Here is a 144,179-nt window from a genome sequence, read left to right as displayed (position 1 = left end):
TGCATTCGTCCACCTTGAATATTATTCATGTTCTGGTTAAAAAAGGCCCTAATGATTTATGCTATACAACGTTTGACATGTTTGAACGAACGTAAATATATTTTTTCCCCTCGTTCATGACGAGAAGTCCGGCTGGCTTAGATCATGTGCTAACAAGACGGAGATTTTTGGACATAAATGATGAGCTTTTTTGAACAAAACTACATTCGTTATGGACCTGTGATACCTGGAAGTGACATCTGATGAAGAGAATCAAAGGTAATGGATTATTTACATAGTATTTTCGATTTTAGATCTCCCCAACATGACGTCTAGTCTGTATCGCAACGCCGTATTTTTCTGGGCGCAGTGCTCAGATTATTGCAAAGTGTGATTTCCCAGTAAGGTTATTTTTAAATCTGGCAAGTTGATTGCGTTCAAGAGATGTAAATCTATAATTCTTTAAATGACAATATAATATTTTACCAATGTTTTCTCATTTTAATTATTTAATTTGTGGTGTTGAATTGACTGCCGGTTATTGGAGGGAAACGATTTCCTCAACATCAATGCCATAGTAAAACGCTGTTTTTGGATATAAATATGAACTTGATAGAACTAAAAATGCATGCATTGTCTAACATAATGTCCTAGGAGTGTCATCTGATGGAGATTGTAAAAGGTTAGTGCATCATTTTAGCTGGTTTTATGGTTTTGGTGACCCTGTCTTTGAATTGACAAAACATTACACACAACTCTTGTAAATGTACTGTCCTAACATACTCTAAATTTATGCTTTCGCCGTAAAACCTTTTTGAAATCGTAAAACGTGGTTAGATTAAGGAGATGTTTATCTTTCAAAGGGTGTAAAATAGTTGTATGTTTGAAAAATTTGAATTTTGACATTTATTTGGATTCAAATTTGCCGCTCTTGAAATGCACCTGCTGTTGATGGAGTGCACCACGGGTGGGACGCTAGCGTCCCACCTAGCCCATAGAGGTACACCACTAAAGTTTAAATGTTCTCACATTATGAAGAGGTACATTTACTTTAGAAGGATATGTTTTTGATTCAATGAATAGATTGGCATGTGTAGAGGGATAGTAGTCTAATAGAGGGATAGTAGTCTAATATGGAAAATAGATCATTTCATTGGAAGGATGGATGAAGGGATTGAGACTGACAGGACAGAGAGTAAAGGCCTATTTACAGTTGAAGTCAGAAGTTTACATACACTTAGGTTGGAGTCATTAACACTCGTTTTTCAACCACTCTACAAATTTCTTGTTAACAAACTATAGTTTTGGCAAGTCGGTTAGGACATCTACTTTGTGCATGACACAAGTCATTTTCCCAACAATTATTTACAGACAGATTATTTCACTTATAATTCACTGTATCACAATTCCAGTGGGTCAGAAGTTTACATACACTAAGTTGACTGTGCCTATAAACAGCTTGGGAAATTCCAGAAAATGATGTCATGGCTTTAGAAGCTTCTGATAGGCTAATTGACAACATTTCAGTCAATTGGAGGTGTACCTGTGGATGTATTTCAAGGCCTACCTTCAAACTCAGTGCCTCTTTGCTTGACATCATGAGAAAATCAAAAGAAATCAGCCAAGACCTCAGAAAAAAAATGTAGACCTTAACATGTCTAGTTCATCCTTGGGAGCAATTTCCAAATGCCTGAAGGTACCACGTTCATCTGTACAAACAAAAGTATGCAAGTATAAACACCATGGGACCACGCAGCCATCATACCGCTCAGGAAGGAGACGCGTTCTGTCTCCTAGAGATGAACGTATTTTGGTGCGAAAAGTGCAAATCAATCCCAGAACAACAGCAAAGGACATTGTAAAGATGCTGGAGAAAACAGGTACAACATTATCGATATCCACAGTAAAACGAGTCCTATATCGACAGAACCTGAAAGGTCGCTCAGTAAGGAAGAAGCCACTGCTCCAAAACCACCATAAAAAAGCCAGACTACGTTTTGCAACTGCACATGTAGACCAAGATCGTACTTTTTGGAGAAATGTCCTCTGGTCTGATCAAACAAAAATAGAACTGTTTGGCCATAATGACCATCGTTATGCTTGGAGGAAAAAGGGGGAGGCTTGCAAGCCGAAGAACACCATCCCGACTGTGCAGCACGGGGGTGGCAGCATCGTGTTGTGGGGGTGCTTTGCTGCAGGAGGGACTGGTGCACTTCACAAAATAGATGGCATCATGAGGAGGAAAAGTATGTGGATATATTGAAGCAACATCTCAAGACATCAGTCAGGAAGTTAAAGCTTTGTCGCAAATGGGTCTTCCAAATGGACAATGACCATGACCAATGGCAAAATGGTTTAAGGACAACAAAGTCAAGGTATTGGAGTGGCCATCACAAAACCCTGACCTCAATCCTATAGAAAATTTGTGGGAAGAACTGAAAAAGCGTGTGCGAGCAAGGAGGCCTACAAACCTGACTCGGTTACACCAGCTCTGTCAGGAGGAATGGGCCAACATTCACCCAACTTGGGAATCTTGTGGAAGGCTACGCGAAACGTTTGACCCAAGTTAAACTATTTAAAGGCAATGCTACCAAATACTAATTGAGTGTATGTAAAGTTCTGACCCACTGGGAATGTGATGAAAGAAATAATAGCTGAAATAAATCATTCTCTCTACTATTATTCTGACATTTCACAATCTTAAAAGTGGTGATCCTAACTGACCTAAGACAGGGAATTTTTACTAGATTTAAATGTCAGGAATTGTGAAACTGAGTTTAAATGTAGTTGACTAAGGTGTATGTAAACTTCTGACTTCAACTGTATTTCTTCCAATTTGGCCAATATTAAAGGCTTATTCAAAAATAAGATAAATGTTGCTGATGTGGCAGTGTGTGTCCCTCTATATGCATTTCAAATCTGATGTTGCAAGTGTGAATTGCCATACATATATATATATATATATATATATGCCTCTAGATCGGGAATAAGTAACCTAAAAAAGCGGATGTAGACGGGCACACTGGCCCAACAGGAATGATTGTATTCCTCATAATTAGCAGCCAAAACGAGCGCCGCTTAGGGCGTCTGGAAATGGGAACTATTGTGGCATTGTCATTCTCACGCTAATTCTGATCACGGGGACTCGTGACCAAATGGTAATAGAGAGAGAGAACAGCAGGAAAGGGCGAGAGCACCTCTTTACAAGTTGTCCTTTTAATTCGGGCTCTCTGATATTCTCTCCACTGTTGCCTCAACGATTTTGACGGATTAGTTGATTTTTGGCCCTTCTGTGCCACCAAACCATAACAAGATGGAACTTTCTATAAGTCCCCATTATAGTGCCTGCACAAAAATGTCACAAATTGGCACTCCAACATTGAATAGACTAATATAGGCTATGTGACAATTGGATCAATTAGGTAGGCCTATATAAAAATGTGTTTGCCTTGTGACACTATATAGATATAGTCCTGTGAACGAAACAAGTTTTTCTGTCGGTGGTCGCTGCTCTCTGGAAAAGGACGCATGCGTCGCGACCTTGGGTATTTATGTGTGACCTTCTGAAGGACGTTTCCTAGTGACGAGAGACAGGCGGCTGACTGCACGTGGGTCGCGTGACCAGATGTCCCATTGCGCTTTGTATGGTCAAAGGCCTCCCCAAAAGTCACCCAAGTTTTCTGGAGTTTCACAAGAGACCTCACCACTCAGTGTATTCATCAGCCACAGCCTCTTCAGAAAGCCACCCATTGTGACTGTATAGGCCTACCGTCTGGATTTATAAGTGGTTTAGAAAGTGAACTCATTCATGTCCACTAATTCAAAGCCTTGTACACTTGCCTGTCGTCTGTCAGTGCCAACTACCTACTGAAGGTTCGTTAATTATTAAGGCTCTGAGGACCACATTCCTTTTAGCCTAAATTAATCTATCCAATAAAAAACAACAATATCATCCATAGCCCATGCAAAAATGAGCTAAGCTGTTTTGACATGTCATCTATTGTTAATAGGCTACCATTCAGGGTTGGGTCACTTCTAATTGATGGCACCCAATTCAGGCATCAGGAAGTAAACTGAAATTCCAATTAAATTATTATTTTATTTTTCAATGACTTCTAATAAACTGAAAAGTAGAAGCTATTTATTTTCAAAAGCTGTTTAATTTTTGTATTAGTCAATTCAGGAAGTAATTTGAATTTATGTCTTCAATTCGAATTGACCACTTAATGCTACAATGTTTCATGTTTGCAAATTCAACAAGTGTTATGCCCACTAATTTCACAACTAGGCCCTTATGCTATTCTCATGCATCACAATGTGATATAAAAATATAGCTCATGAATAATCAATAAAGTGATCAACGACCACACATAAGCTATTGCTCATACTGACGCTTTATTGTGATGGTCACACACCTGACAGAAAAACAGCGGTCAGGGCGCACCTGCCCTAACTTCCCATGAATCACTTCCTACTCCGGCGCTCACTGAGAGAGAGAGCCTTCCCCCAGTCTGGACCATCCACTTGTCCTTCCACAGGGTTAGTACTCTCTTCATGGTGATTAGGTTCGGCTGAATACCGACAATTGTTCGGTGGGGTTTCCCACGTTCTAGCGTTCGCCCGGCAGTCGCGTCAAGTCAAACACAGAGCCGTCGCCATGAATCCCTTAGCCAAAGGCCAGCTCGCAGGAGGGACATCTGTCCGTGTGGTCACTCTGACATCTGCTCTCCCTAACTCAAGAGTTAGAAAAAATTTACAACATATGTTTAGCTTACCGTTTTCAAACCCTTCCTCTATCTGGCTCTGGCTAATCAAAGTTGTAAGTCAAAATATATATATATTCATTAATAATAAACCATGATCAATATCCGACAGGATGTTCAAGTCATTTATCCTTGTTGATATTAGACAACCCAAAGAGCATCGGAATTCATGTGGAATTAGGCCTAACTACCACATCCATATCCCGCACCTGCAGAACCACTAGGGGCTGGGATTTCATTTTATTTCAAACAAATTCAGAACATGAAACAAGCACTTACAATCGATGTATTGAATTTTAATCAATTAATTAGATTGAAATCTGACCAACTTTTGAAAATCCGTTGAGGAGCCTAGACCTACTGAATTGCTGAACGAGGGCAGAGTTGAAAATAGTTTGAAATAAGCTTCATTAACTTTGAGTGTAATTTCCATAGGCTTTTCAGTCATGAACATATACAATATCCCTTGCCATTGCGCGAACATCATTTAGGGTACATCTCAGGAAAAGCATATAGGCTACATTGAATAAAAAAATATGACACTTTTCGTTATAGGCTTTCGGCTTAATTTTTCAGAATAATTAGTTTAGGCTTACTCTTCACTCAGGATTTAGTCACTAAAGTTTCTCATCATCAACACTTCCCTGACCACTTGCCAGTATCGACAACGATACAAACTGATAACAAGGGCGTTGTGGGTATTTTTTCTATGTGAGACTTCAGCGGATAGGTTTCGCCTTTTCTCGGGTAAGCCTAATGCTGTCCCATTTCATTGGCATGAATAGTCAAGGGGTCCCTGGTGTAACCACGGAAATTACTCACTCTTGTTCGGCCCTGCAAATGAAAATCCTGAGGGGACCCGCGCGCTTTGCGTCACGAGAAAGAGAGAGCGAGAGAGATAGGGGGGTTCAGGGTGGACATCTGTCTCTTGTGTTTTTCTCCAGGGTGGGTAACTCAGCTATTGAAAAGAGTCAGTGACCTGTCATCCCTGACTGATGGGATCGGGCGCTGGGAGCGACCCAGTGTGTGGGAAAATACCTCAGCCAAAGAGCTCGAGCATTCAAATGCTAATTCTGCCCTATAAATAAGAGCAGTGCGTGGTGCGGAGGGCCTTACAGACCCTAGACTCAGCCGGGAGAGGAGAGCTATACTCCAACTACACAACTATACCGAGCGTAAAGGAGAGATGACAGCCAGCACCATGGCTCACAACGTGAGGAAACACTTGAGTGCCAAGGAGGAGAGAAAGGTATTGCCTTTGTTCCCGTGGTTATATATATAAACCTAATCAACAGGTGTCTTTTATCGGATATGCTCACACTTAGTGATTGTCTGGTCCAGTTTGTGACTGTCTGGTCGCCATTAACCCATCGCTTTACATCTCTAGTTGCGCAAGCCGCTAATTGAGAGGAAAAGACGGGAGAGGATTAATAACTGCTTGGATCAACTGAAAGAAACCGTGGTCGGGGCGTTCCGTCTTGATGTGGGTAGGCCTATATACACACTGTATTTGAATTGTTATAAAACGCTCAATTATATGGAGTGTGAATTTGTTGACCCTAACTTTCAATTTCCCCCAACAGCAATCGAAACTTGAAAAGGCGGACATTCTAGAGATGACAGTGAAACACCTGCAGAATGTTCAGACTCATAGATTCAGTGGTAAGTGTCCGATCAAGTGGCTTGACTGAAGAAGAATGCAAGTGCCAGGAGAGTTTTCAAAGTTGTGCCTGCATGTAACACTCTATGTAAGCAGCTGGGGCCGTGTCAGCACGTTGGAATGTTAGACAAATTTAATGGAGACTGGTGGGAATATTTTCATCAGTCATTGAATAACAGTCAATAAGAACAATAAGAATAATCATGTGAGTATTAGTACTCATATAGCTTTATTATTTAATTTCGTTTTGATCCATATTCTTTCTTGGTTTCAACTTAAAACAATTGATTAGTCAAGTGTTTCTTAAGCCTGTTCCTGGGCACTCAAAGGTGTGCACATTTTTGTGTTTGTCTTAGCACTACACACCTGATTCCACTAATCAGCTCATCATCAACCCTTTGATTAGTGGAAACATGTGTGTAGGGCTGGGGCAAAAACAAAAATGTGCACCCCTTTGAGTGCCCAGGAACAGGATTAACAAACACTGCAATTCATTATGCGAGTGGCGCAGCAGTCTAAGGCACTGCATCTCAGTGCAAGAGGCGTCACTACAGTCCCTGGTTCAAATCCAGGCTGTATCACATCCGCAATGATTGGGAGTCCCATAAGGCGGCGCACAATTGGCCCAGCGTTGTCCGGGTTTGGCCAGGGTAGGCCGTCATTGTAAATAAGTGTTTGTTCCTAACTGACTTAACAAGTTAAATAAATGTAAAAAATATATAATTACTCATTTATTTTGGGCAATAGGCCAGTCTGGGTGCAATACATCCTGCCACCAACAGATGACGCTATGACCCATGTTTGACCCAGTGTCTCCTCCCATCCACAGCAGACCCCACCTTAGGCCTAGATGCACAGCAGAAGTACAGCACAGGCTACATCCAGTGCATGCACGAGGTCCACAACATGCTGCTCAGCTGCGAGTGGATGGACAAAACTCTTGGCTCCCGCCTGCTCAAACACCTGCTCAAATCCCTGCCCCGCTCCAGTGAAGACCGCCCTTCTCAGGCCAACCCCAACCTCAGGCCTGACGCCCACCCACCCAGACAGGGGCCTGGAGCCCCCACTACACCCCTCAGAGGGGACCCCAGGTCTGGGAGGCAGGGCCAGAGGGAGGGGCCCCTGTGCCACATGGTGGGGCCCCAGGACAGCCTCCTGCTCGGGAGCCCCCAGCTCCTCAGCCCCCACCTGGGCATGCTGGAGATGTGGAGGCCCTGGTAAACTATACCGGCGTGCTGGATCTTTACGTTAGAATCTCCTCTGTTATGTATCTTATAGATATGCTACTCAGAAGACATTGTGTTGGATTGTGGGGTGGTTGTGTTCCTGATATAGGTGTGCTATATATACAGACCTTTCAGTACTTCCTCTCCGAAGTCTACTTTCCGTAGCCTGCATTGTAGAAGGCGCTTATTAATATCTTTCTTATATTTATTGTATTAACTTCTTTATTTATTAAATAATAAGAAAAACATTTAGATTCTTAGCTCTAGTCCATCACAAATAGCTTTTGTTCTGCTCCCTTCTTTGTTGTATATTATTAACCAATATTAATAGAAATGTGTATGCAATTTCTGCAGTTATCTATTTTCTTTATGTGAACACACACACACACTCACTTTCTCTCTCTTATATATAGAGGGCCGTTTTGATCCTATCAACATCATGAGATTAATCCATGTTAAAAAATATATGAATGATGCTGAGGCCTACAGCTACTACAATATTATAGTACATTTATAAATGGTTAAAAACGGTTAGGCTTATAACATTCATTGTATTTCATTTATTAGACTCTTGCTTGCAGTGTGAATGAATATAAGCAAATGGATTTAGTAATATTAAATGAATTACCTGGTCCAGTTGGACAGGTCATAAAGATACAGGTAACTGCCAAAATAATGGAAACCCTTGAGTAAACGAGGGATTCAAAGTATATTCCACACAAAAGTGTGGTTCCTAAGTTAATTAAGCAATTAACATCCTATCATGCTTAGGGTCATGTATTAAAAATGTCCAGTTGCCTATTATTTTGGCTTCCATGGCTAAAAGACATCTCAGTGACTTTGAAAGAGGGGTCTCAAGGGAGCATAGCAGGTTTAAAGTGTGTGTGTCACCAGATCTCAACCCAATTGAAGATTTATGGGAGATTCTGGAACAGCACCTGAGACGTGTTTTCCACCACCATTAACAAAACACACAATTATGGAATTTCTCAATGAAGAATGGTGTCACATCTCTCAAACATTGTCCCAGACACTTGTAGAATCTATGAAAAGGCGCATTAAAGTTTTTCTGGCAGCTCATGGTGGCCCAATGCGGTAAAACACTTTATGTTGGTGTTTCCTTTATTTTGGCAGCTACCTGTATATGATGAGGAAATTAGGTTGTAGTTTTGAGACTGTGTTTACACTAGCAGCCCAATTCCGATATTTTTTCCACTAATTGGTCTTTTGAACAATCACATCTTTTCTCATCAGATCTTTTTCAGAGCCGATCTGATTGGCCAAAAGACCAATTAGTGAACAAGATCAGAATTGGTCTGCCTGTCTAAACGCAGCCATAGAGACATCAACAAGTGTTTGGTTAATCACTGGTAATATTTGTGTCGGGCCTACTGGTAGTAGTAGAAGGAAACACGTTCATAATTATTTTCAACTACAGTATAGGCAAATCATTATTTGTTTACAATAGTGAATCATTTTTTCCCGACAAATGAACGTTATGCACAGGCCTACTGGGTGCATTTTAAAGAAATTATTGAATTCGAACATTTAAAACGTTGCTGTAGTACATGGTCCCTCTCCTCCTGACTATAAATCTATAATAATTGGCCACAGAGCTAATGAAGCCACCGTGTGGTGGCAGAGAGGGGAGAAAAGAGAAGAGATGGAGAAGGGCGCCCGATCCCTCTGCGGTTTCTCGAACAAAAGCGGTCCGAGACAGCTGCTCTCTCCCCAGTCCAGACCATTAAGAGATCTGGAGCGGAGCGTGGGGGTGGCGAGGTGCCAAACCCCTCCACTTCAAAGCCTCTGGACACGGCCTTCATTTAGGTTGTATATTTGTTATTGGTGCCTAATTGCTGTAGCAAAAACCTTGTGTGTAAAACTCACTCGTAATGGTATCATGTTGTTTATCTGGTGACAGGACACATTTTCGTGTTTGTTTAGATAGACACAAATGCGCTATTGCGTATTTGCGCATGTCAATGCGCTGTACATATGTACACATGCAACGAGGCCAAATGGTTAAACACTTTTATCAGACAAACAAATAGACAATTGTGCGTAAAAGAAAACTAGTGCACACATAGACAGTGAAATTGGGATAATGGATAAGAGTCCATTTCTAGACATGACATAGGCTGCGTTTACACAGGCAGCCCCATTCTGATATTTTTACACTAATTGGTCTTTTGACCAACCAGATCAGCTCTTTTGTCAATAATTGTGCAAAAGATCAGAATTGGGCTGCCTGTGTAAACGCAACCATAATAACCAATTGTTATTGAACATAAGCCTGAAGCTATTTTGGAGGTATAACTGTAAGGGATGAGCAAATACAAACATGCATGACTTTTAAAGATTAACATTTAAAACTAAGTCGGGTCTATTTAGCAGGTTTTGGGAACCTATTTGTTCTGTGCGTTTTAATGGGAATGTGGCATCTGAGAGTGCAATTGCATCCAAATCAGAAATCACCAAAGGGAGAGAACAAATGAGGCGCAGGCTAACACCTGTCGCTTTCTTTGGGGAAGGGCCCTTAATTCCCCGGCTGATTCACTTTAGGCCAAGGGGCCTCTGCCAGCAGCTGCCAACTGAGGCATCGCGTTACATCCGAGAGCCCGCGCTGGGGAAATCTTCAGAGCCCTGAACAGGGACATACAAAAAAATGGGACTGGGTAGGGCAAGAAAACATTAGAAGAGAAAAAATGACTCAGTCTTGAGATAATCAGCAGTCCGGATTTGAAATAAATAAATATATTGCAAATACTCCACGTCCAAAGAAATGTCTTTCTAAAATGTTTTTTTTCTACCTATGGTATCTGCATAATATCTCTCCGTGTTCTGCCATAAATAGTTATATTGGCCTTCCTGGTGAAATACATTGGAGACATTGGCGCTTTGATAACCGAATGAATAATGAATGGATATATCATTTGTGATAGCAGCCTCTGTCCCATCCTATTCCCTTTCACAGAATATAGCCTATACCGTACAGTTATCTAGGACACAAACAGATGGTACAAAAGACGTGTTAATACCATGCAATGTTATCTACTTTTTTATTTTTTTCCCCAAAATTGTCATTATTTCTTAAACTTTAGCCTAAATGAATAGCCTTCGGTTGAACAACAAAAACCACTGACGCCAGATACGCAACCCAAAATATGAATTATTGTGACCACTACTGATCCTCACCGCGCAGCAAGGGCTGGCCGAAGACAAAGGAAAGGGCTCTGATTGGCTCTCACGGTGTGTGCACTGTTGTCCGCTGGCTAGTGCAGACAAACCACACATTCATATGCAAATTAGTCCTTATAAATACCCAGAACAGCTCTTTAGCGCCAGCAGTACGTTTATCGAAGATTGTACAATAATCAAAGGGTGTCTCGCCTGTCGTGTTTAGATTTTCTCTGACCGGATCCGTTTGCCAGCTGCTCTCTTTCACGGATCGGGAAAATAGCAGTTGAATACAAAACTGGGATCTCAGACTGACTGCACCGCTCGGGCTCAAAACCAACATGGCCCCCTCGGCTCTGCATATCAAGAACGGACTTGGCATGGATGAGGATGACTACTACGGGATTAATAAAGGGGATAGAAAGGTAAGGGGCATCTGTGGTTGTTGTGTCGCTGATCCCATTCTATAGAGTAGCCTACCCTAGTAATGCAGTTATTACATTGTTACAACGCACTAACAGGCCCATGTGTCATTGTTACAGGCGAGAAAACCTTTGGTGGAGAAGAAGAGGCGTGCTCGTATCAATGAGAGTTTGCAGGAGCTCCGGACCTTGCTCGCTGACACCGACGTGAGTTTGGCGCACCTCCCCTGCTGTAGACGCACCTGGCGCACCTGTCATACAATAGAAGCGAATGAAATCTAATATTTTTCACTTTGTCTCCCCTCGGTTTCAGTCAAAGGTGGAGAACGCAGAGGTTCTGGAGATGACGGTGAAAAAAGTGGAGCATATTCTCAAGGATCGTCCCCAAGGTAAACTGAGCAATGGCATACACTATTGACCCTTTCATCCACTCATTAGAGTGCATTTAGGCATAGATCAGGTGCTGCTTATCATAACGCCCACCGTGGGAGTGCAACTGAATCTAAGTAGGCCTAATTTCCTTTCTTCCTCAGAGACTGACATCATGAACCGGGAGGCCAGCGAGAGGTTTGCAGCAGGCTACATCCAGTGCATGCATGAGGTCCATATGTTTGTGTCCAACTGTCCCGGGATAGACGCGACGGTGGCGGCCGAGCTACTGAACCACCTGCTGGAGTGTATGCCCTTGAACGAGGATCACTTCCAGGACATGGTTATGGATATAATACCGGACACTTCCAGCAACAACGGCAGCACTTGGCCAGCCGGCGAGGCAGTGTGCGCGGCACTAGCCTCACCCGGATGCAGGAGTATATCCAGCGGCTCTTCCTCGGCCCTCTCCCCCGTCGCCTCCACCACCTCCAGTGAGGACCTGTGCTCTGACCTGTACGAGACAGACAGCGAGCACAACCAGCGCGCTACTGACGCACTGGAGAACCAAGAGGCCCAGAACATGCCCACTATCAGCTACTACAAATCCATGTGGAGGCCCTGGTAGTGGCCCGTACTGGTCAACTGTCTGCCTTTGGGATTTAATAGAATAGTTTGGAGTCTACCTGGCCACAGGTTGTGACATCATCTGTTACATACCTGGAAAGCGCATGCCGCCGGAAATTCACTTCCTGCTATTGCGCAATTGGGAACTGCTCATGTTTGTTTTTGTAAATATCTTAATATGTATAGAAGATTTGCATAAGAAAAAGTTATTGTGATGCCTTGAATAGGTTATAAAAAAATGTTTCCAGTGAAGATTCATACAGAAAAAAGGCCCTTGTTTATTCGCCCTGTAACCTTTAAAAGAAACACGTATATTTCCCCAACCACTTGACGCTGTAACAATGTGTAGAATGTTTTGTCCTTAAAATGTCAATGTGATTAATAAAATAATTTAATGAAAATGACAGTCTTCATGTGTAAAATTTGATTGTTTACACCATTTTACAGAATGACTCAAAAGTAATCAAATTAAAAGGCATTTCAAGCTGAATGACTTGACGTCTGTTTGCATAACATTATAAACGATTGGCAGAGTACCTTAGACTAGGCTATCATGTCATACTCATGGTGGAGTATGAGCACGTTCAACCTCCTTTGCTCATCGATTTGCTTAGACAGACATGTTTCAATCACAATTACAGTAGACCGACTGTGCCCTAATGAGTGCCAATGATAAAGATTAAAGTCCACTGGGGGAAAAAACACTGAACTAGCTGGGTGATTTTGCAACTACAGGCACTTTTGGCATTTCTTATTAAAAAAACAAAGAACGTTTCCTGAAAAATACTTTCATCACGGATGTTAATTTCTTGTCAAATACACATGAATAGATTCACAGACTGTTGTCATCTTTTGATGAAGGAATGAATGGCTAACGAGTCGGATTAGCGTTGAGCAGCCACAGGGGTTTGTAGCTGGTCAAACCTGGGCCACACATTTGGCGAGGTGGAACAACGGTCATGGAAGCAGAGGACGCAATGATCAAAGCTTTGGATCGGCAGGCTACCATTTGACAGAATGGCGACAAAGCCAGCGAGTTGAGAGATAGTGACACAGACACAGCTGTAGCCTATAGCTTTGATTCGTCTTTGCACCTGTCAAAGGACATTTCGGAGTGAGAGAAATGTAGACCTAAAGATTCAAGAGTAGGAAAACACATATTTATCACTTAGGCTAATACAAAACGACTTATATCGTTTTTTAAAAGACCAATTCATAGATTTTTGTCATGATGACGTCTGTATCATGAGCCAATTTCCCTATTAGTTTTTCAAAGCCTGTTGCTGCTTGGTAAACCCATAGTTCAAAATGTGCATAAAGCAGTCTGTTGCACCATTACAGGGAGCCCGGGTCTGTTTCCCATCTTTATCATAATGGCGCATAATCACCATTAATCTAAGGTGACATATGACATGTTGGTGATATTACCAAATTAGTTTTCGAGTCCCGTGAATGATAAAGGCAAATTAACAATTGCACAGCATCCTAACGCATCAGCTGCGGATTCGTGATGGTGAATTTCAATTCCGGGGTTAAAGGTTAGTGACCGGTGCCAGTTGGCATGAGGCATTCAAACGTGGATGGGAGCATATGGTTCTGAAACGGATCCCCTGGGACTCCCATTCCATCCTTGGATGAGTCTCTCCTCTCAACTGTCTTTGACTCTAAAGAATAATCACTGATCTAACAACAGAAGCTTCGGCCTAGCCCTTCACCGCTCTGACAGTTTCTTGAGCTTTCCCCGCTGTGTTTGATGCTTTCACGCACGACACTCATACAAAGATAACCCTCCCAGAGAAGACACTGAGTCAGGGAAGTCAATATCCCAATAGGCCTATATTACCTGCTGCTTTTGAACAATAGTCAAAATCTTCCATCTGGGTTTTTACCTTCTTCATCAGGTTCCAGCCTTAGAATGCAGGGTGAAAACCCCATGGACCACCATCCCGACAAAACAAACCCTTACCTGTCCAGATCAACATGGGGGAGGAAACATTAACATTTTAATGCACCTAAAAAACGCAATGAACTGTGCTAAAATATCAGGTTCTCAAAATGGCAATGAGACAAATATACACTGACATATACCATGAGACAAATATACACTGACATATACCATGAGACAAATATACACTGACATATACCATGAGACACATATACACTGACATATACCATGAGACAAATATACACTGACATATACCATGAGACAAATATACACTGACATATACCATGAGACAAATATACACTAACATATACCATGAGACAAATATACACTGACATATACCATGAGACAAATATACACTGACATATACCATGAGACAAATATACACTGACATATACCATGAGACAAATATGCACTGACATATACCATGAGACAAATATACACTGACATATGCCATGAGACACATATACACTGACATATACCATGAGACACATATACACTGACATATGCCATGAGACACATATACACTGACAACTCAACAGCCTTTGATTCTCAAATGACTGCCTCACCTGGTTCACTAACTACTTATCAGATAGAGTTCAGTGTGTCAAATCGGAGTACCTGTTGTCCGGACCTCTGGCGGTCTCTATGGGGGTGCCACAGGGTTCAATTCTCGGGCCGGCTCTTTTCTCTGTATATATCAATGATGTCGCTCTTGCTGCGGGTGATTCTTTGATCCACCTCCACGCAGACGACACCATTCTGTATACTTCTGGCCCTTCTTTGGACACTGTGTTAACAAACCTCCAGACAAGCTTCAACGCCATACAACTCTCCTTCCGTGGCCTCCAACTGCTCTTAAATGCTAGTAAAACAAAATGCATGCTCTTCAACCGATCACTGCCCGCCCGCCCGACTAGCATCACTACTCTGGACTGTTCTGACTTAGAATATGTGGACAACTATAAATACCTAGTTGTCTGGCTAGACTGTAAACTCTCCTTCCAGACTCGCATTAAGCATCTCCAATCCAAAGTTAAATCTAGAATCGGCTTCCTATTTCGCAACAAAGCATCCGTCACTCATGATGCCAAACATACCCTCTTAAAACTGACTATCCTACCGATCCTTGAATTCGGCGATGTAATTTACAAAATAGCCTCCAACACTCTAATAGCCTCCAACCTCCAACTACTGCATATTGGATGCAGTCTATCACAGTGCCATCTGTTTTGTCACCAAAGCCCCATATACTGCCCAGCACTGCGACCGGCTGGGCCTCGCTACATATTCGTCGCCAAACCCACTGGCTCCAGGCCATCTACAAGTCTTTGCTAGGTAAAGCTCCGCCTTATCTTAGCTTACTGGTCACCATAGCAACACCCACCTGTAGCACGCGCTCCAGCAGGTATATTTAACCGGTCATCCCCAAAGCTAACACCTTTAGTCGCCTTTCCTTCCAGTTCTATGCTCCCAATGACTGGAACGAATTGCAAAAATCACTGAAGTTGGAGACTTATATCTCCCTCACTAACTTCAAGCGTTGCTTACCGATTGCTGCAGCTGTACACAGCCCATCTGTAATTAGCACATCCAACCAGCTACTTACCTCATCCTTGCTGTCTCCAGTCCACCTGGCCGTGCTGCTGATCCAGTTTCAACTGTTCTGCCTGCGGCTATGGAACCCTGACCTGCTCACAGGACGTGCTACCTGTCCCAGACCTGCTGTTTTAAGCTCTCTAGAGACAGCAAGAGTGGTAGAGATACTCTGATTGATCGGCTATGAAAAGCCAACTGACATTTTCTCCTGAGGTGCTAACCTGTTGCACCCTCGACAACCACTGAGATTATTATTATTTGACCCTGCTGGTCATCTATGAACATTTGAACATCTTGGCCATGTTCTGTTATAATCTCCACCCAGCACAGCCAGAAGAGGACTGGCCTCGCCTCAAAGCCTGGTTCCTCTCTAGGTTTCTTCCTAGGTTCTGGCCTTTCTAGGGAGTTTTTCCTAGCCACCGTGCTTCTACATCTGCATTGCTTGCTGTTTGGGGTTTTAGGCTGTGTTTCTGTACAGCACTTTGTGACATCAGCTGATGTAAGTAGGGCTTTATAACTACATTTGATTGATTGATTGATCCTCATATTTGTTTTCTGCTCTTTTGCACACCAGTATTTTTACTTGCACATCGTCATCTCCACATATCATTCCAGTGTAAATTGCTAAATTGTAATTATTTCGCCATTATTGGCATATTTATTGCCTTACCTTCTTACTTAATTTGCTCACACTGTATACATATTTTTCTATTGTGTTATTGACTTAAAAAAATGTTTTTAAACGGTTACGACGGTTATTACATTTTTCTGTCGGTCTTCATCCATAATGGTTGGTTACATGGTAATTGTCCCAGCCCTAGGCACACGACTGGTTTGAGTCAGCCCCAGCGTGAGTGAGTGTACTGTATGTCTCCACACTTTGTGAAGGTCCACTGTCAGTGGCTAAATATCGCCCTCTGCTGCTCAGAGTGTGTCATCTGTTACAAGTCAAAGTCTGGGTCGGGGTGGGGGGGTGGAGGACTCCTCTGTCTGGGTGGTGGGGGGCTGTCCCCCTTCTCTTCCTCCATGTTAGAAAGGTCCTCCTCGATAGGGGCTGAGGCCGAGTCCTCACAGTGCAAACACTCCTGATGAAATACAAGGATACGTGTAGGTACCCACATGAAGACATAGACTCATCTCTCTGTGTGTGTGTGTGTGTATACATGTGCATGTGTGTTTGAGTGTGAGAGGTGTGTGTGTGTGAAGCCTGACGTTTGATGTACCTTGACGGTGATGGCCTTGGGCAGACCCCCCCCCCCCCCTCACCCAGGGCTGTTCCTTCACTAGCTCCCTCTGCTGGAAGGAGGAGAAATGCGGCTGATTCTTCTGCATCAGTGTCAGCCTCTGCTGGTCCTCCCTCAACACCTTCTGGATGTCCCTGTACACACCAGGACACAGAGAGAGATAGCTCTATTATAAATGATTAACAACAGTGCTTCTCATCTACTCTTCATAGTGTTACCATCATGGCTTTCTTAATTAGCTAATAGCCAATTACTAAGTATGATCATAATTCCTATTTCATTACTTGTTATTATTATCAGCAAACTCTAAAGATAGTGTAGGTCAGTAGAAATCAATGTCTCTATAGTTTGGGTCAACATTCTGTTAGTATGGCTTGAATAGAACCATAATGGTGAAATATTGTTGTCACAGGCTACTAACAAAAACGGAGGTAATTATAAGCAAAGAGCAAGTAAACATCCACTTCCTTTCAGCCTTTGATAATGTTTTCAAGCAAGATTCAATAGGAACAGTAATAAAATACCAATAATAAACCAGGTCATAAGAAAAATATCCCCACAATGACCCCCTTCTGCTATTGGTCGGTGGTCCTGTCAATCACTCACTGTTAGGGCATCTGATAGGTCATCATGATGTTCTCGTCGGCGTTGGCCATGAGCAGCCAGAGGGGTTCCTGGTGGACATACTCGATTAAGTGTTCTCCATCCCCCTCCCCTGGCCTTGACTATGGACTTGGCTCTGTCCAGCCTTAGATTCAGCCTCCACCCTCTCTCTGGCCTTAGCCTTGACCTTGGCCTTCGGGTCATTCTCCAGGGAGTCCACACTGCCAAAGTACTTGCAGGTGTCATTGCCTCCTAAAGACAAGAGGAATATTTAAAGGCATGAGCCTTGAGACAGAGGGATAATGTGAGGTAATGTGAGGTTGAGAGTTTGAGAGAGACACAGTGTTGCAGTTTGGTTGGGCAAGGTGAAGTACAGATGACTGCTGTGTTTGTGCTGACCTTTCCTCCTACCAGAGGCACTGCTGGATGTTCCCCTGTCATTGGACCCGGAACCAGAGCAGGACCAAGATCTACACCCAGATCCAGAACCGGAGCCAGACACAGAGGATGAGTTGGTCTCATTATGCAGCAGGATGTCCAGCAGGTCACAGGAAGAGTCCTCACAGTGCAAACACTACAGTACAGTGCTGCTGTACAATGCTACTGTACTGCTCCCTGGAGCTCCACTAGGGGGTGCCATGTTGTCCTCTAGCTGCAGCAGGTTGAGCTGCAGGGGCGAGCTGCAGCGAGACAAACAGTGGGGGGAACACAGCCAGCACCTGTCCAGTGGAGGAAGGGGTGGAGGAGAGGGACACTGCCCCCTCTCCGGTCTCAATAGCCAGGGCTTTGGGGGCCTCGGAAGGCAGGCCGAAGGGGAAGGCTTGGGTGGGGTAGGAAGCATGGGGGACAAACTGAGCCTGCACTGGGAAGGAGGGCTGGGATGGGAAGGCCTGCTGGGTAGTGTAGATCGTCTGTGCTGGGAAAGGCAGCTGGATAGAGTAGGCGGTTTGGAAGGGCTGCTGGGTAGTGTAAGCCATCTGAGGGGCTTGGAAGACCTGCTGGAGGTTAAAGGTATTCTGAGTGGGAATTCTGGGGGATGGATGCTGGTAGGTGTAGGCTAGTTGGGGCTGGTATGGGGGCTGCTCAGGAACGAAGGAAAGTGTAGGTGCTGCAGCCATTTCACCAATCTGTCCCAGCTGTCCTATTTCACCCATCTTTGGTCGCCTTTACTTCCAGTTCTCTGCTGCCAATGACTGGAATGAATTGCAAAAATCACAGAAGCTGGAGTCTTATATCTACCTCACTAACTTTAAACATCAGCTGTCAGAGCAGCTTACCGATCACTGTACCTGTACATAGCCAATCTGTAAATAGCACACCCAACTACCTCATCCCCATATTGTTACTTATCCTCTTGCTCTTTTGCACCCCAGTATCTCAACTTGCACATCATCATCTACACATCTATCACTCCAGTGTTAATGCTAAATTGTAATTATTTCGCCTCCATGGCCTATTTATTGCCTTACCTCCCTACTCTTCTACGTTTGCACAAACTGTACATATATTTTTCTATTGTGTTATTGACTGTACGTTTGTTTACTCCATGTGTAACTCTATGTTGTTGTTTGTGTCGCACTGCTTTGCTTTATCTTGGCCAGCTCACAGTTGTAAATGAGAACTTGTTCTCAACTGGCCTACCTGGTTAAATAAAGGTGAAAAAAAAATCCCTGGGGCTAAGCTTCTTGCCATCCAGGACCTCTATACCAGGCGGTGTCAGAGGAAGGCCCTAAAAATTGCTAGAACAGCCACCCTAGTCATAGACTGTTCTTTCTGCTACCGCATGGCAAATGGTACCAGAGCGCCAAGTCTATGTCCAAGAGGCTCCTCAACAGCTTCTACACCCAAGTCATAAGACTCCTGAACATCTAACCAAATGGCTACCTAGACTATTTGAATTGCCTGCCCCCCCCCCCCCATTTTTACACTGCTGCTAGTCTCTGTTATTATCTATAGTCACTTCTGATGAGTCCAAATTTGAGACCGCCGTGTCTTTGTGAGATGCAGAGTAGGTGAATGGATGATCTCTGCATGTGTAGTTCCCACCGTGAAGCATGCATGGAGAATGCAGTGTAGGAGGAGAACTGGTACTTCCTCTCCACCGTGACGGGGGTGATACAGCTCTCCAGATACCTGATGAAACTGTCCAGACAGCTGATCTGCTGGTAGGAGTAGACAGTCTGGTCGTTACAGGTGAGCTCCTCCACACTGGCAGCAGCAGTAGCAGTACTGTCCTTGACAAGCAGAGGGGGCACCACTGAGTCCTTCAGAAACGCCACAGGACTCTTATGCTGCTGTGTTCCTGCTGGAGACACATCTGTTAGCAAACACACACTCTCACAGACATGTGCATACACACACACACATTTAAAAACAAAAAAATGTCAATATTTCCCAACACACACACACACACACACACACACACACACACACACACACACACACACACACACACACACACACACACACACACACACACACACACACACACACACACACACACACACACACACACGCACCACTTACTGTCTGTGGTTTTCCTGGATTCAGGTTTGGAGGAAGAGGGAGAGGGAGAGAGAGAGGGAGAGAGAAAGTAGACCTGCTGGTCCTGACTCTTCAACATGTGGTCCCTTTTACAGATCTCCTGGAATGTCCTCTGTAAGACACAGAGCGAGAGAGTGAGAGAGAGAGAGAGAGAGATGGTGTGAGTGGGGAAGAGAGACAGAGCAAGTGATCTAGCCGAGAAAATAAAAAGACAATGATTTAGAATACTGAAGACAACCAGAAGAAATGTCGAGAGTGGTACCAACTCACCGGCTTGGATTTGCCTGGTTCATTAACCACATTCCTGTTCTCAATGGTTTTCCCATTCCCGTGGGAACCGTTGCTGCCATGGCTACCGTAACCACTGGAGCCCATGTTGTGGACCGGCTGTAGGAGGACAAGAGAGTGTTGTTATAGAAACACACAGATGTGATTTTATTACGATCTCTTTTAGTCCTAATTTGGACTAATCTTCCAAGAGTCCTTAAACATTAAAGTACCGTTTATAATACGATCACATTTTAACATATAACACACTGTTACTAACAGACATAATACAATGACATATTGACCAGATAAATACTCTAACAGTCTGAAAAGACAGATTGATTCCTTCATCTACCATAGTCTCGCACAACCTTCCAATTTATTATATTTAAATGGTTCTAAATTATTGCTTGAATTTACACTACCTTTCAAAAGTTTGGGGTCACTTAGAAATATCCTTGTTTTTGAAAGAAAAGCACATTTTCTGTCCACTAAAATAATATCAAATTGATCAAAAATATAGTGTCGACATTGTTAATGTTGTAAATGACTATTGTAGCTGGAAACGGCAGATATTTTATGGAATTTCTACATAGGCGTACAGAGGCCTATTATCAGCAACCATCACTTCCGTGTTCCAATGGAACGTTGTGTTAGCTAATCCAAGTTTATCATTTTAAAAAGGCTAATTGATCATTAGAAAACCCTTTTGCAATTATGCTAGCACTGCTGAAAACAGTTGTTCTGATTAAAGAAGCAATAAAACTGGCCTTCTTTAGACTAGTTGAGCATCTGGAGCATCAGCATTTGTGGGTTCGATTACGGGCTCGAAATGGCCAGAAACAAAGAACTTCCTTCTGAAACTTGTCAGTCTATACTTGTTCTGAGAATGAAGGCTAGTCCATGCGAGAAATTGCCAAGAAACTAAAGATCTGGTACAACGCTGTGTACTACTCCCTTTACAGAACAGCGCAAACTGGCTCTAACCAGAACAGAAAGAGGAGTGGGAGGCCCCGGTGCACAACTGAGCAAGAGGACGAGTACATTAGAGTGCCTAGTTGACGTTGAGACCGGTGTCTTGTTGATTGATGGTGTTCAAAAGAAGTTTGTTCCAGCAAACCCACTCCCTGATATTTCCCAGATCTACTTCTAGAGCTTGCTGTACCTGTTGAACCGATTGTCTTGCTGTATAAATTGTAGTATCATCTGCAAATATAGTAGCTTGAGTTAAGGCATAAGGAAGGTCATTGGTATATATTAAGTAAAGAAGTGGCTGCCATGAAGTATTCTACAGTTTAAAGCATGACTGTTTCTTGTCAGTTAAATATGATAACCCAATTCAATGTTGCCTCCTTAAACCCATAATGCAATCATTTTGTCAAAATTATTTCATGATCCACTTATCAAATGCTGCACTAAAATAAAAAAAATAGTACATCCACAAACCTGTCTTTATCCATAGCATTGAGCCTCTGGTCAGTCATGTCAACCAATGCAGTGGTAGTGGAATGCTTTTTGCGATAAGCATGCTGATTGGCTGTAATCAGGTCATTCTTTTCCATGTACTCCCATATTTGTCTATTTACAATAATGAATAGAGCGCCGCCGCTGGGTGAGCATTTTCTTGTTTGCTTATGGTGGAATACAGCTCATTCAATGCTGTCTTAGTGCTAGCCTCAGTCTGTGGTGGTATGTAAACAGCTATGGAAAATACAGATGAAAACTCTCTAGGTAGATAGTGTGGTCTACAGCTTATCATGAGATACTCTACCTCAGGTGAGCAATAGCTAGAGACTTCCTTAGATATCGTGCACAAACTGTTATTTACAAAAATACATAGTCCACCACCCCTTGTCTTACCAGACGCCACTGTTCTACCCTGTTGGTACAGCGTATAACCAGCCAGATGTATGTTGATAGTGTCATCGTTTAGCCACAACTCCGTGAAGCATAAGATATTACAGTTTTGAATGACCCGTTGGTAGTTTAATCTACCGTGTAGGTCATCGATTTATTCTCCAAAGATTGCACGTTTGCTAGCAGAATGGAAGGAAGTGGAGGTTTATTCAATCGCCTACAAATTCTCAGAAGGCAGCCCGCCCTCTGGCCCCTTTTTCTCTGCCTCCTCTTCACGCAAATCACAGGAATCTGTGCCTGTTCCCGAGAAAGCAGTATATCATTTGCGTCGGGTTCTTCAGACTCTTTAAGGGAAAAAAAGGATTCTGCTTGTCCGTGGTGGGTAATCGCAGTCCTGATGTCCAGAAGTTATTTTCAGTCATAAGAGACGGTAGTGGCAACATTATGTACAAAATAAGTTACAAACAAACAAACAAACACAATCGGTTGGGGACACGTAAACATCAGCCTTCTTCTCTGGCACCATTTTTTCTTGAGCCTTGCACATAAACAGATGAGGTGTTGTGTATAAATGTTAATGACCTCACCTCTCATCTATGTCCTGGAACACACAGCTGGGTGTGTGTGTCGTGGTGAAGATGCACTTGTCAGAAGGGATCCTGGGGGCTGGGAAGGAAAACAGAAACAGTTAGAAATTATGTGAAAAAGACAGATTGTGTTGAGTGTGTGTGTGTTAGGCTGTGAATGGGCATTAGGCTTGAATGTATGTGTGCATTCTAGTGTGTGTATGAGACTCACTGTTCGATAGTGCTGAGAGAGACATTGAGATCACAGAGAGACTGATGTCTGTGTGTGTCTTACCATCGTAGCCCGACTGTACCCTCTCAGCCAGTAGCAGCCAGCAGGACTGTTCCTCAGCCAACTCAGCAACCTGGACCTTCGTCAGGTAGGTGGTCATACGGAACAGGAAGTACTGCAGGCTCCCTCCTCTCCCACATCCACCACTATGCACCACACACACAGAGCATGGAGTCACAACATACATACATACCAACGCTACCTCCCCCTGTTCAACACTAAATTGCTTCTTTACATCATACAGAGCTCCTTAGTAGAGTCACTAACCACTAGGTGGTGATAAAAGACCAAAGCTGACTCCCTCATCCCATCCCTCCTCTCTCCCTACCACTCTAATCCTCCCCCTTGTGATCGATGGTTTCCTGCTCAACTGATGCGGCAGAAGGAGGATTTCTACAGCCTGCACTCCGTGGGAGAGGATTCTGAGAGAGAGAGAGCGAGAGAGAGTTATATATACAGTGCCTTGCGAAAGTATTCGGCCCCCTTGAACTTTTCGACCTTTTGCCACATTTCAGGCTTCAAACATAAAGATATAAAACTGTAATTTTTTGTGAAGAATCAACAACAAGTGGGACACAATTATGAAGTGGAACGAAATTTATTGGATATTTCAAAGTTTTTTAACAAATAAAAAACTGAAAAATTGGCCGTACAAAATTATTCAGCCCCTTTACTGTCAGTGCAGCAAACTCTCTCCAGAAGTTCAGTGAGGATCTCTGAATGATCCAATGTTGACCTAAATGACTAATGATGATAAATAGAATCCACCTGTGTGTAAAGTCTCCGTATAAATGCACCTGCTCTGTGATAGTCTCAGAGGTCCGTTTAAAGCGCAGAGAGCATCATGAAGAACAAGGAACACACCAGGCAGGTCCGAGATACTGTTGTGGAGAAGTTTAAAGCCGGATTTGGATACAAAAAGATTTCCCAAGCTTTAAACATCCCAAGGAGCACTGTGCAAGCGATAATATTGAAATGGAAGGAGTATCAAACCACTGCAAATCTAAAAAGACACGGCCGTCCCTCTAAACTTTCAGCTCATACAAGGAGAAGACTGATCAGAGATGCAGCCAAGACGCCCATGATCACTCTGGATGAACTGCAGAGATCTACAGCTGAGGTGGGAGACTCTGTCCATAGGACAACAATCAGTCGTATACTGCACAAATCTGGCCTTTATGGAAGAGTGGCAAGAAGAAAGCCATTTCTTAAAGATATCCATAAAAAGTGTCGTTTAAAGTTTGCCACTAACCACCTGGGAGACACACCAAACATGTGGAAGAAGGTGCTCTGGTCAGATGAAACCAAAATCGAACTTTTTGGCAACAATGCAAAACGTTATGTTTGGCGTAAAAGCAACACAGCTCATCACCCTGAACACACCATCCCCACTGTCAAACATGGTGGTGGCAGCATCATGGTTTGGGCCTGCTTTTCTTCAGCAGGGGCAGGGAAGATAGTTAAAATTGATGGGAAGATGGATGGAGCCAAATACAGGACCATTCTGGAAGAAAACCTGATGGAGTCTGCAAAAGACCTGAGACTGGGACGGAGATTTGTCTTCCAACAAGACAATGATCCAAAACATAAAGCAAAATCTACAATGGAATGGTTCACAAATAAACATATCCAGGTGTTAGAATGGCCAAGTCAAAGTCCAGACCTGAATCCAATCGAGAATCTGTGGAAAGAACTGAAAACTGCTGTTCACAAACGCTCTCCATCCAACCTCACTGAGCTCGAGCTGTTTTGCAAGGAGGAATGGGCAAAAATGTCAGTGTCTCGATGTGCAAAACTGATAGAGACATATCCCAAGCGACATACAGCTGTAATCGCAGCAAAAGGTGGCGCTACAAAGTATTAACTTAAGGGGGCTGAATAATTTTGCACGCCCAATTTTTCAGTTTTTTATTTGTTAAAAAAGTTTGAAATATCCAATAAATTTCGTTCCACTTCATGATTGTGTCCCACTTGTTGTTGATTCTTCACAAAAAATTACAGTTTTATATCTTTATGTTTGAAGCCTGAAATGTGGCAAAAGGTCGAAAAGTTCAAGGGGGCCGAATACTTTCGCAAGGCACTGTATATATCCAAGCAGACAGATTAATCCAGTTGAGTCTACTTCCAACAGCCTACCTGCTGCTCATCAATATCCACTGGATATGCCTGCAGACGTGCTTCATCATGCGTATACATGGGTACTGTAGTAACAGCTTGTATCGTTGAGTGCATAGAAGGGAAGAGATACGTCTGTGTGTGTAGAAGGGTCATATGTAGCTGTTCCAGTGCACATGCTCCAGGAGGGCAGATGGTAGGGTGTGGTGAAGCTGTAGAACACATTGACATCCTGAGGGGTCAGGAACTCTACAAACTTAGCGTTGGTGAACTGCTCCCGATTGCAGTGCAAGATGGTCGCCGCCTGGTCCGAGATGTACACTATCTTCTCTGTGATGAGAGAGACAGCCACAGCAAAAACATAATAAATATAAATAAATACAAATATCCTGAACCTGGTTATAACATTGCATTAATTGTACTGTAATTGTAGAAATGTGCTATTTGCAAAAAAACATACAAACAAATAAACCCCCCAAAAAGATAAATCGGTCTGTTTCAGAATGATCTGAACCTTTGCTGATTTGGTGGTCATTATCAGAAAGGTCAAGGGTACTCCTCTGTCTGTATCTGAAATAGACGCACTGTCTGTCTGTCTGTCTGTCTGTCTGTCTGTCTGTCTGTCTGTCTGTCTGTCTGTCTGTCTGTCTGTCTGTCTGTCTAAGAACACATTATGTTCCCTCACTAAAGTGCTCTTCAACCTGTACAGACTACAGGAGATGGATTATTTTGTGGAGTTTCAAGTGTTCTATGGAACCAGTAAGGGAAAGTAAAGACATTTTGGCTGGCAACAACACACTTTTCCCTGAGAGAAGAGACTTCACTGGGACTAATGTGCCATAGTCATTGATTAAAAAAAACAGTACAATTTGTTCTTTGTTGAAATGTGTTGCAGGCAGCATATCCCACATGGGTTGGCAAAGGAACGTAATACACTTTTTCATTTGGTTGTGTGCAGTGGTGTAAAGTACTTTAAAGTAGTAAAAATACAAACACTGGGCCAGTAAGCAGTAACTGAAATGTCGCTGGTTCGAATCCCTGAGCCAACTAGGTGACAACTCTGTCGATGTGCCCTGGAGCAATGCACTTAACCCTACTTGCTCTGGATAAGAGCTTCTGCTAAATTACATAAATGTAAAATGTTAACCTCAGACCTTATTTTCTACGTTTATCCTAAAACCTATTCCTTCCATATCCATTTTCTCCCATATGAATGGCCGAACCAACCAGATGTAACTAATTTCTGCTTCCTGTTCACCCAGAGAGGGGCGTCAACCTCCCGTACTATGTGGTCACTTCCTGAACCCTTTCTGTTCTATCAGACCATCTCCACAGACCATCTTTGCATTTGATGAATCAATGACCCAACCAGCTCAGTGAGAGGTACCTGGTAAACCACCTCTGTTTGCTCCACTGCCAGATGTTCTGTGATAAAGTTACAGCATCATCATCATCATCGTCGCCATGGATACAGGCGCCAGAGAGAGGTGTTTACACAGCAGACGACATTCCATCTTTTCAGTTCAATAAGCCAAGGATGGAGAAACCACAGTTCCATCTGTTAATCTAGTTGTATCTGCAAAATTGGCTGTTGTATAACAAATTGTAGCATGAACCAATCACATTAGAGCCCTGTGAGATGTGCCTATAATAAGATGTACCTCCATGACCAGCCAGGGGACACAGCTACCTGTACAATTGTCTGTTGCATAAGACCAATCACATAAGACCTCTGTGAAATCACAGGTACCACCATGAACAGCCATGGGACACAGCTAAAGCCTGGGTGTGATGGACATGTCATCTATGTACTTAAAAAGCGAATGGAGGACGCTTTTCCCCGTGGTTTATTTTCAAGCCAGCCAGGTAAGTTATACTCCTGTTGTAAAGATAAGCAATGTGCTTAATATTAGAAAAATGTAGAAATAAATATAGTCGGCCTAGCCTATAGAAAGCTGATGAGATCCTCCTTTTTTAATAGAGGCCATCACTCTGTTTTCTCATGAAATTGCATAGCCTATAGAAATGTTAAGCAACATGAGCTCATGGGCTCTCATGAAGTGTTTGATTCGATTTTTGATTACATTTGCATTGATGTCAGAGAGATTAGAAGGCCAATAGAGTGCTGAGTACCAGGAAGTTAACAAGTTTGGTAGGTTACTAATGACCATCAGCAGCATCAGAGCTTGGAGAATCCTACTGTAATTACCTTGACTAAACTTTGACTGCCTTCATAACTTGTTACCGCCGGTGTGGCGGTAATACAGTCACTGCAAAAGCCCTGCCCCTGGGTCAGCAGGTTCAGGAACATGATCCTCTCCTGAGATACTATCAAATCAAAGTTTATTGGTTGCACACAAAGTTTTGCAATTGTTATCGCAGGTGCAGTGAAATGGTTACACAAGATATTCTCTATGGAGCCAAACAGAGACACTCTCTTAGGCGTGATTCATCCATAAACTAACAGCTACTGTAGCAACAGCTTTAGCCGCAAACCAGAGCTGTGATCAGGAGAATCAGTCAGAAAGGTATTAAAATTGCCCTGATCAGGAAAACTCAATACACACACAAAGACTTCTTCAGTCGAAGCCTCAGTCTACCCTTGAAGGCCAGGCCATTGACTAGTCTAAGATGACATACTGTATGATTATTCAATGTTGTTTGTTTTGTTACCATTTCCTGCCCTTTCCAACCGGACTAAGTCTGAGACTGGTTCGATCTAGCTCAACCATTTCTAAAGAGAGGTCCTAAAAGGTGAGACAGCTATCCTGTTACATACACACTAACACATACACACACACACACACACACACACACACACACACACACACACACACACACACACACACACACACACACACACACACACACACACACACACACACACACACACACACACCCATTTCCAAGATTTTATTTGAATGTGAAATATGACAGAGTTGCATGAAGAGAATTCTGGTCTGACATTCAGTTAAATTATCCCAACCTTACATTACATACATTAACCAGCTAAACAGAGCCTTCATTGATGCCGGTATAACAATAAACCCTAGAAACATTACAAAACAGAGAAACATAAAACACTTGTCATGACGTTGCCCTCTTTGGGTACAGCGCGCACAGTTGACCCCCTCCCCCTGCACTTCTTCACCATCTCCCTCTGTCTCCTACACCCAGGCTGCTGTGATCAGAAGGGGTCGTAAATTCCTAAGAAAATGTCCCACGTCATGGCCACAGTATATAGAGACAGAGTGTTTTCATGGAGAGACAAAGGAATTCTTCCACCTCACAGGACGAGAGAATCGAACAACATTTATGTTCTGGAGAAGGTATAAAAGATCGGTGAAGAATCCAGCTACGAACTGGTCCGTTTGGTACAATTTTGTGAAACTCGTGAGAGACAATACGGCCATATTACCATAATAATGTTTATATACTAGCCTCAGCTATGAGACTTACATCTAAATGGTTGTATAAAATTAATGAATAAGGATTAAGCTATTTGGAATATGTTGGGATGCTTGTAAGATGTAAATGTGAGAGAATTGTATTTTCTGTTTAAAGTTTTACCAGGTCATCGGCACGCCCCCATGAACAGACGAGACCTGGCGTCATGAGACAGCCTTTTTCTGTCATTCCGAATAAAACCCCCACCCAGGGTTTCTTTCCCCAGACCAGGCCTCCACTCCATTACGAGTTGGCTAATAGGTTTGACCATGCATCCCTCTACTGAACTTTAACCATACCACGTGGTTAAACCATTAGACTATCGATACAGAATAAGAACAAGTCTTTGATATTAATTACTAGTCTGCAGCTAGGAATTCGGTATCATTGAACGCGAAGACCGCTGCAACATCTGTCCTATAACGACATGAACGAATGTCACTTTGAAAGATCCATTCTAACCAAGAGAGAGAGAGAGAGAGAGAGAGAGAGAACTCTCCAACAGAACGACCTTTCCAACAAAGATCCCGACGACACACTGAGCGTAAATATATATATTGATGGCAATTGTTCCCGAATGAGTGAGCGTTCATGTGCAAAGGATTAGCATTTCAATTGTTAATATTTATCACCTCTGTAGTGTCTTCTCAGCTGACCCCCACCCCCCTTTTGTTTAACAAGCCGCCATGCCGGTTTAGCCCACTAGGGCATATTCTCCTATCATTTCCTTGTAACCATATCTGTTTGATTATGCATTTCTGTAAATTATTTAGTTTAGTAAATAAATGATTTTAAGACAATTGATGTATGGATGACTCATAGTGAAGACTGGGTTCGTGCAGATAACCAACAATTTACGACATTTGGAATGAGACTGACCAAGGTAAAGAATACGTCATTAAATCAGAAGACTCAGAGATCAGATATTATGATATCTGAAAGTTATATTAGGAAAATTATAACTTTGTAATCTGAATATTTTCCTTGGTGCCCCGACCTCCTAGTTAATTACAGTTGCACGATTAATCAGTTTAATCGCGTAATAATAATAATTTGATAAAATTAAAATTAAGTTGATCAAATAATTTGATATTTGATAAACATGTCTTCCGTTTTAATGATGCCAAAGACATGACACACTTTACAAAACACAATACATAAGCCTATCAGATTATATGAGCTTCCCATTGGACCAGCAGCGCTTCATGGAGAGCAGAGCTAAGTCCCTCAGCACCCTAGCACAGAGCTGAGTCCCTCAGCACCCTAGCACAGCGCTGAGTCCATCAGCACCCTAGCACAGAGCTGAGTCCCTCAGCACCCTAGCAGAGAGCTGAGTCCCTCAGAACCCATCCAGCCAACTTGACACAATTGTGGGAAGCATTGGATTCAACATGGGCCAGCATCCCTTGTGGAACACTTTCAACACCTTGTAGAGTCCATGCCCGATGAATTGAGGCTGTTCTGAGGGCACAAGTGGGTGCAACTCAATATTAGGAAGGTGTTCCTAATGTTTTGTACACTCAGTGTATATGTAATAGCAAGTAACACTTAAGAGTGACAGACAGTCAGTGACAACAGAGGAGCACAAGGAGACGCAAAGACAGATAGTGACTACAGAGGACAACAAGGAGAATCACAGCAAACAGATGGACAGCTAGAGACAGTTGAGAAGATGCTCAGACAGATTACAAACAGGGAGGCAACAGAGGCACGCGCCAGCGGGCCAGACAACTTCTGGTGAAATTGGAGGGCACCAATTCAAATAAATAATCATAAAAATTATGGCTATCAAACATCTAGGTACATACAAGTGTCTTATATCAGTTAAAAGCTTAAATTATTGTTAATATAATGGCATTGTCCGATTTACAATAGGCTTTACAGCAAAAGCATGCCATGCGATTGTTTGAGGATGGCGCCCCACATCAAAATATTTTTCAACCAGCACAGGCTTCATAAAATCACAAATAGCGATTAAATATTCACTTACTTTTTGAAAATATTCCTCTGATTTGCAATCCAAAGGGTCCCAGCTACAACATGCATGGTCATTTTGTTAGATAAAATCCTTCTTAATATGCCAAAAAGTCTGTTTAGTTGGCGCCATCGATTTGAGTAATCCACTCGTTCAACATGCAGAGAAAGAAATCCAAAAAGCTACCACTAAACTTTGTTAAATCAAATCAAAATACGGTTCTATTTAATCCTCAGGTACCCTAAAATGTAATTAAACTATAATATTTCATACGGAAAGAAGTATGTTCAATAGGAAAGTAAAATTATCAGGTGCGTGTCCTCTTCGTTGCACGCGCACAGACTGATTTCCAACTCTGACTGCCAGTACCAAAACTCACAATTCTTCCTCGTTTGGGAAGAAACAAGCCTGAAACTATGAACAAAGACTGTTGACATCTAGTGGAAGCCATAGGAATTGCAATCTGGGAGCTGGAATTGCATATACCCCATAGCCTTCCATTGTAAGACCATGGGCTCTCAAAAAAATATCTTTTTCAGGTTGGATTTTCTCCTACCATATCAAATGTGTTATAGTCTCATACATTATTTTAACATTTCTACAAACTTCAAAGTGTTTTCTAACCAATGGTACCGATTATATGCATATCCTGGCTTCTGGGCCTGAGTAACTGGCAGTTTACTTTGGGCATGTCAGTCAGACAAGAAGTGGAGAAAAATAGACCCTAGCCAATTAAAATATTGACCGTATTTTACTGTAGGCCTATGTAGAACATGTAAAGATCAGTATTGTTGGTTATGCAACTCATTTTTGCGTTAAACATTTATTTACACACATACATATACATATATATATATATATATATATATATATATACTGCTCAAAATAATAAAGGGAACACTTAAACAATACAATGTAACTCCAAGTCAATCACACTTCTGTGAAATCAAACTGTCCACTTAGGAAGCAACACTGATTGACAATACATTTCACATGCTGTTGTGCAAATGGAATAGACAACAGGTGGAAATTATAGGCAATTAGCCAGACACCCCCAATAAAGGAGTGGTTCTGCAGGTGGTAACCACAGACCACTTCTCAGTTCCTATGATCCTGGCTGATGTTTTGGTCACTTTTGAATGCTGGCGGTGCTTTCACTCTAGTGGTAGCATGAGACGGAGTCTACAACCCACACAAGTGGCTCAGGTAGTGCAGCTCATCCAGGATGGCACATCAATGCGAGCTGTGGCAAGAAGGTTTGCTGTGTGTGTCAGCATAGTGTCCAGAGCATGGAGGCGCTACCAGGAGACAGGGCAGTACATCAGGAGATGTGGAGGAGGCCGTAGGAGGGCAACAACCCAGCAGCAGGACCGCTACCTCCACCTTTGTGCAAGGAGGAGCAGGAGGAGCACTACCAGAGCCCTGCAAAATGACCTCCAGCAGGCCACAAATGTGCATGTGTCTGCTCAAACGGTCAGAAACAGACTCCATGAGGGTGGTATGAGGGCCCGACGTCCACAGGTGGGGGTTGTGCTTACAGCCCAACACCATGCAGGACGTTTGGCATTTGCCAGAGAACACCAAGATTGGCAAATTCGCCACTGGCGCCCTGTGCTCTTCACAGATGAAAGCAGGTTCACACTGAGCACATGTGACAGACGTGACAGTCTGGAGACGCCGTGGAGAACGTTGTGCTGCCTGCAACATCCTCCAGCATGACCGGTTTGGAGGTGGGTCAGTCATGGTGTGGGGTGGCATTTCTTTGGGGGGCCGCACAGCCCTCCATGTGCTCACCAGAGGTAGCCTGACTGCCATTAGGTACCGAGATGAGATCCTCAGACCCCTTGTGAGACCATATGCTGGTGCGGTTGGCCCTGGGTTCCTCCTAATGCAAGACAATGCTAGACCTTATGTGGCTGGAGTGTGTCAGCAGTTCCTGCAAGAGGAAGGCATTGATGCTATGGACTGGCCCGCCCGTTCCCCAGACCTGAATCCAATTGAGCACATCTGGGACATCATGTCTCGCTCCATCCACCAACGCCACGTTGCACCACAGACTGTCCAGGAGTTGGCGGATGCTTTAGTCCAGGTCTGGGAGGAGATCCCTCAGGAGACCATCTGTCACCTCATCAGGAGCATGCCCAGGTGTTGTAGGGAGGTCATACAGGCACGTAGAGGCCACACACACTACTGAGCCTCATTTTGACTTGTTTTAAGGACATTACATCAAAGTTGGATCAGCCTGTAGTGTGGTTTTCCACTTTAATTTTGAGTGTGACTCCAAATCCAGACCTCCATGGGTTGATAAATTGGATTTCCATTCATTATTTTTGTGTGATTTTGTTGTCAGCACATTCAACTATATAAAGAAAAAAGTAGTTAATAAGATTATTTCATTCATTCAGATCTAGGATGTGTTATTTTAGTGTTCCCTTTATTTTTTTGAGCAGTATATATATATATATATATATATAAATGAATACAAAACCAACTTGTGCCCTCTGGAAGAATGCGATATCCTTTTCTGAATATATATAAATGTGGACAGGTCCAACCTGTCCAGGGTCATTCCATACTTTGAATCAGATAGCATTTGTGTTAAAAAAAAGGTGACCCATTTTTCCCGTGTCCAAGGGCATTGAAATATTTGATATTGATTTATACACTTTGTTCTGTTGGAATTTAGAATTCCCCAATCAAAGCTTTTGAGACAGGTCCAACGTATTTAATTATTTCTGCATCTAGTATTGCAAATATTTCTCAGTGAATGCCAGGCAGACAATGTGACACACTGCACTACGATTATTCTTCTGCTTACTTCATGTTGGCCTAGTACTGGTGTCGAATCCTCAAGCTCAAAGCGTGACCTAAATTCAGACTCCTCCCTTGCTTCTCCCATGCCTCTCCATCATTGGCTGCAAGCTCGGGGTTTCCATGGAAAACACGTTACGGTAAGACATCCATTTCATCTCATTGGTCCAAACATCAAGACTGATATAAAATAGTTAGCCTTTGCACAATGCCTAATATTAAGGAAGTCCCGAGGTATTGCTCGCATGAGGTAGAGTTAAACTGTAGACCACACTATCTACTAAAATAGTTTCCAACTATATTTTTCATAGCCATCTATTTACCACCACAAACCGATGCTGGCACTAAGATGACACTCAACGAGCTGTATAAGGTCATAAGCAAACACAAAATGCTTTATCCAGAAGCGACACTCCTATTGGCCTGGGACTTTAATGCAGGCAAACTTAAATCCGTTTTACCTCATTTCTACCAGCATGTCACATGTGCAACCGGAGGAAAAAAACTCTAGACCACCTTTACTCCACACACAGACACGCATACAAAGCTCTCCCTCGCCCTCCATTTGGCAAATCTGACCATAATTCTATCCTCCTGATTCCTGCTTACAAACAAAAACTAAAGTAGGAAGTATCAGTTATTCGCTCAATATGGAAGTGGTCAGATGACACGAATGCTATGCTACATGACTGTTTTGCTAGCACAGACTGGAATATGTTCCGGGATTCATCCAATGGCATTGAGGAGTATACCACCTCAGTCACCGGCTACATCAATAAGTGCATCGACAACGTCATCTCCACAGTAACCGTACATTCATATCCCAACCAGAAGCCATGGATTACAGGCAACATCCATACCGAGCTAAAGGCTAGAGCTGCCGCTTTCAAGGAGCGGGACTCTAATACGGACGCTTATAAGAAATCCCACTATGCTCTCATACGAACCATCAAACAGGCAAAACGCCAATACAGAACTAAGATTGAATCCTACAGCATCGGCTCTGACGCTGGTCGGATGTGGAAGGGCTTGAAAACTATTATGGACTATGAAGGGAATCCTAGCCTTGAGCTGCCCAGTGAAGCAAGCCTACTAGATGAGCTAAATGCCTTTAATGCTCGCTTTGAGGCCAGCAACACTGAAGCATGCATGAGCGCACCAGCTGTTCCGGATGACTGCGTGATCACGCTCTCTGTAGCCGATGTGAGCAAGACCTTTGAAAATGTCAACATTCACAAAGCCACGGGGCCAGACGGATTAGCAGGACATGTACTCAAAGCATGCGCGGACCAGCTGTCAATTGTCTTCACTGACATTTTCAAACAGACCACCATAGTCCCTTTGCCCAAGATAGCAAAGGTAACCTGCCTAAATGATTACCGCACAGTAAAACTCACGTTGGTAGCCATGAAGTGCTTTGAAAGGCTGGTCATGGCTCACATCAACATCATGATGCCGGAAACCCTATACCTACTCCAATTCGCATACCGCCCCAACAGATCCACAGATGACGCAATGTCAATCGCACTCCACACTGTCCTTTTACACCTGGACAAAAGGAACACCTATGTGAGAATGCTGTTCATTGACTACAGCTCAGCATTCAACACCATAGTACCCACAAAGTTCATCACTAAGCTAAGGACCCTCGGACTAAACACCTCCCTCTACAACTGGATCCTTGACTTCTTGACGGGCCGCCTCCAGGTGGTAAGGGTAGACAACAACACATCTGCCACGCTGATCCTCAACAATGGGGCCCCTCAGGGGTGTATGCATAGTCCCCTCCTGTACACACTGTTAACCCACGACTGCGTGGCCAAGCATGACTCCAACACCATCATTAAGTTTGCTGACAACACAACAGTGGTAGACCTGATTACTGACAAGGATGAGACAGCCTATTGGGAGGAGGTCTGAGACCTGGCAGTGTGGTGCCAGGACAACAACCTCTCCCTCAATGTGAGCAAGACAAATTAGCTGATCATTGACTATAAGAAAAGGAGCGCTGAACAGCCCCCCATTAAGATAGTGAAGTGGAGTGGTTTCGAGAGTTTCAAGTTCCTTGGTGTCCACAACACCAACCAACTATCATGGTCCAAACACACCAAGACAGTTGTGAAGAGGACACGATAAAACCTTTTTTGGCATGGGTTCCCAGATCCTCAAAAAGTTCTACAGCTGCACCAGAGAGAGCATCCTGACTGATTCTATCAACAACTGGGAATGGCAGCTACACAGCATCTGACCGTAAGGCGTTTCAGAGGGTAGTGCGTACGGCCCAGTACATCACTGGGGCCAAGCCTCCTGAAATCCAGGACCTACAGTACCAGTCAAAAGTTTGGACTCACCTACTCATTCAAGGGTTTTTCTTTATTTTGACTATTTTCTACATTGTAGAATAATAGTGAAGACATCAAAGCCATGAAATAACACATATGGAATCATGTAGTAACCAAAAAAAGTGTTAAACAAATCAACATATATTTTATATTTAGATGCTTCAAAGTAGCCACCCTTTGCCTTGATGACAGCTTTGCACACTTTTGGCATTCTCTCACCCAGCTTCACCTGGAATGCTTTTCCAACTGTCTTGAAAGACTTCCCACATGTGCTGGCTACTTTTCCTTCACTATGCGGTCCAACTCATCCCAAACCATCTAAATTGGGTTGACTTTGGGTGATTGTGGAGGCCAGGTCATCTGATGCAGCACTCCATCGATCTCCTTAATGGTCAAATAGCCCTTACACAGCCTGGAGTTGTGTTGAGTCATTGTCCTGTTGAAAAACAAATTATAGTCCCACTAAGCTCAAACCAGATGGGATGGCGTATCACTGCAGAATGCTGTGGTAGCTATGCTGGTTAAGTGTGCCTTGAATTCAAAATAAATCCCTGACAGTGTCACCAGCAAAGCACCCCACACCACCTCCTCCATGCTTTACGGTGGGAACCACACATGCAGAGACCATCCATCCACCGACTCTGCGTCTCAGACACAGCGGTTGGAAACCAAAAAAATCTAATTTGGACTCATCACACCAAAGGACAGATTTCCACTGGTCTAATGTCCATTGCTCATGTTTTTTTGCCCAAGCTTGTCTCTTCTACTTATTGGTGTCCTTTAGTAGTGGGTTCTTTGCAGCAATTCGACCATGAAGGCCTGATTCACGCAGTCTCCTCTGATTAGTTGATGTTGAGATGTGTCTGCTACTTGAACTCTGTGAAGCATTTATTTGGGCTGCAATTTCTGAGGCTGGTAACTCTAATGTACTTATCCTCTGCAGCAGAGATAATTCTGGGTCTTCCTTTCCTGTGGCGGTCGACTTCATGAGAGCCAGTTTCATCATAGCGCTTGATGGTTTTTGCGACTACACTTGAAGAACTTTCAAAGTTCTTGAAATGTTCTGCATTGACTCACCTTCATGTCTTAAAGTAATGATGGACTGTCGTTTCTCTTTGCTTATTTGAGCTGTTCTTGCCATAACATGGACTCGGTCTTTTACCAAATAGGCTATCATCTGTATACCACCCCTAACTTGTCACAACACAACTGATTGGCTCAAACGCATTAAGAAGGAAAGAAATTACACAAATTAACTTTTAAGAAGGCACACCTGTTATTGAAATATATTCCAGGTGACTACCTCATGAAGCTGGTTGAGAGAATGCCAAGAGTGTGCAAAGCTATCATCAAGGGTGGCTACTTCGAAGAATCTCAAATATATGAGTTTAACCTTTAACTTATTAAGATTTGTTTAACACTTTTTTGGTTACTACGTGATCCCAGGCTGTATCACATCCGGCCATGATTGGGAGTCCCATAGGGCGGCGAACAATTGGCCCAGGATTGTCTGGGTTTGGCCGGAGTAGGACTTCATTGTAAATAAGAATTTGTTCTTAACTAATGTGCCTAGTTAAATAACTGTTAAATAAAAAAATATATAATAACGTGTTATTTCATAGTTTTGATGTCGTCACTATTATTCTACAATGTAGAAAATAGTAAAAATAAAGAAAAACCCTGGAATGAGTTGGTGTGTCCAAACTTTTGACTGGTCCTGTAAATACTAGGCGGTTTCAGAGGAAGGCCCAAAAAACTGTCAAAGACTCCAGTCACCTGTCATAGACTGTTATCTCTGCTAGCGCACGACAAGCAGTACTGGAGCACCAAGTCTAGGACCAAAAGGCTATTTAACAGCTTCTACCCCCAAGCCATAAGACTGCTGAACAATTAATTAAATGGCCACCTGGACTATTTACATTGACCCTCCCCCTTTGTTTTTACACTGCTGCTACTCGCTGTTTATTATCTATGCATAGTCACTTTCCAAGTGACCTTGACCGACCTTTCCCCCCGCACATTGACTCGATACCGGTACCCCCTGTATATAGCCTCATTACTGGTATGTCATTTTCTTGGTCTACACCTGTTGTATTCGGCACGTGACAAATACACATTTATTTGATGAGATGCCCACAGTAGCCTACAATGAGAACACTATAAAAATGACTTACTTTGAGGTTTCTAAATGAACCTGAAATTGTGAGTGTATTAGGTCTACATGCAAGGCCGGCGTGAGCTTTTTGGAGGCTGAAGCCAGATGTTGTTTTGGGGCCTAACCTTGAGGGTAAAATATTTTAGTGATCCCCCTCTGTTGCAGTTTTAAAGCAAGTTTTATTCAATTCCACACTTTTTGCCACCCGGCAGAAAGAAACATTTGCAGTTTTACAGCCAATATCGTGCAATTCTACATTTCTTGCCATAGTGGAGATCATTTTTTGCAGTTTTAAGTTAATTTCCTGCAATTCTACACATTTTACCATGACTTATGCCATGTTAGTATGACATCTGGGTTAGAGGGACTACCACAGTCAATAAGGGCACTCTAGAGGTCAGGGCCTCTAGGCACTTGCCCTTCATGGTCAGATGATTAGATACATTTAGATAGCTGACTAGACTAATTTACCAATCTACATATTTTTAGCTGACATGGCTAATTGAGTGACTGTCAGTGACTGGACATAAGAGAAAAACTGCTGATGCACAAATCTCGAAATGTCACCTTGTGTATTCTATTATTCTAACTGTCAACAGTAAGTTGAGACCCAGACTGAGTTCTTAAAAAATATAAATGAATTGTGACCACTTATTGTATGTCATTTCTTCCCTGCCTGTATCATCACAGCCTGCAGTTCAACAGAAGAACTCTGTCCATCACAAATACAATACACACCCACAATATGAAACTTATCCTTATCAAATCAAAATCAAATCAAATGTATTGGTCACATACACATGGTTAGCTGATGTTATTGCGAATGTAGTGAAATGCTTGTGCTTCTCGTTCCAACAGTGCAGCAATATCTAACAACATCTAACATCTAACAATTCCACAACAACTACCTAATACACACACATCTAAGTAAAGGAATGGAAAAAGTATATATCATTATATGGGATGAGCAATGTCAGAGGGCATAGGCTAAGATGCAATAGATAGTATAGAATACAGTATATACATATGAGATGAGTAATGCAAGACATGTAAACATTATTAAAGTGGCATTATTAAAGTGACTAGTGTTCCATTTAAGGTGGCCAATGATTTCAAGTCTGTATGTAGGCAGCAGCCTCTCTGTGCTAGTGATGGCTGTTTAACAGTCTGATGGCCTTGAGAAGCTGTTTTTCAGTGTCTTACCAGCGGAAGTACTTACTGACAGAACAGATTTATTTATCCAGAAATCCTCTCCATTTAAAACACACCCCAATATTACTGTACTAAGTATTGATCTCAGATCTGTATGCATCTAACCATTGGAACATTTATGGAAATATATGATTAAGCAATGCATATCCATGCAATGTCCATATGTTACAAATAATAATTGCTAAAATTATATATACACTGAACAAAAATATAAACGCAACATTACAGTTTAGAGTTACAGTTCATAAGGAAATCAGTCAATTTAAATAAATACACAAATACACAAAATTTCACATGCCTGGGAATACAGATACAGTGCATTTGGAAAGTATTCAGACCACTTGACCTTTTCAACATTTTGTTATGTTACAGCCTTATTCTAAAATTGATTAAAACATATATTTTTTTTTATCTACACACAATACCCCATAACGACAAAGCAAAATCTGTGTCATTTTTTGCAAATGTATGAAGAAGAAAAACGATATCACATTTGCATAAGTATTCAGACCCTTTACTCAGTACTTTGTTGAAGCACCTTAAACAGTGATTACAGTCTCAAGTCTTCTTGGGTATGACGCTACAAGCTTTGCACACCTGTATGTAGGGAGTTTCTCCCATTCTTCTCTGCAGATCCTCTCAAGCTCTATCAGGTTGGATGGGGAGCGTAGCTCCACAGCTATTTTCAGGTCTCTCCAGAGATATTTGATCGGGATCAAATCCGGGCTCTGTATGGGCCACTCAAGGACATTCAAAGACTTGTCCCGAAGCCACTCCTGCATCATCTTGACTGTTTGCTTAGGGTCGTTGTCCTGTTGGAAGGTGAACCTTCGCTACAGTCTGAGGTCCTGAGCACTCTGGAGCAGAGTGCGCAAGGCCCTTCTCCCCTGATTGCTCAATTTCACCAGGCGGCCAGCTCTAGGAGAGTCTTGGTGATTCCAAACTTCTTCCATTTAAGAATGATGGAGGCCACTGTGTTCTTGGGGACTTTTAATGCTCCAGAAATTTTTTGGTACCCTTCCCCAGATCTCGGAGCTCTACGGACAATTCCTTCGACCTCATGGCTTGGTTTTTGCCCTGACATGCACTGTCAACTGTGGGACCTTATATAGACAGATGTGTGCCTTTCCAAATAATGTCCAATCAATTGAATTTACAGGTGGACTCCAATGAAGTTGTAGAAACATCTCAAGGATGATCAATGGAAACAGGATGCACCTGAGCTCAATTTTGAGTCTCATAGCGAAGGGTCTGAATACTTAAGTAAATAAGGTATGTTCTTTATTCGTAATACATTTGCAAAAATTTCTAATAACCTGTTTTCGCTTTGTCATTGTGAGGTATTATGTGTAGATTAATGAGGATTGTTTTTATTTAATCCATTTGATAATAAGGCTGTAACGTTAAAAAATGTGGAAAAAGTCAAGGGGTCTGAATACACTGTTGGTCACAGACACCTAAAAAAATTAAAATAGCGTTGTGGATCAGAAAGTCAGTATCTGGTGTGACCACATTTTCCTCATGCAGCTCGACATCTCCTTCACATAGAGTTGATCAGGCTGTTAATTGTGGCCTGTGGAATGTCGTCCCACTCCTCTTCAATGGCTGTGTGAAGTTACTGGATATTGACAGGAACTGGAACATGCCGTCCATCCAGAGCATTCCAAGCATGCTCCATGGGTGACATGTCTGCAGGCCATGGAGAACTGACATTTTCAGCTTTCAGGAATTGTGTACAGATCCTTGCGACATGGGGCAGTGCATGATCATGATGAATGGCACGACAATGGGACTCAGCATCTCGTCATGCTGTCTGAGCATTTAAATTGCAATCGATAAAGTGCAATTGTGTTCGTGGTCCGTAGCTTCTTGAAAGTCCATAACCCCATAACCCCACTGCCACCATGGGGCACTCTGTTCAAAACTTTGACATCAGCAAACCGCTTGCCTACATGTGACCTACTTGTTGTGTGTATGTACTGACATGTATGTGTAATGGATAGATACACTCCGTGTTAAATGTTTTTAAAAGTATGTAAATTGTAAAAGTATTTTGTCTGTAATGTCTTGGACCCCAATAAGACTAGTGGTTGCCACTGGCGTCGGCTAATGGGGATCCTAATCAATCAAATCAAATGACGCCATACACGTGGTCTGTGGTTGTGAGGCCGGTTGGACGTCCTGACAAATTCTCTAAAACAATGTTGGAGGCGGCTTATGGTGGATAAATTAACATTCAATTCTCTGGCAACCGCTGTGTTGTGTGACAAAACAACACATTTTAGTGTGGCCTTTTATTGTCCCCAGCACAAGGTACACCACAAGGTACACAAGGTACACCTGTGTAATGATCATGCTGTTTAATCAGCTTCTTGATATGCCACAACTGTCAGCTGGATGGATTAACTTGACAAAAGGAGAAATGCTCACAAACCCAGATGTAAACAAATGTGTATGGAACATTTCTGGGATATTTTATTTCAGCTCATGAAACCAACATTGTGGTCGCACAATCTCTGCTATTCTGCAGGCTTCAGAGGTTTCATTGATTTAATGGACTTTGATTGATTACTCCATTTCTGGAGCTGCAGGTGACAACCATTACCCACATATAAAGGTCACAGTGAAGAGAGCGTTAAATCAGCTGAACATGTAGAACATGCTCTGTCATGTTTACACATAGATGTGTAATGTATGATTATTGACATGCATATAAGATTTGCCATAATGTGAACTGCTGTCTTAGTGATGAGCAGGCCTAGTCTATCCTGTTACTGGAAGCAGCTTCCATGGCTCCCTCTGCTGGTCATTCCTGGAAGTCATAACACAGCAATGGGAAAAGGGGATACCGAGTCCGTTGCACAACTGACTGCTTTCAACCAAAATGCGTCTTCCGTATTTAACCCAACTCCTGTGAGTCAGGGAGGTGCTGGGGGCTGCCTTAATAGACATCCCCAGGAGTTTAACTGCCTTGGTCAAGGGCAGAACAACAGATTTTTACCTTGGCTGCTCCGGGATTCGATCCAGCAACCTTCCGCTAACTGGCCCAACGCTCCTACAGGCCAGGCTACCTGCTGCCTAATAGATATTGTTCTATTCCAGTACCCTTCATTTTCTAATACCGCAACTTGTGGACCATACCCTTGCACATGTATCAACAAGGGTATTAGTTGATAGCCAAATTTAATTTAGGGCTCTTTTTGAAGCTCTCAACCCGCTCCACTACAGCCCCACTTGGATGGGAGCGCGCTCGACCATCCGTTTCCTGTAGTCCACGATCAGCTCCTTCGTCTCGATGACAATGAGGGAGAGGTTGTTGTTCTGGCACCACACTGCCAGGTCTCTGACCTCCTCCCTATAGGCTATCAGACCATAACAGACACGTTGCACACAGATCTACAGAAGGCAGGAAACCCCTCAATATCACACAGGCCTCCTACGTACCCAGGAGACCAAGATCGAGGGCTCTAACCCCATTACCATTCAACGGTGGTGGACATTGAAAAGGAAATTGGTGTCAAGCATGAGTCACTGGCCAATCGCCACAAACACACATCTCATGGCTTGTGCTTATTAGAGACCCAGTATCTGCTTCTCTGGCTTGGTACATTCACTAATGTCCGGGTTTAAGGCCGTCAATGACCTGTTTGGTATTCACGGAGGTCAACACGGTCTGCTCGGACTACAGTCATTCACCTGATTGTCAACTTTGAACAAGGTTTGGATACATAGGAGAAAGATAGACAGGCCCTCTGACAACAACCTGTTTGGCCTTCACTGACATCAAGAGTGACTTACAGCTGTGTTATGATGTGAAGACCGTACCGGAGGAAGATTCAAACAGAGTGAGTGGGCCTCCATCAGTGCCACTGGAAACAGTGCAATATAAAAGACGAGTTATTTCAACTGCAGACAAAGAATAGGGGATAAACACACAATAATTGTGTAGGGGAGGGAGGGGCTATCCACCCACCCATTCCCCTTTTTAATTCAGAGTTCTTGAAGTAAACAACTATTACCCAAGCTAGAGTGCTGGGGAAATGATACAATGGTAATTATTCCATAAATGCTCCATAATTAGCCATTGCAATCAAAGATGACAGCACATGTAGTAGTTGAGTCAATGAGTGTTGCTGACTTGGAACAAGCTGTATGTAATTATATCACTTCATTTTCACACTTGCACATGCATTTTTTCCCCTTCAGTTATCACTTTTGACCCGATAAAACAAGCTTGTGTTCAACTTGACAGCTCATAGGAGGTTGCCAAGATATCCACTGACACCTTTCGCAGAGAAACAACCTATCAATCATAGAATTTGTAGGTATTAACAGCTACAGAGCACTGTGACCTGCCATCTCCAGATGGAATCCAGGTAGCTGTTGACCCACAACCAAGTTCTATTCAGGATCCATAACCTGGCAATAAGGGTTATTGGCTACTCCACCATGTATGGCATCACCACCACCACCACATGACATCAGTAGAGAGGCATGTTGGTCCCCTCCAGCAGAGAAGAGCTGGGCCCCACTGTGCTCTCCCTCCTTCACTCACACAACCACAGTGGAAAGAATGCAGGATCTCTGGGCCTGGAATCAATCTGTATTCATCACAGTGCCATAGCCACAGGGATCAAATCTGTGCTCGTCCTTGTGCACTGTCAAGTCGTTATGCAAATATACCACATCTTATATACAGACTTGCTGGCACTGCCGTGATTGAAGGGGCACATACGCACGTTCGCACCCGCTCAAACACACAAAAACCTATTACAAAAGAAAAATGCAGTTAGATGGAAAATAACTTTAATAAAACTCATATGAAAACAAAAAACTGCAAAACCATAAAAGCCTGTACATTTGACAATATTCAGTGTCTGAGAGACTTAAGAAGGCTAGCGGTGAGAAATACAGCAGCAATACATATTAACCCAGTGACAACCATTATAGCCTCAGGCATTAGGGCCCAAGGGTTCATTTACATAATATACATGTAGACTCCTATACGGATATTGCACAAAATCAAAACACATACTGGAAGAGCCCCTCATGACAAACCCAGGAAGTAGCTTTGAATCGCAGTGTTATGCCTTCTGCTGGCAAACCCCTCCCACAGGTCCTAAACTCCACCCATTTCAGCTGATCTAAAAAAAACAAATACTCGTAAAAACAAAAAAAGTGACATTTTTCACAAACATTCGATTTTTGAACAGATTATTAAAAACACAGTAAAAACAAACCTAAAACGACTGTTTTGGTCCTAAAAGGCATTTTAGTTACATGCTTCGGTTATTTCTTAGTGAGTTCTTTCATTGTGGTTATGTGAGCAGTTTTGTGCTTTGAAAGACTAGTTCTGGCATCCTTAGGCAAGTCTGTCTAAGACAGAATCTCTATGGGGTAGTGATAATACCTATATGGGGTAGTGTGGTGATGACTCACCCTTTGTGCCTGTTCTGTTTGTCCAACAACAACCATGATTTGATAAAATGGAACACAGGAATGTTACATCCACATTCCAAAGCAGGAACACAAAATAAAGTTTTAGAAACATTTTAAGCTCCCTCCCTCCCTCCTTTCTTTAAAATGGTGCCAGTGTTTGATGGTCCAATTCACCCATTTTCTCAAAGGCAGAAGCTGCGTGACCAAATTGAACCGCCCCACCCTCATGGATGCCTCTTCCCTAGAGCAAAACCACCAAATCAATCGGTGAATGTTAACTCGGCCAAATCTTTCCCTACAGTTTGTTTTACTCCAAGTAGGATAGCAGGCTTCATGAGAAATATTATAATATTGGTAACCATCCGGATGTCACCGGGATGGTGTATTCAGTGTGGAGCGTACAGCATGCAGGCCAAATCTGTGTTACACAGTGTTCTTTGCCCCAGCTTACTGAGCACTGCTTTCCCGCAGTTCTGTTAAGGTTACAGCGAGGGAACTAGCTCGCTAGCTACTAGGAGGGGACAGCGGAGTGCGTAAAGTTGAAAAACCTGCACAAACTTTTGTTTAGCTGTTGGGAGGAGGCGTCCAGAGAATTTGGTCATGAGTGACTGTTTCTCAAGACCACAGGATCAGAGGGTCTCTCTCCCTCTCTCTCTCTCTAGTAGTCTGGCACATATACAACTTAAACATCTTAGATAGAATTAAATCTTAAATGGCAATAAAATAAAAACATTAAAAATAAACTAAAAGATACAATCTGTTCCAGTTTTTAGGCACACTTTCAAGATGAACTGGAGGCCTCGTGAGGATAAGTCCAATAAGACCCACTTCCTCTGGCCATGTGCACGTTTTGGTGTCATTTAAAGACACGCGGGTGAGCCGCTTTGGTCCTCAGTCTTTACACACCCACTCTATACACACCCAGTCTTTACGTGTGCTGTCAATCAACTGTCTGGTGCAAGGCCTGGAGTGGGTGTGGTCAACCCTGACCTCTCCCTTTAAGTCCAACACAAGGCAGCTCAGAAGTCCTGCTGATAGGTGGGTGAAACCACCCCTGTCCCCTTCATTAGTTCAGTCTAGTCCAGGCTCCAAGGGATCGGTCCATTTACAACAAGGGGTGGGGGGGTGGGGGGTGGGGGGGTCGGAGAGGCCACACTATTCCTCAGGTGTTGGGCTCTGACTCTCACTGAGCGAGTGCAAAACACGCAACAACGTTACCCACAAATATGTCACAAGATCAGGGAGAGACAATGGGACTGCTGGACTGGCTGGAGGCACACAGCAGCTTCAAAAGCCAGAGGAAAGGCAAAGGGAGGGGAATTTTAAGCCTGTAAGAGCATGTGTGTTTAAGATGGTCTTCTAGGTTCCCTTCTTTAAGGCCCCAAGTCTAGTCCTGTCTGGTCTTCACCCCTTAGCCCCCTCAATCACGGTTGTTCCAGCCCTGGATAGACCTCAGACCCTCCTAACCCCTGACCTTTAACCCTCCAGCTTCAGGATGTCTGTGTGTTCTAGGAGCGGTTGTCTTTGACCACGTTGTGGGCCATCCAGTTGACTTTGGTGGTCCAGCTCTCTCTCAGCGCCTCGTCAAACTTCTGGCGGAACTGTTTCAGCGCCTCGTCGTCGGTCTTCCCCAGGGCCAGAGAGTCCTACAGGGGAGAGGAGACTTAACTACTCTTATCATAACAGATTACTTCTGTAGCACATGTAAACTGTAGCCCATGTGACGTGGCCAACTATATACTGCGCGCGTGTGGGTGCATGTGAATTACCTTTAGGTACTGTATATCCTTGACGGAGGTGAGCTCTGGCAGTCCAGCAGTCAGCATGAGGGCAAACAGGGTGATGAAGAGGTTCCCATTCCGCCTCAGAATCAGGTAGGCCTGTTCACAGTAATTACGGAAACTAGGCACAACACACACATTCAGTTCACTATACATTTACTCAAGTAGATAAATGATAAAAGCTAGGCAACAGATAGTGTTCCCGGCCTGGATCGCCTGAGTAGTGAAAGGAGACAGACGCTCACCTGCCAAACTTCTCAGTGTTGCCCGTCTTTCCCTGTTGGATGACGTGGATGAAGTCATGGGTCAGGATGAAGGGGACACGTTCCCTCTTGATGCCAAACTTGGACTTGAAGTTCCCCAGGATATGCCCAAAGTCTATGTGGAAGAGCTGAGACACACAGGATGTAAGAACTTGATTCCATTAAGACTCCATAAATGAACCTGGGTGATTTAGCCTGTCGTACTGGGGAGCACCTCTACCCACCTGTCCAGTGCTGCGGACCATGATGTTGTCACTGTGGCGGTCACCTATCCCCAGGACGTAGGTGGCCACGCAGTAGCCTGCACATGACAGGGTGAACTCCTCGATCGCCTTCTCCAGAGCATCTCTGCATAGTACACCAACACAAAATAAAGTGTTGGCCAAGTGGGAGCTTTCACTGGGTTTGCACTGCCAAAGCATAGCAGCTCACTAACACGTCGCCTGTTATATACATAGTTAAATATCTATGAAATAGGTCAGTAATACACAGAACTTTTGGTAAGTCACATTGAGAAAGAGCCCTGGTGTAAGAAACAAACAAACCCGTTGGCAAAGTGCGGTCTTACCCAGAGTTTTTCTCTTTGAGCCAGTTGAGCAGTGCATCCTTGTTGAAGGCTGCGGCGGCCGCCACGTTGCTACTGGTCAGCTGGATGTTGGCGATGGTATCCGCCGACGACACCACCTCGATCAGCCCTGACCGGTCACCAGTCGCTAGGCAACCGTAAGGCACGATTCTGCACAGACACATTTTGTTCCAATGATTCATAATCAACACCATTGAGATGCACCCTATAATTATCTCCATGTGTTTCCTTTCCCCGGCTCGGTCTCAGCACGTGACCAGAATGTACGCATGATCACACTCCAAACAACACATCATAGTGGCTTTATGATCCTCTCTGCAGAGCTCCTTCTGCTCTCTGAACCCTTGTCCCTGTAACCTAACAGCCCCCCAGCTCAACTGTCAAAACAATCCCACACACTGCTCAGCTCCAGATGTGTTAGACTCTGTGTGTGTGGATTTGATTAGGATGAGAAGCGGCTAGTGGGTGTGGATTTGACTAGGATGAGAAGCGGGTAGTGGGTGTGGATTTGACTAGGATGAGAAGCGGGTAGTGGGTGTGGATTTGATTAGGATGAGAAGCGGGTAGTGGGTGTGGATTTGACTAGGATGAGAAGCGGGTAGTGGGTGTGGATTTGACTAGGATGAGAAGCGGGTAGTGGGTGTGGATTTGACTAGGATGAGAAGCGGGTAGTGGGTGTGGATTTGACTAGGATGAGAAGCGGGTAGTGGGTGTGGATTTGACTAGGATGAGAAGCGGGTAGTGGGTGTGGATTTGATTAGGATGACAAGCGGGTAGTGGGTGTGTGATGCTGGGGGTATGGATGTGGGGGGGGTTAGAGGTCAGGCTAGCAGGGGGTGATTAAGGGTCCCCCCCCCCCCAACACAGCTTCCCTACAGAAAACAGGAACAAACAAGCCTTACTGACAGTCTGACTGAGGACACACACCTTTCATATTAATATACACACCTCAGGTCCAGATTGGCCTCCTTCCATAGCAGGTCCATCAACCTCAAGATCTGCAGTGTCAACATGTCTTGTCTCAGGTCTGGAAAGAGAGATGAGTCTTTCATTCATCCTTCCAGCTTCAAAATCACCTTCCATAATACACATCCCTCCATCTTGACCTCACTACTCTTCCCTCGCTCTCTCCCCCTGAACTTCAGTGATCTTACATTTCATCTCTTAGAGGATGGTAGCCTAGCGGTTAAGGGCATTGAGCCAGATAACTGAAAGTTCGCTCGTTCGAATCCCCCAGCTGACTAGGTGAAAAATCGGTTGATGTGTCCTTGAGCAAAGCACTTAATCTTAATTGCTCATGTAAGTCTCTGGATAAGAGCGTCTGCTAAATGACTAACATGTCAATGTTAGATCCAACCCCCTCGTACCGTCTCCATTCTTGAAGATGATTCCCAGGGTGTCTCCCCCCAGCAGCTTGTTGTTGTAGACGATCCACAGAGGCTTCATCTTAGAGTCCATGTACCGACATTTCTCCACACTGGCAGGGTTGGAGGAGAGGGGAGAAATGCGGGAGAAAAAGCAAAAAATAGAGCAAGAGAGAGTCAAATCATAGTCATCCACAAGGCCCTCTCCACTCCCATCTAACCCCTTGAACCTAACCCTGGCCCTTACTTAATTCCAGAGAGCAGGACACTGGGGTTGAGAGGGGAGTGCAGGTCAGAGAGCGTCTCTGTGTAGCCACTCTGTCTCAGACAAGTCATCATGGCCTCTTTGGTGAGCATGGCCTCCTTGGTCTTACTGCGGGCGTTCTTGATGGTGCCCAGCTTGATCAGCTCGTTTACAGACTTCAGCTTGCTCAGAGCCTCCACCTAGATGGAGAGAGTGTGTAATGTTGTTACAACATAGAAGCAACGCGATGTAATAATGATGAAGTTACACCACTGCTGTATTGCCTTTCAAATCTGACACAGATGCTACGCATGACTGCATGGGCTTCCTGAAACATCCCACAGCATGGTAGCTAATTCAAAACAGGAAGGAGAGAAGGGATGGACAGCAGTGAACAGGAAGAAGCTGCCAGCAGTGCGGATGTCAGGGCTAATACAGTAGAGGTCAGAGGTTAGAAGTCAGGCTGCTGTCATCTGACGTCTTTATAAATAACCCCATTCTGAACTGAAAGGAAACTATAGAATTAGATGTACTGTAGTGATTCATTCACAGGTTAAGGTTGGAGTCAGGGCGTGAGCACGCCCGTGTTGGGGTCCTTACCTGTTTCTTCAGGACCTCAATGTGAGGGATGCTGCCGCGACAGTAAGCCTCCAGAATGAGAGAGAACTGGACAGCGACGGCTGGCATGTGCATCTCTGACCTATAGGGGGCAGCACAGTCACCCTACAGTTACAGTCATACCTGGGGTGGGTTAATGCACATGACCTCACGGAACATACACCACCAAAAAAATACAGCCTGTGTAGAGGGAAAATGTATTTTGAATCTTTACACACACACACACACACACACACACACACACACACACACACACACACACACACACACACACACACACACACACACACACACACACACACACACACACACACACACATTCTTTCATGTACACACACTCTCTCTCTCACTCTCTCTCTCACCTGAGATGCCAGAAGAGGAAGTGTCCTATGTTGCGATTGCACTGGGCTCTGTTCAGTAGGAAGCGGGTGAGTGCACAGTCATAGTAGGGTTCATAACGTAACACCTGTACCAGCTGGAGCAGATACTGAGACAACTCCTCATCACTGGGAGGGGGAGAGCAGGGGGCGGAAGAGGGGGCGGAAGAGGGGGAGAGGAAAAGAGAGAGGGGGCAGAAGAGGGGGGAGAGCAGGGGGCGGAAGAGGGGGAAAGGAAAAGAGAGAGGGGGAGAGCAGGGGGCGGAAGAGGGGGGAAAGGAAAAGAGAGAGGGGGAGAGCAGGGGGGCAGAAGAGGGGGGAAAGGAAAAGAGAGAGGGGGGAGAGCAGGGGGCAGAAGAGGGGGAGAGGAAAAGAGAGAGGGGGGAGAGCAGGGGGCAGAAGAGGGGGAGAGGAAAAGAGAGAGGGGGGAGAGCAGGGGGCGGAAGAGGGGGGAAAGGAAAAGAGAGAGGGGGGAGAGCAGGGGGCAGAAGAGGGGGGAGAGCAGGGGGCAGAGGAAAAGAGAGAGGAAAAGAGAGAGGAAAAGAGAGAGGAAAAGAGAGAGAGGGAGAGTGGGGAGAGGAAGAGATAGTGAGTAAGACATTACAACAGTAAGTGAACTAGGAATAGGTATGTGTGCATTTGTATGTGTGAGCGTGTCGGTGAGCGTGTGGACTACCTCATATCCCTCAGGCAGCCCACAGCGTACTCTCTGACGTACTGGTCTGGGTAGTTAAAGTCAAGCAGCTCCAGAGCATCCCTGGGACTCAGCTTGGGCCAGATCTGCAGCAAGGCCTGGAGCTGAGAGACAGATCATTCACTATGATTAATAACTGATACAGGAGCACAGCAGAAGGTGACTGATGAGGGGCATAGTGGTATGGGCTAGGGGTTCATTTAGGATCTGACCATTGAGGCACACTAGTTTATTGCCCTTGAGAAGAAATTGAGTGTGTTAAAAAACACTATCAATACACAAGACAGGATCATGTGGCACAGTATGTACCTGGGCCATGTCCTCATGTTTGCTCCACTTGACGGAGAGCAGCAGTTTGGGCAGTGACTGGGGGAAGTTCTCCATGCAGTCGTAGCGTAGTGTCCAGATGAGGTCCTTCTCGTTCTCACACAGCTGGGACAGAGGGTCCCTCTCCATGATCTCCTTCAGCTCAATGTGGAACTTCTTACCGCCTCGGCCCTGTGGGGAAACAGCAGAGGTGGTCAGTCACCACTAGGTGGCAGCACAGGGGAAGAAATCACATTACGTACAGAGGAGTAGCAAGGGGTGCTAAAGGTAGAAGTCACCATTAAGCACAGATCTGGAATCAGAGTGCACTGCATGTAATCCTATCCACCACCAGAGAGATACAAATAGATCTGGACGTGCATGCATGTTTGATTGCTTTATGGATCAACAATGAAACATTGTTAGTCGACACAGAATAAGAGCTTGAAGCTTGAGACCGTAAGAAAACCTCCAACACACACACACACACACACCTCCCTGCAAAGGGCATGTTTTGGCAAGCCCTCTGCTTCACACGGTGTTACATAACCATGTCCCCTGTTCCACAGGGGCTTTAGGATGGGTGATTTTGTTGGTCCCCACAAGGCCAAATGCTATTTCTAGGGAGTTTAGGGTTAAGGTTAGAATTTGTGTTAGGGTTAGAATTACGTTAAAGGTTAAGAGCTAGGGTTAAGGTTCGATTTTTAGGTTAGGGTAAGAGTACAGGTAAGGAAAAATTGGATTTTGAATGGGACTGAATTGTGTCCCCCCACAAGGTTAGCTGTACAAGACTGTGTGTGTGTGTGTGTGTGTCTGTGGAACAGGAGGGCTGATCTTAGCCTCAGATTCCTCCGAGAGACACTATTGTGACAGTGCACCAGCCTGCCAACACCACCCTGGATCAGGGCTGACTGGGTTGCCCTGGAAACCAGTCATAGCAATATCCTCCCCTCTGACACATTTGGTGTCTGCTTACTGTCCCAGAAATGCTTGCAACATGCCTGGCGCCTGCTGCTCTGGAGTAAAGGGAGCACTTGTGTGTGGGGTATTTATGTATGTGTGTAAGTGTTTGAGTTGTTGGAACTCACGACAGTACCATGGGCAAGCAGTCGCTTGACCCGGCGATCTCTGCAGCTTTCTCCAGAATCTGCAGAGGAAGACCACACACACATACATATCAGTGGTCGAAATACTTCATAATGATAACCATGTATGAATACGTCCGTGTGTGTGTGTGTGTGTCCTCACCTTGTCGAAGGGGGGGAATAGGATGGGGTGAGGGTTGTAGTCAGGGAGGTGGATGTGGAGTGCTGTAGTGTTCTCAGTGTACGGGTTGGTCTGGATGGTTCCTATGGGGTTCAGCATCTCTTCAAGTTCATCTGGGGGACACAGAAAAATCACTCATACATGCCACTAACATTTAGTGTATAAGTAAGTAGGTGAGTTTCAGAAGTGGGTGTGTGTAGGTGTGAGTGTGTATAGGTTAATTCAAGGGTTTGTAAAGTGCATGAGGGTGTGTGTGCTCACCAGGAAAGGAAGACCAGCTGTGAAGGACGATATCTCCAGTCTTCAGCTGTCCTTTATAGTCAAACAGCATGGTGTTCACCCAGGCTACAGGGTAGTGCTGCAGAGAGAGGAGAGAGAGAAAGAGGGGACAGAGATAAATATCTGTATGTGTGCACGCGCCCATGCCTGTGTTTTGTGTGTGTGTCTGTCATACCACTTTGCCAGACTTGCGGATGGTCTGGTACTTGTTGATGTGGGCGTTCTTGGTGGACTTCTGCTTCTTGACCTTGTCCATGACGGCGTAGACGGCAAAGCAGAGGCGGGTCATGCGCGGCAGGTCGCTCACGGTAATGTCGAACTCTAGCGTGCTGTTCCACACGTGTTCGGAGCGTCCGCTGCTCTCGCTGCTCACCGCTGGCTTACACAGCAGCTCTGTGCCATGGAACAAGCCTGCACGTACCTGGACCTGAAGAGAGAGAGAGGGGTTTAGTTCACCATAATAGGATCATAGTGAGCGCTAACAGGGCTCTACTGTCCATGGGTTATAAATACAGTTGAACTCGGTAGTTTACATACACTTAGGTTGGAGTCATTAAAACTCGTTTTTCAACCATTCCACAAATTTCTTGTTAACAAACTATAGTTTTGGCAAGTCAGTTAGGACATCTACTTTGTGCATGACACAAGTCATTTTTCCACCAATTGTTTACAGACAGATTATTTCACTTATAATTCACTGCATCACAATTCCAGTGGGTCAGAAGTTTACATACACTAAGTTGACTGTGCCTGTAAACAGCTTGGAAAATTCCAGAAAATGATGTCATGGCTTTAGAAGCTTCTGATAGGCTAATTGACATAATTTGAGTCAATTGGAGGTGTACCTGCGGACGTATTTCAAGGCCTACCTTCAAACTCAGTGCTTCTTGCTTGATATCATGGGAAAATCAAAAGAAAATCAGCCAAGACCTCAGAAAAAGAATTGTAGAACCAGACCAAGTCTGGTTCATTCTTGGGAGCAATTTCCAAATGCCTGAAGGTACCACGTTCATCTGTACAAACAAAAGTATGCAAGTATAAACTCCATGGGACCACGCAGCCGTCATACCGCTCAGGAAGGAGACGCGTTCTGTCTCCAAGAGATGAACGTACTTTGGTGTGAAAAGTGCAAATCAATCCCAGAACAACAGCAAAGGACCTTGTGAAGATGCTGGAGGAAACAGGTACAAAAATATACGTATCCACAGTAAAATGAGTCCTATATCGACATAACCTGAAAGGCCACTCAGCAAGGAAGAAGCCACTGCTCCAAAACCGCCATAAAAAAACAGACTACGGTTTGCAACTGCACATGGGGACAAAGATCGTACTTTTTGTACAAAATCATACAGAAATAGAACAGTTTGGCCATAATGACCATTGTTATGTTTGGAGGGAAAAGGGGGAGGCTTGCAAGCCGAAGAACACCATCCCAACCGTGAAGCATGTTGGTGGCAGCATCATGCTGTGGGGGTGCTTTGCTGCAGGAGGGACTGGTGCACTTCACAAAATAGATGGCATCATGAGGTAGGAAAATGATGTGGATATATTGAAGCAACATCTCAAGACATCAGTCAGGAAGTTAAAGCTTGGTCGCAAATGGGTCTTCCAAATGGACAATGACCCTAAGCATACTTCCAAAGTTGTGGCAAAATGGCTTAAGGAGAACAAAGTCAAGATATTGGAGTGGCCATCACAAACCCCTGACCTCCATTCCATAGAAAATGTGTGGGCAGAACTGAAAAAGTGTGTGCGAGCAAGGAGGCCTACAAACCTGACTCAAGTTACACCAGCTCTGTCAGGAGGAATGGGCCAAAATGCGAACAACTTATTGTGGGAAGCTTGTGGAAGGCTACCCGAAACGTTTGACCCAAGTTCAACAATTTAAAGGCAATGCTACCAAATACTAATTGAGTGTATGTAAACTTCTGACCCACTGGGAATGTGATGAAAGAAATAAAAGCTGAAATAAATCATTCTCTACCATTATTCTGACATTTCACATTGTTAAAATAAAGTGATAATCCTAACTGACCTAAGACAGGGAATTTTTACTAGGATTAAATGTCAGCAATTGTGAAAAACTGAGTTTAAATGTATTTGGCTAAGGTGTATGTAAACTTCCAATTTCAACTGTACATCCCAGAGCAAACAGTAAAAATGCAACATCAATTCCAGGTTTGCTATCAAGTAATCATCATCATCATCATCATCAGTGGTTACCTTGGCCGTCTCCTCAGCGTTCACCTTGCTGCCTTTGATTAGGACGATCTTAAAATGGGTAGACACCTCCCATACACACGTATTCACTTGCTGGAGAGAGAAGCAGAGTAACAGAGGGAAGAGGAGAGAGAGAAGGGGAGATAAATATTTTCATGAGTAAGCAAGGAAAACAGTATACTTTACTGTAGGAATAACAAACACACATACACTTACTGAAGGGTGAGTCACACTGTTGTCAAGCAGAGTAGACTTGCCAAGGTCAGCACAGCAGGAAAAACACTCCACATGACTGGCCCTCAACTACAGACCACAAACATGAATAAGCAGCACACTTCCTGTGTTGTGTGTGTGTGTGTGTAAACTAAAGTTTTGTTTTTTTAAGTGTGTTTGTGTGTGAGTGAACAGGAGTGTTTTGAATGTAAGCGTATGTACTGTGTATCAGTGTGTATTTAGGTGAGTGCCTACGCGACAGAGGAGTACATGTATCTTTTTGTAACGTCTGATTAGAGTACACCACAAGAACAGTATATCCTCTCAACCTCTCCTCACTACCTAGAACAAAGCTCTCCCCTCCTGGAGAGCTGCTGGGTAAACAGGTCTGTTGTGAAGCACAGGCCTGTTGTGAAGCCTTCTCACTTCTCCTTCTGTCAATGGCCCAACTACCACACGACATCACTGTCTGACCACAGTCTTCTTTTCAGATCAGATACAGTCTTGTTGATGTCAATCATTACAACTAAATGTCAACATTTGAAGCATTGACTGACAGGTGTGTCATTTACTGTCCAATGTCACCCGTCACTGTGGGACAGTCATCATGGTACCTTGGCAATTAAGCTCTAATGAGCAATTAAACTGCACCTGGCCTTTAGAACCAGACGGAACGTCAGAATGACGTCAGAGTGCACCTGCTAAGAGCGGCTAGCAATGTCTGGAGAAAATGCTCACAAACATGCACCTACCACACCCACACACACACACATGTGACTGACCGAGGGTCCCCTCCTCTTGGGGGGCAGGGGTAAGGGGGGGATGGAGCTCTTGCGGTTGACCACAGCTCCGATGGCCGAGATCTCCTTCTCGAACATGGCCTGGACCGTGCTGACCTGGACCAGGGTCAGGTGGGGACACTCCTTAGCCTGGAGACAGGCTTTGATGTACTGGGACAGAGAGGAGAGGACGTTAATACACAGAGAGTACTATTCTGTACGCACACACATCCAAACTGAATTTCTTTTAAATGTTTTTTTTGTAATGTAGCAGACGCTCTTATCTAGAGCGACTTACAGGCGCAATTAGGGTTGAGTGCCTTGTGCTCAAAGGCACAGACAGATTTTTCACAATGAAATTTAAATTCTAACCAGCGACCTTTCGGTTACTGACCCAACGCTCTTAACCGCTAGGCTACCTGCCGTCCCTTACAAATGTGAATGGTGCACATGCGCACACACACAGCCAGCCAGAGAGAGAGAGCCAGCCAGCCAGAGAGAGAGAGCCAGCCAGCCAGAGAGAGAGAGAGAGAGAGCCAGCCAGAGAGAGAGAGAGAGAGAGAGCCAGCCAGAGAGAGAGAGAGAGAGAGACAGCCAGAGAGAGAGAGAGAGAGAGAGCCAGCCAGAGAGAGAGAGAGAGAGAGAGAGCCAGACAGAGAGAGAGAGAGAGAGAGAGCCAGACAGAGAGAGAGAGAGAGAGAGAGCCAGCCAGAGAGAGAGAGAGAGAGAGCCAGCCAGAGAGAGAGAGAGAGAGAGAGCCAGCCAGAGAGAGAGAGAGAGAGAGAGCCAGCCAGAGAGAGAGAGAGAGAGAGCCAGCCAGAGAGAGAGAGAGAGAGAGCCAGCCAGAGAGAGAGAGAGAGAGAGCCAGCCAGAGAGAGAGAGAGAGAGAGACCAGCCAGAGAGAGAGAGAGAGAGAGCCAGCCAGAGAGAGAGAGAGAGAGAGCCAGCCAGAGAGAGAGAGAGAGAGAGCCAGCCAGAGAGAGAGAGAGAGAGAGCCAGCCAGAGAGAGAGAGAGAGAGAGCCAGCCAGAGAGAGAGAGAGAGAGCCAACCAGAGAGAGAGAGAGAGAGCCAACCAGAGAGAGAGAGAGAGAGCCAGCCAGAGAGAGAGAGCCAGCCAGAGAGAGAGAGAGAGAGCCAGCCAGAGAGAGAGAGAGAGAGCCAGCCAGAGAGAGAGAGAGAGAGCCAGCCAGCCAGAGAGAGAGAGCCAGCCAGCCAGAGAGAGAGAGCCAGCCAGAGAGAGAGAGCCAGCCAGAGAGAGAGAGCCAGCCAGAGAGAGAGAGCCAGCCAGAGAGAGAGAGCCAGCCAGAGAGAGAGAGCCAGCCAGAGAGAGAGAGCCAGCCAGAGAGAGAGCGACATCAGACAAGCCTATATGTTCTGAAGAGATGACAGAAGAGGGAGAGAGCCAGCCAGCCAGAGAGAGAGCGACATCAGACAAGCCTATATGTTCTGAAGAGATGACAGAAGAGGGAGAGTACACAAACTGAGTAGGGATGAGAGGTCAAACAGAGGAAATCAGACACACAGATGGAAGGTAACCCATATCTAATGTACAGACATGATGTATGTGGATCAGATGGTTCCTGGATCTAAACACTGGGTCACAAATAGGACCGGACCCTTTTCTGCAGGGTGTAATGGTCACAGTCTGCTTCATCACACACGGAAACGCACACACACACACTCATACACAGATGGATTCAGTCATGCACACATACCAGGTCTGTGAGTAACAGTAATGTGTTCCAGGAAGACAGTGTTATTAATGAGGCGTTATTAGGACAGCAGTCAGATGACCGTTTCTGGATCACTGCGTCTCATTTATGGTTAAACACAAGGAGACATTCCTAAACCCACTCCCTACACGCTCTGACCTTGGAACGTTAACTGTTACATACTACTTATGACATTAATGATTAAGGAATGGTTGAGATAAACAAGGTCATTGTCAGAGAAGAGTTGAGGTCAGCACAGCACATGTAGAGGGTAAGAGAATAAGAAAAGGAGCAGTTTGATGGTAAGAAAGCACTCGAGGGTTTGGGGGTTAAAGGTGAAGGGGTCATAGGGCATCATGAGGTTGAGCCTAAGAGTAAAGGGTCACCTTGTACTGTATCAGGGGGTGGTCTCCACAGAGAAACTCCAGCTTATCGCTGACCCTCAGAACGTACTGCTCAGCCTGGCGTCCCTCCTCCTCGGGGCCGTGGGTCGTCAGCCATTTCCTCAACGCCTGTTCCATCAGCTCACTGGGACTGGTGCTGGGCCACACCTTCAGACTGGCTGTGTCCTGGAGGGAGAGAGCATTATCCTCATTAATGTCAACACACACAGAGAGAGACCAGAGACATATATATATATATATATATATAAGTGAAATCCCATGATAGCGAGGTGAGAGGGCAAAGGGGGGGGTTGAAAAAACAGTAAAATAACATTAGAGAGAAAGACGGGGGGGGGGTAAAGGAATATAGATTATCCTGCAGTGTGTGACAAGGTTTAACAAACAATCCCAGCAAGGTTTACAGACACCGAAGGCTTACAGAGCATTCAGACAGAGAAACACACACCCCTACCCAACCTGCCTTGCAGCCTGGCGCCAAACCTGGTCGTGAGGGCACAGCCTTCACCCACTCACAATGCTATGACAACCACATACTGCACATCACCATGGTGACACCACCCAGAGTGGTCAAGTTCCAAATAGAGTGGTAATAATTATTCAAATGATTTCACACTGTCATTACAGCCAATACATTAGGACTATGGTGACTATGGGTACTTTCAGGTAATTCCCTTAAATAAAATGGTAACTATAGCACCTTGTAGCTTCAAGTGCATGAGTGCTGTTTTACAATGTAATGTCCAAGTAAATATCATGTAAACAAGTAGTAAAATAAGGGTTTGTTCAGCCAACTGAAAACCAGGCCAACCAACCAATGGAGTTAACAAGACTAGACAATAAAAAGGTCCACTTCCTGTGCCTAATGTGAACTCCTAAATAACACAGACTTCCTGCCACCGTCCACCTGGAGAGAACACAGACGGTAATGGTTTGGGCCATGACCCTAGCGTGGCGGTGACCCTAGCGTGGCGGTGACCCTAGCGTGGCGGTTGATCTGAGCTCATTTGTTGGCATGCCACCGAATCTATAAAAACAGAGTTGCACACTCCATATGTATAACTACCAGTGATTTATTGGTTAAATGCCACCGGATCTACACACACTTATTTCAGATAGAACATACAGTAGTTTGTGGAGAAGTTGATAGTGAGAGGTGTGTTTTGTGAGTGAGTGAGTGTGAGAGAGAGGGCAAGCGAGCGATGCAGAGTCAGCGTCTTCAGATGTCCTCTTTTTCCATGTTTTCAATCAGTGGAGAGGCCCTTTGGTCAGGCGCTTGTGTGTGTGTGTGTGTATGTATGTATATATATATATATATAAAAAATATAAGTGTGTCAGGGGCTTCGGTGTCTCAGTGAGGATGGAACTGTGACTGGTGGTGACCCATTTAGTGCCGTCACTCTGCCAGTCTGGCTCAGTCACATGACCAGGTGCCATAAGTGGCCAGCCAACTGTCACATGACCCGGTCCCGTTAGGGGCCAGCCAACTGTCACATGACCCGGTCCCGTTAGGGGCCAGCCAACTGTCACATGACCCGGTCCCATTAGGGGCCAGCCAACTGTCACATGACCCGGTCCCATTAGGGGCCAGCCAACTGTCACATGACCCGGTCCCATTAGGGGCCAGCCAACTGTCACATGACCCGGTCCCATTAGGGGCCAGCCAACTGTCACATGACCCGGTCCCATTAGGGGCCAGCCAACTGTCACATGACCCGGTGCCATTAGGGGCCAGCCAACTGTCACATGACCCGGTCCCATTAGGGGCCAGCCAACTGTCACATGACCAGGTGCCATTAGGGGCCAGCCAACTGTCACATGACCCGGTGCCAGCCAACTGTCACATGACCAGGTGCTATTAGGGGCCAGCCAACTGTCACATGACCCGGTCCCATTAGGGGCCAGCCAACTGTCACATGACCAGGTGCTATTAGGGGCCAGCCAACTGTCACATGACCCGGTCCCATTAGGGGCCAGCCAACAGAGGAGATAAAAGAGGGGAGAATATCTGTGTGTGAGAGAGTTTGTTTACTCGTCTGTAGCCTACTGAGTATAACAAACATTAGGAACACCGTCTTAATATTGAGTTGCACCCCCCACCACCTTTGGCCCTCAGAAAAGCCTCAATTCGTTGGGGCATGGACTCTACAAGATGTCGAATGCGTTCCACAGCGATGCTGGCCCATGTTGACTCCAATGCTTCCCACAATTGTGTCAAGTTGGCTGGATGTCCTTTGGGTGGTTGACCATTCTTGATACACATGGGGAAACTGTTTAACGTGAAAAACCCAGTAGCATTACAGTTCTTGACACAAACTGGTGCCCCTGGCACCTACCACCATACTCCGTTCAAAGGCATTTCAATATTTTGTCTTGCTCATTCACTCTCTGAATGGCACACATACACAATTCAAGTCTCAATTGTCTCCAGGCTTTAAAATCCTTCTCGTCCTCTTCATCTACACTGACTGAAGTGGATTTAACAAGTGACATCAATAAGGGATCATAGCTTTCACCTGGTTAGTTTCATGGAAAGAGCAGGGGTTCTTAATGTTTTGTATACTCCGTGTCTGTATACTGTTGTCAGTATTTGATGACTACTGATTGATGATAGCTGAGGGTGTGTAGTAGAGGTCGACCGATTAATCGGAATGGCCGATTAATTAGGGCCGATTTCAAGTTTTCATAACAAATCGGTATATATATTTTTTTACACCTTTATTTAACTAGGCAAGTCAGATTAAGAACACATTCTTATTTTCAATGACGGCCTAGGAACGGGGGTTAACTGCCTTGTTCAGGGGGGATTCGGGGATTCGTTTTTGCAACCTTCTGCTCTAACCACCCGCCTTACATTGCACTCCAAGAGGAGCCTGCATGGCAGGCTGACTACCTGTTACGGGAGGGCAGCAAGAAGCCAAGGTAAGTTGCTAGCTAGCATTAAAATGATCTTATAAAAACTATCAATCTTAACATAATCACTAGTTAACTACACATGGTTGATGATATTACTAGTTTATCTAACGTGCCCTGCGTTGCATATAATCGATGCGGTGCCTGTTAATTTCTCATCGAATCACAGCCTACTTCGACAAACGGGTGATTTAACAAGCGTATTTGCGAGAAAAAAAAAGCACTGTCGTTGCACCAATGTACCTAACATCAATGCCTTTCTTTAAAATCAATACACTAGTATATATTTTTAAACCTGCATATTTAGTTAATATTGCCTGCAAACATGAAATTGTGTCACTGCTCTTGCGTTCATTGCACGCCGAGTCAGGTTATATGCAACAGTTTGGGCCGCCTGGCTCGTTGCAAACTAATTTGCCAGAATTTTACGTAATTATGACATACCATTGAAGGTTGTGCAATGTAACAGGAATATTTAGACTTAGGGATGCCACCCGTTAGATAAAATACGGGGCGGTTCCGTATTTCCCTGAAAGGAAAAACGTTTTGTTTTCGAGATGATAGTTTCCGGATTCGACCATATTAATTTACATTTACATATTAATGACCAAAGGCTCGTATTTCTGTGTGTTTATTATAATTAAGTCTATGATTTGATAGAGCAGTCTGACTGAGCGGTGGTAGGCACCAGCAGGCTCGTGAGCATTCATTTAAACAGCACTTTCGTGCGTTTTGCTAGCAGCTCAACACAATGCATTGTGCTGTTTATGACTTCAGCCTAATCTTGGGAGTTGATAGGCTTGGTGTAACCGATGTGAAATGGCTAGCTAGTTAGCGGGTGCACGCTAATAGCGTTTCAAACATCACATGCTCTGAGACTTGGAGTAGTGTTCCCCTTGCTCTACATGGGTAACGCTGCTTCGAGAGTGGCTGTTGTCGATGTGTTCCTGGTTCGAGCCCAGGTAGGAGCGAGGAGAGGGACGGAAGCTATACTGTTACACTGGCAATACTAAAGTGCCTATAAGAACATCCAATAGTCAAAGGTATATGAAATACAAATCGTATAGAGAGAAATAGTCCTATAATTCCTATAATAACTACAACCTAAAACTTCTTACCTGGGAATATTGAAGACTCATGTTAAAAGGAACCACCAGCTTTCATATGTTCTCATGTTCTGAGCAAGGCACTTAAACGTTAGCTTTTTTACATGGCACATATTGCACTTTTACTTTCTTCTCCAACACTTTGTTTTTGAATTATTTAAACCAAATTCAACATGTTTCATTATTTATTTGAGGCTAAATTGATTTTATTTATGTATTATATTAAGTTAAAATAAGTGTTCATTCAGTATTGTTGTAATTGTCATTATTACAAATAATAATAATAAAAAAAGTAAAAAAAATATCGCAATCGGCTTTTTTTGGTCCTACAATAAATCGGTATCGGCGTTGAAAAATAAATAAATAAATCGGTCGACCTCTAGTGTGTAGTATTGTAAATGTGACTACTGATTGATGATAGCTGAGGGTGTGTAGTGTTGTAAATGTGCCTACTGATTGATGACAGCTGAGGGTGTGTAGTGTTGTAAATGTGCCTACTGATTGATGACAGCTGAGGGTGTGTAGTATTGTAAATGTGCCTACTGATTGATGACAGCTGAGGGTGTGTAGTATTGTAAATGTGCCTACTGATTGATGACAGCTGAGGGTGTGTAGTATTGTAAATGTGACTACTGATTGATGACAGCTGAGGGTGTGTAGTGTTGTAAATGTGCCTACTGATTGATGACAGCTGAGGGTGTGTAGTATTGTAAATGTGCCTACTGATTGATGACAGCTGAGGGTGTGTAGTATTGTAAATGTGCCTACTGATTGATGACAGCTGAGGGTGTGTAGTATTGTAAATGTGCCTACTGATTGATGACAGCTGAGGGTGTGTAGTATTGTAAATGTGACTACTGATTGATGACAGCTGAGGGTGTGTAGTGTTGTAAATGTGCCTACTGATTGATGACAGCTGAGGGTGTGTAGTATTGTAAATGTGCCTACTGATTGATGACAGCTGAGGGTGTGTAGTATTGTAAATGTGCCTACTGATTGATGACAGCTGAGGGTGTGTAGTATTGTAAATGTGCCTACTGATTGATGACAGCTGAGGGTGGGTAGTATTGTAAATGTGACTACTGATTGATGCCAGTCAGTAGTCAACTTCTGGACTTGTCTCTGTGCTGTTTGTTGCTACTTGGCTATATGCCAAACTGGGTTTTTACTTTATTTACCAATGTCTTAGTTTTTCCTTGCTCAACTTTTTCACCCCAACGCAATATCCGGACATGGTTCTACAGGACCTCCACCAGCCGAAAAAGCTACATTTTGTTGCATTACAACCTGTAATTGAAATGGATGTTTATTTGGATTTCATGTAATGGACATACACAAAATAGTCCAAATTGGTGAAGTGAAATGCAAAGAATTACTTGTTTAAAAGAATTGCAAAAAAAAACAAAAAACTGAAAAGTGGTGCGTGCACATGTATTCACCCCCTTTACTATGAAGCCCCTAAATAAGATCTGGTTCAACCAATTACCTTCAGAAGTCACATAATTAGTTAAATAAAGTCCACCTGTCATCAATCTAAGTGTCACATGATCTGTCACATGATCTCAGTATACATACACCGGTTCTGAAAGGCCTCAGAGTCCGCAACACCACCAAACAAGGGGCAAGCAAGAGGCACTATGAAGACCAAGAAGCTCTCCAAACAGGTCAGGGATAAAGTTGTGGAGAAGTACAGATCAGGGTTGGGTTTAAAAAATTCTGAAACTTTGAACATCCCACGGAGCACCATTAAATCCATTATTAAAAAAATAGAAAGAATATGGCACCACAACAAACCTGCCAAGAGAGGGCCGCCCACCAAAACTCACAGACCAGGCAAGGAGGGCATTAATCAGAGAGGCAACAAAGAGACCAAAGATAACCCTGAAGGAGCTGCAAAGCTCCACAGCGGAGATTGGAGTATCTGTCCATAGGACCAGTTTAGCCATACACTCCACAGACCTGGGCTTTATGGAAGAGAGGCCAGAAAAAAAGCCATTGCTTAAAAGAAAAAAAAATAAGCAAACACGTTTGGTGTTCGCCAAAAGGCATGTGGGAGACTCCCCAAACATATGGAAGAAGGTACTCTGGTAAGATGAGACTAAAATGTCGCTTTTTGACCATCAAGGAAAACGCCATGTCTGGCGCAACCCAACACCTCACATCACCCAGAGAACGCCATCCCCATGTTTTTCATCAGGGGACTGGGAAACTGGTCAGAATTGAAGGAATGATGGATGTCACTAAAAACAGGGAAATTCTTGAGGGAAACCTGTTTCAGTCTTCCAGAGATTTGAGACTGGGGCAGAGGTTCACCTTCCAGCAGGACAATGACCCTAAGCATACTGCTAAAGCAACACTGAAGTGGTTTAAGGGGAAACATTTAAATGTCTCGGAATGGCCTAGTCAAAGCCCAGACCTCAATCCAATTGAGAATCTGTGGCATGACTTAAAGATTGCAGTACACCAGCAGAACCCATCCAACTTGAAAGAGCTGGAGCAGTTTTGCCTTGAAGAATGGGCAAAAATCCCAGTGGCTAGATGTGCCAAGCTTATAGAGACATACCCCAAGAGACTTGCACACTAGTTCTGTTTTTCTTGTCTTATTTCTTGTATTTTTTTCACAATAAAAAATATTTTGCATTTTTAAAGTGGTAGGCATGTTGTGTAAATCAAATGATACAACCCCCAAATTCCAGGTTGTAAGGCAACAAAATAGGAAAAATGCCAAGGGGGTGAATACTTTTGCAAGCCACTGTAAGTAGTAACATTAACACTATGCCATCTAATTGCAGTCGCTGTACTCATAATATACAGGAGAACTATCACCTTATACACGTGGCAAGCACAGCTTCAGATGCAATCGTTAGGTAAAGGCAATTTAAGTGTAGGAAAGGATGAAACAGTAAGTACAGATAGTAGTATAAATCCCCCCGCACAGTCCTCACAAGCCGGACAATTTTCTCAATACTTCTGGAAAGAAATGCTGTCGGCATGCTCAACCGGTGTCGCTCATTTAGCCGACAGAAACTTTAAACCGGTTCTGCACATTAAGCAATGAGCCGGAGTCAGAGGCCGAGCTTCCTCAGGTCTTTCCTCTACCCGTCGTGGGGTCTGAGCTGCCAAAGCCTCCCACCATTAACTCTGACAAATTGAAAACCCTAGTCATTGGCGACTCCATTACCCGCAGTATTAGACTTAAAAACGAATCATCCAGCGATCATACACTGTTTACCAGGGGGCAGGGCTACCGACGTTAAGGCTAATCTGAAGATGGTGCTGGCTAAGGCTAAAACTGGCGAGTGTAGAGAGTATAGGGATATTGTTATCCACGGCACGATGTTAGGATGAAACAGTCAGAGGTCACCTAGCGCAACAAAGCCTCAGCGTTTAAATCAGCTAGAAAGATGTGTCGGCATCGAGTAATTGTCTCTGGCCCCCTCCCAGTTAGGGGGAGTGATGAGCTCTACAGCAGAGTCTCACAACTCAATCGCTGGTTGAAAACGGTTTTCTGCCCCTCCCAAAAGATATATATGTAGATAATTGTCTCGCTTTCTGGGACTCAAAGCCTGGCCTGCTGAGGAGTGACGGACTCCATCCTAGCTGGAGGGGTGCTCTCACCTTATCTATGAACATAGACAGGGCACTAACTCCACAATGAGATAGCCTGCTGCCTGGCCTGCACCCTGTTCGCCAGCCTACCAGCTTAGTAGAGTCTGCCACTAGCAGTCAGTGTAGTCAGCTCAGCTATCCTCATTGAGGCCGTGGCTGTGCCTCGATCTAGGTTGAGCAAAACATGGCGGTGTTCGCCTTAGCAATCTCACTGGAATAAAGACCTCCATTCCTGTCATTATTGAAAGAGATTGTGATATCTCATCTCAAAATAGGGTTAGTTAAATGTTAGTTCCCTCACTTCCAAGGCAGTTATAGTCAATGAACTAATCACAGATCATAATCTTGATGTGATTGGCCTGACTGAAAAATGGCTCAAGCCCGATTAATTTACTGTGTTAAATAAGGCCTCTTCTCCTGGTTACACTAGTGACCATATCCCCCGCACATTTCGCAAAGGCAGAGGTGTTGCTAACATGACAGCAAATTTCAATTTAACCCCCCAAAAAATGCCTGCGTTGTCATCTTTTGAGCTTCTAGTCATGAAATCTATGCAGTCTACTTATCACTTTTTATAGCTACTGTTTACAGGTCTCCTGGGCCATATACAGCGTTCCTCACAGAGTTCCCTGAATTCCTAATGGACCTTGTAGTCATGGCAGATATATTTTTTTGTGACTTTAATATTCACATGGAAAAGTCCACAGACCCACTCAAAAAGGCTTTCGGAGCCATCATCGACTCAGTGGGTTTTGACCAACATGTCTCGAACTAGTCATTGCCACAGTCATACCCTGGATCTAGTTTTGTCCCATGGAATAAATATTGTGGTGCTAAATGTTTTTCCTCATAATACTGGACTATCGGACCACCATTTTATTACGTTACAATCGCAACAAATAATCTGCTCAGACCCCAACCAAGGATCATCAAAAGCCATGCTATAAATTCTCGGAAACACAAAGACTCCTAGTTGCCCTTCCAGACTCCCTCCACCTACCCTAGGGCGTCGGAGTACAAAAATCAGTTAACCATCTGAGAATCTTAATTTAACCTTGCGTTATATCCTAGATGCAGTCGCACGCCTAAAAACCAAAATCATTTGTCACAACATATTTGCTCCCTGGTATACAGAAAATACCCAAGTCCTGAAGCAAGCTTCCAGAAAATTGGAACGGAAATGGCGCTCCACCAAACTGGAAGTCCTCAGACTAGCTTTGGAAAGACAGTACCGCGCAGTATCAAAGAGCCCTCACTGCTGCTCAACCCACTTGACTGGGTTGAGTCAGACGTGATATACCTGTCCGGTTTTGCACCCTGTCGGGCTTGTGCGGTGGAGGAGATCTTTGTGGGCTATACTCAGCCTCGTCTCAGGGTTGTATGTTTGGGGTCTGTTGATATCCCTCTAGTGGTGTGTCCCCCTACCCACCCCTGTCTCAGTCTCCAGTATCTATGATGCAATAGTCTGTGTGCCGGGGGACTAGGGTTAGTCTGTTATATCTGGTGTAATTTTCTTGTCTTATCTGGTGTCCAGAGTGAATTTAAGTGTGCTCTAATTCTCTCTCTCCCCCGGCGGACCGGAGCCCTAGGATCATGCCTCAGCACTACTTGGCCTGATGACTCCTGCTGTCCCTAGTCCACCTGGTCATGCTGCTGCTCCAGTTTCAACTGTTCTGCCTACGGCTAGGGAACCATGACCTGTTCACCGGACGTGCTACCTTGACGTGCTGTTTTCAACTCTCTCACACCTGCTGTCTCAATCTCTGAATGCTCGGCTATGAAAAGCCAACTGACATTTACTCCTGAGGTACTGACCTGTTGCACCCTCTACAACCACTGTGATTATTATTTGACCCTGCTGGTCATCTATGAACGTTTGTTCTTCAAGATGTTCAAACTGGCCTTAAATGGCCATGTACTCTTATAATTTCCACCCGGCACAGCCAGAAGAGGACTAGCCACTCCTAAGAGCCTGGTTCCTCTCTAGGTTTCTTCCTAGGTTCCTGCCTTTCTAGAGTTTTTCCTAGCCACCATGCTTCTACATCTGCATTGCTTGCAGTTTGGTGTTTTAGGCTGGGTTTCTGTATAGCACTTTGACATCGGCTGATGTAAAAAGGGATTTAGAAATGCATTTGATTGATCGATTGATTGAGTGATAACAGCTGAGGGTGTGTAGTATTGTAAATGTGACTACTCGAAGACAGCGACATCCACCCCATTGTTGGGCATATGTTGCTCTCGGAGTGTGTGTGTGTGTATTTCTGATGGGAAATATTGTGCTCCCAATGTGTACTGTTAGGTACCTGGGACTGGTCGAAGTGCATGGTGACTTTGAGGCTGGCTTCGGCCTGTTTGTCGTTGACACCGTCTGTGACGGGTGTGGCTCCTCCCCCTGGCTCCAGCTGCGGAGAGAAGCAGGCCTGCAGCCACTCGCTCCAGGTCATCAACTGTACCTGCTGCATCTTCTCCTCGCTGATACGGAACATCTTACTGCGGAAGTCCTTCACCTCCTGGTCCTGCAGAGCGTCCAGCTCGTGGAGACCTGTGAATGGTTCACGAAGCTTCATAAGTACTTCATGACAGCTTTATAAGCATTGCATAACGACTTTGCAGGTGATCGGGCGTGCATAACAAGGCCACAAGAGGTTTTACAGCATTTTATACCAAAGATGTATTTTATTGATCGTGTTCCGTTTGTGAACACCTGTGAGCAGTCATTAAGCTATATAAGCACGGTGTAAGAGGTTCTTAGAGGCCCCACACACACACACACACACACACACACACACACACACACACACACACACACACACACACACACACACACACACACACACACACACACACACACACACACACACACACACACACACACACACTAATGGCATGAGCACTACAGTGTGTAAAAAAACAGTAAAACCTCTGCATGAGTGGGTCTAACGGTACTGCATTAAAAGGCATTGCCATTCATGTTTAATGCACTCCCTCTGACTGACACATAACCTGGCATGGTAACAAGTAGCAATTCATGTTTATGAGGGATTACAAATGACAATCCAATCTCAACAGTGTTGAACTCTAACCTACTGTTTACACTGAAATACAACTGTCACTGGGTATGAAATCTAGATCCTAAATTCATCATATCTACTTGTTGAACAGAGCTCGGTATTTTGGGGCCGTCAAATGCTTTGGATGATAAAAACATGTTGACATTTAAAACCATTAAACATTCATATGACCCTCAGCTCTCAGAGGATGCCTCTGGTCTGCATTATTAGCTTGTGTGTGCCTGTGTAAGCGGCTGGCCAGAACTCCCTCAGTGTGTGTGTGTGTGTGTGTGTGTGTGTGTGTGTGTGTGTGTGTGTGTGTGTGTGTGTGTGTGTGTGTGTGTCTGTGGCTAGCCAGCGCCTGAGGGCTGTTTTGAGTACCGCTTACTGACAAAAGCCTTTTACAGATCACATCTGACAAAAGCCTTTTACAGATCACATCTGACAAAAGCCGGAGCCAAGAGGGAGAATATCAACATGGGATGAGTCTCCTTCAATTACTATCGCTGATTCCCTCTCTGAACAGGCCTGATTGGCCAGCAGCCTAGGGGACCTCCATAGACCCCTACCATCTATGTCCCACACACCCTCAGGCCAACACGACTGTGTGTGTGTGTGTGTGTGTGTGTGTGTGTGTGTGTGTGTGTGTGTGTGTGTGTGTGTGTGTGTGTGTGTGTGTGTGTGTGTGATAGCAGTGCACGGGTCAGCTGTTTGTTCACCCACACCCGCAATTGCTAATAACCCATTCGCAACCGCCGGACTATGTGAACTAAATAAACCCTTGCTCTACAGAGTAATGTAATAGATAGATAGCATGAATGCTTCAATCTAGTTGACGTCGGTAAAATTCTCTGTCATCACTGGCGGAGCAAAGACATTTAGGGGCTGGGGAGGAAATACGCTGCAACAAAAATATTTTCTGTGCAAAAATGTCCAAATAACATTAATTTGACTGGTTGTAAAGAAAAAGAAAGCTGTGAAAACGACCCAATGTGTTTCTGACAAGATTTCAGTTCGGCTTGGATGCATATTTTATGTGGATGAAATATCAGCTTTTATGAAGAAGACATATCATCTGTAGAGGTGCTAACTGAGCATTGCATTCCCTCAAGATGCAGAAAGAAAAATTACATTTCTCGACTCCTGTAAAAATGTTGCCTACATTTGGTGTATGCAAGAAATGCTTAATTCTACAGTCAGTGTCCAGATGTCATTTTCCATTTAACCCATCTGAACAGTAGGTTACTGTTCCCTTGACGCATCATAGGCCTATTTGAAGTCTCTGTCTAGTTACTGTCAAATTTGTATAACACCTCACAATCACCACACAGCCACACTGCTATCATCCTCTTACCACTTTACCAACTAGTTCCTAAACATTACTTTTCTGGCCTTCCCATCTCTTTATTTTCAACTCTCCTTTCGGCAGCTTTTGTCTTATTGAATTAAACTTCGACAATGTTCTTTTTCCAAAATCAAACTTTGTCACATGCGCCGAAGACAACAAGTGTAGACTTTACTGTGAAATGCTTAATTACAAGCCCTTAACCAACAATGCAGTTCAAGAAGAAGAACATATTTTGTCTCTGTATTGATGTTAACCATCTCTGCCTGTTCCTAAAGCCTTATTTGGCGATTGGCCGTGTAGGCTATTTGGTACGTGTGCATTTAAGCCCTAAAGCTTAGGCTCATGATAGCCTAACATAATGAAATAAAAATGTCAATATAGCAGATAGATATACAATTGTTTTTACAGATTGAATAAAGAGAAACAACCCGTCCGCCCTGGATAGAACCACGGGGAACGCGGTTAATGAGTAAAACAGCACATCACTAGTGTGTAAGCGTGCATGCATACAATAATTTTTAATTTTGTGTGTATCAACGCAATAGACTGACCGTTCCACCCAGGGGCTTTATCTTCCCTACCATTACAGTGGTGGTCTGGCGTGTTACCACCACTCTGCACAGCGCCTTAGCACCATCACAGATAACACTGAGTGACGGACGATGTAACAGACATCAGGAGCCTGTCTATTCTAACCGGATTGTTTTGCATCCGACGGGCCTGACTTCAGCTGATATTGGAATGATGACATGAAACATCTGAAAAGACGGCTCACGTCTGACAGCCAAGGCAAAGATACTGGAGATTAACCGGTGGTGGTGTGAGATCACTGTCTGGGAGCATCCCTACTCTGTAAGTCAATCATCAGTGTGGGGGTCTACAGAGACAGAGAGAAAAGGTGTCACCTTTTCCGATGAGCACGCCGATCTTGGAGTCGAGTAGGCGTTCGGCGCGGCCACAGTTACGTGTGACCAGTTTGAGCATGGGCCAGAAGGGCCTGACGTCACAGAGGCGCCTGGTCTCATCCTCCAGCTCCTCGTGTACCGCTGCCTGGTTCACACACTCAAACATGTGGCCCTCCATCTCCCCCAGAGAAGGGAACAGGGGGTATGACTGGGCCTGCTTCCATAGGAGCTATGAGGAAGGAGGAGGAAAAAGAGGGGGATAACAGAGTTATTACAGAAACTATGGCAAGACAAGTTGACACAATCTACCTGTATGATCACAGGCGACACAGAGACAGGTTCAGCCTCTACAATACAGGATCTACAAGTGGAAACTCAATTATTAGCCAATAGCATCATGACTCGCGTCACAATAATACAGTCTAAAGCCAACAGTAGTTCTAAGAATCAGCATAATTGAAATGTTAACAACCAATGGATGAACAACAACCATATGATGACAGGGGAATAAAAACATGACACAGGTCCTGTATAAACCAATCAGGACATGAATCATGCTTCCACAAACCAATCAGGACATGAATCATGCTTCCACAAACCAATCAGGACATGAATCATGTCCCGTTGCGCAGTCACAGGGTGTTGTGTGTTTGAGCCAACCGGTCACTAAGAAGATAAACGCGAGGACAGAGTATTAGTCAAGGAGTCATGTCACCTCCCTTCAGACAAACAAGTTAAAACCCTTGCCACAACATTCGTCTGTCATAACCAACTTACTGATCATAACATCAGACCAAGTCCCCGCAAAGTATAGACCGAGAGGCTAAAACAAAAACACTCTCGGTTTTCAGCTTTTACCACATCCTAGATTGAATTACTGTTTACTATTTGGCTGTACTACGTTCACATGACAAATAATTGCTGTTACCTAACAAATCTGTTGTTATTATCCATTGTGTGAGATCTAATTATCTGTCACATTTAACCACCATGCTATTCGTAGCCATCCAGAGATCACATGATCACTACTGTTACCTGAAACGACACTCCCTCTTAGAAGTCAGCACCTTGAAGCAGAATAACAGCCTCCTTAAGAGACATTTTATTAAAACTTCACCATTTCGTTCAACAGCATCTTTTCAATATTTTTGTCTTCCATTCAGTTTATTTTTTATTTCATACACATTGGATGGATACGCAAGGTAACAATGTATTTTTTCCCTAAAACAACACTTATTGAGTACAAGTCACAACGATTCCTGTGCTGTTGGCTAGTCGAGGACGAATATTAGGCCACATTTCCTTACATTGGAATAAAAGTGAAAGATTAGGTATTCTAATGGCAGCTGAGTGGTTGTGTGTCAGTCTGCCCCTGATAAATGTCATGCCCACGTCCTGTCTGAGCAGGGGAGACATTTTTATTCTCCACCCAGCTACTGTGTTGTCTAGAAAACAGTGTCTGGGTGGGGTTTAATGTTAGGTGGCTGGCAGGCCTTTTGCCTGGGGACGACTCTGCTCCTTAACATCTTTAGTTGGGGGAAATTAATCTCCCCCTCCCCGAATTGGCTTTATTGGCATGGGAAACATATGTCTACATTGCCAAAGCAAGTGAAAAAGATAATAAACTAAGGTGAAAAACAAAATTAACAGTAAACATTACTCAAAAGTTCCAAAAGAAAAGACATTTCAAATGTTATATTATGTCTATATAAAGTGTTGTAACGATGTGCAAATAGCTAAAGTACAAAAGGGAAAATAAATAAACATAAATATGGGTTGTATTTACAATGGTGTTTGTTCTTCACTGGTTGCCCTTTTCTTGTGGCAACAGGTCACAAATCTTGCTGCTGTGATGACACACGGCGGTATTTCACCCAGTAGATATGGAAGTTTATCAAAATCAGGTTTGTTTTCAAATTCTTTGTGGGTCTGTGTAATCTGAGGGAAATATGTGTCTCTAATATGGCTATACATTTGGCAGGAGGTTAGGAAGTGCAGCTCAGTTTCCACCTCATTTTGTGGGCAGTGTGCACATAGCCTGCCAGGTCTGCCTATGGCATCCTTTCTCAATAACAAGGCAATGCTCACTGAGTCTGTACATAGTCAAAGCTTTCCTTAAATTTTGGGTCAGTTACAGTGGTTAGGTATTCTGCCACTGCATACTCTCTGTTTAGGGCCAAATAGCATTCCAGTTTACTCTGTTTTTTGTTAATAACTTTACACATTGGAAATAATTATCTTTTTGTTTTCTCATGATTTGGTGAAGTCTAATTGTGTTGCTGTCATGGGACTCTGTGGGGTCTGTTTGTGTTTGTGAACAGAGCCCCAGGACCAGCTTGCTTAGGGGACTCTTCTCCAGGATCATCTCTCTGTAGGTGATGGCTTTGTTATGGAAGGTTTGGGAATCACTTCCTTTTAGATGGTAGTAGAATTTAAACAGCTCTTTTCTGGATGTTGATAATTAGTGGGTATCTGCCTAATTCTGCTCTGCATGCTTTATTTGGTGTTTTATGTTGTACACGGAGGATATTTTAGCAGAATTCTGCATGCAGTCTCAATTTGGTGTTCGGCCCATTTTGTGAATTCTTGGTTGGTGAGCGGACCCCAGACCTCACAACCATAAAGGGCAATGGGTTCTATAACTGATCCAAGTATTTTAAGACAGATCCTAATTGGTATGTCAAATTTTATGATCCTTTTGATGGCATAGAAGGCCCTTCTTGCCTTGTCTCTCAGATCATTCACAGCTTTGTAGAAGTTATCTGTGGCGCTGATGTTTAGGGCGAGGTATGTATCGCTTTTTTGTGTGAACTAGGGCAACGGTGTCAAGATGGAATTTGTATTTGTGGTCCTGGCAATTGGACCTTTTTTGGAACACCATTATTTTTGTCTTACTGAGATGTACTGTCAGGGCCCATGTCTGGCAGAATTTGTGCAGAAGATCTAGGTGCTGCTGTAGGCCCTCCTTGGTTGGGGACAGAAGCACCAGATCATCAGTTAACAGTAGACATTTGACACCTCCCCTTCTCGCATTCTGCAGTCACACAGATGCTTTTTCATTTCTTTCAGCTTTCCTCCATATCTCCTCTTCACTGGCTCCAGGGAATAGATTTCCACCGAACAAGCCTTCAGTAGCCCTCTCTGAGCATAACTCAACAACAGGTAGCCAGACTGTAGCTTAACGGCTAGCCTACCTACCAGGACATAACTGATAAGACTGCACAACTGTCTGCACAACTGCAAAAAAAGATGTTAGCCACGTTTTCTGGACATACGAAAAGCAGAGAGACAAACACTTCTGTGAATTGGAGTGTTAGGTTACTCCTCATTAGGAACACTGGAGCCAGGGGTGATCCAGAGAAACAGAACACTGGAGCCAGGGGTGATCCAGAGAAACAGAACACTGGAGCCAGGGGCCAGCAGGGAGAGGGGCCAGCAGGGAGAGGGGCCAGCAGGGAGAGGGATCTCACCAAAGGGTTAAAAAAAAAAAAAAATCCTCCAAAGTATTTACACTTTAAACTAAAATCATTTAAAAAAAAAAAATCATTGTGACCAAAATATGACACCTTAAATGACGGTAAAGACTACAGTGCATTGTTACATTGCTGACCTTTGGCCTCCATCTCACCCCACCTCTACCCACTAGCCGGGTCACGCCTGATGTCATAGCATTATTTGCATGCAGTGAGTGCAGCTCAGAGACAAACAAACCGCGCCAGCCGCCAGCTGTGAAATAACACCCATTAGACAGCGTCTGTCTGGACTGGAGAGGAGACGGCAGTCTACAGCAGTCTACAGCTTGTTTTAGTTGTTATGATGGCCTTTATACAATGGCTCAGAACCAGAACTTCAGCCAGGCAGCACATTCATTAAAACAATCCTCACCAATCTGCGTTAAACTAATGAATGTTGTAAACTAATGTGTTGCTTGTGGGTTGATTCTAATAGAAGAGAGAAAACAGTCTAAGGTTGAAGATTCTGTAGAGCTGGGTAGGCAATGTGGATAGAAATCCATCGCATTAGAATTGTACTGAATTCTCATGAGAAAAACATCTTGATGCACAGTAGGCCTTTTCTAGGCTATACTTTCCAATGCTGCTCTAAATGGCAACTGCACCGATTTGACTGCTGTCTGAAATGATTCAACCTTAGGATATAGACACCTGTTAACTACAGACAGCCCAGCAAAAATACCTACAAGCATCATAAAATTCAACTTCACACACACCACCAACCAAAATTCCACTGACACACACGACAAAGACATACCTACTCCCCCAAAACACATACCTACTCCCCCAAAACACATACCTACTCCCCCAAAACACATACCTACTCTCTCCTACCCCCTGTCCCCCTCTCTCCTACCAGTTTGATGTGTTGTATGGTGGCCTCTCTGGGGACATCCATCTGAATGTAGATGCCGGTGGGTAGCAGGAAGTCCACAGTGACCAGGTCCTCTCCAGACAGCTGGGAGTGGGCTGCCCACAAGTCCATGAGGTTTGTCATGGCGGGAGGCATCGCAGGGACCAACACCCAGCTCCACCATAAGGACCTGGGATGAGGAAAGAGGACTGTTAGGGGGAGTAACCATGAACTGCTGAAGAACCACACGGTGCACAACTCAGACTTCTTCCAATTCCTATTGTCCTATTTAGATGCAGGCATCATCTGATGCCCATTACTAATGACTAAAGGTTGGATGATGTCTGGCTGAGGAGACTGTAATACTCCATCTTCACCCCCAGGGGGAGCCCTATATAACACTAACAGACTGGCCATGGTTGGGTGAGCGCCAGCCCTCAGAGGAATGCCCACTAAGCAAACACAGGAACAAAAGGTCACCAACCTTTCTCCTCACCCATGACAACATGCTCTGGTTCCCCCCCTCGCCTGGACCTGAGGCCGTTGCCAAGGCAATTATCAAGTAAACGGGGAGTCAAGGTAAATTTAGCTGCCATTTCTCAAATCCTCCTGTGAGTGTGCAATGATGGATGTTAGTGTGGGACGAGAGTTGCCAGGTTTTCAAAATTCCCTTCTAAAATGTAACGGATGTGATGTTTCTGGTTTTAGGGGGTGGTTCAAGTACCACCAACACACACACACACACACACACACACACACACACACACACACACACACACACACACACACACACACACACACACCAGTAAGTGCTTCAGCAGCTTTGGTAAAGAACCACATGCTTCCCAGTTTCCATTCTGGCTCAGTGTTTCACCACAATAGACCATCCACACTCGCAGTTGCCTTTCTGTAATGACCTATTCCTAAAGAGCTTGTGTTTAAGTGCTCCAGCAGACCACAGTTCAATCTACATTTTGGCTCAATAACACTTGGCCAGTAAATCAAGCAGCAGCCCCATTGTCTGTAATGGTGTTAAGTGCTTGGGTCCATTTGGGCTCTGCAGCGAGTACAGGATCATGCCCATTTGGAGCCACCATCTTGGCCACTTAATATGATCAGCTATGCAGATACAACTGTTCTTTGACTGCCATTAAACACTCTGAACTAGGCCATTCTTTCAGAGGACATTTACTGAGCCACCAAGACAGGGCTAAGTAAACACACACACACCGACCCATTGGTAAGTTATGGAACTAAGCACTGGAGCTGGGACGATAAACCAAAAATGATCAACAGCGACCATATCGATCACTTATCACAGGCATTTTGCTGATGTCGTTCATTATGATAAGTAGCCTATACTAGAGAAATATGTAGTTTGAAATTAAATAAGTTTGATAATATGGGGGGTTGTTAATGGGACAATTGATGGCGGTACAACCATCACACTAGTAGTAGTAGTAGTAGTAGTAGTAGTTTAAAGGCCCAGTGCAGTCAAAAACGTGATTTTACTGTGGTTTATATATACAGTACCAGTCAAAAACGTGATTTTACTGTGGTTTATATATACAGTACCAGTCAAAAACGTGATTTTACTGTGGTTTATATATACAGTACCAGTCAAAAATGTGATTTTACTGTGGTTTATATATACAGTACCAGTCAAAAACGTGATTTTACTGTGGTTTATATATACAGTACCAGTCAAAAACGTGATTTTACTGTGGTTTATATATACAGTACCAGTCAAAAACGTGATTTTACTGTGGTTTATATATACAGTACCAGTCAAAAACGTGATTTTACTGTGGTTTATATATACAGTACCAGTCAAAAACGTGATTTTACTGTGGTTTATATATACAGTACCAGTCAAAAACGTGATTTTACTGTGGTTTATATATACAGTACCAGTCAAAAACGTGATTTTACTGTGGTTTATATATACAGTACCAGTCAAAAACGTGATTTTACTGTGGTTTATATATACAGTACCAGTCAAAAACGTGATTTTACTGTGGTTTATATATACAGTACCAGTCAAAAACGTGATTTTACTGTGGTTTATATATACAGTACCAGTCAAAAACGTGATTTTACTGTGGTTTATATATACAGTACCAGTCAAAAACGTGATTTTACTGTGGTTTATATATACAGTACCAGTCAAAAACGTGATTTTACTGTGGTTTATATATACAGTACCAGTCAAAAACGTGATTTTACTGTGGTTTATATATACAGTACCAGTCAAAAACGTGATTTTACTGTGGTTTATATATACAGTACCAGTCAAAAACGTGATTTTACTGTGGTTTATATATACAGTACCAGGATGGTGGTACAACCATCACACTAGTAGTAGTAGTTTAAAGGTATTGTTCTACTTGTCGTTATCTCATCAATTCAGTGTCACATGGATTTTTGTCCATATCTCCCAACTCTACTAAGCACCTCGTCAAAATGTGCAGTTGAACACCTGTCTCAGACAAACAATGCAGGAAGCCAGAGGGTGACGTCATGGAGGAGCCCAGTTACACACATGAAAGGAAACGTGACACCACAGTGCGACTGTCTGACGCAGTCACAACTAACATGAGGAAACACACACTGGACATCAGTAGACTGGCAGCAATTGCAATGGGTGTGCTGTACAACGACATACTATGGCATGGATGTGTCTGCTCCTGCCACACACACACACACACACACACACTTCAGGTGAGCAGGGTTACCAGGTGCATGATGGAAGCCAGCCAGAGGTCTGATTCTGGGTCAGGTTTCACAGGGAGAGGGAGCTGGTGTGAGAACAGAGGACAGCCCTGGGGCGAGAGGGGAGGGGCTGGTGTGAGAACAGAAGACAGGCCTGGGGGTAGAGGGGAGAGGGGAGGGGCTGGTGTGAGAACAGAGGACAGGCCTGGGGGGGGACTAGAACCTCACATATCCACATGATCGCTGAGATCTTGGTTGAAAACAGCAGAGGTGTATTTGGAGGGCGAGATAGTTAGGATGATATCTATGAGGGTGCCCGTGTTTACGGATTTGGGGTTGTACCTGGTAGGTTCATTGATCATTTGTGTGAGATTGATGGCATCAAGCTCAGATTGTCGGATGGCCGGGGTGTTAAGCATGTCCCAGTTTAGGTCACCTAGCAGCACGAGCTCAGAAGATAGATGGGGGGGGGGGGGGGGGCAATTAATTCACATATGGTGTCCAGGGCACAGCTGGGGCAGAGGGTGGTCTATAGCAAGCGGCAACGGTGAGAGACTTGTTTCTGGAAAGGTGCATTTTTACAAGTAGAAGCTCAAATTGTTTTGGTACAGACCTGGATAGTAAGATAGAACTTTGCAGGCCCTCTCTGCAGTAGATTGCAACGCCGCCCCCTTGGCAGTTCAACCTTGTCCGGAAAATGTTAGTTAGGCATGGAAATGTCAGGGTTTTTGGTGGTTTTCCTAAGCCAGGATTCAGACATGACTAAGACATCCGGGTTGGCAGAATGTGCTAAAGCAGGCTTCTAATGTTAACATGCATGAAACCAAGGCTTTTACGGTTACAGAAGTCAACAAATGAGAGCACCTGGGGAGTAGGAGTGGAGCTAGGCACTGCAGGTCCTGGATTAACTTCTATATCACCAGAGAGGATCAGAGGAGTAGGATAAGGCTACGGCTAAAGGCTATAAGAACTGGCCGTCTAGCACGTTCGGAACAGAGTAAACGGAGCAGGTTTCTGGGCACGATAACATAGATTCAAGGCATAATGTACAGACAAAGGTATGGTAGGAAGAGAGTACATTGGAGGTAAACCTAGGCATTGCGTAATGATGAGAGAGATATAGTCTCGAGACGTTTAAACCAGGTGATGTCATCGCATATGTGGGAGGTGGAACAACATGGTTGGTTAAGGCATATTGAGCAGGGCTGGAGGCTCTACAGTGAAATAAAACAGTAATGGACAAGGCATATTGATATTAGGGAGAGGCATGCGTAGCCAAGTGAACATATGGGTCCATTGAGTGGTTGGGCTGGCTGGGGACACGGCGATTCAGACAGTTAGCAGGCCGGGGCTAGCAAGCTAGCAGTTAGCAGGCTGGGGCTAGCAAGCTAGCATAAGGGCCTTAGAGAGCCGTCGCGGTGGGGGAAAAGTCTGTTTTTGCCTCCTCGTGCGGTGACGTCGATAGACCAGTCGTGGAATTAGTAGGGTTCCAAGTAGCAGAGGGGTCCAAGTCCAATTGGCAAAATGGGTATAGCAGTCCAAGAAAATGGCTGATGGATCAGCTAACAGTCCAATATGTTCTAGATAGCTAGCAGGCCGTGGTTAGCAGAATGTCCCCTGTAGGCACCTCGCCCTGAGGGGCCTGTTGGGATCCTCAGGCAGATTATGTCGGTATTCCAGTTGTGAAGGATCGGCGGGGTTCCGTGCCCCGTACCGGCAGTAGAAGGAGTGGGCTTCAGGAGTAGCCCAGGAGCCCTAGCTGGGAGATGGGTGTAGCATGGGCTGGCTCCAGGCTAGTTAGTGCTTGCTCCGGGAGGGAAACGTTAGCCAGGAGTAGTCAACCCGGGTTGCGGTTAGCTAGCTGCCATGATCCAAATGAAAAGTTTCAGAGTTTGCGGTAGGAATCCGGGGATATGGAGAGAAAAATAGGTCCAGTATGCTAGGGTTTGAAACGCGTTGAGGTAAATAGAAATACTTTAGAAAAAAAACCAGATCCACACCACATTGGGTGAGGCAGGTTGCAGGAGAGGATTTTGAAGTTGAGGTTTAGGAAAAATATTAAAAAGAATGCGAAGATATATACATGGGACGAGACAAGACGTCTGACTGCTACGCCATCTTGGAAAGATTTTTTTTTTTTAAGTTTTAAAGCTACATTTCTTGAAATTCCACTAGCAGCCCTAAGCGTCCACTTATACCTGGAGCCAGCCCAGTGTGCATTTCTGTAAGAAATTAAACACTGGGGACTGAATCCAATACGTGTGATACATGTGTCACGAACATAGCTAAATGAACATATAGTTGAAATCGGAAGTTTACATACACCTTAGCCAAATACATTTAAACTCAGTTTTCACAATTCCTGACATTTAATCCAAGTAAAAAGTCCCTGTCAGGTCAGTTAGGATCACCACTTTATTTTAAGAATGTGAAATGTCAGAATAATAGTAGAGAAAATTATTTATTTCAGCTTTTATTTCTTTCATCACATTCCCAGAGGGTCAGAAGTAAAACCATACACTCAATTAGTATTTTGTAGCATTGCCTTTAAATAGTTTAACTTGGGTCAAACGTTTGAGGTAGCCTTCCACAATAAGTTGGGTGAATTTTGGCCCATTCCTCCTGACAGAGCTGGAGAAACTGAGTCAGGTTTGTAGGCCTCCTTGCCTTTTCAGTTCTGCCCACACATTTTCTATGGGATTGAGGTCAGGGCTTTGTGCTGGCCCCTCCAATACCTTGACTTTGTTGTCCTTAAGCCATTTTGCCACAACTTTGGAAGTATGCTTGGGGTCATTGTCCATTTGGAAGACCCATTTGTGACCAAGCTTTAACTTCCTGACTGATGTCTTGAGATGTTGCTTCAATATATCCACAATTTTCTTCATGATGTCATCTATTTTGTGAAGTGCACCAGTCCCTCCTGCAGCAAAGCACCCCCAGAACTTGATGCTGTCTCCCCCGTGCTTCACGGTTGGGATGGTGTTCTTCGGCTAGCAAGGCTTGCAAGCCTCCCCCTTTTTCCTCCAAACACAATGGTCATTATGGGCAAACAGTTCTATTTTTGTTTCATCAGACCAGAGGACATTTCTCCAAAAAGTACAATCTTTGTCCCCATGTGCAGTTGCAAACAGACTGGCTTTTTAATGGCGGTTTTGGAGAAGCTTCTTCCTTGCTGAGTGGCCTTTCAGGTTATGTCGATATAGGACTCGTTTTACTGTGGATATAGATATTTTTGTACCCGTTTTCTCCAGCATCTTCACATGGTCCTTTGCTGTTGTTCTGGGATTGATTTGCACTTATCGCACCAAAGTACGTTCATCTCTAGGAGACAGAATGAGTCTCCTTACTGAGCGGTATGACAGCTGCATGGTCCCATGGTGTTTATACTTGCGTACTATTGTTTGTATATATGAACGTGGTACCTTCAGGCGTTTGGAAATTGCTCCCAAGGATGAACCAGACTTGTGGTCTACAATTGTTTTCTGAGGTCTTGGCTGATTTATTTAGATTTTCCCATGATGTCAAGCAAAGAGGCACTGAGTTTGAAGGTAGGCCTTGAAATACATCCACAGGTACACCTCCAATTGACTCAAATTATGTCAATTAGCCTATCAGATGCTTCTACAGCCATGACAACATTTTCTGGAATTTTCCAAGCTGTTTAACCTCTCTTGGGTAAGGGGCAGTATTTTCACGGCTGGATGAGAAACGTACCCAAATTAAACTGCCTACTACTCGGGCCCAGAAACTAGAATATGCAAATTATTAGTAGATTTGGATAGAAAGCACTCTGAAGTTTCTAAAACTGTTTGAATGATGTCTGTGCGTTTAACAGAACTCATATGGCAGGCAAAAACCTGAGAAAAATCCAACCAGGAAGTTGAAAATCTGAGGCTGTATTTTTTATTTATTTATTCCCTTTCCAAACTACAGTGACTTAGGGGTCATTTTGCACTTCCTAAGGCTTCCACTAGATGCCAACAGTCTTTAGAAAGTTGTTTGAGGCTCCTATGGTAAATTTTGAGGGAATAACAGCCGGTTCAAGCAGTGGACTGTCTGAGGTCATGTAGTTACTTCATGCGCGTTCACGCATGGCTAGCATTTTTCTTCTGTAATGAATACGCTATTGTCCAGTTGGAATATTATCGATTATTTATGGTAAAAACACCCTAAGGATTGATTGTAAACAGAAGAAAAGAAAGAGAAAATCAGGACAGAAGAAAAAGGATATCAAAGTGAAACAGTTCTCTAAAGACACAAGAGACAATAATACAAGAAACAACACTTCTGTAGCTTGTCAACCATGTGTCTGTCTATCCCTGTTCTCTCCCATCTGCACAGGCCATACAAACGCTTCACACCGCGTGGCCGCTGCCACTCTAACCTGGTGGTCCCAGCGCGCACGACCCACGTGGAGTTCCAGGTCTCCGGCAGCCTCTGGAACTGCCGGTCTGCGGCCAACAAGGCTGAGTTCATCTCAGCCTATGCTACCCTCCAGTCCCTAGACTTCCTGGCGCTGACGGAAACATGGATTACCACAGATAACACTGCTACTCCTACTGCTCTCTCCTCGTCTGCCCACGTGTTCTCGCATACCCCTAGAGCATCGAGCCAGCGGGGTGGTGGCACTGGAATCCTCATCTCTCCCAAGTGGACATTCTCTCTTTCTCCCCTGACCCATCTGTCTATCGCCTCCTTTGAATTCCATGCTGTCACAGTTACCAGCCCTTTCAAGCTTAACATCCTTTTCATTTATCGCCCTCCAGGTTCCCTTGGAGAGTTCATCAATGAGCTTGACGCCTTGATAAATTCCTTTCCTGAGGATGGCTCACCTCTCACAGTTCTGGGTGACTTTAACCTCCCCACGTCTACCTTTGACTCATTCCTCTCTGCCTCCTTCTTTCCACTCCTCTCCTCTTTTGACCTCACCCTCTCACCTTCCCCCCCTACTCACAAGGCAGGCAATACGCTTGACCTCATCTTTACTAGATGCTGTTCTTCCACTAATCTCATTGCAACTCCCCTCCAAATCTCCGACCACTACCTTGTATCCTTTTCCCTCTCGCTCTCATCCAACACTTCTCACTCTGCCCCTACTCGGATGGTATTGCGCCGTCCCAACCTTCGCTCTCTCTCTCTCCCGCTACTCTCTCCTCTTCCATCCTATCATCTCTTCCCTCTACTCAAACCTTCTCCAACCTATCTCCTGATTCTGCCTCCTCAACCCTCCTCTCCTCCCTTTCTGCATCCTTTGATTTTCTCTGTCCCCTATCCTCCAGGCCGGCTCGGTCCTCCCCTCCAGCTCCGTGGCTCGACGACTCACTGCGAGCTCACAGAACAGGGCTCCGGGCAGCCGAGCGGAAATGGAGGAAAACTCGCCTCCCTGCGGACCTGGCATCCTTTCACTCCCTCCTCTCTACATTCTCCTCTTCTGTCTCTGCTGCTAAAGCCACTTTCTACCACTCTAAATTCCAAGCATCTGCCTCTAACCCTAGGAAGCTCTTTGCTACCTTCTCTTCCCTCCTGAATCCTCCTCCCCCTCCTCCCTCTCTGTGGATGACTTTGTCAACCATTTTGAAAAGAAGGTTGACGATATCCGATCCTCGTTTGCTAAGTCAAACGACACCGCTGGTCCTGCTCACACTGCCCTACCCTGTGCTTTGACCTCTTTCTCCCCTCTCTCTCCAGATGAAATCTCGCGTCTTGTGACGGCCGGCCGCCCAACAACCTGCCCACTTGACCCTATCCCCTCCTCTCTTCTCCAGACCATTTCCGGAGACCTTCTCCCCTACCTCACCTCATCCTTGACCGCTGGCTACGTCCCTTCCGTCTTCAAGAGAGCGAGAGTTGCACCCCTTCTGACAAAACCTACACTCGATCCCTCCGATGTCAACAACTACAGACCAGTATCCCTTCTTTCTTTTCTCTCCAAAACTCTTGAACGTGCTGTCCTTGGCCAGCTCTCCTGCTCTCTCTCTCAGAATGACCTTGATCCTAATCAGTCAGGTTTCAAGACTGGGCATTCAACTGAGACTGCTCTTCTCTGTGTCACGGAGGCTCTCCGCACTGCTAAAGCTAACTCTCTCTCCTCTGCTCTCATCCTTCTAGACCTATCTGCTGCCTTTGATACTGTGAACCATCAGATCCTCCTCTCCACCCTCTCCGAGTTGGGCATCTCCGGCGCGGCCCACGCTTGGATTGCGTCCTACCTGACAGGTCGCTCCTACCAGGTGGCGTGGCGAGAATCTGTCTCCGCACCACGCGCTCTCACCACTGGTGTCCCCCAGGGCTCTGTTCTAGGCCCTCTCCTATTCTCGCTATACACCAAGTCACTTGGCTCTGTCATATCCTCACATGGTCTCTCCTATCATTGCTATGCAGACGACACACAATTAATCTTCTCCTTTCCCCCTTCTGATAACCAGGCGGCGAATCGCATCTCTGCATGTCTGTCAGACATATCAGTGTGGATGACGGATCACCACCTCAAGCTGAACCTCGGCAAGACGAAGCTGTTCTTCCTCCCGGGGAAGGACTGCCCGTTCCATGATCTCGCCATCACGGTTGACAACTCCCTTGTGTCCTCCTCCCAGAGTGCTAAGAACCTTGGCATGATCCTGGACAACACCCTGTCGTTCTCCACTAACATCAAGGCGGTGACCCGATCCTGTAGGTTCATGCTCTACAACATTCGCAGAGTACGACCCTGCCTCACACAGGAAGCGGCGCAGGTCCTAATCCAGGCACTTGTCATCTCCCGTCTGGATTACTGCAACTCGCTGTTGGCTGGGCTCCCTGCCTGTGCCATTAAACCCCTACAACTAATCCAGATTGCCGCAGCCCGTCTGGTGTTCAACCTTCCCAAGTTCTCTCACGTCACCCCGCTCCTCCGCTCTCTCCATTGGCTTCCAGTTGAAGCTCGCATCCGCTATAAGACCATGGTGCTTGCCTACGGAGCTGTGAGGGGAACGGCACCTCCATACCTTCAGGCTCTGATCAGGCCCTACACCCAAACAAGGGCACTGCGTTCATCCACCTCTGGCCTGCTGGCCCCCCTACCTCTGAGGAAGCACAGTTCCCGCTCAGCCCAGTCAAAACTGTTCGCTGCTCTGGCACCCCAATGGTGGAACAAGCACCCTCACGACGCCAGGACAGCGGAGTCAATCACCACCTTCCGGAGACACCTGAAACCCCACCTCTTTAAGGAATACCTGGGATAGGATAAAGTAATCCTTCTAACCCCCCCCTTAAAAGATTTAGATGCATTATTGTAAAGTGGTTGTTCCACTGGATATCATAAGGTGAATGCACCAATTTGTAAGTCGCTCTGGATAAGAGCGTCTGCTAAATGACTTAAATGTAAATGTAATTGTAAACATCGTTTGACATGTTTCTACAAACGGTAATGGAACTTTTGAGCTTTTCGTCTATTGATTTGCGGTCCCGCATCGTGCCTTTGGAATAGTGTTCTGGACGCGCCAACAAAGCGGAGGTATTTGGACATAAATGATGGACTTTCTCGAACAAATGAACATTTCTTGTGGAAGTGGGAGTCCTGTGAATGCATTCCGCCGAGGATCAGCAAAGGTAAGGAAAGATTTATAACACTAATTTAGAGTTTTGTTGATGCCAGAACTTGGCGGGTATCTGTATAGCTTGCATTGATGGCTGAACTCTGTACTCAGAATATTGAACAACGTGCTTTCTCCGTAAAGTTATTTTGAAATCTGACAGTGGTTGCATTAAGAAGTAGTATATCTATAATTCTTTAAATAATTGTTATATATTTTGTCAACATTTATGATGAGTATTTATGTAAATTAACCTGTTAGGGCTAGGGGGCAGCATTGACACGGCTGGATAAAAAACATACCCGATTTAATCTGGTTACCACTCCTACTCAGTAACTAGAATATGCATATACTTATTACATATGGATAGAAAACACCCTAAATTTTCTAAAACTGTTTGAATGGTGTCTGTGAGTATAACAGAACTCAAATGGCAGGTCAAAACCTGAGAGATTCCTTTACAGGAAGTGGCCTGTCTGACCATTTGTTGAACTTGTTTTCCATCTCTATCATTTACTAAGGATCTCTGCTCTAACGTGACACTTCCCACGTCTTCCATAGGCTCTCAGAGCCCGGGAAAAAACAGAATGTCGTCATTCCAGCCCCAGGCTGAAACACATTATCGCCTTTCTCAAGTGGCCCATCAAGAGACACTAGCTTATGCGCGTGACCCCGACCGCCCCCGCCTTTGGGATTTTTTTCCTCTGTTTGCCGAAAAGGAGATTCCCTGTCGGAATATTATCGCTTTCTACGAGAAAAATGACGTAAAAATTGATTTTAAACAGCGGTTGACATGCTTCGACGTTCGGTAATGGAATACTTTGAATTTTATTGTCAGGAATTGCGCCAAGCCGCGACACTTCTTTACTATTTCGGATAGTGTCTGGAACGCATACGAACAAAACGCCGCTATTCGGATATAACGATGGATTATTTTGGACCAAACCAACATTTGTTATTGAAGTAGCTGTCCTGGGTGTGTATTCTGACGAAGACAACAAAAGGTAATGACATTTTTATAATAGTAAATATGATTATGGTGAGTGCTAAACTTGCCGGGTGTCTAAATAGCGAGCCCGTGATGCCTGGGCTATGTACTTAGAATATTGCAAAATGTGCTTTCACCAAAAGCTATTTTAAAATCGGACATATCGAGTGCATAGAGGAGGTCTGTATCTATAATTCTTAAAATAATTGTTATGCTTTTTGTGAACGTTTATCGTGAGTAATTTAGTAAAATGTTAGCGAATTCCCCGGAAGTTTGCGGGGGGTATGCTAGTTCTGAACGTCACATGCTAATGTAAAAAGCTGGTTTTTGATATAAATATGAACTTGATTGAACAAAACATGCATGTATTGTATAACATAATGTCCTAGGGTTGTCATCTGATGAAGATCATCAAAGGTGAGTGCTGCATTTAGCTGTCTTCTGGGTTTTGGTGACATTATATGCTGGCTTGAAAAATGGGTGTCTGATTATTTCTGGCTTGGTACTCTGCTGACATAATCTAATGTTTTGCTTTCGTTGTAAAGCCTTTTTGAAATCGGACAGTGTGGTTAGATTAACGAGAGTCTTATCTTTAAATGGCTGTAAAATAGTCATATGTTTGAGAAATTGAAGTAATAGGATTTTTAAGGTTTTGAAAATCGCGCCACAGGCTGGCAGTGGCTGTTACGTAGGTGGGACGAATTCGTCCCGCCGGTCCCATAGAGGTTAAGGCCCCGTGACACTTAAAACTATTACAGTAAGTTAAGAAAGAAGATCTACACCCCTCCCCCCCTCCACTAGAAATACAATACTGGTGTAAATGAGGAAACATTCTCAGTCACACACTCTATACTAGTGCAGCCTGGGTCAGCGTTTCTGCTAGTTGAGGGGGTGTTCAGGAGGGGAAGGGGCTTAGGGACTGTACTGACCACATCCAGTCACACTGATCCACATCATGTTGCTAAGTCATACCCCTTCCCGCTCTGAACATGTTAACGCCCCTTGTGAGTGGGGAGGTAAATGGCGTGTGTGTGTCTGTGTGGGGGGAAATAGAGTGTGTGTGTTGTCAGAAGGGCGCTGAGTGGGGGGGAATAGTGTGGTCAGTAGAGTTGTGGAAGTGTTGTGGTACACAGTGGTAGCACTTGTAGGTGACCAGAACACATTCTGATGTAGCACTGGTATATGTGTAAACCTGTGGTTCTGACTCAGTGAGGCCTGACCTAACAGGTGTGCTAGGAGTGTGTGTGTGTGTGTGTGTGTGAGGTGTGTGTATGAGGGTTGTGAAAGGTGTGTGTATGTGAAAGTCCCACCCTCACTGCTGCTCAAACATGACAGAAAATGTAGAAATCACTAGACGGTCCTACTTGTGGATTTAGTGTGGCTGTGGACTTCAGACAGGATATAACAACAACAGGAAATGATAGAAAAAAACTGAAGAGGATAAATATCCTTTACTGTAGTTCACATGTAGGCCTACTGTAGCTAAATTAGTGGTCAACAATCAAATGGACACAGTAGCACTACTATAGTGGATGGTATTGAGGATGTGTAATGTAAATGTAAATGTCTACTGTATATGGTGGAGATAACATTATTGTGTGTGCAAGGCTTTGATTGTATTTACTCAAAACACACACATTGTGGTTTTACCTCTGTGGGAAACATCAGTGTCATCTCTTGTATTTGTTCATTTGGGGGGGAAATGGCCCAGTGTATGTATATATTCCCCCTCTCCCTCTCCAAGAGTTATGGCCAGGCGGACATCACAAATCATTGTGCCATAAAACTCAAGTATTGTGACATCATAAATCATCCACAGTGATGTCATAAAGTGTTCTTGCGACATCACAAAGTATCAAAGTATAAATGTAATAACACATCCATTGTGACATCATAAAGGCCTGTTCTAAACTCTCCTCCCCCCCACTTATGGCTGCAGGGTGACTGTGTGTATAATAGTACTACTGAGATTGGGGATGGAGATGCAGGTTCTGATTGGAAGGGGTAGGGAGTAGAGGGAAACCGTTCCAAAAACACTGCTAAGCGTGTGTGTGTAATGACAGTTGTGTGATGCAGCATCACTACAGCAGGGAGATTGGTGGTGGATTGTTCCAGTGTGTCATATCCCCTCTGAGACAAGTCTGGCACCCCCCCCCCCCCCTCCCTCCTTCGTGGTATGTGAACACATACACCTACTCATAAACAAGGACCATTCACCGACGGCTAGGAGATAGATACAGTAGTGAACGCTCCACAGCCAGACACACACTACACACGCTCCACAGCCAGACACACGCTCTACACACGCTCCACAGCCAGACACACGCTACACACACGCTCCACAGCCAGACACACGCTCCACAGCCAGACACACGCTACACACACGCTCCACAGCCAGACACACGCTCCATAGCCAGACGCACACTACACACGCTCCACAGCCAGACGCACCAGCTCCACAGCCAGACGCACCAGCTCCACAGCCAGACGCACCAGCTCCACAGCCAGACGCACCAGCTCCACAGCCAGACGCACCAGCTCCATAGCCAGAAATGGTTCTTATATCATGTAGTCTTTGGAATCCACTCACTGTGCAGCGTGGCTGCACTTGACATGAACCTGAAGCCTCTGGGAGAACATTTGGGTGGAGGAAGAGAACTCACTCCTGCCAAACATAACGAATGGAGAGAGCGAGAGAGAGAAAGAGTAACAACGAGATGGGGAGGGAATGAGGAGAGAGGAAACAGCAAGAAAGAAGTTTGAGCGATGGCAAGACATGATGTTAATGTGTATTTCTCTGTGTGTGGCTACAGTGTTAGATGTGTTCAACTGGAGGCCCCACCCCTCCAACACCTGTGTCATAATTCTGACCTCGTGACCCCAATTTTAACATGACTTTTAACATGGCTACTGGCAAACATACTTCGAAGTATAACAGAGAATATTAAACCCTGGTAGGATGACACAGGGGCTGCTGGAAGTCCCCTCAGATTATCAACACATGCAATAGAAATAGGCCAATGGTGTTAAAACAAAGCTAAACCTACATTACAATCATAGGAGCTTTAATTAAAAAAGCTAATGTTATGCTAATTAACAAATTCAGTGTGTAAATATAATGAAATATTCATAGTTGCACATAACACAGCCTGCCACCTTATAAAGATCTCGGTTGGAGGATAAGTGCCCAATTGTCCTTTAATCCAGTGTACTTTGTGTTTTTGGTTATGCATACATGTGTATAGATGATGTAATGCATTATAGATGCCTGTAACATGTTTGACTACATTTTTTTTGTATCTCAAAACCCAATTTGAGTGATCCACAATGTGGTTTAAGTTTCTTTAACTTCACACATTGTCACTGAGCTGAGAGAAAATGTGCAGTTTTAAAGATAATTTAATGTAATTCTACAGACTTTGACATGGCTTCTGCCGTGTTCTTATTCTGAGTGACTCAAACATAAAAAAGAAATAAATGGGAGCCCCATGCCATGACATTTTGGAAATGTTAGATTCCCCCGACTGTAAATGTAGATTTCGGTGATTGCTAGTTCTCAAATCTCTTTTTCAATAATATTTTTGGGAGTGGCGGTAACGATTTAGCAGCAGTGGCCCACCACTGCTAAATGGATATAGGGAAAAGACTGCACACACACACTCACAGCAAAGGTCACAATAACAAGCAGCTCTTCTAACAAGGAGCTCTCCATTACAGAAAGTTTTAGAATGTTCACACCTCCCTCAGGGAATGAGAGAGGGAGAGGGTGGGAGGGAGCGAGTGGAGGACAGAGCGATAGCGAGGAAGATAGAAAAAGTGGAGGAAAGGGCAAAAGAGGAGTGTAAAGTAACAGAAGAAGCATACTTTTATTAAGCAATATTATTTCAGGATTAAAGTTGCAACAGACAGGGAATCAGAGATAGAGAGAAGAGGAGAGAAAGTTGTTTATGGATGGATGGAGGGAGAGAACAAGAGGGTTAAATGGGGATAGATGGTGCTGGCAATAGAGGGAGAAGGGAAGAGCGAGATGAGAGTTACAATGTTTGCCTGTGGCGGGCGAGCTGGCCTGGGTCTTTACAATAGTCCTCTGTCCCCGGTCAGCTCAATCATCTCTGTGTGTGTGTGTGTGTGTGTGTGTGTGTGTGTGTGTGTGTGTGTCTTTCAGAGTGTCAGTGAAGGCAGTCCCGTGCCCCACCCCACACTAACACTGGCCTTGTGTCAACCCTGCCCCCACCCCTCTCACCTCATCAGACCGTTGCATTCCCCCTGCAGGAAAAACAGTAAGGCCACAAAAACCAAACAGGCCATTACAACCCAGCAAAACACATGGGCCACAGAGATCAGTTACGATGGCGCATGAGGGGAGGGCTGCTGTCTTATTGGCTCTTAACCAACCATGCCATTTAAAAAAAAAAAAAAAGGCGTTGTTCGTAACTTGTTTTTTTACATAATGTTGTTGCTACCGTCTCTTATGACCGAAAAAGATCTTCTGGACATCAGAACTGCGATTACTCACCTCAAACTGGACGAAGAGTTCTTCTTCAATGAGTCGTATGGGAGGGATATACTACTACTAGACACCAGTCCAGGCCCAGATCTCCGTGATTCGCTGGAAAAGGAAACTGAGATTTAGTGGAAAAAGATCAGTGTGCCTTGTGAGGATCAGGCGACGAGTGGATAATCTGGCCTTGCCTTCCGTCCTGCTAGCTAATGTTCAATCGCTGGACAATAAACAGGACGAGCTGAAAGCACGTATATCCTACCAACAAGACATTAAAAACTGTAGTATCTTATGTTTCACTGAGTCGTGGCTGAACAACGACATTAAGAACATACAGCTGGCGGGTTATACACTATTGGCAGGACTGAACAGCAGCCTCTGGTAAGACACAGGGCAGGGGCCTATGCATGCATGTGAACAACAGCTGGTGCACGATATCTAAGGAATTCTCGAGGTTTTGCTCGCCTGAGGTAGAGTATCTCATGATAGTGTGGTCTACAGTTTACCTACCTAGAGAGTTTCATCTGTATTTTTCGTAGCTGTCTACATACCACCACAGACCGATGGTGGCACTAAAACCGCGATCAATGAGCTGCATACCGCCATAAGCAAACAGGAAAACACTTGGAGGCGGCGCTCCTGGTGGCCGGGGACTTTAATGCAGGGAAACTTAAATAACTTTTACCTAATTTATATCAGCATGTTAAATGTGCAACCAGAGGGGGGAAAAAAAACAACTCTGGACCACCTTTACTCCACATAGATGCTTACAAAGCTCTCCCTCTCTCTCCATTTGGCAAATCTGACCATAATTCTATCCTCGTGATTCCTGCTTACAAGCAAAAATGAAAGCAGGAAGCACCAGTGCCTCGGTCTATAAAAAAAAGTGGTCAGATGAAGCAGCTGCTAAACTACAAGACTGCTTTGCTAGCACAGACTGGAATATGTTCCGGGATTCTTCCGATGGCATTGAGGAGTACACCACATCAGTTAATGGCTTTATCAATAGGTGCGACGAGGACGTCGTCCCCACAGTGACTGTACGTACAAAAGGGAAGCACAGCCGAGAGTTGCCCAGTGGCACAAGCCTACCAGACTAGCTTAATAACTTCTATGCTTGCTTTGAGGCAAGTAACACTGAAACATGCATGAGAGAATCAGCTGTTCTGGACAACTGTGTGATCACGCTCTCCACAGCTGATGTGAGTAAGACCGTTCAAATAGTTCAACATTCACAAGGACGCAGGGCCAGACGGATTACCAGGATGTGTACTCCGAGCATGTGCTGACCAACTGGCAAGTGTCTTCACTTACATTTTCAACCTCTCGGTCCGAGTCTGTAATGCCAACATGTTTCATGCAGACCACCATAGTCCTTGTGCCCAAGAAGGCTAAGGTAACCTGCCTAAATGACTACTGACCCGTAGCACTCATGTCTGTAGCCATGAAATGCTTTGAAAGGCTGGTCATGGCTCACATCAACACCATTACCCCAGAAACCCTAGACCCACTCCAATATGCATACCGTACCAACAGATCCACAGATGATGCAATCTCTATTGCACTCCACACTGCCCTTTCCCACCTGGACAAAAGGAACACCTATGTGAGAATGCTGTTCATTGACTAGAGCTCAGCATTCAACACCATAGTGCCCTCAAAGCTCACCACTTAGCTAAGGACCCTGGGACTAAACACCTCCCTCTGCAACTGGATCCTGGATTTCCTGATGGGCCACCCCCAGGTGGTAAGGGTAGGTAACACATCTGCCACACTGATCCTCAATACGGGGGCCCCTCAGGGGTGCGTGCTTAGCCCCCTCCTGTATTCCCTGATCACTCATGACTGCACGGCCAGGCACAACTCCAACACCATTTTGTTTGCTGATGACAACAGTGGTAGGCCTGATCACCGACATCGATGAGACCTGATTGTGTGGTGCAAGGACAACAATCTCTCCCTCAACATAATCAAGACAAAGGAGAGGATTGTGGACTACAGGAAAAGGAGGACCGAGCACGCACCTCATTCTCATCGACAGGGTTGTAGTGGAGCAGGTTGAGAGCTTCAAGTTCCTTGGCGTCCACATCACCAACAAACTAACATGGTCCAATCACACCAAGACAGTCGTGAAGAGGGCACGACAAAACCTATTCCCCCTCAGGAGACTGAAAAGATTTGGCATGGGTGCTCGAAAAGGTTCTACAGCTGCACCATCGAGAGCATCCTGACGGGTTGCATCACTCCCTGGTATGGCAACTGCTCGGCCTCCAACAGCAAGGCACTACAAAGGGTAGTGCGTACGACCCAGTACATCACCGGGGCTAAGCATCCTGCCATCCAGGACCTCTATACCAGACGGTGTCAGAGGAAGGCCCTAAACATTGTCTAAGACTCCAGCCACCCTAGTCATAGACTGTTCTCTCTGCTACCGCACGGCACCAGAGCGCCAAGTCTAGGTCCAAGAGACTCCTAAATAGCTTCTACCTCCAAGCCATAAGACTCCTGAACGGCTAATCAAATGGCTACCCAGACTATTTGCATTGCCCCCCCCTCTCAATAGCAAGGCTATGCTCACTGAGACTGTACATAGTCTGTCCCTCTCTTTCCCACGTTTTAGGCCACACCCTGACTGTCAAATGAGCATCAAGCAGACACCCACTGACAGTAAGTGGCTGCTATGGCCCTTCCGGTTTCGTTGTGATCGCGGTTGCGTCTTCACAGCAGCTCAGCGTTGGGTTGAAACAGGTTCAGCTCTGTCCTCCGACACAATCAGCTCATTTAACAAAAACGAACATTGAGGAAGTACCCCTCTATGAGCAAATGTGGAAACTATGACGACAAAAGAGGAAATATGATGAGCGAGAGAGCCATGACGAGGCTCAAGACAAGGGCTGCATGGTGATAGTTCCTCAATAGTCTCTCCTTAAATCATATTCACTCATCTAGAAAATAAAGGTAAGTGAAAGAAATGTGACAGATGCCTCAAGGTGATTAAGTACCTATGTCCAAACGTTTATCTATTTGTCTGTCCCATTTTACCAGGAGAAATAAAGGAGAAACAGAGACTGATACCTATTTCTATCTAAGAATAGTAGGCTAAGGCAGGAACAGGGAAGTTGAGCTATCCTCTTTCAAAGCAAGACTGATGAAGAGGTATTCTAATGTCACTGACAAAGCACAATGCTAGGAGTGTCTTCAAACCAGTCGCTGGCTCCAGACTAGCTATAAAGAAGTCTCAAACCGTCTCTGCACCCGATAATGCTCAGACAGAGAACACCAGGAACAAAACGTATAAAAATAACACCAAGCTGTCTTGAATGTAACAATGCAGACGCACACTCTTTTTCCCTCTTCTTGTGTGTGTGTGTGTGTGTGTGTCTCTCAAACAAAGGCATGAACAGGCTCCAGGTGACTATTGCCAGGGACACTGCTCTAGTAAGCAATACTTTAGTGTCCTTCCGATAGTCTGTCTGTCTCGCTGTGTCTCAGTCTGTCTGTCCGTCCGTCCCTGCAGGTTGTAACTTACCAACTCAGTCAGTCTGAGCTCTTTTACATTAAAACCAATCTGCACTGTTGCTGTACATACATTGAATGAGTACAATAACATACATCAACAATATGTTTCCATATTATCACTATACTGTATACAGTGCATTCTGAAAGTACTCAGACCGTTTATCTTTTTCCATATTTTGTTACATTACAGCCTTATTCTAAAATGGATGAAATAGCTTTTTCCCCCTCTATCTACTAGAGGTCGACCGATTAATGAACATGCACCTGTGGAACGGTCATTAAGACACTAACAGCTTACAGACGGTAGGCAATTAAGGTCACAGTTATGAAAACCTAGGAGACTAAAGAGGCCTTTATACTGACTCTGAAAAACACCAAAAGAAAGATGCCCAGGGTCCCTGCTCATCTGCGTGGACGTGCCTTAGGCATGCTGCAAGGAAGCATGAGGACTGCAGATGAGGCCAGGGCAATAAATTGCAATGTCCGTAATGTGAGACGCCTAAGACGCGCTACAGGGAGACAGGACGGAGAGCTGATCATCCTCACAGTGGCAGACCACATGTAAAAACACCAGCACAGGATCGGTACATCTGAACATTACACCTGCGGGACAGGTACAGGATGGCAACAACTGCCCAAGTTACACCAGGAACGCACAATCCCTCCATCAGTGCTCAGACTGTCTGCAATAGGCTGAGAGAGGCTGGACTGAGGGCTTGTAGGCCTGTTGTAAGGCAGGTCTACATCGAAGAGCCCGGATCTCAATCCCATTGAGCACGTCTGGGACTTGTTGGATCGGAGGGTGAGGGCTAGGGCCATTCCCCCCCCAGAAATGTCCGGGAACTTGCAGGTGCCTTGGTGGAAGAGTGGGTAACATCTCGCAGCAAGAACTGGCAAATCTGGTGCAGTACTTAATGCAGCTGGTGGCCACACCAGATACTGACTTACTTTGATTTTGAACCCCCCCCCTCCTTTGTTCAGGGACACATGATTCAATTTCTGTTAGTCACATGTCTGTGGAACTTGTTCAGTTTGTCTCAGTTGTTGAATCTTATGTTCATACAAATATTTACACATGTTAATTAAGCTTGCTGAAAATAAATGCAGGTGACAGTGAGAGGAAGTTTCTTTTTTGCTGAGTTTAGTAATAGATCTACCATAGTCCTTTATAAATACCTGCTCGTCTCCCATGCAGTACAGACGGTAGGCAATTATGAGTAGTGGCCACACTGTACGTGTTAATAATACCACCAAAACATTAATAGGCACCAGAGAAGGGTTTCCTAGGATTGTATGTGGAAGGGATCATGGTAGCACTTCATATATCAACTAAAAGGCATTCCAGTGAATAGAATCCAACTATAAATCAAAACACAAAAACTATTCTTGAGAGAAAACCAAGTTTGAACTCCAATTCAATTCCGGGAATGGCCAGTGCCATGTTAGAGCTTAGACAATCAAAAAAGGTTTGTGCCACTGTCTTAACCATTTCGTGTGCTCTGGGGGTGATGGCCGAGGTAGAAAGACAGGAAGAGCAACAGGATCAAAGAGACAGGCTGAACCAGAGATAATAGAATCAGGCTCTTTTTCCACATTATTCTGAGTGGCAACAGATGAACAGAGCTCAGCTGAAGAGAGAGGGAGCAGGTTGAGAGAGGGAGTGAGAAAGAAGGGAGAAGAGGAGCAACAGAATGATAAAAGGGAGAGAAAAGCAGGTTGAAGACATTCGTTCCTCATTCACTCAGCCTACGGAGTCCACTGGTTCCACTCAGCCTACGGCTTGACCTCTTTCTCCCCTCTCTCTCTAGATGAAAACCTGCGACTAGTCAGGCTGTTCGACCTGCCTGCTCGACCCCATCCCCTCCTCCCTTCTTCAGACCATCTCTGGAGACCTCCCATTCCGCACGTCCCTCATCCCTGACCACTGGCTGCGTTCTCGGACTTCAAAAAGGCAACACTCGACCCCTCTGACATCAAACTACAGACCACTATCCCCTTTTTCCCCTTTCCAAAACACTTGTGTGCTGTCTCTGACTGACTCTTGCTATTTCTCTCAGAACAATCTTCTTGACCCTAACCAGTCAGGCGTCCTCTGTGTCACGGTGGCTCTCCCCACTGCCAAAGCTGACTCTCTCTCCTCTGTTCTCATCCTCCTAGATCTATCCACTGCATTCGACACAGTGAACCATCAGATCCTCCTCTTCACCCTCTCAGGGCTGGGCCTCCCAGGATCTTTTTATTGACATTTTTTATTTCACCTTTATTTAAATAGGCCATGGTGGCAAAGTAATTACAATATAGCAATTAAAACACAAATGGTAGGATGTGCAGAAGATGAATGTGCAAGTTGAGATACTGGGGTGTAAAGGAGCAAGATAAATAAATACAGTATGGGGATGAGGTAGATTGGATGGGCTATTTACAGATGAGCTATGTACAGGTGCAGTGATTTGTGAGCCGCTCTGACAGCTGGTGCTTAAAGCTAGTGAGGGAGGTAAGAGTCTCCAGCTTCAGAGATTTTTGCAGTTCGTTCCAGTCATTGGCAGCAGAGAACTGGAAGGAGAGACGGCCAAAGGAAGAATTGGCTTTGGGGGTGACCAGTGAGAAATACCTGCTGGATCGCGTGCTATGGGTGGGTGCTGCTATGGTGACCAGTGAGCTGAGATAAGGCAGGGCTTTACCTAGCAGAGACTTGTAGTTGACCTGGAGCCAGTAGATTTGGCGACGAGTATGAAGTGAGGGCCAGCCAACGAGAGCGTACAGGTTGCAGTGGTGGGTAGTATATGGGGCTTTGGTGACAAAACGGATGGCACTGTGATAGACTGTATCCAGTTTGCTGAGTAGAGTATTGGAAGCTATTTTGTAAATGACATCGCCGATGTCGAGGATATGTTTGGCAGCATGAGTGAAGGATGCTTTGTTGCGAAATAGGAAGCCAATTATAGATTTAATTTTGGATTGGAGATGTTTAATGTGAGTTTGGAAGGAGAGTTTACAGTCTAACCAGACACCTAGGTATTTGTAATTGTCCACATATTCTAAGTCAGAACCGTGCAGAGTAGTGATGCTGGACGGGCGGGTAGGTGTGGGCAGGGATCGGTTGAAGAGCATGCATTTAGTTTTACTTGCATTTAAGAGCAGTTGGAGGCCACGGAAGGAGAGTTGTATGGCATTGAAGCTCATCTAGAGGTTAGTTAACACAGTGTCCAAGGAAGGGCCAGAGGTATACAGAATGGTGTCGTCTGCGTAGAGGTGGATCAAAGAATCACCAGCAGCGAGAGCGACATCATTAATGTATACAGAGAAGAGAGTCGGCCCGAGAACTGAACCCTGTGGCACCCCCATAGAGACTGCCAGAAGTCTGGACAACAGGCCCTCCGATTTGACATTCTGAACTCTATCGGAGAAGTAGTTGGTGAACCAAGCGAGGCAATCATTTGAGAAACCAAGGCTGTTGAGTCTGCCAATAAGAATGTTGTGGTTGACAGAGTCAAAAGCCTTAGCCAGGTCGATGAATACGGCTGCACAGTAAAATGTCTCTTATCGATGCCAATTACGATATCGTTTAGGACCTTGAGCGTGGCTGAGGTGCACCCATGACCAGCTCTGAAACCAGATTGCATAGCGGAGAAGAGATTCGAAATGGTTGATAATGTGTTTGTTAACTTGGCTTTCAAAGACCTTAGAAAGGCAGGGTAGAATAGATATAGGTCTGTAGCAGTTTGGGTCTAGAGTGTCTCCCCATTTGAAGAGGGGGACGACCGCGGCAGCTTTCCAATCTATGGGAATCTCAGATGATACGAAAGAGAGGTTGAACAGGCTAGTAATAGGGATTGCAATCATTTCGGCAGATAATTTTAGAAAGAGAGGGTCCAGATTGTCTAGCCCAGCTGATTTGTAGGGGTCCAGATTTTGCAACTCTTTCAGAACATCAGCTATCTGGAGTTGGGTGAAGGAGAAGTGGCGGAGGTTTGGGCGAGTTGCTGTGGGGAGCGCAGAGCTTTGACCGGGTAGGGGTAGCCAGGTGGAAAGCATGGCCAGACATAGAAAAATGATTATTGAAATTCTCAATTATTGTGGATTTATCGGTAGTAACAGTGTTTCCTAGTCTCAGTGCAGTGGGCAGCTCGGAGGTGGTGCTCTTATTCTCCATGGACTTTACAGTGTCTCAGAACTTTGAGTTTGTACTACAGGATGCAAATTTCTATTTGAAAAAGCTAGACTTAGCTTTCCTAACTGCCTGTGTATATTGATTCCTAACTTCCCTATAAAGGTGCATATCACGGGGGCTATTCAATGCTAATGCAGAACGCCACAGGATGTTTTTGTGTTGGTTAAGGGCAGACAGGTCTGGAGTGAACCAAGAGCTATATCTATTCCCCTAGTTCTACATTTTTTGAATGGAGCATGCTTATTTAACCTCTTAGTGCTAGGGGGCAGTATTTACACCGCCGGATAAAAAAACGTACCCGATTTAATCTGGTTACTACTCCTACCCAGTAACTAGAATATGCATATACTTATTAGATATGGATAGAAAACACCCTAAAGTTTCTAAAACAGTTTGAATGGTGTCTGTGAGTATAACAGAACTCATATGGCAGGCAAAAACCTGAGAGATTCCTTTACAGGAACTGGCCTATCTGACCATTTATTGGCTTTCTTTGACATCTCTTTCCAAAACAAAGGATCTCTGCGGTAACGTGACACTTCCCACGGCTCCCATAGGCTCTCAGAGCCCGGGAAAAAGCTGAATGTCGTCATTCCAGCCCCAGGCTGAAACACATTATCGCCTTTGTCAAGTGGCCGATCAGGGGACAGTGGGCTTAGGCGCGTGCACTGGTTGCCCCCGTCTTTCTTTTTCTTCCTCTGTTTACCAAAACGCAGATTCCCGGTCGGAATATTATCGCTTTTTTACGAGATAAATTGCATAAAAATAGATTTTAAACAGCGGTTGACATGCTTCGAAGTACGGTAATGGAATATTTAGAATTTTTTTGTCACGAAATGCACCATGCTCGTAACCCTGATTTACCATTTCGGAGTGTCTAGAACGCACTAATAAAACGCCGCTGTTTGGATATAACGATGGATTATTTGGGACCAAACCAACATTTGTTATTGAAGTAGAAGTCCTGGGAGTGCATTCTGACGAAGAACAGCAAAGGTAATAACATTTTTGTTATAGTAAATCTGATTTTGGTGAAGGCTAAACTTGCTGGGTGTCTAAATAGCTAGCCCGTGATGGCTGGGCTATGTACTTAGAATATTGCAAAATGTGCTTTCACCAAAAAGCTATTTTAAAATCGGACATATCGAGTGCATAGAGGAGTTCTGTATCTATAATTCTTAAAATAATTGTTCTGCTTTTTGTGAACGTTTATCGTTAGTAAATTCCCCGGAAGTTTGCGGGGGGTATGCTAGTTCTGAACGTCACATGCTAATGTAAAAAGCTGTTTTTTGATATAAATATGAACTTGATTGAACAAAACATGCATGTATTGTATAACATAATGTCCTAGGGTTGTCATCTGATGAAGATCAAAAGGTTAGTGCTGCATTTAGCTGTGGTTTTGTTTTTTGTGACATTATATGCTAGCTTGAAAAATGGGTGTCTGATTATTTCTGGCTGGGTACTCTGCTGACATAATCTAATGTTTTGCTTTCGCTGTAAAGCCTTTTTGAAATCGGACAGTGTGGTTAGATAAAGGAGAGTCTTGTCTTTAAAATGGTGTAAAATAGTCATATGTTCGAAAAATGGAAGTTTGGGGATTTTTGAGGAGTTTGTAATTCGCGCCACGCCTATCATTGGATATTGGAGCAGGTGTTCCGCTAGCGGAACGTCTAGATGTAAGAGGTTAACACGTAAAAGCCTTGGTTTCATGCTGGTTACCTGGGGAATAGGAGTGGAGCTAGGCACTGCAGGGCCTGGATTAACCTCTACATCACCAGAGGAACAGAGGAGTAGGGTAAGGGTACGGCTAAAGGCTATAAGGACTGGCCGTCTAGCACGTTCGGAACAGAAAATAAACAGAGCAGGTTTCTGGGCACAATATATAGATTCAAGGCACAATGTACAGACAAAGGTATGGTAGGAAGAGAGTACATTGGAGGTAAACCTAGGCATTGAGTAATGATGAGAGAGATATAGTCTCTATAGACGTTTAAACCAGGTGATGTCATCGCATATGTGGGAGGTGGAACAAAATGGTTGGTTAAGGCATATTGAGCAGGGCTAGAGGCTCTACAGTGAAATAAGACAGTAATCACTTACCAGGACAGTAATGGACAAGGCATATTGATATTAGGGAGAGGCATGCGTAGCCAAGTGATCGTATGGGTCCAGTGAGTGGTTGGGCTGGCTGGGGACAAGGCAATTCAGACAGTTAGCGGGCCGGGGCTAGCAAGCTAGCATAAGGGACATCGCGATGGGGTAAAGGTCTGTTTTTGCCTCCTCGTGCGGTGACGTCGATAGACCAGGTCGTGGAATTAGTAGGGTTCCAAGTAGCAGAGGGGTCCAAGTCCAATTGGCAAAATGGGTACAGTGGTCCAAGAAACTGGCCATAGGATCAGCTAACAGTCCAATATGCTATAGATAGCTAACAGACCGCGGTTAGCAGAATGGGCCTTCAGGGGACGTCGCGCCTAATCCGTTGGGATTATGTCGGTATTCCAGTCATGAAGGATCGGCGGGGTTCCGTGCCCCGTACCGGCAGTAGAAGGGGTCCGGATATTGTAGCCGAGGAGTGGGCTTCAGGAGAAGCCCAGGAGCCCTAGCTGGGAGATGGGTCTAGCATGGGCTGGCTCGAGGCTAGTTGGTGCTTGCTCCGGGAGGGAAACGTTAGCCAGGAGTAGTCAACCCGGGTTGCGGTTAGCTAGCTGCCATGATCCAGATGAAAAGGTTCAGAGTTTGCGGTAGGAATCCAGGGATATGGAGAGAGAAATAGGTCCGGTATGCTAGGGTTTAAAACGCGTTGTATGAACTGGCAAGAGCTTTCCGAGCTAAAGGTTAGCTGACTGATAGCAAGTTAGCTAGCTAGCTTCAGTTGAGGTATTCCGGTTCGGAGGTAAATAGAAATACTTTAGAAAAAAACCCATCTTGGATTCGTCTAGAATCTTGGATTGCATCCTACCTGGCAGGCCACTCCTACCAGGTGATATGGACAGGATGTGTCTGCACCACATACATCTTAGCGCTCAGTTCAAAGCCGTCTCCTCTTCTCTCTATACAGCGGCTCAGTCATATCTTCACATGGTCTTTCCTATCATTGCTATGTGGATGACACTCAAGTACATTTCTTCTGACACCCAGGTGGCGACACACATCTCTATGTGCCTGGCAGATATCTCAGCTTGGATATCGGCCAATCACCTCAACAAAATGGATCTGCGCTTCCTCCTGGGGAAGGCGAACCCTCTCCAAGACCTCTCCATCATGGTTGACAACTCCACGTTGTCCCCCTCCCAGAGTGCAAAGAACATTGGCGTGACCCTGAACACCACCCTGTCGTTCTCTGCAAACATCAAAGCAGTGACCCGATCCTGTAGGTTCATGCTCTACAATCTGTAAAGTACGACCTTTCCTCACACAGGAAGAGGTGCAGGTCCTTATCCACGCACTTGTCCTCTCAAGTCTGGACTACTGCAACTCGCTGTTGGCTGGGCTCCCCGCTTGTGCCATCAAACCCCTGCAACTTACTACTAGACCATACATTACTAGACCATGGTACTTCCCTACAGAGAAGCAAGAGGAAATGCCCCTCCTTACCTTCAGGCTAGGCTCAAATTTCTTGAACTGCATATTTGGTTAAGGGCTTGTAAGTAAACATTTCACAGTAAGTTCTACACCGGTTGTATTCAGCGCATGTGACAAATAACATTTGATACCCTATAACCCAACCGGAGTATTTTGTTCTGCCACCTCTCGTCTCGCTCACCCCCACGAGAGGGGAGCTCCCAGTCAACGCTCTTCTCTGGCCTGGCACCCTAATGGTAGAACATCCATCTTCTGGAAACATCTGAAACCCTACCTTTTCAACGAGCATCTTACATAATCCCACAGCCCCCTCCTTTCCACAACTAACCCCCCCAACTAGCACTGAATTTGCTGATAGCTACTTTGAGGAAAAATGTACTATGACTGAGATGTGGTTGTCCCACATAGCCATCTTAAAAATGTATTAACTAAGTCACACTGGATAAGAGTGTCTGCTAAATTACTCAAATATAAAAATTTATTTAAAAAAATAACAATGATGGAAAAGATACGTGTCCAAGAGAATAAAAACATGTTTGGCTTTACATTACATATTTCTCTCACACAAAGCTCTCAGAGACAGGCCATTGCTTATTGAGTTCATTGGATTCAATAAATCTTGCTAGGAGCCAGGCAGAGGCACAGTGTCACCATTTACCATAGATCACTACTTTGGTATGTATACAGGCATCTATGTACACACACACACACTTATGGAGTCAGCCATAGCTCCATAGTCACAGACTCGTGTTACTACAGAAGATTCTAGAACTCTGGAGGAGACACTATAGTTCTTCCATCCTGGTCCTGGGGGGATTCATATAACAGACATCTGAACACAGGCCAGAACTAGGGATGGAGAACAGTGACTTACTTCCTAGAGCAGTGAACTAGGCCAATATTTCAGGTTGTCGTTAGACAGCAAAGCGAAACTGCATGGTGGCTAGGCTACGTAGTGTTCACCTAGCAGATTTTCCCAAACTATGCTGGTGGATTTCCAATTCTCCGCCTGTCAGGACACTACCCTGCCAGGTTCCAGCACACTCAGCGCAATGTATTCCAGAACACGCAAGCACACACACGCAAACATTCGCAGGTGTCCTTTACAATCATTTAGCATTTTCTTTACCGTAATGTAGGTGGGAAAAGCACCTTCTAACTTCCCAAACAAACAATTTGGCTATGACATATTCCCTTGGTGTTTTCCCTAAAGACACAAACACATGCAGGTCTTACCTACAGTCTCCTGGAGGCTCTTATTCCCCGTGGTTCTCCATGCTGGGGGTGTCAGGGGAGGTGGAGGGACACTGCATCTGGGGTGCAGAAGGATCAACATCAGTGTGTGTGTGGTAAGCCCAGTTTTATAAGCCCAGTTTCATAGAATCTGATAGGGCATGACTACTTTGCGTGTGTGGTTTTTCCCTGGAGTGTGTGTGTGGGATGATGCTTTGAATAATGATCTTTGACACACACACACACACACACACACACACACACACACACACACATAATCAGTTACAGAGAATCAATGGGAGGTGTCAGTGTTATTTGTGACATGCGTCGTAAACAACAGGTGTAGACTAAAAGTGAAATGCTTTGTTATGGATCCTTTTCCAACAGAGTAAAAAACAAACAAAACAAAGAATGACACGTAATAAATGCACAGTGAATAACTATAACTGATTATACAGCGAGTAGCAGTAGCGCCGATGTGTCGGGAACAAGGTAATTGAGGTAGCCGTGTACATAAACATATCAACAAAAGTATGTGGACGCCCTTTCAAAATGAGTGGATTTGGCTATTTCAGCCCCCCCCCCCGTTGCTGACAGGTGTATAAAATCGAGCACACAGCCATGCAATATTTATAGACAAACATTGGCAATAGAATGGCCTTACTGAAGAGCGCAGTGACTTAACATGGTACCGTCATAGGATGCAACCTTTCCAACAAGTAAGTTCGTCAAATTTCTGCCCTGCTAGAGCTGCCCCGTCAACTGTAAGTGCTGTTATTGTGAAGTTGAAACGTCTAGGAGCAAACAACGGCTCAGCCGCGAAGTGGTAGGCCACAAAAAAAATAAAAAATAAAATAAGTGTCTGTCCTCAGTTGCAACACTCACTACCGAGTTCCAAACTGCCTCTGAAAGCATTTGATTAGCTGTTTAGCAGTCTTATGACTTAGGGGTAGAAGCTGTTCAGGGTCCTGTTGGTGCAAGGCCTCCTGCAAAATCATTTCAGCCTCTTGAAGAGGAAGAGGCGCTGTCGTGCCCTCTTCACAACTGTGTAGGTGTTTGTGGACCAAGGGTTGGAACCAGTTCAGGGAACAGAACCTAAAAAAAATAACAAATATTTGAGGAACAGAACCCAAACCTGAAACGAAAGTGATCCATCTTCCGGGAACAGAACCTTAATTTTAAAAGCATGGGAAACTTAATACCGTTCCAGAAATATTTTTCCAATCTGACAAAAATTGTAACAAAGTGACTGCGCAAAGCCCTCACTGTCAATCAGAAACTAGCTAGCTAGTCCAACATCAAACCAACTCGAAAGTTCAAAGGCATTCAAAGTTCATCCTGAAAAAAGTCACTCCTCCGTAGGTATAATTCTATGGGCCTAATTCAGATAATACCTATCATAAGATGCCCAGTGCTTCAAGGCAAGCTTCCTCAATTCTCTCTCCTCACCCGCAAAATGTCAGTTAGATCACACCCTACACTGACAGGCAGCACAGTGGGAGTGTCTTTCATTATTATTCAACGATGCTGTTACGGCAAAATACAACTTTCCTATACAGACTAAATCACTTACCCATCGATTTCAGAAAGGAACAATAAAAACCAATACTTTCCCCCCCGTTAGAACAGGTTCAGAACTTTATTTTGCTGGTGGGAAAATTGGAACCAAATTTAAAATAAATATGGTTCCGTTCAGAACGAAACGATTGGAGAATGATTTATGTTCCATCCCCTGGTGTGGAGTACGTTCATTCCTTAGTGATGTGGACACAGGAACTTGAAGCTCTCGACTCGCTCCACTACAGCCCCATCGATCAGCTCCTTTGTCTTGCTGACATTGAGGGAGAGGTTGTTGTCCTGGCACCACACTGCCAGGTCTCTGACCTCCTCCCTATAGGCTGCCTCATCGTCGTCGGTGATTACAACCACTGTCGTGTTGTCAGCAAACTTGACGATGGTGTTGGAGTCGCCCCCGTGAAGACGGTAGGCATGGCGGATGTGTTGTTGCATACCCTCATCGCCTGGGGGCAGCCATCAGGAAGTCCAGGATACAGTCGCAGAGGGAGTAGTTCAGTCTCAGAGCTTGGAGGGGATTATGATGTTGAAGGCTGAGCTGTAGTCAATGATCAGTATTCTTACATTGGCATTCATTTTGTCCAGGTGGGTGCAGGCAGAGTGGGGTGCAATAGAGATTGTGTCATCTGTGGACCTGTTGGGACAGTATACGAATTTGAGTGGGTCCAGGGTGTTTGGGATGATGGTGTTGTACATGTGACATTCAAATTTGAAACTGATGTGAGCAATGAAGAGCCTTTTAAAACATTTCATGGCTTCGTGACAGTCATTCAGGCAGGTTACCTTGACGTTCTTGGGCACAGGGACTTTGGTGGTCTGCTAGAAACAAGTTGGTATTACAGACTGGATTAGGGATAGGTTGAAAGCGTCAGTGAAGACACTTTCCAGCTGGTCAGCGCATGCTCCGAGTATTCCATCGGGCCCCGCGGCCTTGCGAATGTTGACCTGTTTAAAAAAGGTCTTACACACGTCGGCTACAGAGAGCAAGACCTCGCGGTCGGTGAGTGTTTGAGCGAGAAGGAATGAGAGGACAGAGAGATGTGGTTCTCTGTGAGTGTGAGACTATATGTATTGCCCTTCAACAAGTGGCATTTCACTCCTCTTTCCTCTCCAGCCAAGAGAAGACAACAGGTATTGCAAGCACTTCAACTCAGATATTTCTGCAGCTCACCCTTCCTCTCCCATCCCCCCTCACTCCTGCATAAAAAACGGTGTGCAGGTGAGGTTGGAAGCCCAAAAGGGCTTATATGAAAACCCCACAAGCCGCCCCTCCCCCCAAAAAAGGTTGTTCAAATCAGTTAAACAAAGCATATTAATTATAAAATTGTACATAATATACTCAGTACGCACATACCACAACATTACCCTGCTGTTTACATAAAGCACATGTATTACACCACCTCCGTCATTTAAAGGGCTATATCCACTCAGTATGGGCAGAGGAAATGTAAACTCTGTGGTATGGTAGATAAACATATTGCAGGCACACACACGAGGAGGAAGGCTGCAGACTTCCTGTGTTTTCCCAATGGCAAAGATGGCCAATCTTGTTAAGGAGGGCGTGACCCTGGGCAGCCCAGGAAAACATGTCAGAGTTCAGTTGTGTGTTTTTGTCTGTCTGTTCACTACACAGTGACACTCAGGATGGAACACATTACCCACCTTAAGGGACTGGACAAATTCACAGAAAGAGAGAATGAAATGGCCGTAATCAAATATACTGCACGCAGTCATGCACACAGTCCATTCTGAGTTTCTCCAGAATAGGGTTTGGAAATGGACAGCTGAACACGTCAAACAAACAAGCAGACACACACAGCAAAAACCCCTAGAAGCGGCAGACTCATGCTCATTCCAGGAACTGTGTGGCTGTCGCAGTACTGATACGATCTTGTAGTCTGGAGAGTCAATGTTTAACTGACTGGATGGATTCATGGGGATCTGGGCTTATCAAAGCTCTCACATCACATGACCCAATACATCCAAGAGCTGTGTGTTTCTCAGTCTGACAGAGTCATCTTTTATGTGTGTGTCTGACTGAGTATACGGTTCATTGTCGTCTGTCCATCCATGTCAGTATCGCTCTACCAGGAAACCCTGATGCTAAACGCTAACCAACACACCAAACCCCTAGCAACACAGCCCACAAATCAAATGTTATATTTGTCACATGCTTCGTAAACAACAGTTGTAGACTAACAGAGAAATGCTTACTTAAGGGACCTTCCCAACAATGCAGAGAAATATAGAAAAAAATAATGAGTAATGATAACTTGGCTATATACACTGGGTACCAGTACTGAGTCGATGTGCGGGGAATAAGGTAATTTAGGTAGACATGTACATATATGTAGGGTTAAGTTACTAGGCAACAGGATAGATAGACAGTAAGAGCGGCGTATGTGATGAGTCAAAATAATTAGTGCAAAAAGGGTCAATGCAGATAGTTAAATCAATAGCTACCAGGACTAACTACACTAAACAAAAATATAAACACAACATTATTCCAATAAAAGATCCCAGACATTTTCCATACGCACAAAAAGCTTATTTAACATGTGTTTACATCCCTGTTAGTGATCATTTCTCCTTTGACAAAATAATCCATCCACCTGACAGGTGTGGCATATCAAGAAGCTGATTAAACAGTATGATCACTAAACAGGTGCACCTTGTGCTGGGGACAATAAAAGGCCACTAAAAATGTGCAGTTGTCACACAACACAATGCCACAGATGTCTTCAAGTTGAGGGAACGTTCAATTGGCATGCTGACTGCAGGAATGTCCACCAGAGCCGTTGCCAGAGATTTGAAAGTTAATTTCTCTACCATAAGCCACCTCCAACATTGTTTTAGAGAATTTGGCAGTATGTCCAACCAGCCTCACAACCGCGGACCACATGTAACCACGCCAGCCCAGGACCTCCACATCCAGCTTCTTCACCTGCGGGGTCGTCTGAGACCAGCCACCTGGACAGCTGATGAAACTGTGGGTTTGCACAACCTAATAATTTCTGCCCAAACTGTCAGAAACCATCTCAGGGAAGCTCATCTGCGTGCTCGTCCTCCTCACCAAGGTCTTGACCAGACTGTAGTTCGGCGTCGTAACCGACTTCAGTGGGCAAATGCGCATCGTCGATGGCCCCTAGAGAAGTGTACTCTTCACAAATGAATCCCGGTTTCAACTGTACTGGGAAGATGGCAGGCAACGTGTATGTCGTCGTGTGGGCAAGCAGTGAGCTGATGTCAACATTGTGAACAGAGTGCCCAATGGTGGCGGTGGGGTTATGGTATGGGCAGGCATAAGCTACGGACAATGAACACAATTGCATTTTAATCAATGGCACATAGATACTGTGACGAATTCCTGAGGCCCATTGATCGTGTCATTCATCAGACAACATCACCTCATGTTTCAGCATGATAATGCACAGCCCCATGTCGCAAGGATCTGTATACAATTTCTGGAAGCTGAACATGTCCCAATTCTTCCATGGCCTGCATACTCACCAGACGTCACCCATGGAGCATGCTTGGAATACTCTGGATCGACAGCGTGCTCCAGTTCAAGTCAATATCCAGTAACTTCACACAGCCATTGAAGAGGAGTGGGACATCATGCCACAGTTCATAATCAACAGCCTGATCAGCTCTATGTGAAGGAGATGTCGAGCTGCATGAGGCAAATGCAGTCACACCAGATACTGACTTTCTGATCCACGCCCCTAAACATGTTTAGGGCATCTGTGACCAACATAGCATATCTGTATTGACAGTCATGTGAAATCAATAGATTAGGGTCTTATGCATTTATTTCAATTGACGGATTTCCTTATATGAACTGTAACTCAGTAAAATGTTAGAAATGTTTTCATGTTGCTTTAATATTTTTGTTCAGCATATTTAGCAGTCTTATGGCAGAGACACAGGCGAGCAGTTATTGATCCATTCCTGTAAACCAGCACACCCCCTCTACTAGAGACGAGGAGACTAGAAATAGATCCATCGTCCGTCTAATCTGCCTGGAACCCCAGTAAAAAAGGGGCATTGTTGTTCAAGCGTGCTTTGCAGGCTAAAACAACACTGGGCTCTTCACTGAATCAATGGCTAACTAGCGGGCAGGCTCATGGCGCTAGTCGAACAACGACAGCGTGACGTAGCACTATGCACAAAGCCGTGGTGGATGATGCAGGTCTGGGTGCTGCTCTGAGCGTAGATGCTTACACAGACAGAAAGCCTTCACACGCACCCAGTATACACTTTCTCAAAATAGTCCTAATTAATCTAAGATAAACATTAATGGCATATTTCTTGAGTTAAGTTTTTGCCGAGGAGTTCTTAGTCGCTCAATTTTGCATCTGACAAAGATGTTTGGTGCAGTATTTCTCAAGTGAAAAAAATATGCATGAGGACAAATCGTCTCTCGTTGAATGACAGGCGCTTCCTCTAAGAATCCCTACTGTTGACCAATCGCCGAAGAGGGAGGTTGTAGACTTTGGATACCGACTTTGGCTTGCCTCAAGGAAAAAAAAAAGAGAATGTGCTCAAACAGTTCAAAGTCCAAAGCAAACAAAAATGTCACAAAATCTCAATATCCGCACAAACTATTCCAAACGGTTTTGGCTGGGAAGCATGCAGACACCTTCATCCAATTATGATTGAAGTTTTTTACTTCTTAAAATAGGAACATTTTCTATAACTTTGACTTTGGAAAAGTGGAGTAGGTGGTGTAGATCCGGAGGAAAACCACAAATTGAATGCCTTTTTAGATGAAGTTCACGGGGGTGTAGAATTTCCATAGGTACGTAACAGCCCATTTCACCTTGTCTAGAGAACACTTCCTACATGACATGAAAACAGACACGCGTCAACTGACTAGATCTGAAGACCCACCAGCCAGAGACACACCACAACCTAATCTGCCACCTTTAAAGAACTCCCAAACTGTTCCACTCTTATCACTGTACCAACGCCACACTGGCAGCCTGGCTCAGTCACAGACCCTTTCTACCACTTACCTTTCCCATCACCCATCCCCTCTGTGGTATGCAAGGAATGCAGATTCTGAGGGGTGAATCATCACACCCTCCCCACCCAACTCTGTCTCCCTCTCTTCACCCCCCACTGACCCCACTCCTTACCCATGTCCTGCTACCCCCCACCCTCTTAACTATACCACCCCCCTTTCATTACATTCCAAAATGGCACCCTCTGAAGCGCAGTCTCACCATCTCAACACTGTGGAATTGTCTTCTTATATCACTGGAGGCTGCTGAGGGGAGAATAGCTCATAATAAAACAATGCCTCAATACACACTTAGTAGTGATAGTACCTTCAAACCATGAGTGTCTCAGAGTACAACGATCCACTTACTGTTTCCTCAAGCTAGAGCTGTTGTCCTTCCACCTGAGAGCCATTGGAGATCCATTCAAAATGCTGCATTTACAACAGTCTCCATATAGCATGCATTAAGACCCAGACTAGGCTTAATATCTGGGTCTGAGTTAGGGTTATATATCTGATAACTGAGTCTCAGTTGAGCATGCTTTTAAACCAGGACTAGGCTTAATATCTGGGTCTGGGTTAGGGTTATATATCTGATAACTGAGTCTCAGTTGAGCATGCTTTTAAACCACGACTAGGCTGGGTCTGGGAAAACTGGCCCTGGTAGTTGTACTCTTCACATCCTCTCAGCAACAACTAGACAAGATGGTGCCGACAGACATGGAAGCTCTGCTTCTAGCTCCTAAGCAACTTTGAACACGCATTTCGCTACACCGCAATAACATCTGCTAAATATGTACAGTACCAGTCAAAAGTTTGGACAAACCTACACATTCAAGGTTTTTTCTTTATTTTTACTATTTTCTGCCAAGAGTGTGCAAAGCTGTCATCATGGCAAAGGGTGGCTACTTTTAAGAATCTCAAATATATTTTGATTTGATTAACACTTGTTTACTACATGATTCCATATGTAATTTCATAGTTGATGTTTTCACTACTTTTCTACAATGTAGAAAATAGTAAAAATAAAGAAAAACCCTTGAATGAGTAGGTGGTACCAATAACATCTGCTAAATATGTATGAACTCAGAGGATCCTTTAGTCTTAATCACACACTGATCTCAGTGATCAAGAGCACACTCCCTCTCACACACACAGGAATGCAACATAACACACATTACGCTCTCACCAAACACACACAGGTCCTCAAGGGGGCTTTACAGAGGACCCTGCGTCATCACGGCCTGGCCGTAAACAAAAGACCTTGGTCTGTCCAACAAGCACGATACACAGCCACACTAGGACACTCATGAACCTCGACACATATTACCGCTCTGCTTAGATTAGTACACAATCACACACTTATAGTCCATACATTTGAATTATCTAAGAGAACTGTGATGATGGTGTGAGAGGAATGTGTGCGTGTTTCTCTCTTTACCTTAACCCTGTTCTTCTCCCAGATGGGAGGGGGCTGTGTGTGATGGGGATATAGTTGTCAGAGTTCCCCTGGACGTTGTAAATCAGTTACCTTCTGCCTGCCTGCCTGACTGACTGAACAAAGGTCTGGCCCAGCCTAGGACATGGTGCACCGCACTCCCCCCCACACACACACACACACACACACGGGTGAGATGAAGGAGTAGCAGACATTTCCATGATGTCTGCTCACCAGCGCACAAATACTAGCACAATATACCGTACGTTTACATGTACATTAAAATCCACATGTGCACGTTTTTGTGTAGGTGTCACACAACACGCCTTACCTGTATGGGTGATGTACAGTATTTGGTTAAGAACAGCCAGAGGTCAGGTGGTAAACAACAGGCAGATGAGGGAGAGGAAATGCAGCCCAGACGGACCAAAGTGTCCAGGCCGGGTGGGTCATCTCACACAGCAGGGCAGGAGAGAGAAGGTTATGGGGTTTCTTCACCTTAATACAACTAGAAAATATTCCAATGTCATCAACTGAAAAAGTCCCTGACTGTATATACACACTCTGTATACACACAGAGAGTAGGTAGGCGGCAGGTAGCCTAGTGGTAAGAGCGTTGGGCCGTTAACCAGAAGGTCGCCGGTTCGAATACCCGAGCCGACAATGTGAGAAAAAAATATGTCTGTGTGCCCTTGAACAAGGCACTTCACCCTTATTCGCTCCAGGGGCACAGTACTACTACTACTATGGCTGACCCTGTAAAACAACACATTTCACTGCACCTATTTGGGTCACATATGACAGTATGTTTTGTAAGGTTCACTAAAAGTACAGTACATACATCTGTGTGTGTTGTGTGCGTAACTGTAGCAGTGTCCAGCCTTAAGGCGGCATTGTCATGGTGAGTAGGGCAGTGTCACTCCCTCAAGTTACAGAGAAGAGTCTAAACCTCCAGGCCAGGACCACATCCCTCTTCTCTACCTCGGTCTACCCTTGCATGACGACTCAAACTGAATTCTTCCGCTACTCTATGTTGAAGTCACTTGCAGTGATGTCAAAATGAGGAGTGCTGTACAAAACAAAGCCATTAGCGATTGGATCATGTCTAACCAAAGTATCAAAGCCAATGACGAATTTACAATACAGAGCTTTACTCACAGGTGTTCTGGCTTTGGCCCAACCCATTGGTTTCTGTGACCAATCAAAATGATTAGAATGTGTCTGCATTCTAGAAATTGTCAGGGAGGTACTCAGATTCAGACTTATTGCGGAGAATAAACTCACATCCGTGGGCATAGCATTTGGCCAGAGCAAGGAGTTTGGGTAGCCTGGGAAAGTCTACCCCTCTCATCAAACTCTTCTTGCCTCACTTCTCTTTCTCTACAGTATAGCCATCCAACCCCCATTCTACACCAAGCAAACCTCAATCCAACCCCCATTCTATACTAACCCTCAATTCAAAACTAGATCTGTTTATGCCCTTTGCATTTCTTTCCTTCCATTGACCCCTCAACCTTTTCCTCTCCTTTACAAAACAAACGAATATATATAAATAAAATAAACCTTCCTTTTCAATACCTCCCCTTCGATCCTCCTTTATTTTTTGCCTGCATAGCTGTACCACTCCTTTCTCCCTGATGTTCATTGCTCCTCCCTCCCTCGCTCCTCTCTGAATTCCTCTGCAGGTCTTGGCTTGTGAAGCAGGAAAGAGGAGAATTGCATGAGGCTGCTGTTCTCTCTGGTTCTCTTACTGGACATGTCACACTTCCTATATGTCTGCCTGTCCTGTATATGCTCAGATATTTAAGCACCACTATATGTGTAAACCTATCTACTGTATATATCTGTATGCAGGTGACCTCACCTGAGGATATTAAGCCACAGAAGGTAGTTGGCTCATGGGATACGACTGTTTGATGGGGCATGACACACACCTACCCCAAACATACACACACAGGAGCACAGCTGCTCACACACTGGCTTCCTTTCAGATTTCCAACAAGCCATCAACGGCTGTGAGGGGTGATTCCATTTGACTGTGACAGCAGGAAGTGTGTGTGTGTGTGTGTGTGTGTGTGAGAACCAGTTAGGGAGCGAGGGGACAGTTGAGGAGGATGGTGCGTGGGTGGCAGCAGTATTTGAAGACACAGGTGTCTCATTCCTTTAACAAGAGCACGGACTACTGTACAAAACACACCTGACCTCAACTGTATTGTATAAACAGGCAGGTGGGGAGTACATTTCCCTGAAGAGTGTTTCGGTACAGTAAAATGTATTTTAATGAATAGAGAAAAGGAAAGAGGATGAAGAGAGAGGAGGAGGATGAGAGGTGGGAGATGGCAGAACACCAGCAGGGGTCTCTGAGATGGAGAAGGGGATGACAATCCCAAGCTAGCTGAAATGGATGGAATCCAGATGAGGAAATCCAGAAAAAATACATTCAATTCTACAACCACCTAAAAGGAAGTGATTCCCAAACTTTACATTACAAAGCCATCACCTACAGAGAGATGAACCTGGAGAAGAGTCCCCTAAGCAAGCTGGTCCTGGGGCTCTGTTCACAAACACACCCCACAGAGCCCTGGGACAGCAACACAATTAGACCCAACCAACTCATGAGAAAACAAAAAGTTAATTACTTGACACATTGGAAAGAATTCACAAAAATAAATTTTTTAAAAATAAATAATAATACAGTACACAGTGGAAGAATACCGGACCACTGTGACTGACCCAAACTAAAGGAAAGCTTTGACTCTGTACAGACTCAGTGAGCATAGCCTTGCTATAGAGCAAACTAGAATGCTATTTGGCCCTAAACAGAGAGTACACAGTGGCAGAATACCTGACCACCGTGACTGACCCAAACTAAAAGGAAAGCTTTGACTATGTACAGACTCAGTGAGCATAGCCTTGCTATTGAGAAAGGCCGCTGAAGGCAGACCTGACTTTCAAGAGAAGACAGGCTATGCACACTGCCCACAAAATGAGGTGGAAACTGAGCTGCACTTCCTAAACTCCTGCCAAATGTATAACCATATTAGAGACACAGATTTCCCTCAGATTACACAGACCCACAAAGAATTTGAAAACAAACCCGATTTTGATAAACTTCCATATCTACTGGGTGAAATACCACAGAGTGCCATCACTGCAGCAAGATTTGTGACCTGTTGCCACAAGAAAAGGGCAACCAGTGAAGAACAAACACCATTGTAAATACAACCCATATTTATGTTTATTTATTTTCCCTTGTGAACTTTAACCATTTGCATATTATTACAACACTGTATATAGACAATGACATTTTTAATGTCTATTCTTTGGAACTTCTGTGAGTGTAATGTTTACTGTTCTTTATTTCACTTTTGTATATTATCTACTTCACTTGCGTTGGCAATGTTAACATGTTTCCCATGCCGAGAGAGAGAGAGAGAGCAACACACACACTGCAACTGGCTAATTTAAAGGTGTAGGAACTGTAGAAACCAGTCCTTTTAGCTATCACTGTTCACTATGAGGAGATCAAAGTTCTCATGAGACGGAGATCTTTTCTTAACTTTTACTCCGTCATTAAGTTTCTTAGGAGAGGCCTGGTTGTGGAGTAAATAGCAGGTTGTCTAAAGGGCTGCATTGTTAAGGAGACTGACGTCAGTAGTGTTATCAGTGCCCCCCCCCACCCCACTACCTCAGAGGGGGCTTGAGAACAGCCCCGCCGAACATGGGGCAGCCTGGCCCACTGCCAGATTAAAAATCTCCCCTCTGTTTCCCACAGGGTTAACAGACCAACTCAAAATAACACTATCCTTCAAGAGAGAACTAAATAGAAGTCCAATTGATTAGTAGACACTCATTTCAATGAGAAGCTACAGTAAATACTTATAATTATCTGTGTACAATCAGTGCTCCAAATGTCAACTAAATCATGACATGTTCACTAATGATCCTCGCTTTCTGCACTATTGAACACAGTGCAATCACGAGGCTACACACACAAACACTTATAATAGTTTAATATTATCACTCACAGACAATTCAGATCTAACCTCTCTTTCCAATAAGTGCATTAAAGCTCTGAAATATAATTTGTTCTGCAGTCATGGCCACCCTCTGGGCAAACTCTTAAAATAGTGTGTGTGTTTGTGTGTGTGTGTGTGTGTGTGTAGAGCACAGCTACTATAACTGTGTGTTTCGGTGTGCGTGTCTGTGCTTGTGTACTGTATGTGGAAATAAGTCAAGTGTGTGTATTAAGTGTTTATGCAGACAAATTGCCCCCTCGGAGGAACAGAGCTCTCTCTCACATGACTGAGAGAAATGCTCCATTCATGGCTCCAGTCGCCACCACCTCTTCCCTAGACCCCGTGTGTTAGTGCTCCGGGGGGCTGTGTGTGTGTGTGTGTTGTAATTGGCTCTCATAGCCACACTATAGTAGACACACACTCCTATTTGTGTCCCTGACGGTCCCCTGACCTGTGACATCATGGCTCCCTCGTCTCGTCCGGCTGGGAAGCTTACTGACTTACTGTCACATGGTGCTTGGGTCCCAGCCAGGCACTGATTCACAAAACCAACACCACTGCACACACACAGTCTGAATCCAATGATTATTTAGACAATAATAGAGCAATGGGAATTGTGTGTGGAGTGAGATGGTAAAAAAAAAAAAAGAAGAGAGAAAAATGTCTGAGCTGTAACACGTGTCAATTCCGTTGTCTTATCTTGAATGGGAGTGAAACGGGTGTGTGGACCAAATGTACACATCTCAGTCATACAGTGAAGCTAAGTCACACACTGTATCCACTTTAACCACTATAGAATATGCTGCCAAATAATTAGACCTGGCCTACTTAAAAATGCACTATTCAAAAATCGCTCCACCATTTCCTGGTCGCTAAAATTCAAATAGTTTGCCGAATTTCAGTATATGTGACAAAACAGTATAATCATTGTGCCATCTAAATCACTGTAAAATATCTTTACCATAACCAAAAATACAGCATTTTCAGCTGTTTAAACCTGGTGTACACAACCTAAAGTAAAAGATGCAAAAATGAAACTTAAGACAGGGAAGCATAGAAATACTGCACATGACAGATCTAACACGTCTTAGACTTGTTTTCAACGAGAATGACAGATCTATAACTTATATTTCTATGTTAACTTCGTCAGGTCGCCCAAAAGGTTCATATTGCTGCCCAAGGGAGAAAATCTGAGATACATACATGCTCAAACTCGCGTGAGCATTTGAGTTCATGAAATATAAGTGAAATTGCATCTAAAATTACGACACTTAACTAATATTTTAAAAGACAGGTAAGGTGTCATCACATTGGCTAAGCAATAACTATATCAAAGTCTCAAAGACATAGGCCAGTTGGAATTATAGTACTAGACATTTGTTTTTTGTCACCAAGTGTGATCGGAGGTAGCCTATCCAAGTGCTGGCAGAGGCCTACAAGCTGACAAAGTGGGGCAAAAAGGTCTGGCGAAAATGACAATGTGCTACTACAATTACTTGAATAACATATTCATACATTTTTGGGGACATGGCAGACAGTCATCTATAACGGCATTGACAGGCTGGCAGTCACGACTCAACTCCCGAAATGCACTATCCACCGGTGAACTGCTCAATTCTACCCAGCCTCTCCAGAAACTTCCCGGTTTTAAAACTACCGCGAGACAAAGGTCGATGCGACTTGCCCTATTTTACCACTCTGTCAATGTTCCACGGCGGGATTCCCTTCCGTTTGACACCGCGAAGGCATAGATTACATAAACAATACATCCTGACAGAAAAACGATGCTACCGAGTGTAGTTTAAACATGTCCCCACCGTGTGGTCCGTAGGCTGAGTCAACCCGTGGTTCTGTACAGGCTGAGATGAGAAACAGGCGAAAAGCAGCAGCGACTGCGTCAAACCCGAGTAATGACAAGTCACCAAAGAAAAATTGAAAACGACACTTAACATACCCAGTTGCATTGTAAATAAATAGCCTAATCATTTTGAGATTAAACATGTCGCTGCTTTCAACGGCCCATATTAATAAACGACTACAATCCGATGATATGTTGGATCGTCTACCGAACTCGGGGGGGTTGTAGTACACATGGTCCCTGGTGTGGAAGATACTTAACGGATGAGAACAGTAGGGATGAGGGTGTTCAGAGAGCAAACCAATCATGAAACTCGTTTCGAAACGTTGCCGATTGTTTAACAAAAATAGGAATATTTTCCCGACAAAAGTGCAAATGTGGTTTATAACTTCAAACAACAATCTGGGTGAGGTCTCGACACAACGTAACACTTCAACTCCACCTCGGTCGATTTGCCCAATGACTCCATGTACTCTAGCCTACTAATTCTAGGTAGCGAAGGAATTGTGCCAGGGACTTACCTTGAGTTATATTCTTGTTGGGAATAGGAAAATAACGACCGTACAAATGAGGAAATAGGCCTAGTTAAGTTGTTTTCTCTCGATTGAATCCACAAGAACGACAGTTCGGCTTTAGGAAAATAATATGCCTATGCGTGGCAAGAAGAGCCGTGAGAGCCCGCTGTCTTCTCCCTGCAGGACAATGCGGCCAGGTAGGCAGATCGGCGTTGGCTTCCTGTTTTTCAGAAGGTGAAACGCACAGCTCAGCTGCTGTTCGTTTTTTTCTTATTCTCTCCCCTCCCTGCGTAGCCTACACTGTTCTTGCAGCCGCCTAGTGCTCAGCCGGCTTTGCGTCTCCTATGTTCGTATCCCCGGCATGAAACTTCGGGCCAGAGATTTCACCCGGAAACACAAAGTTCTGAAACCTCTCCAACTAATTGAGATGGGGGGAAAACGCGAGTGGAATTTGCCAGTTGAAACATTCCAACGTTGCCGAAGGCGCGTCGATTATCCCGGTGTATTATTTTGGGAGGGGGTCGCGTGTTGACTTGAGCCAGTCATTATTCCGGGCTTTCTGTGCCAGCTGGTGCCTGCCTAGTTGTGATGCTGTGTTAAAATAATAGGTACACTATGCCTTATTTTGAATGCTAATAACTGTAAAGGCAGTGCATTAATATATAGCTTAGCCTACTATGAATAGGCCTACATAACCAACATGTTGCCCCAAATAGTCCACATTAAACTAGGCTACATGATTCATCATGGTTATGACTTAAACCGTCTCAAAGAAAGTAATGGTAAGCCAGGGGTATTTGTTAGATATTATTAATTGAATAATAATGTTTGCACCATGCAACACAAGTCAGTTGCCTCATCATCAATTGAAGGGGCAGCAAGTTGACCCTTTGGCAACTTGGTCGTATGTCCTCTGATCAATCATATTTTGTCAAGCACAGTGGCAAAACGCAGGAAAAAAAATATTATTTGGTCAGATACATTAGTCCACTGTTGAAGCAGGGAGAAAAGTAACCGATTAATGAAAGAGCTGTGTCGCCCCCTGCTGGCCTGCTTATATAAACGAATACATTTTCTTACGTCATTCTTGACCGAGAACAGGGGTGCGTTCAGTTCGATTCAATGTTTGCTACGTTGAGTGAAGGTTTGTACTGAACGACGGGTTTCCCCAAAACAGTGAGCATCGTTCTTCAACAGCCTTTGAGGTACGTTTGCTCCCTTTTGGTAAGTTTGCAACAAAGTGTGGCCTGATTAATATGGGTCTGACCATTTGAAATAGCAAAACCAATGCAGCATACCATATGGTAATCCCCCTCTGGACCGCCATAATCACAAAGATTTTCAACTGGTCGTTTAGTACCGTTTCCGTTTAAATCAACGTTGAACACCGTCATACTGAACACACCCCATGAGTGAGTTTAGGAAACGAGATAATGGCTGGCTGTCTCAGAACTAACCAGTAGTGTTCCAGAGATGGCCAAATGCTGTGCACTGTATGGGGAATAGGATGTAATGTGTGGGTGACTATAACACTGATTGAGAAATAACATTACTAAACTCATATGACCTATAACACTGATTGAGAAATAACATTACTAAACTCATATGACCTATAACACTGATTGAGAAATAACATTACTAAACTCATATGACCTATAACACTGATTGAGAAATAACATTACTAAACTCATATGACCTATAACACTGATTGAGAAATAACATTACTAAACTCATATGACCTATAACACTGATTGAGAAATAACATCACTAAATTAATATGACCCCATATTTTATAAACATGTGGAATATGTGAGACATTTCTCCTAGAGCTTTAATCTGATGGATGGAAATGTTTACCAATTCCAATGGCACTCCAATGTCTCACTCTCTCAAACACACACACACACACACACACACACACACACACACACACACACACACACACTATTGAACTTCAAGAAGCACTTTCATTATTTGGTGTAAAATAATATTTAATTCCAGAAGAGGGCAGTACATAGCAGCCTAGCAAGTGCATCAACCTTTATCCCAAAAACCTCTAAATATATTTTGTAGGGCCAGGTTCATGGCCAAGAGCATGCTTCATTTTCATTCAGTAAAAGTAATGAATTGAATGTAAGCTTCCCTCATTGGCTGAAACCTAAAAACTTTACCCCTACCCCTCATTATTACATTTGTAAAATAGTAAGCCTAATAATGTAAATATGTATACATGCATGAATAAAATACTATAAGTATGATCAAGTCACTTCTTGAACCGCCATCGATAAGAAACAATACTGTGCAGCCATATTCATTGACCTGGCCAAGGCTTTCGACTCTGTCAATCACCACATCCTCATCGGCAGACTCAGTAGTCTTGGTTTCTCAAATGACTGCCTCGCCTGGTTCACCAACTACTTCTCTGATAGAGTTCAGTGTGTCAAATCGGAAGGCCTATTGTCCGGACCTCTGGCAGTCTCCATGGGGGTGCCACAGGGTTCAATTCTTGGGCCGACTCTCTTCTCTGTATACATCAATGATGTCGCTGTTGCTGCTGGTGAGTCTTTGATCCACCTCTACGCAGACGACACCATTCAGTATACTTCTGGCCCTTCTTTGGACACTGTGTTAACAACCCTCCAGAAGAGCTTTAATGCCATACAACTCTCCTTCCGTGGCCTCCAACTGCTCTTAAATACAAGTAAAACTAAATGCATGCTTTTCAACCGATCGCTGCCTGCACCTGCCCGCCCGTCCAGCATCACTACTCTGGACGGTTCTGACTTAGAATATGTGGACAACTACAGATACCTAGGTGTCTGGTTAGACTGTAAACTCTCCTTCCAGACTCACATCAAACATCTCCAATCCAAAGTTAAATCTAGAATTGGCTTCCTATTTCGCAACAAAACATCCTTCACCCATGCTGCCAAACATACCCTCATAAAACTGACCATCCTACCGATCCTCGACTTCGGCGATGTCATTTACAAAATAGCCTCCAATACCCTACTCAATAAATTGGATGCAGTCTATCACAGTGCCATCCATTTTGTCACCAAGCCCCATATACTACCCACCACTGTGACCTGTACGCTTTCGGTCGCTGGCCCTCGCTTCATACTCGTCGCCAAAATCATCTACAAGACCCTGCTAGGTAAAGTCCCCCCTTATCTCAGCTCGCTGGTCACCATAGCAGCACCCACCTGTAGCACGCGCTCCAGCAGGTATATCTCACTGGTCACCCCCAAAGCCAATTCTTCCTTTGGCCGCCTCTCCTTCCAGTTCTCTGCTGCCAATGACTGGAACGAACTACAAAAATCTCTGAAACTGGAAACAATTATCTCCCTCACTAGCTTTAAGCACCAGCTGTCAGAGCAGCTCACAGATTACTGCACCTGTACATAGCCCATCTATAATTTAGCCCAAACAACTACCTCTTCCCCTACTGTATTTATTTATTTATTTATTTTGCTCCTTTGCACCCCATTATTTCTATTTCTACTTTGCACTTTCTTCCACTGCAAACCTACCATTCCAGTGTTTTACTTGCTATATTGTATGTACTTCGCCACCATGGCCTTTTTTTGCCTTTACCTCCCTTATCTCACCTCATTTGCTCACATTGTATATAGACTTATTTTCCTACTGTGTTATTGACTGTATGTTTGTTTTACTCCATGTGTAACTCTGTGTTGTTGTATGTGTCAAACTGCTTTGCTTTATCTTGGCCAGGTCGCAGTTGTAAATGAGAACTTGTTCTCAACTTGCCTACCTGGTTAAATAAAGGTGAATTTGAAAAAAAGGAAAAAAATGAAACTTGGCAACTTTGGTTCCACCACTTCAGCATGGGAGACAGCAGCCTACAGTGGGAATGTAATACATGCCTCTAAAACATCATAATAAAAATGCCACCAATTTGAGGATAGCCCCACTGAATACAATACCCCAACTGAACCCCCGTTGTTTGATTAAGTGGTGGTTATATACAAGCAGCCCTCACATGCAGCTTTCCAAACCATTCCCAGCCTCTGAGGCAAGCTGGGAGACTAATGAAATAGATTGTCTTTCAAAGGAAACCCTCTGCTCTGTGAAGCTGGCCAGAGCCATGGACAGGCTGTGTCATGTGTCATATGGCCTACATAGGCAGCCCCCTCATAACATTCTCATTATCTTAAATTTGCTAAACATAATCCGGGCTCAAAGGGAATGGCCAGATCGCTGTATGGCTGACTCCAGCATGCTTCTATTACGGAGTTATTCTCCTCTTATTCAATTAAATGTACCGTAACTCAATCCAAACATGCTCGCTGCATAATCTCATAACACGAGATAAGCGTGTAATAAAAAGCACATTGGACTTCAAAGGAGACCTCATGCGAATGCATATAATTACGGGTATCAAAATATAATCATTTGTTTAATTGTGAGCCCTTGCCAAGAGGTATGTAATTGTTTGAAAGGAATACGTTGTTTCTGTGGCTGAAATTGGATTGTACTGTGATGTGATCTGGGATGTGACGAGGCTACGCTTGATTGGAGAGTCGGAGACCCAGGGTCAAGCTTAAGGCAAACTTCCTGTTTTATGCCCATACACAGCCAATGGAGAGAAAGACTCACTGGAGAGACATCCTCATTGTTTTTGATGGTACAGTACATAAATAAATGACATAACTCATGAAAATCATGTTATCAACATGCAATTATATGCATTATTGTATTTTAACTGGGCTAGTTAAAGCACCTGCATAGTGCCATGTCACTACATCCTGGTCCTATACCTCTAGCCTGGATATGCTTGTCATTTTTCAAAATAATTCCTGTATCAGTGAGGTTTAATGAAGCATTTAATGAACACAGAATGGAACCATGCAACGTGTAATGGTTTACAGGGGTGTGCCCCTAGAGAATGGATGTGGCCATAAACTGGTATGTGTAAACAGACTCTTTCAGGGGTACAGAAGGAGTGAATTGGAAACACTGACCAGCACCCCAGCCCTAGGACAACAACATTCAAAGTCAAGATATTATAATTGTTGTGGTAAAGGGGCACCTAAGGATATGCTTGTTTTACTCAGTTTTATCCTTATACAAAACCCCAAGTGAGCCTGGCAACCCCATCCACATTGCTCCAGCCAACTGACGTTTCTTCTCAATGATGAGTCTCCCCGAATTTGTAGAATGGGAACACATTCTGTCCTTTCTGATTGGTCCCAGAAACCAATTGGTTTGGCCAGGCTTACATGATCAAGTTATTCACTTTGATGCTCTTATTGGTTAGATTTGTTAGAGATGATTTAATCGCTGATTAATTCGTTTTGTACAACGCCCCTCATTTTAAATTCACACAAACAACTTCTAGAATAGCAGTTTCAGACAATATATGTAGGCGGTAGGATCGATAGAGCTGAGGAATTAAATTCAGGGTGAGTCGTCAGGCAAGCCTAATATGTAATATTTCCCAATGAAAATGGATATAGACAAATACCTGAAACTAAACAATACAAATATGTAATTAAAATTCTGTTTAGCAGGTGTTGAGCCATAATGGGCCCCAAGGGTCCCAGGTTTCACGATTAATCCGTGGAAATTAGAAATGGCCCCGGAGAGCTGCTTAGCCTACTCTTGCCAATTCACCAGAAGTTTTCTTAAAGCACAAGGAGGGGAAGAGGTTAAAAATAGCCTCCATCAACAGGCACTATGGGAAAAGGATTCGCATTTAAAAACCGACAAAGCAATTTAGAGCTCATAATCAAGAGAAGGGGAAGTGCTTTTTTAGAGTGTATCGCATTTCCCTTTGCAGAAGCGCACTAGCGGTTCGGGGGGGGGGGGGCAGTGCCCATGTGACAACAATTTTGGACCCCCTTGTGGCCCCACTAAATGTGGAGTATGAAATAATTTTTACATAACTAATTTTTGCTATCATTCTTTTTTTACATCCATTATTAGGCAGAAAATGCTAATAAATTGTTGAATGATTATGAACATGGTCTTTTGCCTGCTAATGCCTGCAATGCAGTGAAGAAAACGATATGACAACAATAACGTCTAATGTAACTGGCCCCTCTAACAGTACAACTGGCCCCAGCTTGGCCCCCCCAGTTGAAATGGTCTAGAACCGCCACTGCAGAAGCGGCCAGCCACTTCTGCCATTCAGTTGTAAACCAGTGGTAATTCAGCAGATTGTGTGTAGGTAGAATTCAAGCAGTTTGAACATGGTGATACATGGATGTATCCTAAACTAGCCTATATTCCATTGAATTTCAGATGGCCATATAGCCTAGTCCTAGGTATACAACTATTCGAAGTTCTACAATTTCAACCCATATGCCAATTATTTCTGTAAATGACAAATAGGAAATATTTACGAAATGCACATAAATTAATCACTTATAAGTATTCCGTTAGTGTTACCCCACATTTCTGGAGCTCCAGACTTAGTTGTAGACGCGCGCGGAGCACCATAGCCTATACACGCCCTATACATGCCCTGTTCCTTGGCAGTGGTGCGAGGTGACATTTTGGTGGCCCCATTGTAGCGGGGACAGAGAGAGGTCGGTGCGTGATGTCACCCTGGGCACACGGTCAGTCATTCTCCCTGAGTGGATGACAACTCATCCTGCGTATTTATATTCACGTATTAATTATATACGTTTAATGAACTTCTGTCTTCTTTTGGCCGAGGGTCCTGTCAACAAACCCATGTGTGTATTTCCTATTTATAATCTATCGTGGTGTATCAAAACACATCGTCATTATTATTTTGGTGGATTAGGGTATTATTTCATGTAATTTATTGTTTCTCTGGGTTTTCATTAGGATAAAAATCCACTGTAACTGAAAACATCACGTAGATCAGTGTGACAAGTAGATTACATTGGAGATCCACCAAGGGATGTTCAGAAAAAAACTAAAACCGTGTTTGCAATGTCATACAAATAGGACAAAGCTTTTGGACCGAATTAACTTTTAGTATTTCTGGTACAAGGGAGGGGAAAAACTCACGCTGATCCTAACAATTGCCGGATTTTCTGCGAATCAAATCTTTGCATATTTTCCTGTTTCGAGCTGGTGTATACCAAACAGTGGTGACCCAACTCTCCTTTTCAATGGGTGTGGGGTGATGTGCGCTGCGTCCAAATGGAAACGGTTGCGCTTAAATCTCAAACATTCCCAAGAATGCCATAAATTCAATTGTGTGAGAACATTGGGAAACCGGCAACCTGTGAGTGACTCGGGTTTCCGGGGGTGCCCTGGTGTTCACAGCTGCCGCACTCGCCTGTCACCTCACAAGCCGGGGATGGACGCACGCACACAGGCGTTCCCAAAACGAGTTCAGGTACGCCTGGCGTAGAGGGGTTGGATGGAGGAGGAACTTGAGGGTCAAATGTGTTATGTGAGAATGATTTGACCTCATTCGTCCTTTTGATTATAATCTGTCATCTCTGAGAGCACAACAAAGGATATAATCACGGTTGTTCACTGGGTGCTCAATGGAAAGACACGCAAAAACCAAACCAAACAGTGTGCGAAACCTTTTCACCTCATCATGAAATAATAAAGAAATAATAAAAACATCCCTTCGACCCCCTCCATTGGATGCAAGGCATGTGTGTACCCCCATTCCTCTCACACCGACACACACACCAGTGGTGTAAAGTATTTAAGTAAAAATACTTCAAAGGTGTCTACTACTTAGGTATTTTGGGGCGGTATCTGTACTTTACTCTATTTTTAACAACTTGTACTTTTACTTCACTACATTCCTAAAGAAAATAATGTACTTTGTACTTTGTACTCAATACATTTTCCCTGACACCCAAAAGTACTCCTTACATTCCTGCAGGACATGCAGGAAAATGGTCCAATTCACCACTTATCAAGAGAACATCCCTGGCGGTCTCACTAAACACAAATGCGCTGTTTGTAAATGAGTGTTGGAGTGTGGCCCTGGTTATCCGGGAAAAAAAGAAAATTGTACCTTCTGGTTTCCTGTTGCAACAAGACATTTAAGTAATACTGCAACAGAAAAAATAAGCAAAGGCAAAATCCTAGAGTAAAACCTGGTTCAGTCTGCTTTCCAACAGACACTGGGAGACGAATTCACCTTTCAGCAGAACAATAACCTAAAACACAAGGCCAAATATACACTGAAGTTACTTACCAAGACAACATTGAATGTTCCTGAGTGGCCTAGTTCCAGTTTTGACTTAAATTGGCTTGAAAAGCTATGGCAAGACTTGAAAATGGCTGTCTAGCAATGATCACCAATCAACTTCACAGAGCTTGAAGAATTTGTAATATTGTACAATCCAGGTGGGCAAAGCTCTTAGAGACTTATCCAAAAAGACTCAAAGCTGTAATCGCTGCCAAAGGTGCTTCTACAAAGTATTGACTCAGGGGTGTGAATACTTATATAAATTTGATATTTCTGTATTTAATTTTCAATACATTTGCAAACATTTCTAAAAACATGTTTTCACTTTGTCATTATGGGGAGATGAATGAGAAAACAACATATTTAATCCATTTTGAATTCAGGCTGTAACACAACAAAATATGTAATAAATCAAGGGGTAGAATTCTGAATGCACTGTACCAGACATATAGGCTATATCGACCGACAAGCTAAGGTTGTAAAAAAATATCAGATTTGTGCCTGACTTGAGTATGATGCTCATCATCATCATCATAAAAATAAACGTTTTACTTCATGAAAAAGGCTTTACGAGTTGTGATTTAACTACATTCCATACTGAAATGTTGGCTACATTGGGGGCCTAGTCAGAAGAGCACGCTCAATAGCCTTGTTTTGCAGAAAGTTTAAGATTAGGCTAATTTACATGTTGTACCGATATGATTATTTGTTTTTGTTTTGTAATAGTTTTCATCTCTTATTATTATGGTATCCTAATTAGCGTAATAGTGTGCATAAGCCTCGCGTAGCTTAATAGGTTTACACATTGTTGACGTATGCTAATTCGATTCAACGCTCCATAATGCTGAGAAAGACTCTCCAGCTAAGATACAGTGAACTCCTGATATAATCAACTGTTTTGAATTCATGTATATGAGAAACTTACAGGAATAATATGTACTGCATTGCAATTAAAGGGATCGTATACATTTGGACATGTGGATATAATTTGGACTCTACGTGAGGCCTATTCAAATGAAATCCTCTTCAGTGAAGTGACGCAAGCATTGTTGTGATAGTTTTACACGTGCCACCATAATAGTTTGTGTACTTGACAAATGTTTTATAAGCACTCATATGTTTCATGCTTTCTGTTGGTAATATGGATCAAATGTTTATAAATAGTTATTTAAACGCCAGGCTACTATGGTACCTCATTTTTGCCTACTCCGTAACCCAAGGTATGACATGTTCGGGACATGCTGTCGCTCTCCTAAATGATCAAATCACTGAGCTTCCAAGAGAGATTGAATAGGCCTGTTAGAGCACTGACCATCGAGATCCGATTAAATTAAATTACTCTATGTTAAATGACTATTAAATGACTCTATATTAAATGACTATATAATTTATTCTATGTCCTAATAATATGGCAATTACCGCATCTGCATGTTCCATATAGTGTGTGACACTAGACTTTTTAAAAATTATTTTTACGCTGAAGGAGCGAGGAATTCCTGATTCGAGCTAGTCTTATCTCCCGCAGCCGAGGGACATCTTGCATGCAGGACCACTGTTCCCTCGCGTCTGGCTCAGCTCAGCTGAACTGGCAACCTTTCTGCTAAAATGCACACCTGTCGCACCCACACACTGAACAAAGACATGCATGCGCAAATGTATGGTTTGTGTTCAAACAAGATCTCACGGCTTTCCCAAATTTACTTCAGATTCTGATGTTGATCCACGTTTCTCCAAACGTCAAATTTCGAAGTTGCTCCAAAAGTCAAAATTCGAAGTGTTTTTGACATGTTGGGTTGACAACTCCTGCATCATTCAATTTTTTCCAAATGTGAATTTTCGAAGTTAAGGGTTAAGGTTTTGGATATGATTAAACCATTACGTTTCGGGATTAGTTCCTAATATTTAAGTTAAGGGTTAAGGTTTGGGATAGGGCTAAAAAATAAAATAAATAAATGAGCGTCAACCACTGGGATTGAACATACGACCTTCGGATCCGGAGTCATGGGACTGTTTTTGACACCCTGGGTTGACTCCTCTTGCTCAGTATCATTTCGTTACTCCAAATGTCAAATTTTGAAGTTAAGGTTTGGGATAGGATTAAAAAAAAGTCTACCACTGGGATTGAACATGCAAGTTTAGGCATTCATTCCCAATGGTTAAGTTAGGGGTTAAGGTTTGTCCACAACTCCCAAAACCCAAGCCTACTTGATGGTAATAGCGCTCACTGTTGCCTCTAGTGGCTGGTTTTTAACGCATTTCCTGACTCCTTCAGGACATGGCATCGATTACAGTTGGCAGCGAGCTTTCCACAGTCTCTAAGAGCTTTCCACACCTGGATTGTGCAACATTTGCCCATTATTCTTTTTTAAATTCTTCAAGCTCTGTCAAATTGGTTTTTATGTCTTGCCATAGATTTTCAAGCAGATTTAAGTCAAAACTGTAACTTGGCCACTCAGGAACATTCACTGTCTTCTTGGTAAGCAACTCCAGTGTAGATTTGGCCTTCTGTTTTAGATTATTGTCATGCCGAAAGGTGAATTCATATCCCCAGTGTCTGGTGGAAAGCAGACTAAACCAGGTTTTACTCTAGGATTTTGCCTGTGCTTAGCTTCACTCCATTTATTTTTTATCCTGACAAACTCCCCAATCCTTAACGATTACAAGCATACCCTTAACATGAAACCACCACTATGCTTGAAAATATGGAGAGTGATACTCAGTAATGTGTTGTATTGGATTTGCCCCAAACATAATACTTTGTATTCAGTACAAAAAGTAAATTTCTTTGCCACATTCTTTTGCAGTATTACTTTAGTGCCCTGTTGCAAACAGGATGCATGTTTTGCCAATTAGGTTAGTATTGTGGAGTAACTACCATTAACAGCCATTAAACTCTGTAACTGTTTTAAAACCACCATTGGCCTCATGGTAAAATCTCTGAGCGGTTTCTTCCTCTCTGGCATCTGAGTTAGGAAGGACGCCTGTAACTTTGTAGTGACTGGATGTATTCATACACCATCCAAAGTGCAATTAATAGCTTCACCATGCCTAAAGGGATGTGTCTGCTTTTAATTACATTTTTACCCATTGTATTTTTACCCATCTACCAATAGGTGCCCTTCTTTGCGAAGCATTGGAAAAGCTCCCTGGTCTTTGTGGTTGAATCTGTGTTTGAAATTCACTGCTTGACTGATGGACCTTACAGATAATTGTATGTGTGGAGTACAGAGATGAGGTAGTCAATGAAAAATCTTGTGAAACACTATTATTGCACTCAGAGTGAGTCCATGCAACTTATTTTGTGACTTGTTTAAGCACATTTTTACTCCTGAAATGCTTATTGACTCAAGACATTTCAGCTTTTCATTTTTAATTAATTTGTAAAATTTCTAAAAACATAATTCCACTCTGACATTATGGGGTATTGTGTGTAGGCCAGTGTGTAGGCCAGTGAAGGGGTGTGAATACTTTCTGAAGGCACTGCATACTGTACTAACAGTAAACTAAAAGAGAAAGATCTATTGCAACATCTAAAGTAGGCCTAAAATGCATTGGTCATGTCTTTGTCAAAGCATGTACTCAACAAATGTAAATAAACAAAACGCAACTCTACGGTTGCATGTGCAAGGACATTGTTTTACCCGACATGTTCGGCTCCTCAATACGGATACTTAGACATACTCAGAATCCTTTGCCTGCTCATATCGTCAGCATGAATGTTGGCTGTGGAATTGTAACACTTAATAAAACATATTGTATGTTGAAAATAGCAAAGATAACAATAATAATTATTATACTATTCTAATATAGGCTATCATAATCCTAATTTTACGAATGTATTAATACGTTCAGTTGGATAAATAGACAAAGCAAGATATAAACTACATATCGCCGGCTAAATGCAGGCTTATCTCCGAAGATGGTTCATTTACCAGGTCGCTGACAACATGCCTTATTTTTCGTGAAACGTTGTATTTATTAATTTAAGAAGCCTGTTTAGAATACACTGCCCTTGTCTCCTTGTTGTTTACAAAACATTAATGTGAAGAAGCAGAAAATATACACAGCTAGACCTACATTTCAACCTTGCATTGTCGCTCCCTCTATACACACAGTTCAATACGCTACATAGGCTCATATGCAATCTAGTCTCCAGTTATGGAATATGCCCACACAGAAAGCTAAAAACGTTAACCATTATCATTTCTGTTGGTCTGCATGTATCTACATTTTGCCTTATACACATGTGATTACAAAGGTGGGCTAATGCGTTACACCATTCTTTTCAACCGAGGAACTTCAGCGGAAAGTAAAACGATGCAAAAGTGGCACTAGGCCTATTGATAAACATGCACCTGCTGACAGTATGATAAAACTGCTTTTTATACAAGGGCTGTCTATCAACAGTGCTTCAAGGCATAGACTATAACGGGGAAAACACTATATAGGTCAATAAGTCATGAGTTTCATTTTCATCATAATCATCTTCTCCAAGCGTACAAACGACAGGGACAGGTGCTCTTTTCGTGACTCACCTTGCCCGCACAATGAATAACGAATTAAGGAAAGGGTCACAATATCCTCTGTGAGCATCACTTTTGCATCCATACAAGCATATCAAGCAAACAAGTATTTGCTTATAATATATTAATGTCAACTTGTGTTAACTTGTATGTATAAAAATACTCCCAAGCATTGTTTTTTATGTAATGAATTAAATGGAATTGTATTTTATCGAACTTAACTGAATAATGCCCATATTGTCAAATTGACTAGGCAATTTAGTTTAGTAAGCAAGCATAATTATTTAGGGATTAATCCACAAAAAAATAGTGACTATTTAAACTGTAGCAAACACGGTTCGACACCACAACTCCATTTCTCACCTATGGTTAGTGTGTAATATGCATGTCATGAAGGACGCTGCGATGGGGCCAAGGACGTTGTTGCTATGGAGCGGGGGGTGGATCAAGGTGAATGATATACTTTTGCATGATTACTGTCTACAGTCATATAAGGATCTTGTCAGTCTAAAATAAGGCTCGAACTTAAACGCACTGAAAGTGGACATCACATTAATAAGAGCCTATTGCATGACCAAACCTATATGACCCCATTTAGGCTTGGTGGTATCAGCAGCCTATCGTAAAATCGAAAATAATGGCAGAATGGTTGAAAAGGAATTGGTTTCAGAGCTGCAATAGTGATATGAATGATATTCATAATAATCAAAACAATGAAAATGCTATTATGAAATTATTAATCCTTATGTTTTTTAAATCATCATTGTAAAAACGTTTTAAACCATACAATAGTCACCCGATAACTCTTCGAGTATGAACTTGAGTGTTATGAAATGGATAATAGGTGGAAGAGGGTTGAGAATAGACGTGTATTGAAAGCGTTTCACTCGTCACCACGTCTCTTTTCAAGAGCGTCACTGCCCCAAGGGTCGGCAACGGCTCTATTGGGCCTCACGAGGAAGTGCACGTAGGCCTCCATCGGATTCAGCGCGTTCAGACCAAAGCGACAGGGTTGGATAGACGTGTGTAAAGTTCTAACATCATTCTCCAGTGATAGACCATAGCAATTTAGGCATCAACATGAAACAGCGTTTCAATCTAGGCGGATGCTATTGTTTTGTAGCCTGTAGGTCTGTTAAATGTAGGGATTGGAGAGATTTAAATAAGTTTAAAACGTTCACGACACGACATATTGCCTACAGGCTTACGTTTTATGTTTTATGGTTTGTTTAGCAAAAGATGCTGGAAAACAGTATGGTGCCATCCATTACTTTACGCTCAACCCAGCCCACTCACACATCACTTGTCTTAGCTCATATGTAAGAAATGGTCTTAGCTCAAATGAATACAAATAGCTTGATTTCCAGCAGATAGGCCCATAAAGGTCTAGGCTATATAAGTTGAACATATTTGGCCAACATGCCTTAGGATAATTTATTAGAATATCTGGACAACACAACTGACAGCCAAGCAAGGTGTAAGACACGTCAGTCCACGTCAATCTTTAGATAATAATCGTGCAGTAATGGTAAACTCCATAGTGTAACAGAACATGTGTTTAGGGTGGATGGCAAAATTATTTCGACTTCATCCACGACCAAACTCCTTGGTTCACCAAATTCACCTTCTTGTAAATGATAATAACAGGCCATAATAATAATCATAATAACAATAATAATAACATTCATTTATAATAATACTAATAATAATACAGTAGTAATAATCAAGTGCCACTGCGCAATTATGCATGAGCAGATGATAATCACACAGAAAAAACCCTCCATGCTCCTTGGAAAAGCTCACTGAGCTGAAGCCACGATTAGTTTAAACACATAATGTAGGTTAGCCTGCATCATGTGGGGATAATGATTAAATGGAATGACTGGGATGGCGACCCTTAACTTCTGCAGCATCTGTTTCTGCTAAGCGTTCGGCCTCGGAACAACGACTGCCAAAATACCCTCTAAGAAGTTCACAACGTCTTCTTAAACACGCACAGCTTTTTCTTTGATTTTCTCTCTTCAATTGTTGCACTCTGCTGACAAATGAGTTGCCGTAGATGTATTTGGTAACTCTAATAATGAATGTAGACTATTCAGATAAGACAGAAGTTCACGCTTTCATGTTGGCCAATAGTTGTAATGCATGCAAGTTCCCGGGGCAGGCCACGCGCTGTTTCCATGTGTTAAGCAACAGGGTTGGCACTGGAATCAAATGAAGGTCTAATTAATAGCTTAGCAGCTCTAATGGTTTAGAATTAAATGGCATTTCCCAAAACTACTTTCGAATGGAAGAATATATATTTAGTGTATAAAACTGAAATATCCAACCAACTCCCCACTAAACTAAACTTTAGCTAAACTGTACAAAAGTGTTAGGCCTTATAACCCATCTGCTAGATATTTGGAGATGTTTTACGCAAAGGATTTACGTGCCAAAAATGTTGAAATAACTGGAATTTAACATTAACATTTTCAAGACAAAAATATACATTCGGGTTTAGGCCTAAGTGAACAACTTTCACGGATAGAATTCCAATTAACTTCATCTGTGGAATGTATAGTTCTAAGCCTACGTTGCACACCTGATAATAATGGCCATGCATTTGTTTAGTGATAGACCACATACTAATAATATTAATAATAATGATCATAATATTATCGTTGATAATTGTTGAAATTTGTGGTTTAGACAATACCGTTTTTGCACAAATAAGGATTAATTCATGACCAATGTTTTACGTTGAAAGAAATACAAGTTTATTAAGAAATTCCAAATACTAGAAAAAGAGGGAAAAGTGCTAATTTAACATGGTCTCAACATGTATGAGACAAAAATAATTACGTTTATAAAAAACAAGAAAGGTTAAAAAAAAATCTGGCACTGGACTGAATGTTATCGGAAACCAAACCATCTCTATCAAAGGTCACGAAGCCTAAAAAGTCAATGACCCCCGAAGTAACACATATTTGGTATTGCTCCTTCTGACGGTGCTCTGTCTCCCCACCTCATCCCGAGTAAGAACTGTGACACGGTAATAAAGAATCAACATTTCACCTGGTCTTGCTGGAGTCCGCTCAGTGCACTATACTGGTTCAAATACGTAGGAGTTCTAATTAAATGATCACTCGTTCAGGTGATGTTTAACATTCCAAGACAGGGAGAGGGTTTTATTTGTTTGTTTTGTTTTCATGGATTTCGTATCCCCGTGAATAGGGAACTGGTCGGATTGTACAAATATAACATACAATAGCACGGCCTTCTGTCCAATGCAACAAAAAGTTCTGCTACCTCGTGCTTAGTCGTGACCACTTAATCTCACAATTTCCAGTTTTTGAAAATTCTCTCACCATCCCCACTTGTATGTCTTTCCATATGGATTTTCAGTACATTATTTGGATCAAAAGAGCCCGTCATAGTATTGTCTCTTCTAAAATTATTTTGTTTCTGGTTTGCATACACAGGAATAGACTTATTGTCTTTCTCTCACAAGAGTCCATTTTACAAGTGACCCTCCGGTAAACTCTAAATGTCAATCCTCGTGTGTAATGCGGAGTGTTTGCTCTCGTGATCCCAATACGAACAGTGCATCATGGAGAGCTCGGTAGGCTGGCGGGAGCAGGCGAACTGCAGGCCACCTCCGTTGCTGGAGGAGACCGGGGGCGGCGCAGCGGTCGCGGGGCTCAGCTGCTGGGCATGGTGAGCGTGCGGGTGGTGGTGATGGCTCATGCCGTTATAAGAGTTCACCATACTGGGGAGACCCATGCTCTGCACCCGGGAGTATGGGTTGTATGAGGAGGGAGCGGACAGTCCTTTCACATTTACTGGACTCACGTTGCCACCGGCCATCTGACAGGAGGTGTAGGACATCGGGGTGGGCGGTTGGCCCAGCGACCACGAGTTGTTCATGAAGCTGGACTGCAGGTACTTTGGAGGGGACAGGTAGCCGTACCCATCACCGCCGAAGAGGGATTTCCCGGGCTGGAAATGGGTCGGTGGAGGTCTGAAGGGACGTTTCATTCGACGTCTCCTTCTGTAGTTTCCCTTCTCGAACATGTCCTCGCACGCCGGGTCAAGGGTCCAGTAATTCCCCTTTCTCTCGCCGCCTCCCTCGCGAGGAACTTTGATGAAACATTCGTTCAGACTCAAGTTATGCCGGATACTGTTTTGCCAGCCTTTCTTGTTTTTCTCGTAGAAAGGGAATTTGGTGATTATATACTGGTAAATGCCAGATAGAGTCAGGCGCTTCTCTGTGCTCTCCCGGATGGCCATGGCAATGAGAGCCACATACGAATATGGTGGTTTTTGAGACGGGTCCGTTTTCTCCGAACCCTTTTCCTGGACCGGTTCCTCCTTGGGTCGCTCCTTATCCTTCGCGGTGTTGGTGTCGTGGACCATCAGGGCCATTGCGTCATCCTCGGGGTTTTGGTAAGTGTCCATCATTGCGCACACCAAAACAAAAACAAATCCAGCACAAATAAAGAACAACAAACGCGATTAACTACACTTGCAGAAAAGGATATTAGCCGTAGCACCTCAAAATGGACTCCAATACAAAACTCTGACGCTGCCTCCTTAACGTTTAGCGCGCAGAGAAATCCGTGTTTTGAGCCACAGTTTGGGACTTGTTAGGCACTAGCCTCTCCTCTAGAACATACTTTCTCCCAAACTGGTTTGTGATGGCAGCGCAGCCCAGGTTGTGGTTTGATTCCTCTCTTAGCCCAGCCCTTTTCGCTTTTTTTTCCACAGGCAGGCGGTAGGCCTGATAGTGGCCGTAGCTCTCCAGTGCGTCGTGTGACGTACTGTTCTGTGATTTGTGCGCATTGGACGAGTTCCGCCTCTGTTGGTTTACAGCTGCGTGGTGAGGAATCTCTCTTGTCTGCCCACTTCACATGATCAAATAAATATTCCTATTCACACACTGTACAAAAATAACATGTGTCGTAGTGTGGTTTAGACAATATACCACTCCTTGCAAATGATTAGAAACAGCTTAGAGAAAAGTTTGTGTGTCAAATATAAATGATTAAGAGGAAGAGAACTTCAAGGTACAGTAAATAATTTCCTGAATTTCAATGCCATTAAAAAGCACTTGTTGCATGGGACACAGTTATATTTGACAAAATAGCCAACTGTTACTTCCTGTATTTATGTTGACTTATAGTTAGTTTGTACAAACTAATAGCCTATCGACTATTCATAACTGATCATATTTTTGTTTGCATTGACTGCACTTTTCAATACTGTCCAATGATAAAACAAGGTAGGCCTAATATAAATAGTATTTTCAGCTATTGTAAGTAAATAGCCTCGGCCTATACCCTCAGATTTACCTCAATATGTTACTGCATTCCGTCTGACTGCAGGCTGAAGCCTCATTAGCTACTGCCCGCTTGTCTGCAGCAGCCGCAGAAAACCTGGATTGATAGTGCCGCTTAATTAGCAGGCGTTGTGGTGGAGGTGTATGGAGGGGGTATACATTTCCCTGGCCACCCATGTGGGTCCCGTCGGCTTTCTCCGGGATGGTATTTCCGTGCTATGAGAGCTTACGCAGGTGGAACAGCATTGGCATGTGTGTCATCGCCCGCCACCGGCCCACAGTCTGGACCCGGCCGGCCGCTGTAGAGAAGCCCCGGCTCTCCTCGCCGGGGAACAGCTGAACAGCAGTAAGAGCCAACCGTCTCTCAGCGCGCCATTACTTGAGGATACAGAGGGCAGTTTCCAGCGCTAAAAGAAAGACTTTTCTCAGGTTCCTGATTAATTTTTTCACATATGTTTTTGGACCATAAACATATGCTGAAAATATATTACTCTGATTAATTGTGTCTAGTTCAGATAGCGTCGACAAAATAAATGAAGTGGTTTCTTTTACTGTAAGAGTACTTTTAAAATGGGTGTCAACTTATACAAATAGCAATGAAATAAATAACAATAACAATGCATTATCATACATAGTCTCTCATAGGCCTACAATGCATAGAAAGGCCAATCAAATCTTAGATTTCTGCATGAGTGTGGAAAAATGCACCAAATATGTGTAGGAACGTATTTTGTTGATAAATATGCTATAAAACCTCCACTGAGTGCTACATATTTTGAAAGTGTTGTGTTATGCATGGTCAAGTTAAATGTGTTTGGGGATATCATTTCACCAAAATGCCCAAACATTCGTTTTCACAAAGATTACAAATATATTTTGGATAGCAAACACACATGAAAAGTCAAGCATACATGGTTTTATTATTTTAAATCGAGGTGAATACAGGCCTATACTTCATTCACCTTCTACTTTAACAAAGCGACACAGATGCGGTAACGTGATTTTTAAGTGAGTGAAAACAAAGAAGACACCACACAACTCGATCCTTTCGTTGGGCAGTGCTGACAGTGCCCGTGTGTTTAGTAATACCTCGTGATTTAGGGTGTTGTTTAGTCTTCTTTATTGTTGCGGAGAAAGGCTGGTCCCTTCTGTTCCCATGCGCTCAACTCCATGACGATTAGAAGATGGAACACAAATTGATAGAGAGAAGAAAAATTGCTGAACAGTCAACAATCATAGATATTTTCATACAATCATTTTGTTATTATCAAATTGTTATTAAACAATCAGTAATAACAACAGTGGCAGTAATGTCTATTGCACAATAACACCAATGACTGTAATAACACCATTCGACTACCAGTAGGCCTACTTAAGGTTCAGAATGTTGAATAAAACGAAAAGAAAACGATTTAAAAAAATCATTTTGGAACATCGTGGGAAGGAAAACAAAATAGAGCATTTCAAAACAATGTTTAAAAGGCTACAAAGTCTCAAACTCAAGGCTAAAATTGTAGATCTGTTTTAAAAACTGTTTTTGTTAAAACTGGAATATTTAGAAAAACGGTTTAGCATTCCAGTGACAATAAATCATGTATTGTTGCCTAGGTCAGGACTTGTCTATGCCCTGCATGGTTTACAGTCGGAACGCTTTTTGATTTCAAGGAATCTCTTGGCAAAATAGATTTTACTGTATTGGAACCAAGTGTTGGCCTATAGGTATATATCAGCCATTAATGGCACTTATATGGTTTCTATTTTCCATCTAACATTTTCTGAATACCACAAGATTGTTTATTTTGATCAATAATACATACCTTTTATTGACTGGAACTCTGGACGCTTGCTTGAGTCTCACACCAAACGACTGCAGGAGAGGTCGACTTTTCCCCGGGACACCTCGCTCACCTGCGCGCGGCATCTGGGCCTGGCTGCCACAGTCACGCGCGTCACGTCACAACAAGCTGTAAATAAACATGTTAAGAATCAGTAAACACCCCTAGCGCGAGGCCAATGTGTAACCTGAACTATAGCTTGGCTTTAGAGCGCGCTGAGGAATGTTAATTCGATTGTCGCTTGTTTTCTTTATATCACGTTTTAAATTGGGTAAAAGTGAATGAAGGAACGTTTTTGGTTGATAAAATAAGGTGAATATGAACCTATTATAACCTTTACACTGTGCTAAGACATGGTTGAGGCGCGCTGACAAATTAACAGTCTCAATGAACCAAGAATGCACCAAGGGGATCATCGAAAATATTCACAATAAAATGGTGCAGAAAGAGAATAGTTGTATAGAGGGCAAGATGGGTATAGCTTCGGGACATACTATTGAAGCTAGGCTACACTGTCTAAAACACCAGGCATCATTTTTCTTCAACGACTGACTGATTTCAATAGGAGTTCTCATTACTAATGAGCACTCATCATTTGGTGAAGGATATGTTCAAATATTCAACTAAATGACGTAACATGCATACGAATTAACTAGGCCTACTACCAAGTGTTTAAGCTAAATAACAATTCAATTGTTATATTGAACGAATTCATAGCCTATCTGGACCAAAAAATGCGTACATGCAATAAACCATAGGCAAAGAAAATTGTATCACTGATGTACAACAGAGAGAATAGGAGAGAGCCATGAGATAGACGCAGGGTAGCCTATGTTTTGCTCTTAGATAAATACACACCCTCTACAAATCCCTCTCAAATTCTCTCTTGATCCCCAACAATCATCGGCGAATAAACGCTTACTGCAATAAAAAGATACAATGTAAAACAACTCCACAGCTGACTGGGTTCTGTTGAGGCTTCTCAGAACGTGCATTGCAGTAATGATATATCACGTCGTAAATTCACCGAGGTTGTTATAGTTTTCTGTAAGTAGAAGTCAAGATAATAATATGAACAACGACATTAATAAACTATCCGATTATTAGTGGCAACCACCACAATGATACAGAGAAATAACAACACCAAAAATATATAGAGCGCGTGAATACGCCTCTGTGTGTGTCGAAAAGCCCGTTTGTCGGCCTACTATAGGATAACAAACCAAACATGGCAGCGCCAACTCTTAACCGGCCCTCAGCTTTAATGCACTTTGAAAGAGTGAAATTCCTGTCCTCGCGCACTTCCTGCGCTCGGTCTAGGCGAGGATGTTTATGATAGGGTGCGCGAGAGGAATGCGGAGGACGAGATCCGCCAGGTCAGGCAGGGACCAGGCCGGGGCGAACCCACGGAGTTACAGCCCACCGAGTGAAGGAAGCCATGCACTGGCAGCAGTATATCCATTTGAACGAGACAGAAATGAGGTTTAGGATAGGGTAGTCTATAAACATAGAACATGCATTTGTAATTGTGGTTAACAATACCCATCATTTTTGAATTATGTAAATGTGAATGTTCTCATTAATAATAAAAAATAATGACAATAATAATAATAATACGTTTTCACAAATTCTCGATCAATATTTGTTATAGTAATTTAACTGCTTCAATAATATTTTCTCCCACTGTGGTGCTATACTGCATCTATCCATCACATTCAGACCTAGCCATGCGTAGCTATTATAGATGAGCCGAGCATTATTAGGCGATGTGCACTGTTTGGTATTTCATCTAATCTGCATACATTATTATAACCATCTAACACATTTCCTGAACCGTTGAAGAACATATCTTTTTTAAACATAATTTTTGCATGCCTATACATGTTTTCGTTTAGTCTTATATCGAATAAATCCCTCCCAACTTTTACTATTTGATCAGTTAAAAACCAAGACACAGATCCCTCTTTCCCTTTTTACCGTTTAAGCGTTAACGGTATTGATGTGAGACCTGCCCAAGCCATATCTCCGTTGCGGCGGTTAAGGCGAGGTATGGTGTTTTCTTTGGATAATGAGTTACGTGTGACACACGTTTTTGGCTGTTTCTTGGGCCATGTGGGAGAAGAGATGGATCCTTCTGCAAGGAAGGAGGACGCGCCACAATGCTGCTGCATCAGGTCTATATCGACCTGCAAAATATCACTTTCAGTTAGTCTACATTCTGTCATCTATTCATGTAGCCTATTGAAATATAGATAACGTACTACATCTCTTTTGCAAAATAGTTTGGTCTCTGCTGAAAACAAATCTGCTTCTGTGAGTCCCCAGAACATTCGTTAGGTTGCAGCAAATGTTCTCAAAACACAAAAACTGTTCCGATGTGCTGATGATTAGACAATGTTTGTAGGACTATACAAAATTCACCTGATGTTGCAAAATCGATCCCTAAACACATTTCATCTGTTCCTTACCTGGAAACCTAATGACAACATTTGGGGAATGTTCTGTAGTTGTTATAGATTTTAGTGAATGTTAGGAGAACATTGCAAAGATATTTCAGTTAAATCATTTTTTCTTTATTTTGTTATGAAAAACATATATGCTGTATATTTATTTTGTCCTAATGTTAGACACAACCTCAACTAGAACTTCATGGGAATCTTAACTGATGCTCTGGGAATGTTGCCGGTTTTCTGGGATAACTGGTGCGTGAATATCATAATGTGGTAGAAAATAAAATGAAACCAACCCTGATCTGAACTTACAAGAAAAGCACTCTCTCTTTTAATGATCATTGTTTACTAAAAGTCTTAAATTAGGAGAAAAAAACCATTTTGAAATGTTATATTTCTAATAGAGACTGATGAATACAGATATGACAAGTAGGCCACCTCAGGTCGTTGGTGCTTGAATGCTCTTTGGTTTGTCCAATCAGGCCTTGTTGCTCGGTCTCTGGAGTAATCTGTACCAAGAACACGCCCTGCAAAACACATAATATTAAACATGAATGAGTTCACTGTTTGATGCAGGTATGTGTGTACTTGAGAGTGCTTGTGTAAGGAAGTGTGTTATTGCATGCATGTGTATGTGTGTGTATTGCATGTGTGTGTGCACACAATCATTTTATCATGACAGAAATGAGCAATAAGCAGAAATGACAAAAGAAACATGCTCCATCAACCCCTCCAGGGTCACCAGGTGCATGAAGGTGTCGGTGCATCTGCATTGGGAAGGTTAATAATGCGCCGGAGGGGATGGCTCCCGTTTTACGGGCTCCTAACCAACTGTGCTATTTTGTTTAGTTTTTCACATTGTTTGTAATTCATATTGTACATAATGTTGCTGCTATGGTCTCTTATGACCAAAAAGAGCTTCTAGACATTAGAACAGCGATTACTCACCTCGAACTGGACAAAGATTTTTTATTTAATGAGTCCGAAGCGAAGGATATACTGCTTTGTCAAGACAAGGCTCAACGAGCTGTACAAGGCCTTAAGCAAACAAGAAAATGCTCATCCAGAAGTGGCGCTCCTAGTGGCCGGGGACTTTAATGCAGGCAAACTTACATCCGTATTTACCTCATTTCTACCAGCATGTCACATATGCAACCAGAGGGAAAAAAAACTCTAGACCACCTTTACGCCACAGACAGAGATGCATACAAAGCTCTCCCTCGCCCTCCATTTGGCAAATCTGACCATAATTCTATTCTCCTGAATCCTGCTTAAAAGCAAAAACTAAAGCAGGAAGTACCAGTGACTCGCTCAATACAAAAGTGGTCAGATGACGCAAATGCTATGCTACAGGACTGTTTTGCCAGCACAGACTGGAATATGTTCCGGGATTCATCCAATGGCATTGAGGAGTATACCACCTCAGTCACCGGCTTCATCAAAAAGTGCATCAACGACGTCGTCCCACAGTGACCGTACATACATTTCCCAACCAGAAGCCATGGACTACAGGCAACATTCGCACGAGCCAAAGGCTAGAGTTGCTGCTTTCAAGGAGCGGGACACTAATCCGGATGCTTATAAGAGGGGAGGACAGGAGAAAGCGGGGATGGAGGGATCTGATGAAAAATAAGGAAGTACCTACAGCCTTCATGCAGTGCCTCAAATGTGTCTCTTCCTCCCCAGAAAGGAAAGGACAGAGCAAATAAACAGGGACCTCCCCCCTGTTATCCTCCTTCTACCCACCCTTTACCTCCCCCCTGTTATCCTCCCTCTACCCCCTCTACCTCCTCCTGTTATCCTCCCTCCAAACCCCCTCTACCTTCTCCCCATTAGCCTCCCTCTACCTCCCCCCGGTTATCCCCTCTAACCCTCTCGACTTCCCCCTGTTATCCTCCTTCTACTCCCTTTACCTCCCCCTGTTACTCCCCCTGTACCCCCTCTACCTCCCCCTGTTATCTTCCCTTTACCCCCAACTTACCCCTGTTATTCTCCCTCTACCCCCTTTACCTCCCTTGTTAACTCCCCTCTACTTCCACTCTACCTCCCCGTTATCCTCCCTCTACACCCTCTACCTCCCCCTGTTATTCCCCCTCTAACCCCCTCGACTTCCCCCTATTATCCTCCTTCTACCCCCTTTACCTCCCCGTTACCCCCCCTGTCCCCCCCGTACCTTCCCCTGTTATCCCCCTGTACCTCCCTCTGTTATCCTCCCTCTACCTCCCCCTGTTATCCTCCCTCTACCCCCAACTTACTCCTGTTATTCTCCCTTTACCCCCTCTACCTCCCCCGTTATCCTCCCTCTACCTCCCCCTGTTATCCCCCCTCTACTCCCTCTACCTTCCCCCTTGTAATCCTCCCTCTACCCCCCATCTCCCCATTATTCTCCCTCTACCTCCTCTTCCCCCGTTATCCCCCTTCTACCACCCCCCGTTTATCTTCCCTCTACCCCCTCTATCACCCCCCTGTTACCCCCCTCTACTCCCACTTTACCTCCCCCTGTTATCCCCGTTTACCCCCCTCTACCTCCCCATGTTATCCTCCCTCTACCCCCCTCTACCTCCCCCATGTTATCCTCCCTCTACCCCCTCATTATCCTCCCTCTATCCCTCCTCTACCTCCCCCGTTATCCTCCCTCTACCCCCTCTACCTCCCCCCTGTTATCCTCCCTCTACCTCCTACTGTGTTGGAGGTAGAGGAGGGATAGAGGGAGGATAATGAGGGGGGTAGAGGGAGGATAACACACACACACACACACACACACACACACACACACACACACACACACACACACACACACACACACACACACACACACACACACACACACACACACACACACACACACACACACACACAGCACGCACAGACAAACACCTTCCAAGCTATAATGTGACGTTATACCCTGTATCCACTCTCAAAATAACTAGTGTGATTGTGTATGTGTTCTTGTGTCGGTCTGTTTTAAGAGAGAAAATGTGTTAAAAAAAGTGTGGGGGGGCTTTCTTACTTTTTAAATCCCCCTTTTCAACACACAGGTCATTGTCAAAAATGATAAAGGAGTCCCCCTCCTCCATGTCTCCTCTCTCCCCTATCCTTCGCCCTGAGCGGAAGGTGGCTGTGGTGTATTCTGGTGGCGCTGTGTGTTTGTCTTCCTTATCGCCCAGGGGAAGCCTATGGGAAGCGCTAAGCTCCTCTCCCCTGCGCACCCCTGCTCTCCCCTGCTCTCCCCTGCCCTGATGTCTCAGTAATATCATCCATCACTCCCTAAATAACTAACAAGCCTGTAGTATCTACAGTAACCTAACAGTAACTCCACAATGGGACTGCTGCTCTGTCAGTAAAGTATCTATTCTATTGTCATCTGCCTAGGTCTATGAGCTGCATTCCTATTCCTCTATGGTGTAAAACAACAGATGATCTAACCATGGTGACGGACGACAGGAGAAGAGGGGAGAGGAGGGGAGAGGAGAGGAGAAGAGGGGAGAGGAGAGGAAAAGAGGGGAGAGGAGAGGAGAAGAGGGGAGAGGAGGGGAGAGAGACAATGTGTTCCTGTTAACCTCTGCTGAAAGGTGAAGCGCTGGAGACTCCTGCCAACAAGATTCTCTTTGAGGTTTTCTTGAACCGGGGCCAGGGCCTAAATGACTCACAGGAGCGAGTGCGTGTGTGTGTGTGTATATATGTTTGTGTGAGAGAGAGTAAGATAGGGTTCTGTTTGAGGAATTTGGTGTGAGTGTGTGTGTGTGAGAGTGTGTGTGTGTGAGAAAGAAGCAGCCTCACCTTCCAAAATAAGAGAGAGAAAAAACAGCTCATTACAATTTAAAGCCAGGCATCACAGGCTAATAGGGATTTTTTTCCCTTTATTTTTGCCTGTGTGCCTGGCTTTATAGCATTAAAACCCACCTTTCACAAGGCTAACCTTCCAAACACACCCGTCAAGTTAGAATCACACTCAAATCTTCCCAACCCAACAATAGTAAAAATAAAGAAACTTTTCCTCATCGTATCCGATGGGATTAGATTCCAGACCAAATCATAACAAGTCACTTCGTTAGAGGTAATTGCCCAGGTAGAACTACTTCTCTGACCAAACAAACATGGCTGCCGAAAGACACTCTGAAGACAGATCAAAGCTACTGTTTGACAGGAATCAGCGGACAGAACTCAAAC

The 144,179-nt window shown here is 43.9% G+C and overlaps 4 protein-coding genes and 1 pseudogene across 12 annotated transcripts; 2 read left to right on the top strand and 3 right to left on the bottom strand.

Annotated features, from left to right (window-relative positions):
* The first annotated feature begins 5,642 nt into the window (after positions 1-5,642).
* LOC106613170 (transcription factor HES-1) lies at positions 5,643-7,973 on the top strand. Of its 3 annotated transcripts, none has more exons than XM_045687096.1 (4): positions 5,643-5,991; positions 6,130-6,229; positions 6,326-6,404; positions 7,232-7,973. In XM_045687096.1, exons 2-4 carry the CDS (start codon positions 6,224-6,226, stop codon positions 7,621-7,623), a joined length of 477 nt encoding a protein of 158 aa, XP_045543052.1. In that variant the 5' UTR covers positions 5,643-5,991; positions 6,130-6,223; the 3' UTR covers positions 7,624-7,973. The 3 variants fall into 3 exon arrangements, with proteins under 3 accessions (XP_045543052.1, XP_014070637.1, XP_045543053.1); XM_014215162.2 differs by having other exon boundaries at positions 5,644-5,991; positions 6,130-6,225; XM_045687097.1 differs by lacking the exon at positions 5,643-5,991 and having other exon boundaries at positions 6,003-6,229.
* Positions 7,974-10,885: 2,912 nt separating this feature from the next.
* On the top strand, positions 10,886-12,624 carry LOC106613171 (transcription cofactor HES-6). Its single transcript, XM_014215164.2, has 4 exons — positions 10,886-11,230; positions 11,348-11,434; positions 11,541-11,616; positions 11,761-12,624. The coding sequence occupies exons 1-4, from the start codon at positions 11,147-11,149 to the stop codon at positions 12,222-12,224; spliced, it is 711 nt and encodes a 236-aa protein (XP_014070639.1). The 5' UTR covers positions 10,886-11,146; the 3' UTR covers positions 12,225-12,624.
* Positions 12,625-16,705: 4,081 nt separating this feature from the next.
* LOC106613160 (period circadian protein homolog 2-like) lies at positions 16,706-26,718 on the bottom strand (annotated as a pseudogene).
* Positions 26,719-43,983: 17,265 nt separating this feature from the next.
* On the bottom strand, positions 43,984-118,162 carry LOC106613172 (phosphatidylinositol 4,5-bisphosphate 3-kinase catalytic subunit beta isoform). 7 transcript variants are annotated; one of them, XM_045724730.1, is made up of 25 exons: positions 117,730-118,161; positions 103,317-103,393; positions 90,821-90,913; positions 75,037-75,223; positions 70,669-70,897; positions 67,669-67,907; positions 57,723-57,905; positions 55,627-55,794; positions 54,635-54,724; positions 52,587-52,838; positions 52,394-52,490; positions 52,115-52,245; positions 51,963-52,013; positions 50,870-51,058; positions 50,543-50,664; positions 49,852-49,995; positions 49,472-49,571; positions 48,875-49,071; positions 48,631-48,740; positions 48,212-48,290; positions 47,246-47,413; positions 46,902-47,025; positions 46,660-46,805; positions 46,403-46,535; positions 43,984-46,279 (listed from the first exon to the last, which is right to left on the bottom strand). In XM_045724730.1, the coding sequence occupies exons 4-25, from the start codon at positions 75,187-75,189 to the stop codon at positions 46,142-46,144; spliced, it is 3,243 nt and encodes a 1,080-aa protein (XP_045580686.1). In that variant the 5' UTR covers positions 75,190-75,223; positions 90,821-90,913; positions 103,317-103,393; positions 117,730-118,161; the 3' UTR covers positions 43,984-46,141. The 7 variants fall into 7 exon arrangements, with proteins under 7 accessions (XP_045580686.1, XP_045580687.1, XP_045580688.1 ...); XM_045724731.1 differs by having other exon boundaries at positions 103,321-103,393; XM_045724732.1 differs by lacking the exon at positions 117,730-118,161 and adding an exon at positions 108,399-108,501.
* A 14,977-nt stretch (positions 118,163-133,139) lies between these two features.
* Positions 133,140-135,443, bottom strand: LOC106613173 (forkhead box protein L2). The gene has a single exon (XM_014215167.2). The coding sequence runs from the start codon at positions 134,845-134,847 to the stop codon at positions 133,930-133,932; it is 918 nt and encodes a 305-aa protein (XP_014070642.1). The 5' UTR covers positions 134,848-135,443; the 3' UTR covers positions 133,140-133,929.
* Between the last annotated feature and the right edge of the window lie 8,736 nt (positions 135,444-144,179).

Source organism: Salmo salar, chromosome ssa09 (assembly GCF_905237065.1).
Source record: "Salmo salar chromosome ssa09, Ssal_v3.1, whole genome shotgun sequence".
In the NCBI taxonomy this organism is placed as follows: domain Eukaryota; kingdom Metazoa; phylum Chordata; class Actinopteri; order Salmoniformes; family Salmonidae; genus Salmo; species Salmo salar.
This window is presented reverse-complemented; position numbering and strand designations above follow the sequence as displayed.

Bases quoted from the DNA above. Each gene is read 5' to 3' on its own strand.
- LOC106613170 (XM_014215162.2), top strand. From the start codon at position 5,929: ATGACAGCCAGCACCATGGCTCACAACGTGAGGAAACACTTGAGTGCC. The intron at 6,226-6,325 runs GTGGGTAGGCCT...TTCCCCCAACAG, and splicing joins TCGGGGCGTTCCGTCTTGAT to CAATCGAAACTTGAAAAGGC. The intron at 6,405-7,231 runs GTAAGTGTCCGA...TCCCATCCACAG, and splicing joins TCAGACTCATAGATTCAGTG to CAGACCCCACCTTAGGCCTA.
- LOC106613171 (XM_014215164.2), top strand. From the start codon at position 11,147: ATGGCCCCCTCGGCTCTGCATATCAAGAACGGACTTGGCATGGATGAG. The intron at 11,435-11,540 runs GTGAGTTTGGCG...CCTCGGTTTCAG, and splicing joins CCTTGCTCGCTGACACCGAC to TCAAAGGTGGAGAACGCAGA. The intron at 11,617-11,760 runs GTAAACTGAGCA...TTTCTTCCTCAG, and splicing joins TCTCAAGGATCGTCCCCAAG to AGACTGACATCATGAACCGG.
- LOC106613172 (XM_045724734.1), bottom strand. From the start codon at position 75,189: ATGCCTCCCGCCATGACAAACCTCATGGACTTGTGGGCAGCCCACTCC. The intron at 47,026-47,245 runs GTAAGACCGCAC...TGTACTATGCAG, and splicing joins CTCAAAGAGAAAAACTCTGG to AGATGCTCTGGAGAAGGCGA. The intron at 46,806-46,901 runs GTGGGTAGAGGT...TGTGTGTCTCAG, and splicing joins TGGTCCGCAGCACTGGACAG to CTCTTCCACATAGACTTTGG.
- LOC106613173 (XM_014215167.2), bottom strand. From the start codon at position 134,847: ATGATGGACACTTACCAAAACCCCGAGGATGACGCAATGGCCCTGATG.